Source organism: Balaenoptera acutorostrata, chromosome 2, assembly GCF_949987535.1.
Source record: "Balaenoptera acutorostrata chromosome 2, mBalAcu1.1, whole genome shotgun sequence".
Taxonomy (NCBI): Eukaryota; Metazoa; Chordata; class Mammalia; order Artiodactyla; family Balaenopteridae; genus Balaenoptera; species Balaenoptera acutorostrata.
The window spans coordinates 39,400,135-39,544,313 of NC_080065.1; the positions used below are offsets into that span (position 1 = coordinate 39,400,135).

The 144,179-nt window shown below is 39.1% G+C and overlaps 1 protein-coding gene across 4 annotated transcripts; it reads left to right on the forward strand.

Moving 5' to 3' along the window:
• Positions 1–11,900: 11,900 nt before the first annotated feature.
• On the forward strand, positions 11,901–116,284 carry NNT (nicotinamide nucleotide transhydrogenase). Of its 4 annotated transcripts, none has more exons than XM_007195557.3 (22): positions 11,901–11,995; positions 23,243–23,446; positions 28,329–28,558; positions 30,943–31,160; positions 34,836–34,923; positions 39,949–40,037; positions 43,817–44,004; positions 61,670–61,803; positions 62,086–62,277; positions 62,817–62,970; positions 66,345–66,506; positions 67,322–67,432; positions 68,288–68,433; positions 69,653–69,848; positions 72,463–72,696; positions 73,996–74,156; positions 75,330–75,509; positions 84,050–84,209; positions 86,358–86,439; positions 111,357–111,475; positions 113,546–113,661; positions 115,317–116,284. In XM_007195557.3, the coding sequence occupies exons 2-22, from the start codon at positions 23,296–23,298 to the stop codon at positions 115,464–115,466; spliced, it is 3,261 nt and encodes a 1,086-aa protein (XP_007195619.2). In that variant the 5' UTR covers positions 11,901–11,995; positions 23,243–23,295; the 3' UTR covers positions 115,467–116,284. The 4 variants fall into 4 exon arrangements, with proteins under 4 accessions (XP_007195619.2, XP_007195615.2, XP_007195617.2 ...); XM_007195553.3 differs by having other exon boundaries at positions 11,922–12,127; XM_007195555.3 differs by lacking the exon at positions 11,901–11,995 and adding an exon at positions 12,383–12,528.
• Positions 116,285–144,179: the final 27,895 nt, after the last annotated feature.

Sequence of the window (144,179 nt, forward strand, 5' to 3'; positions counted from 1 at the left end):
TGGATCCCGGCCTAGACCCTTAATGCCTGTGTGGTCTTGGGTAAGTAAGGGATTTAGCTTCCCTGGGCCTCAGCTTCCTCATGTATAAAGTAAGTATGTTGTAGCACTGAGCATATATTACAAAGACAAGACAAGATTACAATTTAAAAATTAGATGAGGTAATGCCAATAACATAAAAATCCATTTTTTTAGGTAGTCGTCAGTCACTTCTCGCCCAGTCTTTTCTACTGCATAGGAAAGCCCCACAAACGGTACGCTCAACCACAGAGTTATCCTATATGTTCCACTAAAGCAGGTGCTCCAATCCTGTCTCAGGCTTTTGTTTGCATTCACCTCTTTTTATTTCCCCTTAGAACTTTTATGATGCCTAACTCCTTTTCCTTACCTAAGACTTTCTTATCTGAGGATGAGGCTATTCTACATCCATGGTGACATCAGGGTATCTTTACAGTCCCTTTTGTTAGACAAGTTAGATAACTGAGATGTTGTCCTTTGCCTCTCCCTATTTACTGTTATATAACTTTAGCCCTATTCTCATGACATATGAAAAGTGGACTTGCGGACAACATGAATGGATTTTTTTACACTGTTGTTGCTCTGATTCTCAGGTCTTCAGATTCAGGCTAGAACTACACTACTAGCTTTCCTGGGTTTCCAGCTTGCAGACATTAAATCATGGAACTTCGCAGCCTCCTTGAGCACATAAGCCAATTCCTCATAGTAAATCATATATATATATATTATATATAATATATATATTAGTTCTCTTTCTCTGAAGAACCCTAAGAAAGAATCTGATACTCAGAAGTGGGGTGCAGCTGTAACAAATACCTTAAAAATGTGGAAGAGGCTTTTGAACTGGTTAATGGGTACAGGCTGGTAGTGGTTTTTGATGCATGCTAGAAAAAGTCGACATTGCCATGAAGGGGTTGTTAATGGTAATGCTGGTCAGGGCTGAGAAAGGAAAAGAGGAGAGCTGTAGAGAAAGCTTCCATCTTCTTAGAGTATACAAATAATCATGTACAGAATGTTGTTAGAAATATGGACACTAAAGGTGATTCTGATGAGGTATCAGACAGAAATGAAGTTGTTTTTGGACAACAGAGAAAAGGCAATCCTTATGATAAAGTGGTGAAGGTCCTCTCCAGCTGTGAACCTGTGAAACCGGCTAAGTGATGTGCTTCCACCCAGTCTGTGGTATTTTTGTTAAAGCAGCCCAAATTAGGCATTTATTCCAGAGAAATGAAGATTTATGTTCACACAAAAACCTGTACCCACATTTTTATAACAGGCTTGTTCATAATAGCCCAAACGGGGAACACCATAAATTCTTTAACGGGTGAATGGTTTAACGGTGGTATTCATTCCATAAAATACTACTCAGCGAGAAAACCACTGATAAATGCAGCTTTGATGGCTCTCAAGGGAATTATGCTGAGTTAAAAGAAAGTAATCTCAAGAGGTTATTGTATGATTCCATTTATACATGACAAAGTTATAAAGATGACAAAATTATAAAGATGGAGAACAGTTTAGTGGTTGCCAGGGATTAAGGAGGGGGTGGGATTTGGAGAGAAGTAGGTGCGGCTATTAAAAGTAGGTACTATGAATAATCCTTGCGATGGAACTATTCCTGTCTTAACTGGTGGTGATCACACGAATCTACACATGTGATTAAATTGCATAGAACTAACTACATGTGTGCACACACACATACACAAATGAGTGCATGTAAAACTAAGGTGGGTGTATTGTATGTTGTCAGTTTCCTGGATGTGATATTGTATTATAGTAATGCATGGTTACGTAAGATATTACCATCAGAGGAAACCGGGTAAAGGGGTAATGAAATCTCTGTATTGTTTCTTACAACTGCATGTAAATGTACAATTGTCTCCAAGTAAAAAGTTTAAAAAATAAGCCTTATTTCATTTTATTCCATCACTCCCCACTCTTTCCTAGCTAATTCTGTTCACTTTTCCCTGCCCAAATCATCATGGCAACTAATATATCATTTTAAATTAATGGGGGCCTCCTTAACAGAGAGAAGAATTAGCTGATGTGTTTGTTCTCTTGGGTCTCATTTGTGTGAATTATCTTCCTCTCCTAGTCTCCTGGGCCTGCTATGAAATGTAGCCCCAAGCCAGTCAGCACTTGACTCCCATCTGGATCAGGGCTCCAATCCATCTTCGAGAGCCAGGAAACTGCCTGGGATTTCCCCAACATCTAGTGCACACAGTGGTTTAATGTTGATCTCTTCGCTGGACTATAGCTCCATGAGGATAGGAATTCATGCATTTGTTCCTTCAGTAAATATTTTTTGCACGTCTACTAAATGCCAGACACTGTTCTAGGTGTGAGGAAGCTCAGAGGTGTGAGCTTAGTAGCTGTGAAGTGTGTGACACTAGAAGCAGGAAGACCTGTTTGACGGCTGTAGCAGAAATTCCGGTGAGAAGTGACAATGGCTACTAAGGTAATGGTTGTGGGGTTGGAGAGAAGGACCAAATGCAAGAGATGTTAGAAGGAAGCTGACAGATGTGTATAAGGTATTAATGAGAGGCCAGAGACAAGGATGACTCCCAGGTTTCTGGCTTTGGTGCCTCAGTCCCAAAGAGTGAGAAAACCAGAGGAAAGCAGACTCTCACCGGGCCTCTCGCTAATTCCATTTTGGACATTTCATTTGGCACCCAGAGCATCCAAGTGGAATTGTTCGGTCAACAGGTAAGTCATGGACTTGGAGTTCAGAGGGGTGTTGCCTAGAGTTAGAGATCTGACAGCTGAAGCCACAGGAAGAGATAACTTAGGAAAAAGTATACAGAGGCAGAAGAGGAAAGAGAAGCACCAAACTGAATGGCTAGGTCGAAGAAGAGGAATCTCTGCTTCTACATAGGACAAAAACTGAGAGAAGACAGTGAGGAATAGAAGATTAAAGAGGGAAAGCCCAGGAGTGTCAAACTGTGCCGAGATGTCAAATAAAAGTAGGATTCTAAAGAATCCAGGAAAGCACACCCATTCCCTGAGTTTGAGCCCTGAAGTCACTTAGGCAGCTGTGTGCTGTCTGAGGTCATTACAGAGCTCAATGAACAACCGCCCCTGGGAATCACGCCCTCCTTCACCGAGCCATCTTCTGACTATAATTTGACTATCTGGATAAATTTGCATTTTGAGAGGAAAAATAACAACAATAATAGCTAATATTTAGCACCAACTCTGTTCCAAGTACACTTTACATGGATTATCTCATTTAATCTTCAAAACAACCCTATGAGGTAGGTTCTATTACTTACCCCATTTTATAGATAAAAACACTGAGATTCAGAGACGTTAATTAACTTGCCTAAGATCACATAGTTAACGAGCAACTCAGTTTTATTAAGTCAAGAGTCCACAAACTGAGACAATATGCTATACTTTATCTCCAGAATAAGTGGATGACACTGATACAAACATTCTATTCTGTTTGGGTTATATTTCTCACTATAAATTAATAAATAGGCATTCCAGTGATATTATCAATTGGAATAATATAGATTTGTGAGTGATTTGGGTGCAAGCAATTGCCAGTATTATAGACAGCTCTAAGCTTGACTGTGAAATAAATGGGAGAGATATGAGAAGTTTGCAAGACAAGTGTATTAAGGACGTTTTTGTTACTATTATGGGTTTGTTTTGTTTTGTTTTGTTTTTAATGGGAGAAAGATTAGTTTGTTAGCCAAAGACAATGAGGTAAGGGAACACATCAGGGAAAAGGGAGGAAAACTGAGAGATTAAAGGACCAGAGGAGGTAGCAGTTCATAAACTCAAAGTACAGGCAGCAGGAATAATTTGAGATGGGAGAGAAGCTATGTCACTAAGAAACGGAAGCAAATGCAGATAAACTGCAGGAGAGGGAAGGTGCTGGAAACTTCAGACAGTCTCCATGTTCTCAGCAAAAAAGAAGGAAATGTCTTTACTTTGAGGGTGGGAGACATAAAAGAAGGGACTTGAGGAGAGGGGCAACAGTTGGAAAAGCTGCTCTGGGAGAGGAAGCTGATGAGGAAGGGGGAGTGCTCACAGGAAGACAGCTGGGTGGTACCGAAAGTCCCCCTGAGGTTGGAGACCAGGGTCTTGTAGGGGCAACACTCTGAACAATTTCGTGACTTTTCTCTAGCAACTCTTCCCAACCTGATGTGGAAAATGAGAAGCCTGTTAGTGGGAATGTAATTTCATCATGCAGTTAAGGCAGAAGAACAAAAGCAGAAGGGGCTGAGAGGCTGTTCATGGTTTCAGCTAGCTAGAGGAAGGGTTGAAGATGAGGGTGATAGATTGGAAGGAAAAGGGGGATCAAAAGAAAGAAATAAGGGAGTTGGCATGAAAGTGGTGGTCCGAGCATGAGACATGAGAGTTAAAAATTTTAGAGGAAGTATCGGTGAATAGTTCCATGTACAATATTCTACTAATTGTACAGTTCAACTAATTGAACTGAAGTGCTTGCTGGCCAGCAGGAAGGTAATGTAATAGCTGGGAATGCTATTTTCAGCGTTGAAATTTGGCATTCAAAAGACAATTAGGAATGTCAATGTCTAATGTATAAATGTCAAGTATGAGGCATGTTCTGCTTCCCTATCTCTGGCACAGGGTATTCATTGCCCTTTCTGTTGGCACCTAGATTCTATCATTAATATTTTACTACACCTGCCAGGCTTATTTTTTAAATTAAATATTTTATTTTGAGATAACTGTTGATTCACGTGCAGTTGTAATAAATAATACAAAGAGAATATTTGTACTCTTTACCTAGTTCTCCCCAACGGTAGCATTTTGCAAAACTACAGTATAATGTCACAACCAGGATATTGACATTGATACAGTCAAGATATAGAACATCTTCATCATCATAAGGATCTCTCCTGTTGCCCTTTTATAGTCACATCCACCCTCCTCCTTAACTCTAGAAACTTCTAATCTGTTCTCTATTTCCATAATTTTGTTATTTCAAGAATATTTTATAAATGGCATCATACAGGTATGTAACCTTTCAAGACTGACTTTTTTTCTCTCAGCATAATTCTCTGGAGATTCACCTAAGCTGTAGTGTGTATCAATACTTCATTTCTTTTCATTGCTGGAAAGCATTCCATTGTAAGGATATACAACAGTCTGTTCAACCTATTGAAGGACATCTGGGTTGTTTCCAGTTTTGGACTATTATGAATAAAGCTACTATGAACATTGATGTACAGGTTTTTGTGTGAACATAAATTTTCATTTCTCTGGGATAAATGCCCAGGAGTATAATTTCTGGGTCATATGCTAGTTGCAAGTTTAGTTTTTTAAGAAACCACTGAACTGTTTTCCAGTGATGAGTACCATTTTACATTGTCATTAGTGATGTGTGAGTGATCCAGCTTCTCCCCATCATTGCCAGCATTTGGTATTGTCACTATTTTTTTTTTTTTAGACATTCATATAGATGTGTAGTTATGTCTCATTGTGGTTTTAATTTTCATTCCCTTAATGGTTAATGATGTTGAACATCTTTTCATGTGCTTATATCCCTCTTTGGTGAAATTTTTTTTATGCCTTTTGCTCATTTTCTATTTGGATTTTTTTTAACTGTTGAGTTTTGAGAGTTCTTTATATATTCTAAATACAAGTCCTTTGTAGATCAGGAGGGAATTTTCTCATGTTGAGTTTAAGATATATGTGGATATCTCAGTGGAAATGACCAGCAGGCAGTTGGCTGCATGAGTCTGGAGGTTAGGAGAGAGATTGGGGCTGGACATTAAGCTCTGGGAGTTGTGACAGCACAGTTGACATTAACTGGAAGGAAGACAATATTAGAGTTAAAAGGAAAGAGGGCCAAGAGAACATTTGCACATTTAAGCGGTGAAAGAACTGAGAAAGAATGGTTAAAGAAGTAGGAGCAGATAGGAAAGTGGTAAGATGAAAACCAGAATCTGGTTTTTGCTTTTTTGTTATGGGTAACATCTAGCATTAAAAAGAGATCTATAAAGAGATGACGTTCACAAAACTGCTTAAAAAGTATTTGAACTAGAGTTTTCATCAAATGCAACATTTAAAAAGTTAAGTAGTAAAAACCCTCCAGAAAGTAGGCATAGAGGGAACTTACCTCAACATAATAAAGGTCATATATGACAAACCCACAGCCAACATCGTTCTCAATGGTGAAAAACTGAAACCATTTCCTCTAAGATCAGGAACAAGACAAGACTGTCCACTCTTACCACTACTATTCAACACAGTTTTGGAAGTTTTAGCCACAGCAATCAGAGAGGAAAAAGAAATAAAAGGAATCCAAATTGGAAAAGAAGAAGTAAAACTGTCACTGTTTGCAGATGACATGATACTATACATAGGGAATCCTAAAGATGCTAACAGAAAACTACTAGAGCTAATCAATGAATTTGGTAAAGTAGTAGGATACAAAATTAATGCATAGAAATCTCTTGCATTCCTATACACTGATGATGAAAAATCTGAAAGAAAAATTAAGGAAACACTGCCATTTACCGCTGCACCAAAAAGAATAAAACACCTAGGAATAAATCTACCTAAGGAGAAAAAAGCCTTGTATGCAGAAAACTATAAGACACTGATGAAAGAAATTAAAGATGATACAAACAGATGGAGAGATATATCATGTTCTTGGATTGGAAGAATCAGCATTGTGAAAATGACTATACTACCCAAAGCAATCTACAGATTCAATGCAATCCCTATGAAACTACCAATGGTATTTTTCACAGAACTAGAACAAAAAATTTCACACTTTGTATGGAAACACAAAAGACCCCGAATAGCCAAAGCAATCATGAGAAAGAAAAACGGAGCTGGAGGAATCAGGCTCCCCGACTTCAGACTACACTACAAAGCTACAGTAATCAAGACAGTATGGTACTGGCACATAAACAGAAATATAGATCAATGGAACAGGATAGAAACCCCAGAGATAAACCCACGCACATATGGTCACCTTATTTTTGATAAAGGAGGCAAGAATATACAATGGAGAAAAGACAACCTCTTCAATAAGTGGCGTTGGGAAAACTGGACAACTACATGTAAAAGAATGAAATTAGAACACTCCCTAACACCATACACAAAAATAAACTCAAAATGGATTAAAGACCTAAATGTAATGCCAGACACTACAAAACTCTTAGAGGAAAACATAGGCAGGACACTCTATGACATAAATCACAGCAAGATCCTTTTTGACCCACCTCCTAGAGTAATGGAAATAAAAACAAAAATAAACAAATGGGACCGAATGAAACTTAAAAGCTTTTGCACAGCAAAGGAAAACATAAACAAGATGAAAAGACAACCCTCAGAATGGGAGAAAATATTTGCAAATGAAGCATCTGACAGAGGATTAATCTCCAAAATATACAAGCAACTCATGCAGTTCAATATCAAAAAAACAAACAACCCAATCCAAAAATGGGCAGAAGACCTAAATCGACATTTCTCCAAAGAAGATATACAGATTGCCAACAAACACATGAAAGGATGCTCAGCATTACTAATCATTAGAGAAATGCAAATCAAAACTACAATGCGGTATCACCTCACACCAGTCAGAATGGCCATCATCAAAAAATCTACAAAGAATAAATGCTGGAGAGGGTGTGAAAAAAAGGGAATCCTCTTGCACTGTTGGTGGGAATGTAAATTGACACAGCCACTATGGAGAACAGTATGGAGGTTCCTTAAAAATACAACTACCATACAACCAAGCAATCCCACTACTGGGCATATACCCTGAGAAAACCATAATTCAAAAAGAGTCATGTACCACAGTGTTCATTGCAGCTCTATTTACAATAGCCAGGACATGGAAGCAACCTAAGTGTCCATCGACAGACGAATGGATAAAGATGTGGCACATATATACAATGGAATATTACTCAGCCATAAAAAGAAATGAAATTGAGTTATTTGTAGTGAGATGGATGGACCTAAAGTCTGTCATACAGAGTGAAGTAAGTCAGAAAGAGAAAAACAAATACCGTATGCTAACACATATATATGGAATCTAAAGAAAAAAAAAAAGTTGTTCTGAAGAACCTAGGGAAAGGACAGGAATAAAGACACAGACGTAGAGAATGGACTCGAGGACACGGGGAGGGGGAAGGGTAAGCTGGGACGAAGTGAGAGAGTGGCATGGACATATATACACTACCAAATGTAAAATAGATAGCTAGTGGGAAGCAGCCACATAGCACAGGGAGATCAGCTTGGTGCTTTGTGACCACCTAGAGGGTTGAGATAGGGAGGGTGGGAGGGAGACACAAGAGGGAGGGATATGGGGATGTATGTATATGTATAGCTGACTCACTTTGTTATAAAGCAGAAACTAACAGACCATTGTAAAGTAATTATACTCCGATAAAGATGTTAAAAAAAATAAAGTAAATAAAAAGTTAAGTATAAACATGTTAACTGCTATTATGGAGTTTATGATCAAGTAGTTTGACAATGGTAACTATGTAATATATAGTTATATTTTTTTAAAAATTGAAGGAAAAATTCAATTAGGTTGAGTCTTTATTAAAAAAGCAAACAAGTTTATAGGAAAATTCTTCTAATTATTAATACAAAACAACTTTCACCTGAATTTCCCCCAAATAATTTGAACTTTCACGTTAAACTCAAGAGCTAGTAAATCTACCCATGTTAAAAAAACAAAAAAAACCTGTCTTTACATTTTGTACCCTTAAACACACAGACTGCCCCTGTAGTGGGTTGAACAGTGCCTCCCCAAAATTTGTGACTACGCTTATTTGAAAATACAGTCTTTGCAGATGTAATTAGTTAAGGATCTCATCCTGGATTTAGGGTGGACCTTAAATCCACTGACTGTTGTTTTCGTAAGAGGAAGAAGAGGGAGATTTGGGCACAGAGAGACACACAGAGAAGGCAGCAATGTGAAGAGGAGGCAGAGATTGGAGTGATGTGTCTAAAAGCCAAGGAACACCAGGGATCGCTGACAACCAGAAGCTTTCTCCACAAGCTAGGAGAGAGGTGTGGGGTATTTTCTCCCTCAGAGCCTCCAGGGGAATCAACCCTGCTGACACTTTGATTTCACACTTCTGGCCTCCAGAACTGTGAGAGAGCATATTTCTGTCATTTTTAAGACACCCAGGTTGTGGTAATTTGTTACAGCAGCCCTAGGATATTAATATAGCTCCTATCCCTCACCATTTTCCCAGGCCCCCAAAGATATCATTAAATAAATAATTTTTTGTATTCATTAAAAAAAGCATAGATTTTTATCACTGGTACTTACTACATGGAGAGAACAAAGGTGTGCTTAGAGCTGGTGTTGTAGATGCTTACAGTTGTAAATGCAAACTTGTTTTACTTAACTTAAATTGCCAATTATTTAACTTTGTGCTGGCTGCTTATTGTCAGTTCTCCTCTATCCTCTTCCAATTAATGTTGATTAGTGTAAGTTCATTCAGTCAGTTAATATTTGCATCCTACAATCAAACACACTTTTGATTGGTCTGCCTGAGAGAAGAGGGCTGAGACTGACATTAGTGATGGTTGCTTCAAAACCTGTCAAGTGTCTGTATAATTAAAAATCCCCGGAGTCTAAGCATATTATCTCATTGGAGTTGTTTACTTTGCTAATAATTACTTATAAAAGGGAAGTTTGAAAAACAAACTGCCGATAACTGTTTAAAGTAATAACCACAATGAAAACACATTAAATTGACCTGTTCTCTGGCCTGGTTTTAACTAGATGCAGGGTTTTGGTAACATGTTATCTTTGGAGTTAGGTTTCTGATCACACATTTTCTCAGGCTTAGCCTACATTTTGATTTTTGGCTATTGGGCACCTCTGTGGTTTGAGGCTTCAAAGCTGACTCTAATGGTGCGTTACACTCTTCTAAAGATTTAAATCTTTTTTGCTTTGGATAGATTAGGACTGTAAATATTAAATAATATCTTTAAGCATTTGTGGGTACAAAGTCTCCTAAATTTTAGAGGGTTTAAGTTTTGATGTGTATCTTGACTTTAAAATATATTTAAAATTAAAATATCCAATCACAGAACAATCTGTAATGAAAACTTGCATATGTGTGAGAAGTACTGTTCTAAGTGGGATTGAAGGCTGAGAAGGCCAAGGAGGAAGGAGCAGATATCAAAATGGACAAAGTCCTCACCACCTAATAGGGGATACAAAATCTTGGCAAAAATTTTATACAAGACAGTGTCTAAGATTCAGAAGCAACTAACTTAAAACAAACTTTTGGAAATATTCCTATTTTCTTTGGTAATTCCTATGACTATATTGTAATGATTATGTAGGAGCTTAAAGCCTAAAACAATCCTCCAAATGACAAATGTTTTCATCTGGAGCAATGCACTCAAATTATGTTGGACAAATGAGCAGAATGAATTTTTAAAATTACCATAAACTGGGCTTCCCTGGTTGCGCAGTGGTTAAGAATCCGCCTGCCAATGCAGGGCACATGGGTTTGAGCCCTGGTCCTGGAAGATCCTCCATGCCGCGGAGCAACTGAGCCCACGAGCCACAACTACTGAAGCCCGTGGGCCTAGAGCCCGTGCTCCGCAACTAGAGAAGCCACTGCAATGAGAAGATAACCCGTGCGCAGCAACAAAGACCCGATGCAGCCAAAAGTAAATAAAATAAAATAAATAAATTTATGAAAAAAAATTACCATATACTTACTATTTAACAGAAAAAGTGAAAATCGATATATCATCTTTGAATTTGCTCTCCAGTCATATACTCACAAATTAAGTCAAATTAAATAAGCCATTGAGCATTTACTTAAGCCAGGGTTTCTCAGTCTTGGCACTGTTGCTGTTTGGGGCCAGATAATTCTTTGTTGTAAGGGGCTATCCGGTGTAATACAGGGTGTTTAGCAGCATCCCTGGCCTCTACCCATTAGATGCCTTCCCTTTCCAGTTGTGATGACCAAAATGTCTCCTGACACTGTGGGATAAAATTGTCCCCAGCTGGGAACCACTGATTTTTAAGCCTCGGGAGGGAAAAGAAGAAAACCCCTGCTCCACCCCCCAACACATGTTTTAAACCTACCTTAGTTTTTCCCCCAGTTTTATTGAGATATAGTTGACACACAGCAATGCATATGTTTATGGCGTACACCATACTGATTTGACTTACATACATTGTGAAAGGAGCTTAGTTTTAATCCTTATCAACTACTCATGCCTTACTGTACTTGCAGTATCTTGAAACTGTTTCTAGGGTTGCACTTATCACCGTTCATTATTATTTTAAAACATGAGGCTGTGTCCTTTCCTGCCTGTGAATTCTTCCAGGACAGGAACAGTGTTTTTACCTCATCTGGATGCAGTGGAAGTCCTCAAGTTGTATGACCTTTTGTATTGGTTAAAGACAAGAAATGTTCTCAAAATAAGGGTTTCCCTGTAGTTTATTTCTTTTTAAGGATATGGAATATCTGTTTGCCTCATGCCTTTGAGATTCATAATTTTTAACTCATCTTAGATATCTCAATTAAAGTAAAAATGCAGTGACCATACTGACACTTCGTGATGATTCAGCTTTGGGTAAGCGAACCAATTTATACTCTCTACCTTATTATTCCCACTTTTAATCAGAAGACACCTGTAGACTAAGTAACACAAGTCATTACGTTTCAGCGTCCTTCAGTTGTTTTGCCGAAATCAGCCTAGGCCTGGTCAGGACACTTAACGTCCACCAAGGGCGCTCTCCAGCCCCTGGATATTAATACGAACAGAAGCACACGACTTTCTGTGGGCGTGCCGTAGGAAGACCAGTCAGCAGATGTGTGTTAATTTTGGAGCCTTGACTTCTTCTCAGAGGAATTTAACTCCACCCCTCCGTCCGGAATGGAAAAACAACGCCCCCATTCCCGCCCTTCACCACCTCCTGGCCTCCTCCCACTTGTCCTTTGGTCTTCTGTTTTAGAAGTTCTGATTTTTCCTAGACAGCTAGAGGAAAGTCAGGTACCAAAAGTGGAGGTCTGTTATTTCATTCGTTCTGGTGGGACACGGGAGAGGCGATCACACTTTGTAACTGGCTCTCCAGGAGAGGACCAATGTAGCCCTGGAAACTTCAGCGCCTGCGTTGGGCTCCAGGTTTGATTGACAAGGACGGGCCGAGGGAAAGCGCGGGGGGGCGGGGAGGCCGCAGGTCGAGCTCGGGACAAAGAGGTTTTTGGCTGCCACCAAGGAGAGGGAAGGGCTCCTTGGGGTAACTGGCCTTTGTGCGCTAAAGGGCATTTCGTGAGGTCGTTTTCTCATTCGGAGAGAGGGCTGGCGGGCGGGCGGGCTGGTGGAGGCGGCCGGGCGGGAAGAAGGGCCCGGCGAGGAGAGGGCGCTGGACCGGGGTGGGGACTGTGCCGTCGTCACGTGGCCTCAGCCACCACCGGCTTGGGGCTGTTCTTCCGGGTTGGAGGCGCCGCGCCGCGGGGCTGGAGCCCGGGTCCGCCAGCGCGGCGTCCCCTCGCAACCCGCGGCCGCCCCGCCTCCCTGCCAAGGTGAGCGTCAAGGCGGCGGCAGCCCGGGCGCGCTCCTGGGGCGCAGCTGGGGAAGGGGCGCGGGGCTGGTCCAGAAGATCCCGGCGCCCGCGGAGAAGGAGACCTGTCAAGGAGCCGAAGGGGGCGGGGTCGGCAGTGACCCCGGCACGTGGTGGACCCTCGGGAGCCTTGGGCCGGGAAGGAGAACTGTGCCTCGAGGGCCCCCTTTCTTGTCTCGAGCGGGGGCGACGTGGAAGCAAGTGGGGGATGGTGGATTCGAAAACTGCGTCTTCGCTGAGGGCAGGAAACGAGGTGTCAGCTGTGCAGGTGCAGATTTTGGAGCTTTGTGGGGCGGCGGGAGTTGTACGGGGTTGTTTCAGGTTACAGGATGGAAGGAGGGAAGGAGGTCATAGAGGACTCTTGGTACGGGGTGCACCCGGAGAGGTGGCACCTGGACGCCCCGAAATTGTTCTTGAACCCGGAGGGAATTTGGGGTGGGTGACTGGCTGGAGACACAGTTGGCGTCGAAAGTTGTGAGTGTATGTCGGAGGCGGGCTGGTGGTGGTCGGGGCATGCCTCTATTGGGCCGAGAGTGGGGCCGGGGCTGGCAATGCGGGAGAGACAGCGGAGGGAGCAGAGCTGATTCGAACTCCGGAGGCGGAATGACTATTACGCCGCCTCGGCCAATCGGCTTCCGGGGAAGGTTATAAATAGCGGTCCCGGGCAGATGCCAGCAGGGTGGCAGTTTAGTTGCAGAGGGAGGAGCTAAACCCGTGGCTTTGGGCGACGTCACGCTGCCTGCCAGTCTAAGCTTTTGTAGGGTATTGTGTCCTTGGTTGGTTTGTTTCGTTTTAGAAGTGTAACTTGTTTAATAAAGTTGCAGGCGTCCTTTATTTGCCCTCTGGTGCAGGGAAGTCCTTAAGGAATCTGTTCGTAAGGAGTCTTGTAGGACAGGCTCTGTTAGGAACGGTGAGGCTTGTGTGCTTTAATTTAAAATATTTCGCTCTTCTCCAGGGTACCCCTTTTACTTGCAAACTTTGGCTTTTTTTTTTTTTTTTTAAATTGAATGGACAGTTTAGGATTGCTTTCTTATCAGCAAGTGTGCTCAGGCTGCTTAGCTTTGCTGATGGAATCACTTTTCCACAAAACTACATAGCATTTAATTTTTAAAGGAAATTTCCTGAAGCTCCTTGGAGAATGTGTTCATAGATCCCCAGGCTTCAGGTTACCTATCCCTAGTTATTCATTCACTCAGTCAAACAATACTTGTTGATTTCCTCTATTTTGTGCAAGGCACTGGGCCAGAGGTAATACCAAAGTGAACACTGATAGCAATTAAGATACTGTGTCCTTTTAATCCTCACAATAACCCTATATGATAGGTGCCATTATTATTTTCCCCATTTTAAAGGTGGTGAAATCAGACACAAAGAAGTGACTTGCCAGGGTGACACAGCTAATGCGTTGCAGAGTGGGGCCTTCCAACCAAGAGTTCACCCTCTTAGCCTCAATGCTATCCTCTCTCAGGTGCTTGCCTCCAAGGATTTTAATCTATTAGGGGAGATATTTACCAAAATAACTTACATTAAACGGCTGTATGAATGCCATACTAAAAAAAACAGTTTTTTTTTCAATTTTGAGTTGTAAAGTTTTTCTCCATTGCTTAAAAGCCATAGAAGACATGGATAATATAACAGCAGAGCTTTAAAGCGAAGATAGGAGAAAATGTGACAATCAAGGTGGAATACAGTTGGCTCTTGAATAAGGGCCCTCTGTATCTGCAGTTGCTCCCCATCCGAGGATTCAGCCAACCACAGACTATGTATATTGTAGTATTGTTAATATTTACTATTGAAAAATAGCCACCTAGGAGTGGACCCATGCAGTTCAAACCCCCATTGTTCAAGGGTCAACTGTACTATCTTTGATGTAAACAAGTACTAGGCTGTGATAGCATGGTTCAGATATTCTCTGAATATCTTTCAGGGTCATTTTTATCTGATTTAGGCTTAGTGACATTTTCAAGTAGGCAGGGATAATTTTCCAGGCTCCAGGCCATGAAATCGGACTTCAGCTTTAAAGCATTGCAAAATCTCATCTAATCATAAAACTTCTAGAGCCTAATGGGGTCCTAGAAAGGAGCTTTCCTGTGCTCGTTTTATGGATGAGCAGACTGCGGTGCTGAGAGATTCAGGTCAAACAGCGAGTGAGTGGCGGCAGGCTTAGACGATACCCGGCCTGTATTCTAGCCAGCTTTGTTCTTTTGCTGATGAGGTCTGGCTAAGCCTGACCAGTGAGAATGGTGGTTGTTGGGGAGCTGGGATGATCCAAGAAGAGAAACCAGGGTAAGTAGGGAAGTTGGGATAGGACTAGGTCCTTGGTAACGGTAGTTCAAAACCTCCCTCAAGACAAGAATTATCTTTTTTAAAAAAAATTTTTAAATTTAATTTAATTTATTTTTTTATACAGCAGGTCCTTATTAGTCATCAATTTTATACACATCAGTGTATACATGTCAATCCCAATCTCCCAGTTCCTCACACCACCACCCCCATCCCCCTGCCACTTACCCTGCTTGGTGTCCATACGTTTGTTCTCTACATATGTGTCTCAATTTCTGCCCTGCAAACCGGTTCATCTGTATCATTTTTCTAGGTTCCACATATATGCGTTACTATACGATATTTGTTTTTCTCTTTCTGACTTACTTCATTCTGTATGACAGACTCTAGATCCATCCACGTCTCAACAAATGACCCAATTTTGTTCCTTTTTATGGCTGAGTAATATTCCATTGTATACATATACCACATCTTCTTTATCCATTCGTCTGTCGATGGGCATTTAGGTTGCTTCCATGACCTGGCTATTGTAAATAGTGCTGCAATGAACATTGGGGTGCATGTGTCTTTTCGAATTATGGTTTTCTCTGGGTATATGCACAGTAGCGGGATTGCTGGGTCATATGGTAATTCTATTTTTAGTTTTCTAAGGAACCTCCATACTATTCTCCATAGTGGTTGTATCAATTTACATTCCCACCAACAGTGCAAGAGGGTTCCCTTTTCTCCACACCCACCCTCTCCAGCATTTGTTGTTTGTAGATTTTCTGATGATGCCCATTCTAACTGGTGTGAGGTAATACCTCATTGTAGTTTTGATTTGCATTTCTCTAATAATTAGTGATGTTGAGCAGCTTTTCATGTGCTTCTTGGCCATCTGTATGTCTTCTTTGGAGAAATGTCTATTTAGGTCTTCTGCCCATTTTTGGATTGGGTTGTTTGTTTTTTTAATATTGAGCTGCATGAGTTCCTTATATATTTTGGAGATTAATCCTTTGTCCGTTGATTCGTTTGCAAATATTTTCTCCCATTCTGAGGGTTGTCTTTTCGTCTTGTTTATGGTTTCCTTTGATGTGCAAAAGCTTTGAAGTTTCATTCGGTCCCATTTGTTTATTTTTGTTTTTATTTCCATTACTCTAGGAGGTGGATCAAAAAAGATCATGCTGTGATTTATGTCAAAGAGTGTTCTTCTTATGTTTTCCTCTAAGAGTTTTATAGTGTCTGCTTTTACATTTAGGTCTCTAATCCATTTTGAGTTTATTTTTGTGTATGGTGTTAGGGAGTGTTCTAATTTCATTCTTTTACATGTAGCTGTCCAGTTTTCCCAGCACCGCTTACTGAAGAGGTTTTCTTTTCTCCATTGTATATATCCTTGCCTCCTTTGTCATAGATTAGTTGACCATAGGTGCGTGGGTTTATCTCTGGGCTTTCTATCTTGTTCCATTGATCTATGTTTCTGTTTTTGTGCTAGTACCATATTGTCTTCATTACTGTAGCTTTGTAGTATAGTCTGAAGTCAGGGAGTCTGATTCCTCCAGCTCTGTTTTTTTCCCTCAAGACTGCTTTGGCTATTTGGGGTCTTTTGTGTCTCCATACAAATTTTAAGTTTTTTGTTCTAGTTCTGTAAAAAATGCCATTGGTAATTGGATAGGGATTGCATTGAATCTGTAGATTGCTTTGGGTAGTAGAGTCATTATCATAATATTGATTCTTCCAATCCAAGAACATGGTATATCTCTCCATCTGTTGGTATCATCTTTAATTTCTTTCATCAGTGTCTTACAGTTTTCTGCATACAGGTCTTTTGTCTCCCTAGGTAGGTTTATTCCTAGGTATTTTATTCGTTTTGTTGCAATGGTGAATGGGAGTGTTTCCTTAATTTCTCTTTCAGATTTTTCATCATTAGTATATAGGAATGCAAGAGATTTCCATGCATTAATTTTGTATCCTGCAACTTTACCAAATTCATTGGTTAGCTCTAATAGTTTTCTGGTGGCATCTTTAGGATTCTCTATGTATAGTATCATGTCATCTGCAAACAGTGACAGTTTTACTTCTTCTTTTCCAATTTGTATTTCTTTTATTTCTTTTTCTTCTCTGATTGCTGTGCCTGGGACTTCCAAAACTATGTTGAATAATAGTGGCGAGAGTGGACATCCTTGTCTCGTTTCTGATCTTAGATGAAATGCTTTCAGTTTTTCACCATTGAGAATGATGTTTGCTGTGGGTTTGTCGTATATGGCCTTTATTATGTTGAGGTATTTTCCCTCTATGCCCACTTTCTGGAGAGTTTTTATCATAAATGCGTGCTGAATTTTGTCAAAAGCTTTTTCTGCATCTACTGAGATGATCATATGGTTTTTACTCTTCAATTTGTCAATATGGTGTATCACATTGATTGATTTGCGTATATTGAAGAATCCTTGCATCCCTGGGATAAATCCCACTTGGCCATGGTGTATGATCCTTTTAATGTGTTGTTGGATTCTGTTTGCTAGCCTTTTGTTGAGGATTTTTGCATCTATATTCATCAGTGATATTGGTCTGTAATTTTCTTTTTTTGTAGTATCTTTGTCTGGTTTTGGTATCAGGGTGATGGTGGCCTTATAGAATGAGTTTGGGAGTGTTCCTTCCTCTGCAATTTTTTGGAAGAGTTTGAGAAGGATGGGTGTTAGCTCTTCTCTAAATGTTTGATAGAATTCACCTGTGAAGCCATCTGGTCCTGGACTTTTGTTTGTTGGAAGATTTTTAATCAGTTTCAATTTCATTACTTGTGATTAGTCTGTTCATATTTTCTATTTCTTCCTGGTTCAGTCTTGGGAGGTTATACCTTTCTAAGAAGTTGTCCATTTCTTCCAGGTTGTCCATTTTATTGGCATAGAGTTGCTTGTAGTAGTCTCTTAGGATGCTTTGTATTTCTGCTGTGTCTGTTGTAACTTCTCCTTTTTCCTTTCTAATTTTATTATTATTATTTATTTATTTATTTATTTTTAAATTTTTATTTATTATTTATTTATTATGTTTATTTTTGGCTGTGTTGGGTCTTCGTTTCTGTGCGAGGGCTTTCTCCAGTTGCGGCGAGTGGGGGCCACTCTTCATCGCGGTGTGCGGGCCTCTCACTATCGTGGCCTCTCCCGTTGCGGAGCAGAGGCTCCAGACGCTCAGGCTCAGCAGTTGTGGCTCACGGGCCCAGTTGCTCCGCGGCATGTGGGATCCTCCCAGACCAGGGCTCGAACCCGTGTCCCCCGCATTGGCAGGCAGACTCTCAACCACTGCGCCACCAGGGAAGCCCCCTTTCTAATTTTATTGATTTGAGTCCTCTCCCTCTTTTTCTTGATGAGTCTGGCGAATGGTTTATCAATTTTGTTTATCTTTTCAAAAAACCACCTTTTAGTTTTTTTGATCTTTGCTATTGTTTTCTTTGTTTCTATTTCATTTATTTCTGCTCTGATCTTTATGATTTCTTTCCTTCTGCTAACTTTGGGTTTTGTTTGTTCTTCTTTCTCTAGTTCCTTCAGGTGTAAGGTTAGATTGTTTATTTGAGATTTTTCTTGTTTCTTGAGGTAGCCTTATATAGCTATAAACTTCCCTTTTAGAACTGCTTTTGCTGCACCCCATAGCTTTTGGATCGTCGTGTTTTCATTGTCATTTGTCTCTAGGTATTTTTTGATTTCCTCTTTGATTTCTTCAGGGATCTCTTGGTTATTTAGTAACGTATTGTTTAACCTCCATGTGTTTGTGTTTTTTACATTTTTTTCCCTGTAATTGATTTCTAATCTCATAGCGTTGTGGTCAGAAAAGGTGCTTGATATGATTTCAGTTTTCTTAAATTTACTGAAGCTTGATTTGTGACCCAAGATGTGATCTATCCTGGAGAATGTTCCGTGCACACTTGAGAAGAAAGTGTAGTCTGCTGTTTTTGGATGGAATGTCCTATAAATATCAATTAAATCTATCTGGTCTATTGTATCATTTAAAGCTTGTGTTGCCTTATTTATTTTCATTTTGGATGATCTGTCCATTGGTCTAAGTGAGGTGTTAAAGTCCCCCACTATTATTGTGTTACTGTCGATTTCCTCTTTTATAGCTGTTAGCAGTTGCCTTATGTATTGAGGTGCTCCTGTGTTGGTTGCATGTATATTTATAATTGTTATATCTTCTTCTTGGATTGATCCCCTGATCATTATGTAGTGTCCTTCCTTGTGTCTTGTAACATTCTTTATTTTAAAGTCTATTTTATCTGATATGAGTATTACTACTCCAGCTTTCTTTTGATTTCCATTTGCATGGAATATATTTTTCCATCCCCTCACTTTCAGTCTGAATGTGTCCCTAGGTCTGAAGTGGGTCTCTTGTAGACAGCATATATATGGGTCTTGTTTTTGTATCCATTCAGCAAGCCTGTGTCTTTTGGTTGGAGCATTTAATCCGTTCACGTTTAAGGTAATTATCGATATGTATGTTCCTATGACCATTTTCTTACTTGTTTTGGGTTTGTTTTTGTAGGTCCTTTTCTTCTCTTGTGTTTCCCACTTAGAGAAGTTCCTGTAGCGTTTGTTGTAGAGCTGGTTTGGTGGTGCTGAATTCTCTTAGCTTTTGCTTCTCTGTAAAGCTTTTGCTTTCTCCATCGAATCTGAATGAGATCCTTGCTGGGTAGAGTAATCTTGGTTGTAGGTTCTTCCCTTTCATCACTTTAAGTATATCATGCCACTCCCTTCTGGCTTGTAGAGTTTCTGCTGAGAAATCAGCTGTTAACCTTATGGGAGTTCCCTTGTATGTTATTTGTCGTTTTTCCCTTGCTGCTTTTAATAATTTTTCTTTGTCTTTAATTTTTGCCAATTTGATTACTATATGTCTTGGCATGTTTCTCCTTGGGTTTATCCTGTGTGGGACTCTCTGTACTTCCTGGACTTGGGTGGCTATTACCTTTCCCATTTAGGGAAGTTTTTGGCTATAATCTCTTCAAATATTTTCTCTGGTCCTTTCTCTCTTCTCCTTCTGGGACCCCTATAATGCAAATTTTGTTGCGTTTAATGTTGTCCCAGAGTTCTCTTAGGCTGTCTTCATTTCTTTTCATTCTTTTTTCTTTATTCTGTTCCGCAGCAGTGAATTCCACCATTCTGTCTTCCAGGTCACTTATCCATTCTTCTCCCTCAGTTATTCTGCTACTGACTCCTTCTAGTGTAGTTTTCATTTCAGTTATTGTATTGTTCATCTCTGTTTGTTTGTTCTTTAATTCTTCTAGGTCTTTGTTAAACATTTCTTGCATCTTCTCGATCTTTGCCTCCATTCTTTTTCTGAGGTCTTGGATCATCTTCACTATCGTTATTCTGAATTCTTTTTCTGGAAGGTTGCCTATCTCCACTTCATTTAGTTGTTTTTCTGGGGTTTTATCTTGTTCCTTCATCTGGTCCATAGCCTTCTGCCTTTTCATCTTGTCTGTGTTTCTGTGAATGTGGTTTTTGTTCCACAGGCTGCAGGATTGTAGTTCTTCTTGTTTCTGCTGTCTGCCCTCTGATGGATGAGGCTATCTAAGAGGCTTATGCAAGTTTCCTGATGGGAGGGACTGGTGATGGGTAGAGCTGACTGTTGCTCTTGTAGGCGGAGCTCAGTAAAACTTTAATCTGCTTGACTGCTGATGGGTGGGGCTGGGTTCCCTCCCTGTTGCTTGTTTGGCCTGAGGCAACCCAACACTGGAGCCTACCTGGGCTCTTTTGTGGAGTAATGGCGGACACTGGGAAAGCTCACGCCAAGGAGTACTTCCCAGAACTTCTGCTGCCAGTGTCCTTGTTACCACGGTGAGCCACAGCACCTCCCCCCCCCCCCCCCCCCGGCTCTGCAGGAGACCCTCCAACACTAGCAGGTAGGTCTGGTTCAGTCTCCCCTGGGGTCACTGCTCCTTCCCCTGGGTCCCTATGCGCACACTACTTTATGTGTGCCCTCCAAGAGTGGAGTCTCTGTTTCCCCCTGTTCTGTCGAAGTCCTGCAATCAAATCCTGCTGGCCTTCAAAGTCTGATTCTCTAGGAATTCCTCCTCCCATTGCCAGACCCTCAGGTTGGGAAGCCTGGCGTGGGGCTCAGAACCTTCACTCCAGTGGGTGGACTTCTGTGGTATAAGTGTTCTCTAGTCTGTGAGTCACCCACCTAGCAGTTATGGGATTTGATTTTACTGTGATTGCACCCGTCCTACCATCTCACTGTGGCTTCTCCTTTATCTTTGGATGTGGGGTATCTTTTTTGGTGAGTTCCAGTGTCTTCCTGTCGATGATTGTCCAGCAGCTAGTTCTGATTCTGGTGCTCTCACCAGAGGGAGTGAGAGCACGTCCTTCTACTCCACCATCTTGGTTCCAAAATCCAAGAATTATATTTTATATATCTTTGTATCTCCCTCAGTTCTTGGCATAGATTCAGTGAATGTTTCCAATGGGTGGCTGAATTCTGAACTTATTTGCTCTCTGTTCTCAGCCATGAATAACCCTAGAAGTGACCTATGAATGAATGAGGAAGGTATTTATTGACTCAGGAATGCTTTAGGACTGCGATGAAATGACATATATGGAAATGCTGTGAAAATACAAAACCTTCTATTTGAATGCAAAGAATTATTCACATTTTTGATTGCATGCCTGAACACATCTTGCATGCTCTCTCTTCCTTAGCTTTTTTTTTTTTTTTTAAATTTTATTTATTTATTTATTTTTGGCTGTGCTGGGTCTTCGGTTCGTGCGAGGGCTTTCTCTAGTTGCGGCAAGTGGGGGCCACTCTTCATCGCGGTGCTGGGACCGCTCTTCATCGCGGTGCGCGGGCCTTTCACTATCGCGGCCCCTCCCGTTGCAGGGCACAGGCTCCAGACGTGCAGGCTCAGCAGCTGTGGCTCACGGGCCCAGCCGCTCCGTGGCATGTGGGATCTTCCCAGACCAGGGCTCGAACCCGTGTCTCCTGCATTAGCAGGCAGATTCTCAACCACTGCGCCACCAGGGAAGCCCTCCTTAGCTTTTTTTTCATAGTATTCTCCCCTTCTCAAATGCCTTTCCCTTCCTTTTCTTAGCCTTGTAGGAGGACATGATCTCCTTTGATGCCTGGAACTTTGGATTTGTGTTACTCTGCTTTCTGTGTTATTACTTGTTGACTTTTCTTATCTCCAAGTCTGTGACCTATTCCAGTTTAATTCTACAGATGCTCCTGAGGGCTGTGCCTCTGAGACTCAGCCCTCAGTACATGTTTGTTGAACTAAAGGACATCTTAAGAATAAGCCCTACCTGGATCGAGCACTTCTGTTCCCATTGTTGCTTTCTGGTGTTTGTAGGAATTTGCTTCAGGGAGTTGTGGCAGTAGTTATGACATAAAAAATGAGTTAGACCCTTCTTCCTCTGGAAGCTGGAAGTATGGAGTCTGCTGGGTTTGGGTGCTGGACCCCAGGAGGGCCCGCATGATGGGGCAGAGCCTAAAGGCATAGTTAGTGGAGTTAGCTGAGGTTGATTGATGGAGTTCCAGGTCCTCTACTTCTTCCCATTTTTGAAGGAAAGAGAGCATTGGGAGTCAGGGGGATGGTGGGAGTGCCTTCCGTGTACCCCTGGGGATCTGCCACGGAGGGTGGTTGAGGTAGCCACTGAAGCCTCAGAAACAGCAAAGGTCAATGACACTTCACCTAGCTCAGTTAGAGCTGGCAAAAACTGGCCACTTGTGGGAACCACTGAGAGAATTCCTAGTTATGCCCACATCTGCAAGCACAAACCTATGTGATAAGGTTAACCATGGAATTTTTCTTTCTTTTTTAAAATTGGAGTCATATTCCATGCATGTTTAATTTTCTTGCGATGTACGCCTAACAAACATGAATCTCTCATTCACTGAGTCAATCTGGGTTTGGGGGGGTATCTCACAGGATGAATACCCTGCTGCACTGAGAAGTATGCAGGTGTTTTCTGTATAGCACGGTGGCTAAACAAGTACTACTGTATTGTACAGTATTTTAGACAATCTAAGGGAAATTATTGGTAATTTTGATTTTATGCGATTTTTGCTGGACAAGCTGACTTAGACAGTAACTTTCATGTAAGATGTGACTGGGCTTTATAGCATTTTTTTTTTAACTTTCCAGCTACGTTAAGGATCAATTAGACTTATGTGACCTAGGCTTGGAATTGAATAGTGAGTTTATAACTACAGTGGGAAACGAATTCCAAGTTTTAAATACCTGAATTGGAAACAAACTTTTGAAACATCTTCTGTAAGTAAAGGACTTGGCAAATAAATTCATTGTAGATGCCCACATTTAACTGTTATTTTCCAACCTCTTTGAATTAGCTGGGTTTTTTTTTTAATGTTTTTGATGTACAAAAGGCAAAGTATGTTTTTCTCAGCACATAAATGTTTCGTTTTCTTTCCTTTAGTGATTTACCTTCAAGGAAATTGGGGATTCAGAAAGTTGGGAGCTCCTGTGAACATGGCGAACCTACTGAAAACAGCGGTGGCTGGCTGTTCCTGTCCTTTCCTTAGCAGTTTGGGGTCCTGTAAGGCTCTACCTAGGAAGAAGGATTTTTTACGAACATTTCATACACATCAGGCGCTGTGGTGTAAAGCCCCTGTAAAACCAGGTAAAGTCTCACTTCATGTCATAGGAGCCAATAGATCTCCTGAAGATAGATAAAATAAGGCATGCAGTTTTTTTTTTATTTATTTATTTTTGGCTGTGTTGGGTCTTCGTTTCTGTGTGAGGGCTTTCTCTATTTGCGGCGAGCGGGGGCCACTCTTCATCGCGGTGCGCGGGCCTCTCACTATCGCGGCCTCTCTTGTTGTGGAGCACAGGCTCCAGACGTGCAGGCTCAGTAGTTGTGGCTCACGGGCCCAGTTGCTCCGCGGCATGTGGGATCCTCCCAGACCAGGGCTCGAACCCTTGTCCCCTGCATTGGCAGGCAGATTCTCAACCACTGCGCCACCAGGGAAGCCCAAGGCATGCAGTTTTACAGCCCTGTGTTTGCCAGTGATCATTTTGAGTAAAAAACGAAATGAGTGCTTTCTTATATTTTCCATGTATGGAAGTTCCTGACTGTCAGTGCTAACAGAAAAGAAAATATAACAGAAAAAAAAAATGTCAAATCAGTTGAGTTGTACCCAGGAAACTATTGCTCATAGTATCTATTTCTCCTAGCAGCTCTTCCTCTTTCCTGGTCGGTGTTGGGGAATTGTACATATATGGATCAGCTATGCTCAGGAATTAGGAACTAGGTATATTAATTGATCTGCATTAATGTTTCTTGATTTAGTAAATGGCAACTTCATCTCAGTTGCTCAGGTCAGAAACCTTGGAGTCATTCCAGATCCTCATAATCGGTATAGGTCAGCTCTACCTTTTATCTAGAATCTCTCCTCTTCTCACCATCACCACTGTTATCATCCTGGTCCAAGCCACTATCATCTGTCACCTGGATTATTGCATTAGTCTTCTAAGTGGTCTCTGTGCTTTCTACTTCTGTCCCCGACAACAGTCTGTTCTGTACGTGACAATGAGAATAATCTTTTTAAAATGAAAGATCATGTCACTCTTCTATTCAAAATTTGTGACTTCCTAGGTCACACAGAGTAAGAGCTGAAGTCTTCTAGTGGCCTACAAGGCCTTCCTTGCTAGGACCTCCACTTGCTTCTGTTCTGGAGTGCAAGCCAGAAGGAGGAGAGTATCAAAGGGGAACCTTCTAAGCTGAGTCAGATCCCTTTAAGCATCTTGCCCAGAGACCCTCCTAGCACTCTGTCTACACCTCATTGGCCAGAACTCAGACAGGTGGCAATATGTAGCTCTAAGGGAGACTTGGCCATTTAGTTTTTTATTCTAGATGGCAACATACTCAAATAAAAATAGCATTCTGTTATTTTTAGGGGAGGAACAGCATGGTTATTTGAGAGAAACCAGAAGTCTTTGCCATATAGAATAATTCCCTTTTTGTTTGTAGGACTATTTGTGCATTAAGGACACCTAAACTGCTAGGTTTTTTGAGTTCTTATGTCTGCCTTTTGTAGATTTCACAGCTCTTTTCTTGTTGTCTCATGATAAGTCACTATTGGCAGGGTACCTGCCTCTGAGAGCCCTCAGCCTTATCTTCAGATTTTTTTAAAGTGTTCTGAAAAGCCAGATTATCCAGTGTGATAAAATTGTGTATAAAGTAAAAGTCAGTAACTACATTGAGCACATGGGAATTGTCCTTGTGAGTGAAAGCGCGGACTTCAAGATCTCTATATCAACTGTGCATGAGACTTTTTTTGTTTGTTTAATTTCTGGTTCTTGACTGTTTCCTAGATAATTATTTTTTACCTCTAAAAGATGAGGGTCCTATTTATTCCTTACTATAACCACACTTTCATTACCAGGTTGAAAAGCATGAAAAGTAATTTCAGTCAGTTTTCATATTTTCTCAATTTTTTCTTTTCTCTTTTTTTTTTTTTAACAGTTGCCTTGTCCAAACAGGGTCTCTTTTGATCTGTATGTTCCTCTCCTCTGTTTTCTTTTTAATTTATTTGTTGAAGAATTTAGTTGTCCTGTAGAATTTCTCACATTCTAGGTTTAGCTTATTGAATTCCCTTGGTATTATTTAACCAGTTTCTCTGTCGCTTGTATTTTCTGTAACATTTAGCTAGAGCTAGAGGCTTGATCAGACTCAGGTGTGCTTTTTTTGGCAAGTGTACTTCATAGGTGATGCTGTGTACTATCTGTTGCAGCACATTGGGAAGATTAATCAGTGAGTTTAGATGCTCTCAGTGTGATCCATCTATTGTGAAGTTCCCATCAGTTTTTCACTCAAAGGCTGTAGCAGTCATTTGATTGATGATCATTAACTAAATCTGTGATTTTATCAGGGGCTTTAAAATGGTGATATTCTATCATTTTATCTTCATTTATTAGCTAGAATTTTTCTATTAAAAAATCTTTCCCTGTATTACAGTCATCCCTTGGTATCCATGGGGAATTGGTTCTAGGACTTCCCGTGGATACCAAAATCTGCGGGTGCTCAAGTCCCTTATATAAAATGGTGTAGTATTTGCACATAACCTACACACATCCTCCTGTACACTTTAAATCATCTTTAGGTTACTCACAATGCCTAATACAATCAAGTTTTGCTTTTCAGAACTTTCTGGAATTTTTTTTTTTTTTTTAATATTTTTGATCTGTGGTTGGTTGAATCCGTGGATACGGAGGGCCAACTGTATTTAGTTACTCTGAGATTGTACTGGAAGGGCGGGTAGATGTTTGATTATTTTCCATTATTTACTAGTTTTGCTAATCTGTTGGTTTTCTTATGTATACATTTTCTACTTCTGCTGTAACAGATGATCACGAAGTTACTGGCTTCATATAACACAAATTTATTATTTTACACTTCTGGAGGCCAAAGTCTGAAATGGTTCTCACTTCCAGAGGCTCTAGGGGAGAATCTGTTTCCTTGCCTTTTCCAGCTTCTGGGGACTGCCTGCATTCCTTGGCACATGGCCTCTTCCTCCGCCTTCCAATCCAGCAGGATAGCGTCTTCAAATTATTCTTTGACTGATTCTTCTGCTCCCTTCTTCCATGTTTAAGGACCCATGTGATTACATCGGGCCCACCCAAATAATCCAGGATATTCTCCCTGTTTCACGGTCAGCCGATTAACAACCTTAATTCCATCTGCTACCTTAATTCTCCTTTGCCATGTATTGGGTTCTGAGGATTAGGACATGGATATATTTGGGAGACCATGATTCTGCCTACCACACCTTACTTTCTCCAGAGTTGACCAATGAAGCTTTTAGAAAATATTTATCTTTTGAATATTTTATTTTTTGAATTTTGAAATATTTATTATTATCCTGAACTCATGGATTTTAACATCTTTATAGATGTATTTTACTACATTGCAATTAATTATCCTTTTGATGCTCAAATTGGCTCATATTTGGCCAGCAGAAGCCCTTTGTGGTTGGATCCTAAATCCTTTTGATATGACTTCATTTGTCTTTGGTAGCTTCCTTGGCTTATATGTAGGACCTAGATAATTTGAGGTTGTCAGATAAGTGAACTCCAGATAAGTTTATGTAATTTAATTTTGCACATTAATTCAAGATATTTGCCAGCTTTCAATTATTTTCCTCCCTCTCTTTTAAGTAGAGAGCAAGATTCAGCATATGTTTGCCTTTGGCTTACTATCAATTGTTACTGCTTAAACAGTGTGGGATCTAAGACTGTATGTCCAAATGCAGCTATTTTAGGTTGATTTAGTCTCTCTAAGGTCTCAATAAATTACTCTGTAGAGATAATTTGATTTATTTTTTTATTATACGTATTCAGAGTTTAGATTGCTAGAGTGGCTTTTCTAAACTTTAGTAAAACTTATATAGACGCAGACTGTCTTCATTAAAAAAAAAAATCTGTTTGTGTCCATATATTGAGTAAAACAACAGAAGAAACTAGTCTACTTTAGCTAAGTCTGGTCTGAACCATATATAAATAATTTAACTCTTGTGTTATACAGGTTCTTTTGTGTTGCAGGCAACACTATCACATCAGGTTATATTTCATGATGAGGGTTTATTTTTATGGATTCTTGGGAAGTATGGGAGCCCAGGAAACCCTTCATCTACTTCTTGGAAAAGTGGGATGTTATTCTGGATTTCATAGCCATGACTCCTCTGCATGTCCACTAATGGTGTTTCTACTACTGTGGCTGCTGACCTCCCTTTGATTATCTCATGGCTGTGTTTATGAATCGCTGCTGCACCATTCTACTCTCCTTGTCCTTTTTGGTGGGTCTTGCATCCAAACTCCCTTTGAGAGAACCTGATTGGGTTGGATAGTCATTGGCCAACATGGAGTGTCCTCGGGCAGAGTTCCTGTATAAGTCATCTCATGGGCTGCTGGTTTTCCTTAGGTCTGGCCTGTAGGCTGTTATCTCTGATCCAGCTGCCCACCCCTGGTCTAATCAGTTGTGGCCAAGAATGGAAGGTCTTAAGATACAACACTTGGAAATCTATGAAGAATCGCCTGTGGCCAAATTGCCAAGAAAAGGACTTTGGGTGTGGCAGGCCATCAAAGTGTCTAGTGTAGGATTGTTTTTCAAAATAGTTAATTACTTCTGTCTTCCTTAAAGGTAAAGACCAGGAGACTATAAACCTGAGAGAGTTAGTTAGATGAGTGGGGTTAGCCTGTTGAGTGGCCTTTCAACGTATTTTTCCCTAAGAATAAACTAAGCTAGTTATAGACCTTGAAGAGAGCCATTTGGTTGAATAAAATATTAAGGATTTTCAGGAGAGTGGGTATAAAAATTTCCAGTCATCTTATCAAAAAAAGTCAAAAAATTATGAGTATGAATCAGGAACATCATTCTGAACAGCAACCTGTATGTGCAGTATATTTTGAACAGACTGCCCATTTCTGTTTCCTGAACCGTATTATTAAAACACTGACTTTTGGTGTTGTTATTTACCAAATTTTTTTTTTTCTCTTTGTTGTAGGAATTCCATATAAGCAACTGACTATTGGGGTCCCCAAAGAGATTTTCCAAAATGAGAAGCGAGTGGCATTGTCTCCTGCTGGCGTTCAGGCCTTGGTCAAGCAGGGTTTTAATACTGTTGTGGAATCGGGTGCTGGCGAAGCTTCCAAGTTCTCAGATGATCACTACAGAGCAGCAGGTGCCCAGATCCAAGGGGTGAAGGAAGTGCTGGCTTCTGATTTGGTGGTCAAAGTAATTATTCCTTTCCCCCTTCCATTTATGGCATGCTGACTTTTCTAAATCTTCTCGCAGAAAGATTAAATTACCTCTTCTATGCTTATAGTTTTTCATACTTTCAAATGATGCTTTTTTTCTCAACGAAATGGTTGCATGTTGTGAATATTCTTCATGTTCCAGTAGAACTTTTATCAGGCAATGTGACCTATATTTAACCATGAGAAAAGAAGAAGTGATCTTCCTTTTTACATTTGCTATGTGGAAATTCCCTTCTTATTGCCTAGGGAAAATTTACAGTACATGGTTCCTATATGTCCACAGTAGCCTCAGGTGAGTGTTTAACTGCTTCTAGAATGGAAAGGAGGCATGGAACTCCTCCTGGGACCGAATGTAGAATGATCTACAGGTATGTTCCCGACACCTTGAAGGAACAGTGATTTAACTGACTTAGGTACTATTTCTAGAGAGGGAGGACTATTCTGGAAAAAGCAATGTTGGGCTTAGAGCAGCCTTACCTGCTTTAATAAAAGGTCCTAAGGTAATGTGTAATAGAGGTCTATATGCTAAAGAGCTTTACAAATAAAATCTTAAGTAAAAAATCATGTAGAGAAAAGAAGAGAGACTGTATCTGAACATTAACTTAAATCCTAAGTCTTCTGTAACCAAGGCAAGTAAGGAAGTATGGATTAAATAAGCATGATTATCTGGTTAAAATAAGCTTCTTACTTTTTCAGGATAGACCCTCTTTTTTTCTACATTAATTTCTAAGGGGGAATCAATCACATAGTTTTTTTAACATACAGTCCACTGAATAACTTGATAGGGTCTTAAATAGTGTTTTTTTGCAGAGACACAAAAAACTTTTCTTCTATAGAAAGTTAATAACAATATGATATGGAGATAAATAGTAATTCAGTTTAACTTTTTAAGTGTTTAGGTATAGTGATACTTGGTAATGTAACTTGGTATAATAAAAGAGCTTAGAGAAAATAGAAAAATGGGTATAATCCATTCTAATGTATGTTCTAGGGACCAAAACCTTTTGAGATGTCCCACAAAAAAGGATTAGTAGGGTGCACATAAGTTTTAGAAATGCTCTGTGTTCCTTTTAGGGATTCACAATGTGTATGAGCATGTTAAATGCACTGAGAAATCCTATAATATAAAAACTTAAGTAACCTTATACTTGTACTAATAAACTACTTGATCTTAGGGTCTCTTTTTTGAGTCAAGTCTGTTAATATCCTGAGGAACTAGTGACCCGAAAGGCACCTTCAGGGAAACGTTCTAGTGGCTTAACTCACTCAGATGTCAACAGTCTCAGCTGAGCATTTGATAGGGGCCAGGAGAATTAATTCAAAGTTGTCCTCTAATTTTTATTAAATCTATATTATAGATTCTCACTGAGGAAAAATAGACCTTGTCAGAGAGTCTTAATTAAAGTCCAGAACCTAAAATCACATGCAGCACCAGATCAACAACTGAAATGGGAATAGCAGATAAAGGTGTCTCATAGGTAAATTGAGATGAAATGCTGTGAAATGACAGTATTGACCCAGTGTTTGTGTTTCTGTTTCCTTTTAAAACATAAGTCTCAGAGCTGTTTTTTTTTTTTTTTTCTGTGCTTACTAGCTTAAAAGCACTACTGCTGCAAATTGGGAGCTAATGAAATGATATACTTTAAAATTGATTTTAAACAGGGATGTGAAACACATTTTAAAACACCTTTTTAAATGGAATTAAAAAAAATTTGGCTTGAAAAAGTGGACGTTTGAAACTTTCAAGCATGTGCAGTGTGTGTTCATTGACTGATACTTAACAGAATATATTGTAGCTTTTTGCTTAAACCCAATTCAGTAAGGCTACTAGTTTGAGTTGTGTTCATCTATAAATATTCTTCTGGAATTTTAAGGTGACATAAATTGATACATATTACCATGGATATTTTAGTTTATGTTGTTCTTAACTTCTCACCACTCCAAATGTTTGTGCTTGCCAAAATTAATAATAATTGAATCTTTGAACACACAACAAAAACTTCCTGCCTGTTTATTCTAATGTGTCTTAATTTTACCAGAGTAATAGATTTTGGGAGAACAGGTTTGTTGTAGAACCTACATTTTTTTTTACTGCTCTACCTGTCATTATCAAACCTGTCCCAACCCTATTTCCAGGTATGTGTGCTCCTTACTCAGACTAGGTCATAGGTTCAGTGAGACGATAGGTGGCATAGATCTTTGTGTGCTTTATTTTGTTTAGGAATTGAGTCAGAAATTTATTGCTGAGAGATTACTTCTGGAGTGTTATTTCAATCATGGCATATTATTTTAATTGTTTTGTTTACTTAAAAATATTATAAAGGCATTTACATTTTTAATTGGTGATGACTTTTTTCTTAGGTGCGAGCCCCTATGCTTAACCCAACGTTAGGTGTTCATGAAGCTGACCTTTTAAAAACATCGGGAACACTGATTAGTTTTATTTACCCAACCCAAAATCCAGACTTGCTAAATAAACTTTCCAAAAGGAAAACTACAGTTCTGGCGATGGACCAGGTTCCAAGAGTCACAATTGCTCAGGGATACGATGCGCTAAGCTCCATGGCCAACATTGCTGGGTAGGTTGATTCTTTTCCATTCCCGCTGAACAAAAGCACAATGGTGCTATAGAAATACTCTCACTGTAGCTCTTCTCTCTTACAATGATTTTACTTGTAATGATTGTTGGAGATTGCAGCCTTCTGAGAGTGCACTTAAATAATTTTTAAGACTTGTATTGTTTCACAGTCATAAGTGGGAAATGACTCTTCACTTTGCATGCTATTGTACACTACTTTTTAATCTTCATGGGGAGAAGGGAAGTAGCATTTCCTTCCACCAAAGGAAATGACTTTTTTTTTTAATGAAATGCAATATCTTAATATCTGTTTTCATGAAAAACTGTATGGTAAGTAAACCATAGTGTTAGTAATTTCTAATTATCCAAAAACCTTAATAGAGTAAACTCATAGTTTACTGAAGTCGATAGCAAGGGTAGTGATAACAATTTAGAACAAATGATTTAAAATTCACATAGATCTAGTACTGTTTTTCAGACTGTTAGTCATAAAGGATGAGAAAGGGGAAGGGTGCAATGTAGAAAGTCTTATTTTTAGTTTACTAATTATAAGGCTTCTGAGTCTATGCTAAGAAAGTACTTCTGACTTCTGAATACATAATGTCCCAGATTTTGTTCTTTGGAATTTATCTGTTCTTTAACAGGGATACACTGTATTTCATGTGTGTGTGTGTATATATGTGTATATTTATGTATATATTAGGTTGAAATTACTGTTTTTTTCCTCAGTTTTATTACAGTATGACTGACATAGAACATTGTGTAAGTTTAAGGTATAAACAATGATTTGCTATATATATATATATATAGTGAAATTATTACCACAATAAGTTTAGTTAACATAAATTGCTGTTGTCATAGGGTCAAAAATGGTTGGATATTAGCAGTTTCATATGGTTCAGTCTAATATATACATATTGGTAGATTTACCATTTTAATTAGGTTTTACGTAGGTAAATTCATAAAATATTTAATGAATAGGGAAAATGCGTGCACTTGAGGAAGTTTCATCTGGTGTCAAAACCCATATTGATAACTGAGGGCTAACTATGGCCAAGATGGCAATAAACTTCATTCGCCCACCAGCACTAATGCATTCCCCATTGATTGCCTGGACCACTGTGTATAAAAGAATTCCAAGGCCCAATCAGCTCAGAGGAATGTGGCTGTGACTGAGTAACCATGCCTGCCACGGGGCAGGGATAGGAATAGCTATGTGAGTACAGTGTATTGCTGACTCTGCCTGGAGAGTGGGAAAAATCTGGAAGTCAGATGATGCTTATGAAATCAGCTCATCTAAGAAACCTGTTGAATTAGATTTTAAGCATGAAAACTATTGAAAACTATTGAAACTATTGAAAACATATTAGCAAGTGACAACTTGCTAATATGAATGAGGCACCGACAAATGAAAATGTTTAAAAAATAAAACGGTGCATGAAAAAAGACTAACCTGAATAGACTCTTAAAGCTAACACATGAACTGAAAGTTTTCTTAGGTTTCATATCTTAGATGTAGCATATCAAATGTGTCACAGATTCTACTTTGGGTTTCACCTTGTTTACATTTGATATAAATGAGATGCAGTAAACAAAAATGACAAGTTAACAACACATTTTGTTGTCCTTATGTAATATGGCAAATGGTTGGTTTGAAGATATTTCTTGTGATGTGAATTAATACTAAGGGACAAAATAAACTTTTGTCATATTTATTTAGTTTCTGGAAGAGTTATGCAATGTGGGACTTAAAATTTTATATAGGAAGTGTACAACGTAAAGTTTTAAGGGTGCTGTTGATTTTTGTCATGTGAAATGCACGTGTGTGAAAGGTTATCCCAACCAGTAGCTCTAGATCAGTGGTTTTCAGCTGCAGAATCTTTTGAGCAAATGAAATATGAAGCAATATAAACAAATCCAATAAGAACAGAGTGGTCTTCATTGAATTGAGGGATGGAAGGGTGTCTAGAAACATTCTCTCTCCGTTCTCCATCCCAACCACAGTGGCCCCAGAGTTGGCTGAAATTTGAACTTTTGGGGATCCAGGGACACAGTTTAAAGAATCACTGTCTTACGTCCTGAGCTGATATATGCAAAAGGCATAGTTTGAGATGAATCATCTAGTATACTTACCCATACAATGTGTGATAAGTCATTACCTAACTCACACACACAGCTGTATTACCGTGAAGACGTGCTCCTTCTGGTTCACTGATGTTCATTCTGAGCCTTTTTGCTGTCATCAAAAAAAGGCCCACTTTTATCACCTTTTCCCACTATCAACGTTTTCTTGTACATTTCCTGTGTAATCAGTCTCATTTTTGTTTTTTTCCAGTATAACAACTGAATCTTTTAAAACGTTAATTCCAAAATTAATTCCTTATAGTGACCTTTGAATCTTTATCATGTTTGCCCTTTGAAAATTTCTATCACTTGGATTCAGAACTAACAAATAATGTAATCATTAAAATATTTTTCTGCTCTAATATGATTTAACTTAAAGTAATAGTGGTAACTGTTCCATGCTTTTGCATTAATTATTATATCAAGTATTATTTTACAAAAATATGACCAGGGAAAGGTTTCTTTTGTCAACTAGCAGGTGGATCTTATCATTATAATATTTGCATTATGATATTAATCTTTGTATCATAATGTTAAGGTAGAGTGTGTTACTGAGAGTGTGCAAAAGTGCCTTTTAAGTATAAAATAATTTGAGAATGAAACTAATGTAATAGGAAATGAAATTAGTGCAATAAAAATATCCTATTAAAGAAAAGGTGGTATAAATTACTAGTTTTTGACACATAGAGCGTTTCTTTAGCTAAAAACATATTTACCAAGTACTTATTGTAACAGGTTTTATGATAGGGGCTTTACCTGCGTTATCTCATTTAGTCCTCACAACACTAAGAGACTCTTTTTGTTCCCATTTTAGAGGTGAGAAAACCAAGGGTTAGAGAACTAAAGAAATTTGCCCAAGGTCACAAAGCTAGTTAGTGATAGAACTTGGACTTGAACTGAGGTCACTCTTGTCTCAAAATCCCATGGTTTCAACCATTAGAGATCAAGGGAAGTGTTTTTTGTTGTGAGGTTGGAATTTTATTATGTACAAGCATATAGCCAACCTACTTTTTTTAATTTGAAAGTTTTTTTCCTCTATTATATAAAGACTACACAGTCAACAAGGAAAATTTGGACAATAAAGTAAAACAAAGTTTGAAGTATCTGTAGTCCCAGCTGCCAAAGAAAACCATTGTTAGCATTTTCTTGTCTTCCCTTCATTTCTTTTTTGTATCCCAACTGAGCTTCTGTAGTGCTCATTACGAAGAGGTCAGAGAGCGTCACGGGTAAGAGTGTGCCTCTGTAGGCAGCACGCCGGGGTCAGACGTCTGGCTCTGCCATTTACTAGCTGAGGGACCTCAGTCAAGTCTCTTCACCTCTGTGTGTCTGTTTCCTCACCTATAAAATGAAGATAATAGTTATACTTATCCATAGGATTGTTGTGAAGATTAGGAGTAAGCGTATATACAGCACTTAGAACTGTTTTTGACAGATAGTAGTCACTATAAAAATGTTAGCTATTATTCTTATTCTTCAATAATTTTTCGTATATAAACTTAAGTTCTTTAATTTTATAGAATTATTTATCCATTTATTTTTCTATTTTCTTAAGTTACAAGGCTGTTGTACTAGCGGCAAATCATTTTGGACGTTTTTTTACTGGTCAGATCACAGCTGCTGGAAAAGTTCCTCCAGCTAAGGTAGGTAAAACTTTAATATTTCTTCATACTATGAATTAGGCAAGGGTATTATAGTTTTTAAATAGTTTAAAAATGTTTTGTTTGCAAATGATGACGTCCGTGTCATATACAAATATATGGTAGAACCTCAAAGCTACTTAAGGTTACTTGAAAACAATGAATTTTGACATTTCTGGAAGTTCAATTTTTTTTTTCTGTTTTTCACTTTCTAACTTGAATTCTTTTTTTTTTTTTAAATTAATTAATTAATTAATTAATTTTTGGCTGTGTTGGGTCTTTGTTTCTGTGCAAAGGCTTTCTCTAGTTGCGGCAAGCAGGGACCACTCTTCATTGTGGTGCGCGGGCCTCTCACTGTCGCGGACTCTCTTGTTGGGAGCACAGGCTCCAGATGTGCAGGCTCAGTAGTTGTGGCTCACGGGCCTAGTTGCTCCGCGGCATGTGGGATCTTCCCAGACCAGGGCTCGAACCCATGTTCCCTGCATTGGCAGGCAGATTCTCAACCACTGCGCCACCAGGGAAGCCCTCTAACTTGAATTCTTAAAGGGATTTTGGATGATTTGTTTATTAGTAATTGTTTAAAAGCCTCGTGATACATTCAGCAAATTCTCAACTTCCCAATGATTGTGACACATTGGCTCAGGAAAGACTTGGTTTTCTCACTTTTTGCCAGATTTTGGGTCAAGAGGACAGGAAATAGTAGGTGGTATAATCAGGGTGTTTGGCAGGGGGAAAGGGTGCAGTTTCTTTAATCTATATTGAGAGCAGAGAAGAGCAGTTGATGAGAGGTGGTGGTGGCTAGGTGAAAGAATAGATTATGCTGTGACCCTTCGAGGCCACGGACCCTAAATAATAGTGTAAGCCTTTCAGCAAAGTATAGGAAACAGGACCTTAAACGTTGTCATCTTATCTGCAGAGTATACTCTGTAGGGTGCAGGCTCACTTGGTGCTTCCTGCTCTTACTTTGTTATATCAACCCAGAGCTCTCACAAAATAAATCTCCTAGGAAAAATGAAAAAAAGACAATAGCAGCTTTGAGAAATCTAGTTATACACGGCTTTAAAAACAGACCAGGTGGGGCTTCCCTGGTGGCGCAGTGGTTGAGAATCTGCCTGCTAATGCAGGGGACACGGGTTCGAGCCCTGGTCTGGGAAGATCCCACATGCCACGGAGCAGCTGGGCCCGAGCCACAACTACTGAGCCTGCGCGTCTGGAGCCTGTGCCCCGCAACGGGAGGGGCCGCGATAGTGAAAGGCCCGCGCACCGCGATGAAGAGCGGTCCCCGCACCGCGATGAAGAGTGGCCCCCACTTGCCGCAACTAGAGAAAGCCCTCGCACGAACCGAAGACCCAACACAGCCAAAAATAAATAAATAAATAAATAAAAAAAAAAAAAAAAAAAAAAAAAACAGACCAGGTGAAGACAGTGGCACGTGGTTCAAGTGGAGGCCAGAATACTTAACAAGAGAGTATGAGCAAGCAACACAGAGGTGTGATACGTAAAGTGATTACATCTGACTTCTTTCTCAGGATCATAAGAAAAGGTCTGGCCCTCATGGTGGCCAGAAGTTGGCTGCTGTTCTTAAACTGGCTGAATGCTTTGATGCACAAATCCACTACTCAGTTTTGGTTAGAATCTGTCTGGAAGGTGAGAGGAAAGCTGTTAATATAAGGGATTAAAAAGTGAAACAGAAGACAAGAGGTGTAAAGGAAGGAGAATCAGTCAGCTTTTAAAAGGTGGAAAAGTGACTCTCTTTACTGAAAATTTAAATTGCAGCTTAAGGGATTTTAGTTACATGTCAGAAACACTTTCCTGATATTGAAGAATTGGACAATAGATGGACTTATCAAGGTAGATTGCTTAGGGACTTCCCTGGCAGTCCAGTGGTTAAGACTCCGCGCTTCCACTGCAGGGGCCGTGGGTTCGATCCCTGGTCGGGGAACTAAGATCCTGCATGCTGTGCAGCACGGCCAAAAAAAAAAAAAAAAAAAAAGGTAGCTTGCATAATATTTTATTTGGGTTTCCTTTAAACATGGTGTGTTCTTACATGTCTAGAATGAGCTAAAATCAATCGGTTGATGGCTTTTGACGTGCCAGGCACTGTTCTAGTAGCTGGGGATACGGCATGAACAAGGCAAAAAAATCCCTGCCACAGAAATTTACACATAGTAGGGACCACAGTGAGGAGATAAATAAACCATCAAACACATATGGGAGATCGTTTTAGGTATAAAAGGAAAGAACAGCATGATATGGTGGTGAGTCATCAGAGCAAGCTACTGTAGTTAGGGTGATGGGGAAGGCACCGCTGACATTTGATTGGGACCTAAAGGGTGGGAAGAAAGAAAGCGGGGTTCAGGATTCTAGGCCAAGGGAATAGCACATATAAAGGTGCTGTGATGGGAAAGAATTCAGTGTTTCTAGGAGAGTAAAGAAGGCCATTGGTCTTCGAGTGTGGTGAGCAAGGTGGAGAGTGATCTGAGATGATGTTGGAAAGGTAGGTCGGGGCTGGATGATGTGGGGCCTTTCTTATAGGTCATGTTACAGAGTTCAGATCCTCTTTTTTCTTTTTTTAAAAAAATTTATTTATTTATTTATTTATGGCTGTGTTGGGTCTTCATTGCTGTGCATGGGCTTTCTCTAGTTGTGGCGAGCGGGGGCTACTCTTCATTGCCGTGCGCGGGCTTCTCATTGTGGTGGCTTCTCTCGTTGCAGAGCACCGGCTCTAGGCGCCGCGGGCTTCAGTAGTTGTGGCACGTGGGCTCTGTAGTTGTGGCTCGCGGGCTCTAGAACGCACGCTCAGTAGTTGTGGCACACAGGCTTAGTTGCTCCGCGGCATGTGGGATCTTCCCAGACCAGGGCTTGAACCCATGTCCACTGCACTGGCAGGCGGATTCTTAACCACTGCGCCACCAGGGAAGTCCCAGATCCTCTTGCAGATGAGGGAATGTCTGATTTAGGATTGTTTAGGAAAAACTCCACTCTTGCTCCTGTGTCTCTCCTTAACTTTCACATAGAACACTTCACTTCTGATACTTCCAGTCACCAAATGTGTGGGGATTTTCCCCACACCAAGCAATTCTGTGACACCAGCTGGGTGCCCTACAATTTCACTTAATTCTGAAACTATCTGCGTGGAGATAGCATCAGATCTCGCAGGTTAAGGACTCAGGCCCAGACTGTCCCCACCCCCCTTCAGATGCCAGTCACAAGTCTAGGTTGTCACCTGTGCTTCTGACAGGTTGGCCGTAAGTCAGAGGTTCCCACAACCCCCCTTGGGTTCAGTTAATTTGCTAGAGGTGCTCACAGAACTCAGGAAAACAATTTACTTCCTATTTACCAGTTTATTATGAAGGCCTATGATAAAGGATGCAGATGAACATCCTGTTGAGAGAGATGACTAGGGAAGGGTATGTGGGATGGGGTGTGGGGCTTCCATGCCCTCTTTGGACACCATTCCTGGAAGCTTCCGGAACCTCCTGGAACCCTGTACGTTTGTGATTTTTATGGAGCTTCATAACGTAGCCATGATGGATCATTAACTCCATTTCCAGCCCCTCTTCCCTTTTTGAAGAATGGATTCTGTCTTTTAAATTATGGGGTCTTTTGTTATTTCTTGATTCAGGATAACTTGGCCCAGTCCTATGACTTTTACTTATTTTAATTTCATTTTTTTTTTTTTTAGTGGTGGTGGGGCTTCAGTGTGTGGAGTGGGGCTTGGTGCCTTGGAGCCCAGCAGCGTCTTGTTCCCTCTAGTCCCTCTTTGTCCCCTTTCTTGTAGACCCCCCCAGAGAAAGCATTCCCATTTAGATCAATTCACACGATCTCTGAGACAGTGCCCAGGGGTCACCAGAGCACAGTTCCACTAGCCTAGTCTTCTTAAAGAGGCAGAAGAAGTGGGCGTGAGGGGTGGGTGGGAATTTATAAACTTCACTGTTTCTGTGGGTGGCTTTTTTTTTTTTTTTGACTGCGAAGTATAATAGGTCTTTTCTCTGGAAGGCCCATTCCAGATTACATTGTTCTTAGTTTGTTTCTTAGAAGGCGGGGAGACTCTTGTTTCTGAGGAATTCTATGATTTTCTTGGCTCTGATCCTTCCTTGGTTAGGGAGATTAGTTACATTGCTTTGGATTTCAGGTGCAATTCATTGAAAGTGGATCAAAATTAGGTGGTTGGTCACCTGCTGTTCCTCTTAGAAGCTCAAAATAGGAGTAGGTGTTTCACCAAAGTTGTACCCATCTTTGAAACTTATTTGATATTTTATGAACATAGAAAACCTTAAAATTTGAGAGGGGAGAGGGAGCTAGAATACTATAATATACAGTATTAGTAGAAGTAGCTTTGATAGTGTGGGAAAGAACCTGTCAGTCTTTAACACATGTAACACTGACGGTGCCGTATGTAGCTTTTACACTGAGATGCTGAGAGTCACACTAGTTTTAGTGAAGTTTTTGGCCTTTGCCATCAGCTTTAAAAACTTTTTAAAACAGTGGTGGTCCAGGGGAATTCCCTGGTGGTCCAGTGTTTAAGAATCCGCCTTCCAAAAAAAAAAAAAGAATCCACCTTCCAATGCAAGGGACTTGGGGGTTCGATCCCTGGTTGGGGAACTAAGATCCCACATGCCGCGGGGCAGCCAAGACTGCGCGCGGCAACTACTGAGCCCGCGAGCCACATCTAGAGAACCCGTGTGCTGCAAATACTGAGCCTGCCCACCACAACTAGAGAGAAGCCCCTGCGCTGCAACAAAGAGCCCGTGCGCCACAACAAAAGGTTCCACGTGCCGCAAGGAAGATCCTGTGTGCTGCAACTAAGAAAAAAAAACAAACCCGAAAAACAGCGGTGGTCCAGGTACAGAGTAGCCTGTCCACACAGTACATTTATTCAGGGCTGATCATCACCACCAGCACCACCTGGTGTATTACTGCATGCTGACTGTGTACCCGGCCCTGAGAGTTACTAGCGGATGATTTTACATAATCAGTTGATCATGAACTTTATTTAAAACTTAGGGGTTCTGCCTTCTTTCCTAGATTCTGATAGTCGGTGGCGGTGTGGCCGGGCTGGCTTCTGCAGGTGCAGCAAAGTCGATGGGTGCAATTGTTCGGGGATTTGACACAAGGTGAGGGCTTTACTAGCGATTGCTGTTAAGGTAGAAACGTTTTGTTTTAGGTGGATGTTATGCTTTCCTTTTGCAAATTCAAGTAGCACGCTGAAACTGCTCTGTAAGCTCTTTTCATTTAAAAGTGTATCCATTTGTTCAAAGTTAACTCAAAGTGAAAATGTATTACTTAGTGGAAAAAAAAAAGTTTAAGGACTCAGGCCCAGTACAGCAGAAATAATTTTAAAAAATTGCAAACGAACTGCTCACACTCAGTCTTGTATTTTCATGTAGATTAGCAATGGGACCAGAGTTCTCTGTATCCTGACTTTCTACCATGTTGCTCTGCTGTGTTTTATTTCTGCTCAGAATGTGTTTAGTCACTAGGTAGGGCATGAACAAAGATGTTTGTGAGTGTGAAGAAGGGGAGTAGTATGGGAGACATCTTGGAGAGCAGACTAGGGTTGGGGGTGAGGGATGTGCTCGGCTTCGAACAGACGGAAGCAGATAAAGCTGACTGGGCAGCAGTAGAGCCGCCAGGTGAAAGTACTTGATTATGTTCATTGCATATTTCTTTAAAGCAGACATATCAACATTTTCCTGGAATTTCTTTAAAGTAAAGAGAAGTTGAATTAAAATTGTTCTTCATTTCAGAAGACACTAGATACTAGCTTTTATTACGTGTTTTTTGAGTATTGTTATCATTTATGTGTTCCAATACTTTTTTGAGGTTGAAACATGTGGTTAGTTATTATCCGTTGAAGTCAGTAGAGGAAAAATACCATTACTAATCTTGAATATAGAATGATGAAAAAGAAATGCAACCATTCAAAGTTAAAAAGAATATGACATTTCAGAGTAAAGTCTGTTCCAATAGAATATGGTTTACAGTCCTTACCTGGAGTTTAGAGGGGTGATGTGCTGATAAAATGCTGTCTTGCTGAAATGAGAAAAGGCATTTCTGAAGTAACCAGGACACAAGCCAGGGATAGCCACAGTTAAGTATGTCATTAGTCCTAGCTTTTAATTTTTAATGTTTGCAGATGTGAAGTTATTGAAGACCTCCCAAATCTGGCAAAAGTAGGTTGTTCAAGTTTTCATTGTAGTGGACAATACTATTAAAGTGGAAGTGTATATATTTGACTTGGAGGTGATGTGAAACTCAGTGTTCGGTTAACTATTGAGAATTTATAAAAGTTTTGTTGATGTCTTTGGTTTAGATTATGTAGAGAGTAGACAGCTAGAATATAGCTTTTGCTTAACTTCATTTTTATTTACAGTTTATTAAGATAACTCAAGTATACAGTGAAGAAAGATGTGGCTGATCTGATGTAATGCTTTTCTTATAATTATAGCTCATTAGTTAATCTAATCACTATTTTGAGACTGGGGGTTAGTATCATGTTATAAATGTGAAATCTAAATATGTTGGAAAACACACTTGATTATAAATTCTTGTTGGAAAACTGAATGGTATTATTTTCAGTTAAACACCCTAAAAGCAAGGAAAACTCATTGCCTAGCAGTATTATATGGGTGTGATTTTCTAAATTCTTTCAGACAATAACTAGGAAATTCCACTCATTGCCTATTGTCTCTATTACAAAGTTTATAAAGTCTTTACTTTCCTTTTTTGGTGTGTATTCCAAAAAGCTTTATTTGCAAAAACAATTGGCCGGTCAAGAGCTTTAGTTTTCAGATACCTGTACTAAATGCTTACTCTCTTCCAGGCATTGTGCTCTATGCTTTATTTGTTCTTTATTGTAAGTATATGAAATAGGAATAAATAACCCTATTTTACATAATATTAAAAGAAATATAAATCAGTTTAATAACTTATCCAGTTTACTTTCTTTCTGAATGTAAAAATGCTTATTTTCCCAATTGAGAAAAATATAAAAAAGTACGAAAAGTGAAAATAAAATACCCTACAACCCTGTTAGAGATAACTATGAACATTTTAGTATATGTTCCCTTTTCTACACATTAATTAAAAATGTAATTTTACTAATAGTAGTATTTAACTTACTTTTTTACTTTTTTTTAACTTAGCAGTAGATCATGAAGCTCTTTACTTATCTGCAAATATATTTAATGGCTGCACAAGATTCATTGTATAGAAATACAGTGACTTGGGGCTTCCCTGGTGGCACAGTGATTAAGAGTCCGCCTGCCAGTGCAGGGGACACGGGTTTGATCCGTGTCCGGGAAGATCCCACATGCTGCGGAGCAACTAAGCCCGTGCGCCCCAACTACTGAGCCTGCGCTCTAGAGCCCGTGAGCCACAACTACTGAGCCCACGTGCCACAACTACTGAAGCCAGCACACTGTAGGGCCCGTATGCCGCAACTAGTGAGCCTGCGTGCTGCCACTACTGAAGCCCGCACGCCTAGAGCCCGTGCTCCACAACAAGAGAAGCCACTGCAACGAGAAGCCCGCGCACCGCAACCGAGAGTAGCCCCCGCTCGCCGCAACTAGAGAAAGCCCGCGCGCAGCAACGAAGACCCAACGCAGCCAAAAATAAATAATTAATTAAAAAAATAGACATTTCTAAAACTTTTTAAACCTGTATCCCTTTGGATAACACCAACTCAAATTGGCCTAAACTATAAGAAAATGTGTTATCTCTCCGAAGTGAGAATCCATGGAAAGGACTCCCTTTTCATGCTAGAGGCAGCCGCTGGTCGGTGCTATCCAGGACCAGGTTCCTTCTGTCTCTCCTCTCGGCTGTCCTCAGCTCTGGCTGATTCCCCCGTGGTCACAAGTTGACCTCCGCAGGCAATTTGGGTTACAAGCTTCCTTGTTCAAGTCGGCAGAAACGGAGAGAAGCTCTTGTTCATCCATGCCTTACCTTTTCTGCCCTGCCTTCTGTATCCTACCTTTGTGTCTGCTCCCCGACCATGACAGTTGCCAGGGGACTGATGGGCTCAGTCCACTGTTTCCCAGACTTCCCTTACGGCAAGAATTACCTACAGCTCTTGCTGAAAATAGAGCTCCTGGCCCCTCTGCTGGAGATTGTAATTCACTGGGTCTCGGAAGGGGCCTGGGAATTCGAATTTTTAACAAGTGCCTGGAGTGATTGTTGTCGTTAGGGGGGTTTGGGATTCACTGTAGTGGGATGGGATGGATGTTGGTGAGTTAAACACTGTCCGCCACAGAGCTGAGAGCTTTGTTGGCTCTGGTTTCCCAACTAGTACACAGAACTTGGCTAGCATTTATTTATTTATTTTTAAACTGAATGTATTTTTACATAACTTAAATGTGTTGGCTCTTCACATTTTGCCATTTATGCCATTTATAGGTCGCTTTTCTCAAACACAATTTAATGAGGACTAGGGGCAAAAATCACTTTTAACAGTATTTCTAAGTAAAAGAGTCGTTTATGTGGGAAAAGTCCCCATAAGTCAGAACATTTACAAGTGAAAACCTCAACTTGAGTGATTTGAATGATGTCAAATCTGAATGTAGGTCAGATCTCACATCATCAACAGTGGGACCACTGTCAAGAAACTCAGGTAATTGATGACTGGAGTTGGCAGTAGTGAAATTCCTTTTGTAACTTAACTAAGTAAGAGTTGGAATTTCCTATAGTTTTTTTTTTTTTTTCGAGAAAAAAATATTATCATAAAGTTGTTACCTGCCTTTAGAAAAAAATTCAAACGGTCTGGTCAGAGACCTCAAAAGAAAGTTTCTACTTTTGAATACGTAGAGTTTTCTTTAAAATGTGTATGTAAATGATGATCTTGATTTCTGTATTAAGGACCTGAAATAACCACTGCTTTCCCTTCAATAATCACCAGGGCCGCAGCTTTGGAGCAGTTCAAGTCTCTGGGTGCTGAGCCCTTAGAGGTGGCCTTGAAGGAATCTGGTGAGGGACAAGGAGGATATGCAAAGGAGATGTCCAAAGAGTTCATTGAGGCCGAAATGAAGCTCTTTGCTCAGCAGTGCAAGGAGGTGGATATCCTTATCAGCACAGCACTTATTCCAGGTGTGTCATTATGTCAGTAGTTATCGATAAAGCACGTTTACTAATGATACTTCAAAATGAGGGTGAATAATTGTTTAACGTTTGCATTTCTTTAAGTAAAGATTGATTTACTTTCTAGAGAATGAGAAAGCACATGAAAGGCAGAAAAGACAAAATCACTGTGGCTTCTGCACAAAAACGGTCATTAATAATTTGTATATTTTCTTCCAGTCTTTTTTTCTGTGTATTGTTATCTATGTTCATAGATCATATTCTGTGTACAGTATTATATTTGTAAGCAGTTTGCTTTGTTTACACCCTTGATAATTGTTTTTTAATTTATTTTTGTTCTCTTTGTTAAGATACTACATTTCTATTGTAGGGCATCCAAACAGCACTGAAAAATATGAAGGAAAAAAGTACAGATTGGAAGTTCTACCAGAGTGACCATTATTAATATATATTTTTAAAAATTTATTTATTATTTTTAAAAATTTTATTTATTTATTTATTTATCTTTGGCTGTGTTGGGTCTTCCTTGCTGCACGTGGGCTTTCTCTAGCTGCGGCGAGCCGGGGCTACTCTTCGTTGTGGTACGCGGGCTTCTCATTGCGGTGGCTCCTCTTATTGCGGAACACGGGCTCCAGGCGCGCGGGCTTCAGTAGTTGTGACTTGTGGGCTCCAGAGCGCAGGCTCAGTAGTTGTGACGCACAGGCTTAGTTGCTCCGCGGCATGTGGGATCTTCCTGGACCAGGGCTCGAACCCGTGTCCCCTGCATTGGCAGGCGGATTCTTAACCACTGCACCACCAGGGAAGTCCCATTATTAATATTTTGATGATCATTTTTTTATACATGAGAAAGAGAGGGGGACTTTGTGTGTGTGTATATATATTTATGGAATTTCCCGTATATGTTTTTTACTAAAGGTTATGATACTTTGTTACTTTGTAATTACTTCCTTTGACTTGTTTGGCCTTTGCAATCAAATCGTGAGCTCTTTGATGGCAGGAATTACTTTTTAGTCCTTTACAACATGCTCTTCTGAAGAATAGATGCTTGATGTCAAACCAGCCAGCATTTATTAATCAATAATAAACAGTAAACAGTAGCTTGATCTAGCAAGACTTGGGAGTGAAGAAACTCTCTACCTTTTATATTTCTGTCTCCTCTCCTGTCCTTTGCTTCTGTTATTGAATAATGACTACCATGCTGACTCTAATTTTTTTACCTTTCTAAAAGAAAGTGGGCCAGATAATGAGAACTTACAGGGTTCAGGTTACTTGTGTTCAATCCTCCTAAAGGAGCCTTGCTTTCTCTAGGGGACCGTGGAAAAGGAGAAAGGAGAAGTTCTCTTCTGGCCCCCCCTTCCCCCAATCTGGCTAATATACACCCAAGGGCAGGAAGCTGATTGGCAGCATATCTGTGAGCTTGTGGGGGAAAACGTGCCTCTCAGGCTCTTCTTTTTGTCCTCTGTTTACCCACCTGATACCCAGTAGGTGAGCTCTTCTCTCCAGACATCCCCATCCCACCGGAGCTGGCTAGATGAAGCAGACAGCGGGCGAGTGACATGCGCTCAACCCATAGAAGAATCTGTGTGTGTGGAAATGAGGCTGGGGTTGGTTACTGGAGGTGGGTGCAGATCAGACAAGGCAGGGGCCACAGGTGGTGTTTGTGAAATCTGCCAGCGACAGTAGGACTCATGAACAGGTGGTGGCAGGAGAGCACTTCGGGATTCATCCTTTCCTTTTGTGGCGGTGGCTTCTGGCTCAGCTGTTGCAGGTGGCTTTCAAGGAAGGATGGGGTGGCTTTTGCTGTAGCCACCATTTGACCTTTGAAAGGTAGTTGCCTGTTGGGGAGATGAGTTGGGAACTGACTGTATGTAACAAGTGGCCAGCAGAGGGTGCTAAAGCATTTACTCATGCAGTAAATGATGAAGCCCTGAAGCTAGTAGTTTTAAATCATTCTCTTTATAAAGAACTGAGTAGATCCACAGACATAGAAAACAAACTTAGGGTTACCAAAGGGGAAAAGGGTAGAGGGATAAATTAGGAGTTTAGGATTAACATATACACACTACTGTATATAAAATAGATAACCAGCAAGGACTTAACTGTATAGCACAGGGAACTCTACTCAGTATTTTGTAATAACCTATGAGGGAAAAAGTCTGAAAAAGAATATCTATATCTATATATCTGTATATATGAAAACTGAATCACTTTGCTCTACACCTGAAACTAACACAACATTGTAAATCAGCTAAACTTCAATAAAAAAATAAAATAATAAGAAAAAGAAAAAATAAAGTATATGTCACTAGGTTAAAAAAAGAACTGAGTATACTTTGGATATAGTATGTAGAATTATTATTGATGGTAAATCTTAAAGTAAGTTATAGAACTCAAGACTTCTTATATAAAACGCATATGGACTTTTAGGACCTACCCCCATAGTATCTTTTTTTTTTTTTTTTGAACAAAAAAAGGGCATGTGAACAGTTGACTAAACTTTAACCTCTTATTTTTTATAAGTAGTTTACAGTAAGTGTACCTTAGCAGCAGTTCAAATTATATGATAGTGTTAAAGAGGACTTGTTGAAGAAGTTTTACCAGTTTGTTCTGCTGAGCCTTTCCCGTTTTCAGCCTTTTCTGAAGCCATCTGGTCAAAGCACTTTAAACTTGCACAAAGTCCCTGACCAGTGGATTGACCCAGAGTTCACACTCACAAGGCTGGTCTGAAAAGCACCTTTCTGTTACTTTTTTGGTAAGCCCCCCAAAAGAGAAAAACTAACTTGAATATAATAAGGAAGAAGATGATCTTTCTAAAGATCTTTCATATCCCTAGGGGACTGAAACCTGAAAACCTGTGAGCATTAAAAAAAAAAAAAAAGATTGAAAAGATTATATAAAGGTACACATGCCCTTTGAAAAACAGTGTCCTTGGCATTGTACCCTTACTGGTGTTTGTCCTGAGCCTTTGCATGGGTCACCTGATGGTGTGTCTTGCTCCTGAAAGACTCCTGGAGCAGAAGTTGTTCTAAAGTTTTCCTTGAGTGGATCCAAAGGGGATTAAGTTAAATGTCAGAAGTTCTCCAAGTTGCGATTCCTTAGACCGAGATCCTCGTGGCTGTACTGAAGACATGGCGTGGATAAGAACGCTGAGAGAGGAACACGGGCGATGAGCTCGCTTCAGGTAGCAATCGTGTGGAGTTGGTAAATTTTCATTCCTCCTGGGCACATGTCAATCAGTGGGCTTGGACACACAAAAACGTTGTACTTATGAGGATCGTAGGTAAAATGAGGGGTTTCTGTAGCTAGCTACTTATTATGCTGCCTGGTATCTTGTACCATTGTCTAGACCCCCTCAATTGGGTTGGGCGATGGATGCAGGGCTAGCATTTCACTTAGTGCAGGTAACTTCAAGAGAGGGCCTAGCGGACAGTCTCATTTTGTGGTGCTGTGCCCACGAGGGAAAGCTCCCAACCTTCCTCTCCAGCTCCGTGACCTTTCGGGTTACCACTAAAAAGTTCGGCAGCCCTCCTCTCTGATAACGTTCAGGCCGTGCTCATAATCTTTTCCAGTAAAACTTTTGAGACACAGGAGATTTTTTCAGCATTCTTATTGTTCTGAAACCCTTTTAGAGAGACTTTTCATAGACTTGGAATGTTTAATCAGGAAGAAACTGAATCAGGTTGAAAATCTGATTCGTAAATTAGGGATTATAGCGGTGGGGTGAGGAGAATCACAGTGGTTTAGCAGTGACTGTGTGTTAGGCAAATTTTGCCTAAATTCCTGTGAGAATTAGGAGTACTGTGGGGCACATGCTAAATCTACCCTGACGGAGACAGCTTTCTCCATTTAGAACCTTTCCTGATGACGCCTAATTAAAAATCATAAGCATCATATGGTCATCTGGCTTTCCTGCTCTCCCCTTCCCCACCTCAGGTCCTGCCCTCATTTTGTAATTGAACCATAGCTACTGGGAAGCCTGGGGTTTTGTTTAGTAATGACAGTAACTTGGACCACTCAAGTTCCCAGCATCATTAGGTAAAGGCATCTAAAGTCCTCAGGATTGGACCACCTCCCCTCCCTCCCCACCCCACCCTTACCTGTGCTCTAAATTTTGCACCCTTTAGTAAGGTATTTCTTGCCTTTCAGTTTCTAGTCCTGATTGAGCTTTTGGACCTCACGTGAAACTCATTTCTTGCTCTCTGGGCCCGATTTCAGTCACGCATGCTGCTATTATCCCCACAAGGAGGCCAAGGACTTTCAGGCCTTGCACATATTGTTCCTTCTCTTTGGAATGCTGTCCCTGCCCTTCCCTGCCTTTTTTTTTTTTTTTTAACATCTTTATTGGAGTATAATTGCGTTACAATGGTGTGTTAGTTTCTGCTTTATAACAAAGTGAATCAGTTATACATATACATATGTTCCCATATCTCTTCCCTCTTGCGTCTCCCTCCCTCCCACCCTCCCTATCCCACCCCTCTAGGTGGTCACAAAGCACCAAGCTGATCTCCCTGTGCTATTTGCCTGCTTCCCACTAGCTATCTGTTTTACATTTACTTATAGTATATATAAGTCCATACCACTCTCTCACTTCGTCCCAGCTTACTCTTCCCCCTCCCCGTGTCCTCAAGTCCATTCTCTAGTAGGTCTGTGTCTTTATTCCCTGCCTTTTGAAGTCCTACTGAGCTCAGCAGTTTCTCCAGAGTTCCTGCCGTCTCCTGCTCCGTAGTAAACACTCTTTTTTCTGCATTCATAGCATCTGCCCGTGCCTCAAATTCCAGTAGTTCTCAGTCTCACTGCCCTTTAGTTGCCCTGGCTCATCTCTGCCATGAGGGTGCTTACCAGGGAGCCTTGTGTACAGCTGTGGCTCAGCAGATGTTCCTGAGCTAATGTGGGGTCCTTCCTTAGTTCTCGGTTGGTACAATCCCTTTTATTTTTCTGGTGCTATCCAAGGAAAGAAAGAACACTCTTGGATAGGAATACTGCAGAGGCTAATTTAAGACTGGGAAGCTAGCTTTCTTAAATTTTCAAAAGTAGGACACTTGCCACGTTTGCAGTTTGAGGTGTTGAGCTAGGCCTCTCAGGAGATAGAATTAGGAAGTAGTGGGAAGGTCTGTTCAGGAGTTAGAAAGTGTCCTATCAGCCAGGAGGGAAGATATTCATTGCTTGATTATAAATTATCCCTTAGGCCGTATATCCTTGCACCTCTTTTTAGGTATGAACCAGATTAGGGTAACTGTCCTTTTAATTTTTATCTATATCAGATAGGCTCTGTAGTATACACCCATCAGAGGAGCTTTGTGGCAATTTTGCATGACTCTGGAGAATTGGGAGGGGGTGTTTTCCCTTGATATACAAGGGCCTTACACATATGAGACCAAACCTGAGGGATCTCACAGTCTCCTGGAAAATCAACATTGGTTCTCCATTGGATGCTGCCTGTCTCTTTGAAGCCATCTTTCATATGGAGTAGAAATATAATACAAAAGAGTAACTTTCCATAGTAATTTTCACACTTGTTCTTTTAGGCAAGAGAATAATTGATACAGCAGTATACTCTTCGTTTGTGAAATTCCACAAAGACAATATTGTTTTGATGACTACACAAGGTCTTTCCCTAAAGTAAAGCTTTATTTTTCAGATTGTTCTTTTCGTTCTGTAAACATTGTGGTCTTATAGGACAGTGATAGATCAGGGATTTTCAACTATGTTTGAATTATTTAACTTTTCTTTTACTGACTAATCTGATTCATCTACCATCCTCTCCTCCTTTAAATACAGTGTATGATTGTATGGAATTTTGTAATATTTCTTGTACAGAGTTTCATTTGTTTTGAGAATTTTGAAGGACAGAGAGAAATACTTAAATGTTGCAACATCAAGGGTTGGTAACCACAGGCTGTCTATACACCTCTTGGTAGCTTTCAACAGAGACAGGGCAACTTGTCATCAAGAGGAAGATGCCAAAACTGTGGAGTTTTCCGTCGTCATTTATCAATCTTGACTATTTAGAGTGTGCTTGAGCACACTTAGTGAGTGACTGGGCCAAATTTAACAAATGTCCTGGTAGGAAGATTTATGGCACAGAATTATCTTCTGGTTTGGTCTGTTCCTTCTCCCAAAGTGTGTGGCAAGATTGGTAAAGCACTGTGCTTCCCTCCGTGGCAGTCCCTGAGTTGAAAAGGATTGGGAGGCTGAGGCTGTCCTGTCTCTGGTGAAACAGCACCCGATAGATAGAGTTACAGCTACAACCAGCACTCTCCACCATGGGCATTTCTGTTCTTCCTTCTTTCCACTTTCTCTGTACTTTCTTTTTTTTTTTTTTTTTTTAAAGTTTTTACTTGATTTTATTTATTTATTTTATTTATTTTTGGCTGTGTTGGGTCTTCGGTTCGTGCGAGGGCTTTCTCCAGTTGCGGCAAGCGGGGGCCACTCTTCATCGCGGTGCGGGGACCGCTCTTCATCGCGGTGCGCGGGCCTTTCTCTATCGCGGCCCCTCCCGTCGCGGGGCACAGGCTCCAGACGCGCAGGCTCAGCAATTGTGGCTCACGGGCCCAGCTGCTCCGTGGCATGTGGGATCTTCCCAGACCAGGGCTCGAACCCGTGTCCCCTGCATTAGCAGGCAGATTCTCAACCACTGCGCCACCAGGGAAGCCCTCTCTGTACTTTCTTATGTCTCAGTATTAGTTAGGATGGTCTAGCTGCTAGAACAAATTCACCCCAAAGCTCAGACATTATAGACATTTACTTCTTGCTCAGTTAGCAGTAATAGGTGGTTGACACATTGGAGGGCAGCTGTCCTTCAGGTGGTCCTCTGGGGATTCAGGTACAGCAATGTTGTCATGGTTATGAGGCTGTGAAGGTCACTCAGGGCACCGTCTCTGTTCCAGCCGGCTAGAAGCAAAGGGCCATGGAGGAGCGTGCATGGGATGCCCAGAAGTGGCACACGCCACCCCTGCTCACGTTTCTTTTGCTAAAGACCTAGTCACATGGCCAAACCTAACTACGAAGGAGGCTGGGAATTGTTGTCTAACTGTGCCCCCAGCAATAAGAGAACACTGTATTAGTTTGCTAAGGGTGCCGTAACAAAATCTCACAGACTGGGGAGCTTAAACGACAGAAATTTATTTTCTCACAGTCTGGAGCCTAGAAGTCCAAGATCAAGGTGTTGGCAGGTTTGGTTTCTTTTGAGGCTTCTCTCCTGGGCTTGTAGAGGGCCTCTTCTTGCTGTGTCCTCACATGGTCTTGGTGTCTTTTTTGTGTCCGCATTTTCTCTTGTTTTAAGGATACCAGTCAGATTGGATTAGGGCCCACCCTGATGGCCTCATTTAATGTAATCAGCTCTTTAAAGACTCTATCTCCAAATATAGTCGTATTCTGAGTTACCGGGGGTTAGGGTTTCAACATGTGAATTTTTCTGGGGACACAGTTCAGCCCATAACAAATGTGGATTTTGGTGAGGAGCTAAAAGCTTCTTTCTTCTTCCCCAGTTTTTAATTTTATCTGCTTATGTTTAATCCATTCATTGGCAATCAGATCATGGATTTAGAACCAGATACAGTAGATTCCAATTCCAGTTCCACTGCTTGACAGCTGTGGCTCTCCGAACCTCAGATTCCTCATTGCTGAAAAGGAAGTAAACCTTTTTATCTTGCAGAGTTCTTTTGAGGACTACATGAAGAAAAAAGTCCAGTGTAGGGCCTGGCACATAGAGCATTAGCATAATCGCCTTTCTTCCATTGGTGATGCCTGGCCTTGCAAATGGTATCCAGACTGAAAAAGTTATTGACTGTTGCAATAGAAAGTCCAGACATTCTTGAGCATTATGTGGCATGTCAAAGATGTTCTCTGAAATCATCAGGCTTATGGACATACTCATGAAGTTACAAAAGCATTGCCATTAGATGGCAATCTAGCATGGATTTCACTGTGGAAAACCTTGGCTTAACTTGCTTTTTATCTGACTTTTCTGAAGATACCCATTTCATTAAGGCTTTTTTGTCACTCTCATTCTGACCTAAGTTTTTTTTTTTTTTTTAATTTTATTTACTTATTTTTGGCTACGTTGGGTCTTCGTTGCTGCGCACGGGCTTTCTCTAGTTGTGGTGAGCAGGGGCTACTCTTCGTTGCGGTGCACGTGTTCTCATTGTGGTGGCTTCTCTTGTGGCAGAGCACAGGCTCTAGGCATGTGGGCTTCAGTAGTTGTGGCACGTGGGCTCAGTAGCTGTGGCTCGCGGGCTCTAGAGCGCAGGCTCAGTCGTTGTGGCGCACGGGCTTAGTTGCTCCGTGGCATGTGGGATCTTCCTGGACCAGGGCTCGAACCGGTGTCTCCTGCATTGGCAGGCGGATTCTTTTTTTTTTTTTTTTAAATCTGAGAATCGGGTCCCAGACTTAATTAGTATGTTGCAGAGCAGTTTTAAATTTATTTATTTATTTATTTATGGCTGTGTTGGGTCTTCGTTTCTGTGCGAGGGCTTTCTCTAGTTGTGGCAAGCGGGGGCCACTCTTAATCGCGGTGCGCGGGCCTCTCACTATCGCGGCCTCTCTTGTTGCGGAGCACAGGCTCCAGACGCGCAGGCTTAGTAATCGTGGCTCACGGGCCTAGTTGCTCCGCGGCATGTGGGATCTTCCCAGACCAGGGCTCGAACCCGTGTCCCCTGCATTGGCAGGCAGATTCTCAACCACTGCGCCACCAGGGAAGCCCCCGGCAGGCTGATTCTTTTTTTTTTTTTTTTTTTTTTAAATATCTGTTTTCTTTTTTTTTTTTTTTTTAATGATTATTCTGTGTTTATTTAATTTATTTTATTAATGGCTGTGTTGGGTCTTCGTTTCTGTGCGAGGGCTTTCTCCAGTTGCGGCAAGCGGGGGCCACTCTTCATCACGGTGCGCGGGCCTCTCACTATCGCGGCCTCTCCCGTTGCGGAGCACAGGCTCCAGACGCGCAGGCTCAGTAATCGTGGCTCACGGGCCCAGCCGCTCCGCGGCACGCGGGATCTTCCCAGACCAGGGCTCGAACCCGCGCCCCCTGCATTGGCAGGCAGACTCTCAACCACTGCGCCACCAGGGAAGCCCCAGGCTGATTCTTAACCACTGCACCACCAGGGAAGTCCCCTGACCTAAGTTTTCTGACATAGAAAATGAGATAAACGGCATTATTTCTCTTTTAAAAAATAACCTCCTAATTATTTTATAAACAAATGTATAATAAATATTCATTAATTTTTTAGGGATTGGTAGCTAATGTACATCTAAACATGTATTGGAGGGAAGACAAAGAATGTTATAATTTATATAAGAATATTATTTAATGTATTATATATAATATATAATATATATTATATAATATATATGTTTCCTTTCTATGCTACCATTTAGGTTTGGTAGGTTGTTTTCCTTTTTTTTGAGAATTCCCATAGCTTATGAAGCAATGGTAAAGCCTTGACTGATTTTGATTTTTATCTATACAGAATTTTGCAGCTATGACAGGTCAATTATTGAGGTAATCCTCAAAAAATTTTTATAAATGTGTTCTTTAATTATTAGGTAAAGGCTTATTTTCAGGTTTCTTCTTTACATAGATCTTTAAGGATTTCTCTTATCTGCTAAAACATGCTGTTGGCTAATCATATTTCCTATGTATTACATTTAGAAATATCTCAAGGCATCCAATTTGTAACAGTCAAGTTTTTGCCACCTGACTTTCTCTCTGGTTCCTTATACAAATAATTAATTAGGCAGAGAAAATTTTCATCTAGTTCCAGGAATAGAACTCACATATAAAGCTTGACTGGTTAAGCTTGGGTCAGAATCTCTTTATGTTCATGAACAAAGCTATCTGTAGCCTCTCTAGTGATAACAGAGATGGAGGGATTGTATCCGTGTGTTGCTCTGTGCACCACAGGGCTGGCAGAATCAGAGACTTATTAGATCAGTGGGTCAAATGTTCAGCAGTTTTTTGCCACATCCAATCCATTACATAACCAATTATCTTTTGTTTTTCATATGTATACATATATGTATAAAAAGCCTTTTGTCCTTATCTGTAACATTTTTATAGTTTAAGACTCAATATTTTGGACTTCCCTGGTGGCGCAATTGTTAAGAATCCGCCTGCCAACGCAGGGGACACAGGTTTGAGCCCTGACCTGGGAAGATCCCACATGCCACGGAGCAACTAAGCCCGTGCGCTACAACTACTGAGCCTGTGCTCTAGAGCCCGCGAGCCACAACTACTGAGCCCACGTGCCACAACTACTGAAGCCCGTGCACCTAGAGCCCGTGCTCCACAACAAGAGAAGCCACCGCAATGAGAAGCCCACGCACCGCAACGAAGAGTAGCCCCCGCTCACCGCAACTAGAGAAAGCCCGCGTGCAGCAAACAAGACCCAACACAACCATAAAGAAAGAAAGAAGGAAAGAAGTAGACTATCATAAAGAATAGGAATGTGTTAAAAAAAAAAAAAAAGACTCAATATTTTAACCCCATCTATGATTTTGTAATTCCAAAAGAGCCTTTGGTGTGTATCGATTAGGGTGCCTTTGGCTGCCAGAAGCAGAAATTCCAACACAGTCTGCCTTAAACAAGAAAGGAGATTTGCTGGGTCGCGTAGCTGAAGGAAGCTAGTTATAACTGGATAGGTGTGCGTCGGGACCCTGCTGTGCCGCTTTGTCCGCTTTTAGCTCCGCCCTCTCTGAGTTGGTTTCATCGGCTGGAGCAGAGGCAGGCCTTCACTGTGCGCAGCACACATCCAGAGGGCAAGGCAAGCCGTTCTGATGGCTCCCTCTTGAAGAGCAAGGGAACTGCTTTTTCACAGGCCCTTAGCACACTTTCCCTCATTCTTATTGGCCTTGACTGGGTTACATCCCCACTTCTGAACCAATCCATGTAGGCAGGGCAATGAGATGCCCCTCAGCTTACACCTGGATTTCTGAACTGGTCTTCAGTAGGTGCTGAGATTGCCCTTAGGCCAGCCAGGCCTGCCTCTGGAGTAGTTTCAGGTCATTTCTCCTGAAGCTCATGGACTGTGTGGAGAAAATGGAAATCAGAGTAGTGACAAGAGGATGCTGGATAAACACTAGTGCTCAGTATAAAATTGTATGCTTAGAATGACATTTCATAATGTATAAATACTAAAGTTCAGAACATTTTTACATGCTCTGTTTTGCATGTAGTCAATATATAGTATTGTGTTGCATTAAAAATTATCCTTTTATTTATAGTACTTGTTCATGAGATATCTATTTTGGTTTGGAGACATATATTCTATAATTTATATTATTAATCTCTTTACTACTATACTGTTAAATATACCATGTTCTTGTTAAAGCAGAAAGTTTTTCTTTTTGCTTTGTTTTTATAAATTTATTTATTTATTTATTTATTTATGGTTGCGTTGGGTCTTCGTTGCTGCACGCGGGCTTTCTCTAGTTGTGGCGAGTGGGGGCTACTCTGCGTTGAGGTGCACGTGCTTCTCATTGCGGTGGCTTCTCTTGTTGCGGAGCACGGGCTCTAGGTGCACGGGCTTCAGTAGTTGTGGCACGTGGGCTCAGTAGTTGTGGCTCGCGGGCTCTAGAGCACAGGCTCAGCAGTTGTAGCGCACGGGCTTAGTTGCTCCATGGCACGTGGGATCTTCCCGGACCAGGGCTCGAACCCGTGTCCCCTGAATTGGCAGGCGGATTCTTAGCCACTGCGCCACCAGGGAAGCCCAGAAAGTTTTTCTTGAGCCTGCTTAATTTGATGCCTTACAGGCCAGGAAGTTAGGAATTTCCCCATCTGATTAAATGCCATTGAATAATTCCAGTAAATAATGCTAAATGCTCTTTGGAATTATTATAGAATTTTGTGGTAAGCATTTTTCATCTTGGTGTCTTGTTGTTCTTAATATTTTTAGTGGTTTCCTATTTTTCTTTATTTCCTTCTTCCTTCCTTCCTTTCTTTCTTTTTTTTGTGTGTGTGTGTGTGTGTGATTAAAGTTGTTTGTGAGGGCTTGAATCTTTTTCCAGTAAGATAGAATCTGAGAATTTATTGATTTCAGATGATCATGTTAGGCCTGATTTATTCAGAGAGGTATAATATATTGCAAAACTTTCCAGTAAATCTTTAGCTGTTGAGATTTAGTCTAAGCCAAATCTCTCTTTTTTAATTTACTGTTGTAGAGAGGCCAGTGGTATATTCTTTTGCCGCATAGTGATAAGTTGTTAAAGCTATTTTTAGAAAACTAATTTTTTTCTAGAAATTTTTGAATTTACTACTTTAAGAACTGCATCTTAGTATTCGTTTAATGAGAAAACATGAGTATGAAAAGATACGATGAATTCAATCACATTTCAGAATAACTTTGTGTGAATCACAGCCATACATACATACGTCTAGAAACAGAGCACATGTGTGAGGCATTCTTTTCTGTCTATTGTCAGTTCTCGGTGCACACAGAGATTCAAGGTTGCCTTACACTAATCTGTGGCACCTCTACTCACCCCAAATAATGGCCATCCCAAACCATCCAGTTGGGAAACTCTATAATTAAAACTTTTAGATGAGTGCTATAAATATCTCAGCTATTCTCCTAATAAAAATGTTCACTACTCTTTGAATGCAACCTCTTTCAGTCCTAAACTATTAGACCTTAGAGCTGTAAGTAAAGCTTTCCTTCCCCATCTAGCCTGCACATGGTAGGCACGAAGTTATTACTCGAATCATTGAATGGATGAATACTTGAATGATGACTGTGAGTGAATGATGTCCTACCATTGTCTTGGCAAAAGTATGGAAATAAACTCCCAACGGGGAGGGAACTGAGTAACCTTACCAGGAACTTAATGTCCATGAACCATAAGGAACCAAGAAATATTTCATGAAGTTGAACATCTTTCACCCACAGTTTGTATTGTGCCAGGAAATATATTAATATATATTTTTTCTCCTTGTTAATTTTTTCAATCATAGTGATTTTTGGGGGAGGGTGGTTTGAAGAGATGTAACAGTCTTGGTCTTTTTGTATATCTCATCTTTTGCAGATAAATGATAAAATTAACAGAAATGAGCAGTCAAAAGGGGAAAGCCCAATTGTGCCTCTAAAAAAATACCTCTTATCTGCCTTCTTTTATTAACTCTTCTGCCTTCTACAGTCCTGTCTTGAAACACCTGATATGCTCATTTGATCTTTTATCCTTGTGTCTAGGATCTGCCCAGGGCTGTCACTGGGGTAATTATGGGACATCTCTATATGGGACATCTCTAATTAAACATTGGATATATTCTTTTCTATGTTATATATTATAAAAAAATCTGTGCACATCTTCCTCCCTGTTATCCATCCTTAGTTATGTTTCTGTCTCCCTGTGTAAGTGTTTGGATTCACTCTTTGAAAGGCTGTCCTAACTGTATAGCTTCCCTTGCTGTAGCAGGGAGGGCAGAGGATTTTGATCAGTGTTTTCAATTGGTAAGTTAACAGACTGGTTAAGGGCATTTCTAAGTTATTTTAATTCTTCTAGTGCAACTCTTTAATCTCTGTCCTCAGCTTAAAGGGGGAAACTTTAAAACTTTATGCTTTATCTGTTTATTTATTTTTATAAAAATAGTAGGTGACTTTTGTTGGAAATGCAGTAAAGTACAAAGTAGAAAATAAAGATCATTTGTGATCCTTCTATTCAGTGAAAAATACTCTTAACATTTTACCATTTTCTTTCAGCCTTTTTTCCATGCATTTTTATCATGTTAGATGAAGATAAAATATCTTTCTTACTTTCTCCACTTAATATTATTATATCATAAGTTTTCTCCCTTAGCATAATAAGTCATTAAGAACTCTTCGCAAATATATTTTAATGGTTTTGTGGAATTTTCTTGTTTGAATGTACTGTATTTTATTTAACTGTTCTCCCAAAGTTAGCCTTTTCATTTATTTCCAGTTTTTGTCAATTAAAAATAATGTTCTAACATTTTTTTTTTGCTTTATTCTTGTATCTGTATTTTCATTTATTTCCCCAGGATTAATCAAACCTTAGACGTAGAATTACTGGATGAATGAATATCAATATTTTTGGCCTGTTGATACACACTTGATCTACTATGCTTTGCTGAAAGATTATACAGTTCATAATTTCATTAGCAGATTTTCCAGCTAATTGTTTCATTTCAGCAGTATTTGGATTTTGTTGACTCTTTCAGTTTGAGGGCAAAAATGTTTCTCACCCTTTGTACTCACATTTCTTTCAGTCTTACTGAGGGTGAACTTTTATCATTTGGTTGTTACCATTCTCTTTGAGTTGGCCATTTGTATTTGCTGTTCATTTATCAATTAGTATCTTAGTGTTTTGTTTTTATTTAAATTTCTGTGAGCTTTTTATTATATTAATTTTTTGTCATGTTTATGTTTTTTTTGAGGATAGTAATACATACCTTTTTCATATTTAAGTCTATTGACGTTTTCCTTTGTAATTTTTCCCATTGCTGTAAATTTAGGAAGTACTTTTCAATCCAAAGACAGGAGAGATATTCACCAAGGTTTTCCTTTTTTTCTTTTCTTTATGGGTTGATTCTTTTCTTTTATAATTAATTCTGACCTATAGAGTTCAGAGTTTAGTTTGAAGTAAGATATTAGGTTTGGGTAGTTTTTTTCCCCCAAAACCTAACTAATCATCTTATTCCTTTGGTTCCTTCCATTTTGTGATGCCACACTTACCTTACATTTTTATCATAGTAGGCCATCAGGGTAAGATAGTATTTTGAAATTTCCTTCTCAGTCTTTCCCTCCCTTGACCTAATCTTTTGAGGATTTGCTCATTTGGAACTTTTATGTGCTACTCGGCTCCTCTTTTGGCTCTCTTTCTTCCCCTCTTCTGTTTTTAATTTGCATTTCTGCACTTTTCAGAATTTTCAAAAAATTAAGCCACATGTGAGTTCTTAAAGGCAGCTCCACTGTTATATTCATCATTGTATTCCCTGTAGCCCTTATTGAATTTTTAAAAGTATAACATTAAAACAAGCTCTTCTAGAACACTTGGGAGATAAGAAAAAGCACAAAGAAGGAAATCAATTATTCCTAGTCTTACTACTCAAAAGACATCCTGATATTGTTAAACATTATACTCTATAGAATTTGCTAGGAACTATATAGTATATGTAATATTTTGTGTGTGTGTGTGTTTGTGTATCTATACACAGACACACACACACACACACACACATACTTGAAACATTCATATATATGTATATATAAATTTTTTTTTACTGAATGGGAACATCCTATACATACTGTTTTGTTGTGTGCTTTTTTTTACTTGTAATAATTCCATGTCTTTTAAACATTCCTCTATAACTTAAGTATATTTTTTTAACTTACCCTCCAGTTATTTGGCTATGTACTAAGTAAAATACTCTTATATGAAAGAAAATGCTATCCTTTCAAAAGTGGTTGAATTTCAGAGTGATACTATGGACGGAACACCTGTTATCTCTGTTATGACACAAATATGTGTGTGTGTGTGTGTGTGTGTGTGTGTATTTAAAGTTGTGTCAGCCACTGAAAAATTGTTTTGTGAAGGTTGAATAAGTAAAATCAAAGAAGAGAAATAGGTGGTACATCAGATGTTTGCTAGGGAGCCTAAATGGTTTTGGCCACTTGACGTCTTATAAAGTGGGCAGCATTACAGATTCAGGGTCTGATCTGTAGCTATAGATATCTCAGAAGGAAGAAGGAATCCAGAATTTCTAGGGCAGGAGAAATTAGTTCGATGCCAAATCAAACTTGTGAGGTTGATGGTCGTAAAGTTGGTGTGGTTAGAATTCAAAGGGGTTGCACCTGGATCCAAATTGGTTGTAGCCAAAAGAGTAGCTTAAGGCGCGTCGACCTAAGACTGGAGGGTACAAGTAAGGTGGGAGGAAAGGCTGTGACAAACGAGAGTCTGGGTAATAAAGAAGAGGCTCTGGACAAGGGGTGGGGGTGGGTGGTGATGACAGTAAATACCTGGAAAGTACAGGTTAGCCCTTTAAATTTGCCGCTTTATGCAGATGCAACCACGTCACCCAGAGCTTTAAATCACTGCAGTGCTGGTCAGCATGACCTTTATTTTGGGACGAGTCCTCAGATGTATGTTGTTTGCATCCCCAAATTCTCATGCTCGAGGAAAGTTTAAGTATTCAAGATACCTTTAGTGGACTACAGTGCAGGAGGGTAGAGGAAAGGAATATGTAATTCCAGAGAATTTTGAGAAGTGGCGAAACTACCAGGACTAAAGGGTGTTGTCTTTGGGAAAAGATCTCCTCATTCTTGCTCTTTTTCATGGAGACTCAGGAGAGAGAACCAGAGCTTCTCTAACAAACCATTGTGGCTGGAGCAGAAGGTCCAGTGGGGCAGGAGTGAGAAGAAATGCTAAGAAGAGTGCTTCAGCCCGGGGAGAAAGGCCTTCGGTAATAGGAGGCTTAGGAGTTGGACTTGATCTTGGAAGTATAAGGTTTGCACTGAGAAAGGAGGTACACCCACATGTATCTTTACAACTTTTTTTTTCACATGTGCTACAAAAAAAGGTTATTTTTCTTTTTTGAATCACATATATTCCAGTCAAGTAGATTGAAAAGCAGATTATTACCATGCAAATTTTACTTTGAATTGATTTCCATTTATAAAACTGACAGTGCTTTTACTAAAATTCTGTAGACACAGAGTTGAAAACTTTCGAAAGAAGAAAAAAAGATAATTAGGCTATTAACTCTCTGCTTTCCTGTGGCCAGTCTCACAAGTTTATTTCCTTTTTCTTTTGGCTTAGATATTTATACTGTTTTATGAAACTTGAACAAGGTATTATACACACAGTGTGGACCCCTGTTGAACATATTAATTTATGTTAGCTTGAAAAATCCTTATGTTTGGTGCTTTATCCTCTATGTAAGGATTAGTAAGTGATTTATTATAAAATGTGAAATATCTCATGAGGGGCAGGCTTCATGAGAGCAGGGATCTTTTCTGTTTATCTACCAGTAAACTCTCCAGCACCAGGCATGGAGCTCGACTCGCCAGAGGTGCAGAATAAGTAGTTGTTGAGTGGGAATAAAAATGTATGAGTGGTTCCTAAGATTTTTTGGAGTTGTGGTATCCTACTGTTTTCATTTCATGGCACTGCCCTGTCTCTCCTCGAAGTTATCCTGTGTTAAATTAAAGTAGATTAATATAGCATGTGGGAAAATCTGGTGACATTGGTTAAGATGATTGGAAATACTCTATTTTGTAAATTCATAGATTACTATTGAACGTTCCCTTGACATTTGTGATCTTTATGAATCGTCCAATTTGGGTGCACATAGTTTCCTTACTAGCTTATTTATTATGCATTTTTAAAAAAACAGGCAAAATGTTGATCTCTTCATGAGTGGTACTGGGTGTAAACCAGTTGGAAAGAGCAGTGCTAGCTGAAATTTCCATGCTTAGCAAATGACAAGGCTTGCTCTCTGGCTAAGCGGCTCCCTCCCACCCACGGGCTTTGCAGCTCAGACTCATCCTATTTCTTCTTTAGGAGACTGACCAGTCTCACCTGTGTTATGAACTTTAGGGGGTCTCTTTGAAAGAGTTGAATTTTCAGATGTTAAATTCCTGGGTATCCAGAGACTCCTGTAATAATTAGAATATAGAGTTTTAAGAAATTACCATGTAATTTGTACTGTTTTCTTTGGTTTTATTAGGTAAAAAAGCTCCCGTTTTGTTTAGTAAAGAAATGATCGAGTCCATGAAGGAAGGTTCAGTTGTTGTGGATTTAGCTGCTGAGGCTGGCGGAAACTTTGAAACCACCAAGCCAGGAGAACTTTATGTTCATAAGGTATAGCACAAAGCTTCCTCTATCTATGAACCTGTTCCTATATCTTTAGTGATTTGTGAGAGGGTGTTTATTGCTTTAAATATTTAGAGAAACTGAGGCCTGAAATTTTCTAAAATTAAAAATAGTCACATTTAAAGCTCCTTTTGAAATATGTATTTGTGAGTGTGTGTGTATATTTATAAAGATTTGTAATTTCAGAACTTAGCCTTGACTGAGAATTGTCCTAGAAAGAATATGGGCATTTAGTAACAGACCTTTCTGACTGTATTTTTGTTTGTTTAGGGAATTACTCACATAGGCTACACAGACCTTCCCAGCCGAATGGCCACTCAGGCCAGCACTCTGTATTCCAACAACATCACCAAGCTCCTGAAGGCCATCAGCTCTGACAAAGACAATTTTTATTTTGAAGTGAAAGATGACTTTGACTTTGGTACAATGGGTCACGTCATTAGAGGAACTGTAGTGATGAAGGTAAGTAAAGAGATCTGTTTCTCCTGTGTTTTCATTATACATTTGTTTTAGGATTTTTGTTTATGGAACGATCCTATTTTGGAATTGGGATATATTCTAATAAAGTATCGATGTGTTGGGTTTATGCCAATAAAAATTGTTTAAAAATGTAGAACAATTTAAAGAAAAATATTGCAAGATTTATATACATATGTGACTCACCTAAAATATGCATTGCTTTTGAAAAACAGAAACAAAAAAACAGGCAAAAAACCCAGAATTGAATAAAGTAAAAATTAAATATTCCCCCCCACCTATCTGCTTTTAAGTTTGTTTTGTATTCTTCCTTATATGTTCTATACACATACTAATTGTACATCTATGGATGTATGCATGACACAGACATTATGTATTTATATACATGTGTGTTATATATTTATATAAAGTGATATTATAAATTATGTGAATTTCTATATTTATTTAAAATTATTTTTCAGAGAAGAGTTTTTCCCCAACACTGGATTGACTTCAAAAAGTGCTATTTTTCTAATTTCTGTTAGGATGGCGAAGTGATCTTCCCTGCTCCCACACCGAAAAATATTCCTCAAGGTGCCCCAGTAAAACAGAGGACAGTGGCTGAGCTGGAGGCTGAAAAAGCAGCTACGGTCACGCCCTTCAGGAAGACGATGACATCAGCTTCTGCATATACAGCAGGTGAGGGTCCCATCTATGAAGATTTAGTCCAAATTCTTTTAACTTTATGAGTAATGTATTAATTGTCAAAATTAGTAAATGAAATGCTGTTGTCCTTTGTTGGATTCCATCAGGACTTGGGCCTGTTAGAAGCAATTTTCACATACATGTCATCTGTCCCACCTCTGTGGGCGTGGAGACTGCATTGTATACCCTCAGAGATGCAGGCACTGGGATAAATGCTGGATTGAATGAGTGTGAAATAATACATAGGCTGTTAATACTTTTCTTTTATAGAAAACATTTAAAATATAATCGTTAATATTTTTATATATATTAAATGAGTATTGATGTATGTCAGATTGTGTTGGTGTTAAGTGCATGTAAATGTGGTTATTGGTTTATTTTTTGTGGTTTATAAAACATCACTTGTGATTATCTACACCTCTGGGTAAGACTGGGGAACCAAATATTTGCATTGAAGAATAAACAGTAAGTTATTCACCTAGTAAAAAAAAATACAATTTTCAAATTTTTATCTCTGTCTTTACAATTTAACATAGATTCTTTGTTTTCTAATTCACCTTCATGAAGGCAGTAAAGAATTATCGTAAAATAATGATAAATATTCATTCTGGCTATGAACTGTTAGAGTCTGAAATACGGATATTTGATTTTAAATTGGTTTCTGTCTCATAGAATGAATTAAAAATGTTTAGATTTGCTTAGAGCCAAAATAAAAACAAAACAAAAGCAAACTATAAAGAATAAGGACCAGTACAAAGCACACAGAATTCTTGTAGCCTCAGCATTCTCCAAATTCCCATGTGAGTCCAGATGTTTTAAAGCTAAATATGTAACTCTCCTTGAATAAAGAGCAAGTCTCAGCAAAATGACTGAAAAAGCCTTTAGTTGCGAACATTGTGAATAGATGGAGCAGTGTCCCTATTTGCTCTTACTTGTTAAAAAAAAAGAAACCATATTACTGTATTGTGTGCATGGAGAGTACTGTCAGCAGGGTTGTAAATTTCCATTTCTCTTTACAATTCATAAGGAAATGTAGTGAGGCATGAATGATGATTTATTTTTCTAGGTTTCTCATGTTTATTGAGTCAAGATTTATTGCATTTTAATAGATGTAACATTGGCATATTCCAGTGAATAAAAGGATGGCCTTATATTTGTTTTTCTGTACCCTAAAACTTCCTCCTTTATAATAAAACCAAGTGTTTTTCTTGTGTATATGTTAGGAATCTATTTGACTAGCATTCTTCAAAGAATGTGATTTGCTTTTTTTCCCTTTTCTTTTTTTCTCTGTTTTTCTTTTCAATTTCCTGTGTTATACAAACTAAATATAGCACATTTGAAATTACTGAATGTATTATAGAAAAGACTTTAGTTTATTAAATAGTTAAAAAGAAAACCTGGGGCTTCCCTGGTGGTGCAGTGGTTAAGAATCCGCCTGCCAATGCAGGGGACACGGGTTCGAGCCCTGGTCTGGGAAGATCCCACATGCTGCGGAGCAACTAAACCCATGCACCACAACTACTGAGCCTGCTCTCTAGAGCCCACAAGCCACAGCTACTGAGCCCGTGTGCTACAACTACTGAAGCCCACGCGCCTAGAGCCTGTGCTCCGCAACAAGAGAAGCCACTGCAATGAGAAGCCCGCGCACCGCAACAAAGAGTAGGCCCTGTTCACCGCAACTAGAGAAAGCCCTCATGCAGCAACGAAGACCCAACGCAGCCAAAAATAAATAAATTTATTAAAAAAAAAAGAAAAGAAAACCTTCAGATGTGGGATTTCTATCTTAGATGCCCAACACAATTGACTGCAGGTTATGGTAATTTAGTGCTTCTGAACTAATGTGGGCATTTAATGAGTGCTAGGCATTGTGCTAAAACACTTCACGTGCCTTAACTCATTTATTCCTTATAAGTACTCAGTAAAGTGGGCATATTATTATTTTCTTTTTCCACATGAAGACAGAGAGGGTTAATAATTTTACAGATGAGGGTACTGGAGCACAGAGAGGTTAAGTAACTTGCCTGAGATCACACAGCTGACAGGCAGTAGAGCCAGGATTTGAACCAGGCAGTCTGGCTTAAGAAAACATGTCCTTAAATATAACCCTGCACAGCCCTTCTCTGATGTTTTACTGAAACACAAAACAATATTCTGTCTAACTCTCCCTCCAGATGGTTAACAGGCCATCCATTGGAACCCTGGAAATCTTGTATGTGGGTAGGAAAATAAAAATTAAAACTACAGAGACTTCCCTGGTGGTCCAGTGGTTAAGACTGCGTGCTTCCACTGCAGGGGGCACTGGTTCAGTCCCTGGTTGGGGAACTAAGATCTCACATGCTGTGTGGGGCAGCGAAAAAAATTTAAAAATTTAAAAAAAAATTTAAAACTACAGTCTTATTGACTGATTTAAAGTAAAATGAATGTCAACTGCTAATGTTCCAGCTATGCCACTTATAAAGAAATAGTTTATATCAAGGGATAAAAGTACCTTATTCAAAAAAGTTAAATTCCAGCTTCCTGGTCACCCATTATCATTTGGTTTTCACTGACCACTAGGTAACCCTTTCCTCTGTTGCAGAACAGCCATCCACATGTTTGCTATTAGGAAAGGCGATAATTAAAGATGTATGTTGAGAGCTGACTGTTTGTATTCTGCACATTCTTAATTTAATTCGCTTTTTTTTTTTTTTTTTCCCTTTTCTTTGTAAAGTCCTGTTTGCTGACTTAGTGTTGAGGCTGGAGCTGACTGCCCTGGCCAGCAGTCCAGTCCAGATTCAGGAGCAATTGCAAAACTTCTGTCCCGGGTGGGTGGAAGCCATATGTTTTGGGGAGGTGCTGGAGTGAATGAAATCCTTCCTACTCTCTTAAAATCCTTCTTCCTCAGCCAAATCTGAGAGTGACATGAACTTGGCCTCACAGAAGTCTGTCTTATAAAGGTTGTGTGTTGCCCAAGTAGAAAATGCTTTGGTAGATCCTTTATAGGCCTATAATTCTGGAATAAAAACACTTGTATAAACACATGTGGCACTGTCAGTGAAAGTTAAAACGGGGAAGAGGACAAGTTATACAGAGGAAAATGTGCAAATTGTTATTAAGGTGACTCATAAATGTTACTAGATGTTTAAAATTTATTTTATTTTGGGGAGTGGTGGTCAGGAAGTTGAATTTTGTTCGCAATACCTTTAACTCCCTTTCACCACCCCCCTTCCCAGTCATGGAACATCTCAAAAAATCTCATTATTGGCAAGGGTGTGGAATTTTAAAGCATTGACTATCCCACATGTTTGTTTGTGTGTGGGTGTGTGTGTGCTTTTAATCCTCCCGAGATAATTGGATGTGAAGTCACACTCTTTCCTCTCTTTCTCTAGGTCTCACTGGGATACTGGGTTTGGGCATTGCAGCTCCCAATTTAGCCTTTTCCCAGATGGTGACCACTTTTGGCTTGGCTGGCATTGTGGGCTACCACACTGTCTGGGGAGTGACCCCCGCTCTCCACTCACCACTGATGTCTGTGACTAATGCAATCTCAGGTTTGTTCGCCTCTTGTTTTCCCTCAATTTAGGTTTTCAAGGGCTTATTCAACTCTAGGAGTGCTTTCCATGAGGTTTATAAAGTCTGTGTTTTCCAAATTGTAGGGCTTGGCATCTTGGTGGTTGCAGTGACTTGGGCTCCCAGAGGGTGCAGGGGTAGGGTTGGAAGTGAGAGGCCAGTGGAGTGTGTCATACCTTTGGGCTGCTCCCATTTCAGGCAGTGCAGAGCTACTGTTCCTTCTTTCAGTTATGATTTCCTTTAAAGAAGGGATTCCTCTGATAAAATTTGGAAACTGTTTCACAGCAGCAGCATGGTCCATGCAACAGTCCGCACAGCTATGTGGACAGATGTGGGAGCTGCTCTGGCTTGGAAACCTCATGGCCCCAGTGGGCATCTCTTGCACAGGCATGGCTTTCAGGATCTCCACTGGGAACGGGTCCAATTCCAAGAAGTACTATGCTCAGGAAAGGCCAAAGCTATGGGCTTTCACCATCATATATTTATAGTTCATGCATAGTATCTTCCAGTTCTGTAACCACCAGAGGTCCCTTTGCTCCATAAACAATGTTGTCTAATAACAATATTGATTTATATCTTTATCAGGGGAACAGAGCTAGAAAGTAAAGGTTAAAATTCTTATGCAAAAGGAGAAAATGTTTTGGTAACTCTTTGCCCACAAAAGTACTTCAGTGAGAATGTGTGTGAGAACTTTCTCCATTATGATGCATGTGCTTGTGAGGTCTTTCAGCGATGACATTTGATTTGGCAGCATGACTATTAGCTACTGTTTACCGTATCCATGCTTTCTTCCCAGGGTTGACCGCAGTTGGTGGGTTGGTGCTGATGGGAGGACATTTGTATCCTTCCACAACTTCTCAGGGCCTCGCTGCTCTTGCTGCATTCATATCCTCAGTCAACATTGCAGGTATGAGGACGGTGTAAGAACCCAGAGTGCGATTTTTAGTGGAGACACGAGAAGCAAATATAAGTCAATATAAAACAAACATTCTGATTTTAAGAATTTAATCGTGCCTTTAAAAAATGTTTCACTCAGATTATAAATGCTCTGTGTGAAGGAAAATTAGTTATTTTGCCCATTGGTAAGTTTTAGAAACTATTTGATAAGAGAACACCCCTCCCCCTTGAATGCCCCAAAGGTTAACTACAATGCCTACAGGTTAACTGGAAAGTTATTGAATGCATAGTTTTGAATTAAGCTGACTTAGAGCTATCACCATAACATCTTTAAATGGGTATAATTTTAGATAAAACTTTAGCCTTTTGCCTTATCCTGGCCTGTGTTCCTGAAAACTGAAAGCCTAGCATATCACTTGTATATGAAACTCATTCGATGATATTTTGTAGCTATAAATTCTTTAATGTGTCCAAACAGACCTGGTGCCTGTTGATATGGTATTTTTTCTTTTATCACTTATTATAGGGTTTAACAAACAGAATAACCTATTAGAAGAAAAACACTGGCCTTTGATCTTTTGCATTCCCGAGCTGTTTGAATGGCTGTTTATTTTTAGTCATGCAGAAATAGTTGGTTTTGTACTCTGATAGCAAATTTTCTTACTGAATGTATTAAGGGTTCCTCCCTTCAGTGTAACTGGCTTGAATAATAGAATAACTTCAATTTTGAGGTTCTAAAATGTTACTTAAAATGATATTCATTCCTAGATGATAAAGATGTACTTAAAATAGAAAAATTGTAGCCCTTTAAAAATTATGTTGCTCAATGAGCTACCTCTTTCTGTTTCATATTTACTTGGATAAGGTGGCTTTCTGGTGACTCAGAGAATGCTGGACATGTTCAAGCGTCCCACCGACCCCCCAGAATACAATTACCTGTATCTGCTCCCTGCTGGTACCTTTGTTGGAGGATATTTAGCTGCCCTCTACAGTGGTTATAACATTGAACAAGTAAGAGTCTCATTTGAAAGCTTTTATTTTTGTTCTGTGTCTTCATCCCAGGTAGACTTAACATTATCATTACCAAAATTCAAATTCTGTCAAGCAAATACGACAATAACTTTTGAAACATCTTGGTCAAATAGAGCATTCTCATCCTCTAAGAATCAGGACCTTGGATTCTAGAGGCAGATTTGCCTGCTAAGTCTGCAAGGATGGGTTTACCTGTTTGTCCCTAAGTTTTTCCACATGTAAAAAGAGGCAAGAAGTTTATTAGTACCCTTTTTATGTATCTGGCTGGATTGTTGTAGGGATACAATGAAATAATCAGTAAAAAATTTGAAAAAATTTTTATTATTAGATATTATTAGTCCTTTTCCTACTTACTTTCTTCCCCTATGGATCCAGGAGATGTTATGCCAGTGCATTTAACAAAGATAATTTAAAAATGCATGCTGTATAGAGAAACAGAAATAATCAAGTTGAACTTTGAAAGTTCCATGTCTAAATATAATTTGTAATAGAGACTCAACTTTGTTCCAAACTCAGTCATACCTTTCTTTTCAATGACTATTTCAGCCTCTCTGACAGCTGAAAAATCATGTCTCCTTTGGTTTCTGCTATTTCTAACGTGTAGTATTTGTTGAATGAACACAATCTTTTTTGAGAAGAGTTAGAACAGTGAGTCAGGGAGACTTAGGTCTGCATCCCAGATTTGCTATTTACTGATCGTTTGCCCTTAGAAAAATTACGTAGCCTCTTTAAGCATCGGTTTTCTCTTTTATAAAACGAGGATGATGATTCTTTCCTCCTGTGACTCTCATGGGACTGAGTTACAGCATAAATAAAGTATACAGCACGGTCTCTGACACTTACAACCTCAGGGGTTGGCGCCCTTATAGCATTAGGTCAGGTCTAGATCCCATAATAACTCTATTTAAATTTAGGTACTTTTATATGCATTTGTATGCTATCAAGTCCAGAGAAGCCAATGTACATAAATGGTATAATTGCAAGTACAATTTAAAGTATTTAATATGGTAATATCCTTAACGGTTAGGAAAATATATTGAAATATTAAAAAAAAAGAGCTCATATTGGTCCTTCTATTGTCTGAATTTAAAATTGTCCTCAGAGAATCATGTTTCCTCAAGAGGAGTTCTCCTTAAGCTAGTAGACTGAAGGTTTTGATAATCTCTCTCTCTCTCTCTCTTCCCTTTCCTTTGAAAAGATTGTGTACCTGGGCTCCGGCCTGTGCTGTGTTGGTGCCCTGGCCGGGCTTTCCACCCAGGGAACTGCACGTCTTGGCAATGCATTGGGCATGATTGGGGTGGCTGGAGGCCTGGCAGCCACCCTTGGAGGCCTAAAACCGTGCCCGGAATTGTTAGCTCAGATGTCTGGAGCAATGGCTTTGGGCGGTACCATTGGTAAGCACTTGTGGGTTTCTGCCTTTCTGTTAAGTCCATGCCCTTTGAACACCTGACGGCAGTTAGGCTCAGAGATTTAAGAATACTTTTGTTAGGAGTAAGAACTTTTTAATTGCACTTCAGTTTCTGAATATACATATTTCTGTTGGAGGCCCATATTGATGAAGGAATTAAATTGCCTTAATGGAAGTTCCTTCAGTAAATATTCTTTTGGCAAAAAGTCATCACAGTTGGTATAATTCTCATTCAGAAGTAAACATTTTAAAACACTGAGTAATATCAACTGTGTCAAAAGAGTGGGCTGAGAAATGCCTTGTGCTCAGTTCTTGGTTTCCTTTATTGACTCTGTCCAGTTAGCCAATAATAGAACAGGGAATTGGAATACTTATATGTGTACCATCTATAGGCTCATCTTTTATTCGGCTGGGTATAAATAACAGCAGAAGATTCTGCTTCAGAGACCTGTTAAAAACGTGAAAAACACGTGCCAGCAGAAAAAACACTCTTTTAGTCTTATTCAGTGGTGTGCTGGGGTTGGTTGGTAAATTTTCAAGAATCTTTTGAGCTGGTTATTAAACACAGCTATTATCAAAAATTAAATTATATAAACTTAAAATTAAATAAATTAGAAACAAAGGTAATAATCCTAAACACTCATGACTTTCTAATGAATTCACTAGCTTTTATCATCTCTTCTTTTGAGATTATCCATGTGTCTTGTGTCTGTGTGGTAGAAATACTATGTAATGATGGGCTTCTGTACATCTCTTCCTGAACCCATATTTAATGACATCATGTTGGTAGCTTGAGAGCAGCCATGGCCGTTGTATTTACACCATGGAAATCAACAAACGCTACGAATCTGAGTTTCATTTATTGTTTTGTTCATTGTCCAGACCTAATAAAGTGATGGAGAAAATATTAATAATGCAAGCTTAAACTTAAAAGTGTGTTTTGTCATTACACTGTGAATTGCACAAAAAAAATTGAGCAAATATTCTTCAAGTACTTGGAAACTATTATCAGATTCAGCAAAATTGCCACTTACGTGATTGACAGTGAGTGAAGTTCTTATATACATCTTGTTGTTTCACTCTCGTCTTACTCGTTAGAGTAAACAAAAATCTCAACCAACATTCACGTGGGAACCACACTCATTCATCAGTTGCAAACACTAGGTTGGCTACAGATACCAGAGTTTGGTAACATTCTGTGAAAGTCAATTGGCTATATGAAACTTACAGTAAAGAGTATTGTATATATTTTTATTGTTTGAAAATTGTGTGCTACATATATTTTTATGAGTAAAAACTCACGTATGTATTTACACACGCACGTTTTTATCCTGAGGGGCTGGTGGTTAAATACTTACCAAGCACAGCATTAGCTTTACGTCTCCTTTTATACTTACCTGGGAAAGCTGTGCATCCTTTCTTGACAGTCCCTGGAAAAACACTTGAAGGAAAATGCTTGTGCTGTAGGTTCATGGCGGGACACCCTTTAGGCATGGTCTTTGCAAATGTTGTGAGCCCCAGCCCTTCTATTCCCCCTGCCTGTAGCCAGGCAACTCCTTCAGAGTTTCCTGATTTGGTTATTTACTACTCAGATATTTGCATTTCATTACCTTTGGACTTGGCTCCCATCCACTCACCTGAAAACCTAGACCTTCTTTATATTCCAGCTGTTCCTTGTGTGCTCAGGGGCAAATGTGGGCTGATAGGGAAGAGAGCCTGGGTTATTCATGCAGTGGGGAGAATTTAAGGGGTTTAGCTGGAGCTTTAAGTAATCTGAAGAAGCGTTAGTCCGGGAGAGTGTTCAAAGGTTGTAAGGAACGTTGATGCTATGTGTTTGGGTTCTTTGGAGTTGGGCATTGGTGAGGTGTGTTGAAAGAGCCTGCTATTTGAAAGGGTATTTAAGCCAGTGTTCTTGCCTGAATAGTCCCTGTAAGAGAATATTTTGCCAGGAAGCAGATAAATACTTATTAATGACAATGATGAATAACCTTAAGTGGCCTTTTTTTAAATTGAGGTATAATTGATGTATAATATTATACTAATTTTAGATGTATATAATAATTTGATATTTATATATATAGATTGCAAAGTGATCACCACAATAAGTCTAGTTAACATTCGTCACCATACATAGTTAAAATTTTTTTTCTTGTGATGAGAACTTTTAAGATCTACTCTCTTAGCAACTTTCAAATATGCAGTACAGCTTTATTAACTATAGTCACCATGCTGTACATTCCATCTCCAGGACTATTTGTTTTATAACTGGAAGTTTGTACCTTCTGACCCCCTTCACCCATTTTGCCCACCCCCGCCCCCGTCCCACCTCCCGCCTCTGGCAACCACCAATCTGTTCTCTGTATCTATGAGCTTGTTTTTTTGTTTGTTTGTTTTTTCAGATTCCACATATAAGTGAGATCCCATGGTATTTGTCTTTCTCTGTCTGACTTACTTCACTTAGCATAATGCCCTCAAGGTCCATCCATGGCAAGATTTCCTTCTTTTTTATGGCTGAATAATATTCAAGTGTGGTCTTTATTGGGTTGTTTCTCAAAGGTCTGTCAAGTTTTAATTTCTCTTTGACTTTCACTTTCCAACAGGATTGACAATTGCGAAACGCATCCAGATTTCTGATTTACCTCAGTTAGTTGCTGCTTTCCACAGTTTAGTGGGCTTGGCAGCTGTGCTTACGTGCATAGCTGAGTACATTGTAGAATATCCACATTTCGCTACGGATGCAGCAGCTAATCTTACCAAGACCGTGGCCTACCTCGGTACTTACATCGGTGGTGTCACGTTTAGTGGTTCTCTTGTTGCCTATGGAAAATTGCAGGGTAAGTGATTCAGTATAACACAGAGGTAAATATCTATTATTTAGGGTGTTTAGGGGTCCATTTCAATTTCAGAAAATAGCTTAGTAGTAGAACCTGTTAGGTGAAGAGTATTTGTATGACATTATGAAAGTTTTTTTTTTCTCCATAAAGATGGCTTCCCTTTATTGATCCTTACAAATCTCACAAAGCTTTGAAGCCATGTCTTCTGCAGACAGCTAGTGAAGTAAACTAATGCACAGAAATTCACATAGAGGGACTAGTTGACATTTGATAATATGTATGAGCAAAATAATGTCTTTATAATCCTTGGTTAGAGATGCCGGTGTAGTGTTCACAGAAATGATTTATACATTTTCCAGAATAGAGAGAGGCTTATTGAATAAATTTGTGTGATTAGTATACAGTACTTACTTTTAAAACAAATACACATTTTAGGGGGCTAGCCTGGCAGCTTTTGCTACCGCTAAAGCCAATCATGAAAGTAGAAGTGGAGGGGAAAACCTCACATAGCTGCTTTCAGTGTTTTCATGAAAAAGCAAGTCTCTAGAGAAACTAGTTTGTGATTTAAAAACCTGGTCTTGTCTCTCAGTAATCAAGTCATTAGAATTAAGTGGGGGAACTTCCGTGAAACTTAAAAATCACAAAAGAACTTAAAGCCTACGATATTCTTGTCTCACGCTTTGTCTTTATTATTTTATTTTTTTATGGAGCTTATACTCTTGGGGAGGAGACAGTCAAAAAGGAAGGTAAACCAAAAAATAAACAAAACAGCAGTGGCAACTTTTACAAAAGAAACAAAAAGGGGCTAAAAAAAGGAGAAGATGTACCATAAGTAAGATGTTAGTTCATGCTTTGTCTTTAGAACCAATTAGCAAACAAGGACCCTCTCCCTTGGGCTCAGTTGATAGAATCAGAAAGGCTAATGTTCTAGGACTCTGTTTTGACATTTTCAATAAATAAAACCACACGTAACTTCTGTATTGGTCATATGGGGAAAAAAAAAAATCACTTTTCATGATTCCATGACAAAGAGTAAGGAAATTGTTGTGTGATCAAAGTAAAGGACAAGTAAGTCGAGCCCTACTTTTCCTACTTCCATTAGTATTTATGTGTAAGAACTCTAATTTACTTTTATGTTTCAGTAGCTGGTGATATAAAGTGATATTTTAAGTAGCATGTTTTTATCCTAATATTAAATTTTGGTGGTTTAGGATTAAATGACACACACTTAAGAGTGTGTGTGTGAGGGGGTTTCTTGTGACACGCTCTAGGTTCTGATTCCCACGTGCTTGGCCCTAGGTATCCTGAAATCCGCCCCGCTCCTGCTCCCTGGGAGGCACGTACTCAATGCGGGCCTGTTGGCTGCTAGCGTGGGTGGAATCATCCCGTTCATGCTGGACCCCAGCTTCACCACTGGCATTACCTGTCTGGGCTCTGTGTCAGCTCTCTCTGCTGTCATGGTAAGAGGTCAGAGATGGAAAGCACATTCTTAGCGAGGAACTAAGTATTTTGTTAGGTTACAGTCTAATCTTATTTCTATCTCTTCAAGACCCCTGATGGAATAAAAATGTCTCAAAATGCTGTTATGTATTCATCTTTGGAGAGTCTGGAAAATATAGAAAAGTGTAAGGAGAAAATTACTCTTTCTCTTCACTTACTAATTCCTGTCAAAGCTGTCACATGGGACATCTTTTTTGCTCTGGGGTCTTTTCACTGGATCCATGTGTTGGTGAATAGGAATTTAAAAAGCCAAGGGTTTCATTTCTGTTCATTAGGTGCCTGCTGTGTGACAAGCCCTATAAAATAAGTGTCAGAGAGTCCCTGCCCATTAGTTGCTCTCACATTTGTTGGAAGCTCTGATACCAAACCAAATGATCGTATGAAATGAAATGCTTTTAATAAACCCTGTGTGTTCAGTGAGGGAGTTAAGTGAAACCTTTCAGGATAGGTTGGCCCTCCTTTTCCTCTCTAGTTACTGCTTTAGTATATGGATACATACAGTATGCTTTAGGTGTCTGCATGTCACAGTTTAGCATTCTGTTTATAGCAGTGTATGGTGCGGCTGTATATAGCTCTGTGCCATTCACTGATTACTTCATGTTTGTCTGGTATACTCTTAGTATGTACTTTATAGACAAGGTTTATGCTTAAAAATTTTTTAATCATCTACAGTGCTTAGCACAAAGTTAGACATACAGTAATTGCTTAGTCACCCTAAACCCTATCCTCAGATTTTCAAGCTAGTAAGACTGGGCTTATATTTTAGTTTTAGCTGCTTCACTTGGCACCAACAGGACCCTCCTCATCAGCTAAAGTCATAAAAACTGTGACATTGACTCAGTGCTGTTACTTTTTTCCACGTGTAGACCCCTCTCCAATTTTTGCCTGCTCTTCATCACTGCCTTTTAGGGATTTAGGGATATTTTTTGCACAGGGGTTGTGGTTCAGCGTTTGCACTTGTTATGTCTGTAGGAGAGTTGGTCCGATAGGGGTCACTCGGTCATTACCAGGTGTGGAACTTACGTGTAAATATAATAATTGGAAAACCGGAATGATTGCGAGCCATGATGCTCAGCGTCAGAGGTTTCTTTTCATCGCATGAATTTTGAGTTCCGCTCTGGTTTTTGTGCTAGGGTGTGACTTTGACGGCTGCCATTGGGGGTGCTGACATGCCCGTGGTCATCACTGTGCTGAACAGCTATTCAGGCTGGGCCCTGTGTGCAGAGGGCTTCCTGCTCAACAACAGTCTGCTGACCGTCGTGGGTGCGCTCATCGGCTCCTCCGGTGCGATACTGTCCTACATCATGTGTGTGGTAAGGAAGCAGCCAATGGAGGAAAAGGAAATGCTGTTCTGAAAACGAGGGCCTGTTTGTCATTTCTTTTATTTGCAGTAAAAATGACTGTGTTGGTTCTTTTTCTCTCCAGCAGAAATATCAGAGTGTTTCGTTTGAATAAATTTGCCATACTGCTTTTAAAGTACCCAAGTGTAGATAATTTGGAAAATTAAATATAAGATAAAAATCTTCTAACTCCCTCCATCTGGTGATAAACACTTAAGATTTTATTTCCTTCTATTCTTTTTCTTTGTGTATTACATATCTGTGTGTTTACTTATCTGATCATATTGTACACTGTTTTACGTTGAGTTTTTTTAATCTTCCAAATTATAGTCTTGCCAATTTCTTATCATTAAAAATGCTTTTTAAATATGATTTTAAGGGTCTTCATACTAATCTAGAATATGGATATTCAAGATTTATTTAATTTTCCCTAATGCTGTACTTTAAGGTTGTTTGATTTTTCTTTCTCTTTGTACCTAAATACATTTTGGCACTTCTGAGTTTTGTCTTAGGATGATTCCTAGAAGTGAAAGGGTGTGCTCATTTTTTGGGCTCTGTCTACTTATTGCTGTGTGGTTTCCGGAAAGCTTGCTCCAGTTTACACTCCCACTCGTCATCTGTGAGAGTGCCTATCTTGAAGTTTTGTGGTCAGCATGATTTAAAAAAAACAAAATTAACAAGACACATACTTCCTAGCTTCCTTTTTGTTTCTAATTCTCTTCTTAATGGCAAGAAGATATCCTGCAAATAATTAAAGGTTTGACTAAAAAACTTTTTCAAATTATAGATATTATTCTCTAAATAATAGTTTTGAATGGCTGTGAAAGGACAAGCATGAAACTGGGTGAAGTTAGAATGTGACTTTATGCTGATTAATAACTCAGGCAGAAAAATAACTTCACCTTCATTCTTTTATTACAATTAAAAAAAACCTTATTTTACAACTCAGAATTTCTCTTATGTCTTTAATTGAAAAGTCTCATTGTGAATTGAATGCTGTAGTTATCTTTTCATAATTAAAAATTAGTTTGCTTTGGCTATATTGTAAAAAACAAAAATTTGAAAGCCTAAGTTCAAAACAAGCTGAGAGGGCTTCCCTGGTGGCGCAGTGGTTGAGAATCTGCCTGCTAATGCAGGGGACACGGGTTCGAGCCCTGGCCTGGGAAGATCCCACATGCCGCAGAGCGGCTGGGCCCGTGAGCCACAACTGCTGAGCCTGCGCGTCTGGAGCCTGTGCTCCGCAACGAGAGAGGCCCGCGCATCGCGATGAAGAGTGGCCCCCGCTTGCCACAACTGGAGAAAGCCCTCGCACAGAAACGAAGACCCAACACAGCCAAAATCAATCAATCAATCAATCAATCAAACATACGCATCTGATTCAAGATCCTCATTAAAAAAAAAAAAAAAAAAAAAAAAAAAAAAAAAAAAAACAAGCTGAGAGGTTTGAAATTAAATCCCCCAAGTTCAAGGAGTTTGGACAGGTGTTTCCTACTGGAAAAGTGTCAGGATTTGGAGTTTTTATTTATTTATTTATTTTTAAATACATTTATTTATTTTTTAATTTATTTTTATTTTTGGTTGCATTGGGTCTTCATTGCTGCGCGTGGGCTTCTCGTTGTGGTGCACAGGCTTCTCATTGCAGTGGCTTCTCGTTGCAGAGCGCGGGGCTTTAGGTGCGCGGGCTTCAGTAGTTGTGGCTCGCGGGCTCTAGAGCGCAGGCTCAGCAGCTGTGGTGCAGGGGCTTAGTTGCTCCGCGGCATGTGGGATCTTCCTGGACCAGGGCTCGAACCCATGTCCCCTGCATTGGCAGGTAGACTCTCAACCACAGCGCCACCAGGTAAGCCCGAGGATTTGGAGTTTTTAAAAACAAATGTTTATGAAGGAGAAAAATTTATTCAGTTGTATTAGAAATAGTTTTCTCTAAAAATGAACTTTTAACCCTTAGTTTGACTTTGCTTCATTTGGTGAATTTCAGTGACCAGCAGGGGGCAGCAGATTGTCATTAATACTTAAACTTACGGTTTGTCAAATACTGATTTTAAAATTAAATGGGAGTATTTGAATTTTTACAAGGCCAGTGGCATACTAATGGGGAGAGGAGGTCGGGGCTTGTATATAGTTCTTGGAGTGTCAGCATGGGTACCTTCTTATCTTTATCCTTTTTCTCTTAAATGGTTTTCTTTAGGTTCTTAAATTTATCAACAGTATTTCCCAAATTTCTGTCTTTTATTTCCTCTCCTTTCCCTTCTTTATTTAGTTTCTTTTATTGTTGGTTATAGTAACTATAGTAACCTTTGCAGTAGCATTAACTAGAATAAGGTATAAAAGACACTTGTTGAAAGTACTCTTTTCTACATGTGCTTCTGTAATTATACCATCTTTCTCTTAATTTTTATCCATTCTTTCATATTTCTTGATCTGTTTTTTTCTAGTTCTTCTGTTTCTTTTCTTTCTGTTTCCACTGCCTCAGGCATGCCATTCCACTGTCAGCATACCTCAGATATTTTTTATTCCTATATTGTATGTAAGGCTAACAAGGTCTCATAGCTGTCTGTGACCATAAGTATCACACTGGGTTAGATATTTTGTTTGTAATAGCAAATTGTAGTAATTTGGATTCGAGACCAGTTGAAGCTTTAATTTTTTAAAAAATATTACTCAATTGCAAAAATAAAAGATGTTTAATGAAACATCTTTCATTAAGGAAATAGAAAAGGATAAATAAGGGGGCTTCCCTGGTGGTTCAGTGGTTAAGAATCCGCCTGCCAATGCAGGGGACACGGGTTCGAGCCCTGGTCCAGGAAGATCCCACATGCCGCGGAGCAACTAAGCCTCTGCACCACAGCTGCTGAGCCTGCGCTCTAGAGTCTATAAGCCACAACTACTGAAGCCTGCATGCCTAGAGCCTGTGCTCTGCAACAAGAGAAGCCACCACAATAAGGAGCCTGCGCACCACAATGAAGAGTAGCCCCCACTCGCCGCAACTAGAGAAAGCCCGCGCGCAGCAACGAAGACCCAATGCAGCCAAAAATAAATAAATAAATAAATAAATAAATTAAAAAAAAGGATAAATAAGGATATAAAATAATCTATAATCCCATTACGACTTAACTGTTAACACTTAATATTCTAATTCTTGTCTTTTTTCATATGTATATATTTAAATACATTCTATGTTAATGTTTAATTTTCTAACCAATAAATTTTAGTGTCTACATGTTATTATATCACAAACATATACCATAATTTATTTATCCAAGTCCATGATATTAGTTGTTCTTAACTTTTTTTTTCTGCAGTATTCTTCCTTGTGTGTTGTTGATTATTTTCTTAGGTCAGATTTCTATAAGTACAATTACTTGGTTAAACGGAGTAAGATCTTTTTGTTGGCTGTAGATATTGATAAATTGATCTCCAAAGGACTCTGCAGTCAAAGCTCCCACCACTGATGTGCAGAGTGCTTGTTTTACTGCTCATGTTCTACTCCTATGACTTACTACAAAACAGACAGCAACAAAAACACACCTGCATGGTTTTCAATTTCAAAGATAGAAATTTTCTTTTCTTCTAAGTTTTCCTGCTCTCTGACTTTTCACATTCATACTCATTGACTCTTATCTTTATTATAAGAAATTGTTTATTTCTTATAATAAACTGTTTATTATAAGAAACTGTTTCTCCATGGCTTGTGCTTAGCAGCTCAGAGTGGTTCATAATAATAATACAAGTGAAAAAGCTGCTCGTAATTGGGCGTAGTAGAATATGCTGGGTGCTTTACAAATATTAACTCTTTTAATCCCCAAACTAATTCTGGAGGTAGGAAATATTATTCTAACGTTACAAGATATTTTAAGACACCATTTATTTATTTATTTTTTATTATTTATTTATTATTTATTTATTTTTTAAAAATTTATTTATTTTTATTTTAGGCTGTGTTGGGTCTTCGTTGTGGTGTGCGGGCTTCTCATTGCAGAGGCTTCTCTTGTTGCTGAGCACAGCCTCTAGGCACGTGGGCTTCAGTAGCTGTGGCACTCGGGCTCAGTAGTTGTGGCTTGCGGGCTCTAGAGTGCAGGCTCAGTAGTTGTGGCGCCCGGGCTTAGTTGCTCCATGGCATGTGGGATCTTCCCAGACCAGGGCTCGAACCCGTGTCCCCTGCATTGGCAGGCGGATTCTTAACCACTGCGCCACCAGGGAATCCCTTATTTTTTATTTTCTAAAATTTATTTGTTATTTTATTTTATTTTTTGGCTGCGTTGGGTCTTCGTTGCTGCATGTGGGCTTTCTCTAGTTGTGGCAATCGGGGGGCTACTCTTTGTTGTGGTGCGCGGGCTTCTCATTGTAGTGGCTTCTCTTGTTGCAGAGCATGAGCTCTAGGTGCGTGGGCTTCAGTAGTTGCAGCACACGGGCTCAGTAGTTGTGGCTCACGGGCTCTAGAGCTCAGGCTCAGTAGCTGTGGTGCACGGGCTTAGTTGCTCCACGGCATGTGGGATCTTCCCAGACCAGTGCTCGAACCCGTGTCCCCTGCATTGGCAGGTGATTCTCAACCACTGCGCCACCAGAGAAGCCCTAAGACACCATTTATTATTCACCTTTGTGTTTATGGAGCCTGCCCTAGCACCTGGCGCATTCAAATGAGTATAATAATTGTTAAATGAACATTAGATGAATATTCTATTTGTTAGCTCATTTCACATTTTGGAATCCTCTCCAGATAGGTTATGGTAGCAGAAATACTACCACATATAAAATATCTATTAATATTACTAGTATGTTTACCTTCATTATTTTATTATTTATTGAAGGAAACATGCAAGTCCAAACCAGCACAGAGTGGTTTTTTTTTTTTAAATTAATTAATTTTATTTAATTAATTTATTAATTTATTTATTTATGGCTGCGTTGGGTCTTCGTTTCTGTGCGAGGGCTTTCTCCAATTGCGTCAAGTGGGGGCCACTCTTCATCGCCGTGCACGGGCCTCTCACCATCGCGGCCTCTCCCGTTGCGGAGCACAGGCTCCAGACGCGCAGGCTCAGCAATTGTGGCTCACGGGCCTAGTTGCTCCGCGGCATGTGGGATCTTCCCAGACCAGGGCTCGAACCCGTGTCCCCTGCATTGGCAGGCGGATTCTCAACCACTGCGCCACCAGGGAAGCCCCAGAGTGGTTTTACTATGTGAGAGGGAATGGAATGCACCCTAAGTGTAATCAGCATCCCAAAATTGAAGTTCTGTTCTGACAAAGAATTCTTTTGGGTATCCTCTGAGCCTAATGCTTGGTTACACAACACCCAATATTATAAAAGCTGAAAAATGTTGACAGTGTCAAACAGCCAGCTCAAATGAATGATTTGCTTTATATCCAGATGTCGTATAGACATTAAACTCTTCATGATTTTGCAGTCCATTTACTTGAGATAGTGTCCAGATTGCCTGGGATATAGATGGCTTACAAAAATGCAACAGCATTCTCAGACCAAATTTTCTGATTTTTGTACTTTGCTGCTTGTTTCCAAATGAAAAGAAAACAGAATGAAGTAGATCAAAGCCAAACCAAAAATAACTTTTTTTTTGCCTTGCAATCAACTAATTAGCACCTACAAAGCATTGAAATGTGAGATGCTAGTCAATGGTATACATGTTGTTAATGTTGTTATTGCTTTGTCTATTTTATGACCTTTCCTTTGTTTTCATATTTATTTCTTAGTTTGCTTGGAATTATGTGAATTAAGGATCTCTTTAACGTAGCATACAATTTTCATTACAGGACTTAATAACTTGAAAGGAACAGTCTTGGACAGTGTTGCAAATACTTTGTCTTGGAAGTTGGGAACTCTTCAATCTGTCCATCAGTGGTCACAGGATAGTCTCATTAATCACTTAAGCAAGCAAAAAAAAAAAAAAAAAAAAAGGAAACAAAACAAAGCCCTAAACCCTAAACATTTGTTGGAACTGTGATGTTGTTGCAATGGTAAATTCAGAGATGAAGATTAATTTAGTCTAGTTTTTAAGAGACCACATGGAATTAGCTTAATGGTGATATGCTTGTGGATATGTATTTAACAAGTTGACTTTGATTGTTAAACTGCCGTGTGGTTCCCTAATTTCTCTTTGTAAGATACCTTCAGAAGTGGGTACACGTTAATTAAATGTCCTCAGAAATTCTTTCCTTCTCCTCCATTCAGTTTTATAGGAAGAAAAGGAGGGTTCCTTTTAAGCCAAGTTAAAGTGGTCATATTCTTCTACATCCTGTGCCTCTGTCATCTCTCCCTTTATACAGGACTGTGTGATGCAGGTGATGGACCCTCTTTGTACGTTTCACTTTTTTTTTTTTTTAAGTTATCTATGGCAGAAATATCTCAGTGTCTGAAATTGGCCTTTGAATCAGTTTTTAAGGGCAAGAATTTGGTAGAATGTATTTCTGGTAATTTTGTTTCAGAATCCTGTGATTTAAAAGTAGAAAGGATTTATCAAAATCAGCAAATGTTGAATGTTTGGGAAGTGTCAGGTATGGCCATTTGGATTTTCATTCAACCTTGGATTTAAGTATAGGAGGTTGTGTTAAGAATTTAAAACTCCACGTTGGATTGGGATGAAGAACTTAATTAAAAGCATCACTTTAATTTTTCTCTGACCCTCTTATCTGTTAATAATATGCATAAAGATATTCTGAACTTTATTTTATATGTAAGAAACTTAGACAAATCCACCAGACTCTGGGCTTTGTGAAATGTGAATGTTATATCTGATAAATGGGGTTAGGTCAAAAGAACAATTTAAAAAATTCTGACAACATTTTGATCCACATCTTTGAAACTTATGATAAGTCAAGTGTGGCTCTTTGCTCATCTTCTCTGCTCTTTTCTTCCCTGCCTTTGCCTCTGTCCCACTTCAACAGTATATGTAAATCTCTCTCCTTAGGTGGTAGCAGGCTTGCCTATCTTTGGATGAGTGGTCATGTTTTTTTTTCTCTGATGTGTTCCTTATCACTGAAAATCTCCAGGTGCTTTTTGCTCTTTAATAATAAAGTGTTGTCTTTTTTTTAAAGTATAGGTTGACACTTACATAGCTTTAAAATAGTATAACTGATGGATCAATGATACGTTTATTACAACCCTTAAAATAGGATTTAATTTTTTGGAATTCTTTATGAAGTGATACATTCAGTTATGATCACTTAGAATGACTACTTTGATCACATAGTGATTTGAATTCTTAAAATGTTTTTGATTACTCAAAACATCTAGCTTCCTGTCTTTTTTTTTTTTTTAACCACCACACCTCCAGAGGTCTACAAACAGTTTTCAGAACCAGATCTGTTATTGTCACATATTCCAGCCGTGGTGTTTGTATGGTACTTTGTTGGATGATTGTAAATGAGCATGCAATAAATGCCTTCCTCTTACTTTTTCCTGACATTATTTTTCTAGTTAAAGGGTGGGTGTAAATTTTAGCAAAGCAGTGTATAAACTAACTCATTTATCTTTTTTGGAAGTGAAATATTTTAGAAGGCTAATGATGAATCCAGTCACTTCTGTTATTGCTTCATGGAGCTGTAGTTGATTCGGAAAATAAGACAGTATCAACTCCTGCATTTCCTTTTTTCCTGATGACAGAGGGCAGCAGACTTCTAAATGATAGGGATCCCTGTCCTTTGATTCCTCCCTGTTGCCTCTTGACAGCTTGCAGCTGGTAGCAGAATTCACCTGAGATCTGTAGAGTCACCTTGTAAAATTTCTTATAGCTATCATTCTCTTTTACTCTGGTGAAATACATGTGAGTATGGAGGTAGAACTTGCTCAATCAGTACACAGATAATAATGACTAGATCTGAGTTTGTCACATATATGTCAACATCACTGGTAATTTTCCATTAAATTTTTAAAAGTTTATCTTGACTGAAAAGATATCAGTGTACACTTGATTTTATAGAAAAAAATGATGTGATTTCCCAGATGTCTTCTTATCATTTAAATGTTTGAAATAATTTTCAGAAGCTAGATCAAATTGATTTGGTTAAAATGTTTTAGGTGATCAAATAAGCCTCTTTAAATGATTCTGAGGTGCTTCCCTGGTGGCGCAGTGGTTGAGAATCCACCTGCCAATGCAGGGGACACGGGTTCAAGCCCTGGTCTGGGAAGATCCCACATGCCGCGGAGCAACTAGGCCCGTGAGCCACAACTACTGAGCCTGCGCTTCTGGAGCCTGTGCTCCCCAACAAGAGAGGCCGCGATAGTGAGAGGCCCGCGCACCGCGATGAAGAGTGGCCCCCGCTCGCCACAACTAGAGAAAGCCCTCGCACAGAAACGAAGACCCAACACAGCCAAAAATAAATAAATAAATGAATAAAAAAAAAATAAAAATAAAGGAATTCCTTTAAAAAAAAAAAAAATAAATAAATGATTCTGAATATCATATACACAAAAGGATTCTGAATACCATATACGCAAAAGGATTCATACCATTTTCAAAAGTTATGTGGATTAAACTCTCACAGCTCCAATTTTACTCTCCAGGCGATGAATCGCTCCCTGGCTAATGTGATTCTTGGAGGCTACGGTACCACTTCAACAGCTGGTGGAAAACCCATGGAAGTTTCTGGCACACATACAGAAATCAACCTTGACAATGCAATTGATACGATTCGAGAAGCTAATAGCATTATTATTACTCCAGGTAAAAAACCAAAACCCCAAAGCAAACAAACCACCTGTAATAGCTGTTGTAATGGATTACATTAAAGTAATTTCTTGTAATAGGGAAAAAAATCAAAGTGGAACGTCTTCACTTTTGAAAACTTAATGGAAATTTAGAAGCAGCCCTGTGATTACTAAGTGACAAGTACTGAGAATTCTTGGCTTAGGTTAATATTTTGGGAATCACATAGAGATTCTATAAATTGAGGTAGTGGATTCTACCTGCGTCTTTTTGTGGTTCTGTACAAATGTTTAAATCATCTTTGAGTCTTGGTTATTTTTTTCTCATTGGTAAATTTTGGGCCTATGTCAGCATTCAATTAGTATATGAAAGTGTCTAACTTACTTGTTAGACTTGCTCAGTAAAGGTTGGTAAATGTTAATGTCTTTCTTTTCTTTTCAAAAGTAAATATTTAAAAAATCATTGAGAATCATGTGGTTTCCAACAAGATGAGGTAACAAGGCCCAGTAGAAAGGACTTCATCTAGGAGTCATAACACCTTACTTCTGGTTTTAATTTTGCCTCTAACAATTGACATATGTGGACCACGTCAGTTAATCTCTCCAGGCCTCAATTTCCCAATTTTCTGAGGTTTAGCCCAGTACTTCTTTACTCATCGCAGAATGCCGTTGTATTTATTACAGGCAGTACATTGATTCCAGATTAGGATTTTTAACTCTATCATGGTATCATAGAAGTTTTCTATAAAGAAAATCAATCGATTTGACATGTGGGTAGTTTGCTGGTTGGTTATATACTAAGATGTAAATAAATAACAAACCTTAGCAGGATTGAATATTCAGGTGCAAGCCTTCTCAAGTGGGGGCAATATCATTTTCTAGGGGCGTTTGAAACACGTGGATTTGGGGTTTTGGTTGTCTCCAAGATGGGGCTGCTACTGTCAGCTGGTGTGTGGGAGCAGGTAAACTAAATATCCTGTAAAGCCTGGGACATTCCTGCAGCATGGATTTTCCCAGCCAGAGCGCTTCGGCATTACCTGTTGAGAAACGCTGTGCTGGAGTGTGAAGGGGAAGAGTAAGAGACAACACCCTTTTCCCTTTAGGCATTTTCCATCTAGTAGAGAAGTCAGATAGAGAAATAATGCACGGTGGGTTATGATAAGGGCTGAATTGGATGATGTAGACACTTTTTCTATCATGGGAAACCTAAGCAGGATTGTTGGGAAGTGAGGATTTGTATGGGGCCCTAGAGGATGGATGGCACTGGGGGGGGGGGGGGAGGCAGAGGGAGTACCTGGAGCAGAGACTTGGTCTTTGGAAAAGTGAGGGTAGGAAAGTGGGGACAGATGTGAGATTCATTGCACAGGGAGGAGGGACAGAACACAGGGGTTCAAGGGGAAGGGAGATGACTGACATTTTCGGTCATACCTGTAGGACCATCAGAAATACGGAGCACTTTATTCATTTATTTATTTTTTGGCAGAGGGGGAGGGTTTTAAGTTCTTATTTGGAGACGTTAAGTTTGCGGTGGAGCTGGGACAGCGAACAGGCTGAACTCGAGCTCAGTGACGGGCTGAGGCTGGAGACAGGTTGGGAGCCGTCAGGTGGTCGTTGAAGCCGTGGGATGGGCTGAGATTTTCCAAAGAGAGAATGAGGTGCAAAGTTAAAGCCCTGGGGAGCTTCATCATTTAAGGGCGGCGGCACAGAAGGAGAAGATCCGTTCAAGGAAATCGAGGAAGAGTAGTGACAAAGTCAGGAGGGGCACCAGGGGACTGTAATGTTATCAAAGCCAAGTAGGGAGACAGTGTGAAAATGTTTATGTGAGAGCGAGTGAGAGCCTGTGCACAAGTGTGTGTGTGTGTGTGTGTGTGTGTGTGTGAGTGAGTGTGTGAGTGTGTGTGTGAGATGTGTGATATGTGATGTAGGGAGGGAGTGCCTAGCAGTGTCAGACACTGTAGGAGACTGAGAAGGGACCATGAGAATTTGAATTTGAAATTTAGGCCAATATTTTTAAAAGTCCATATTGTAAGTTTTTTGTTTTCACTTCTAGTCCTGTTAACTGATTGCCCTTTTTGGCATAAAAATATGTTTCAATCAAGAGAGAAATTGTAGTTCATAAAATCTGAAATAAAACCACATTCTTCTGTGTTCTTAATGTTCCTTGTAGGCTACGGTCTCTGTGCGGCCAAAGCTCAGTACCCCATTGCTGATTTGGTAAAGATGCTCTCCGAACAGGGCAAAAAAGTCAGGTAAGTGCTTGCAGTTCGTGTGTGAAAGGAAAGGAAAATAGATGACTTCCTTTAGGTGACTGTTTCTTCAAGTGGAGTTTTACCTGTGGATACTAGGTAGAGAAACTATTGTAAGTTGTAAAAGACTCTATTCTAGCCTTAGTCTTACCTGTTAGTTGTCGCTATCTCTAATAGCCTCAAACCTAAATATAGTCTCACTTTAGAAAAGGAAATTTTATTGTACTAAATTCCAGGATAGTTATCAGTAGGGAAAAATAGAAACCTGGTTTCTCTGTGGTTTGATTTGGGGAAGGAGGTCAAGCAAGGCATCTGAATCACATCAAGTTGTGTCTTTTTGGTGTCTGTTGTTCACACTGAAGAAAAACATCTCAAACAAGTGGTCTCTGAAGGGTGAGACCCGGTGGTAAAACTTTGGCTGGTTAATAGCTGACTGATAAAGCTCTCACACTCAGGCTGGAAAAGGCTGCAGGAAAATTTCTTTTCCTATGTATAAAATAGGTAATCAATAAAGCCATACACTTTTTGAATTGTGAATTAGAATGGCAGCTGTTCCTGCTACTTGCCATTTGGGCACTGGCCTCTGCTCTTGGGCGGATATTAAGCAGAATGGCAAAGTCAAGGACTGTGCATTTCTAGATTATTCCCCGTGACCTTGGATAAAGGGTTTTGTGGGATGTAAAAATGGGGTGGGGGGTGGTGAACCCTTGCAGTACTTTGCGTCTGTTCTGCGCACCTTTGGATCCATGTTCTGGAACTCCGCTGTTAGGAAGCAGCGAAGAAGGGACCGTCTGGAGTTGTCCCTGGAGCATAGCTGCTTCGTGTTGTGTGGGGAGACGGGTTCCCTAGCAGTTTCACTGACATGGTACCGTAAGTCAGAGCGACAAGATAACTCTCTTGTTCAATAAAATTAGTTTGTTCACCAGGATGTTAATGTATGTTGACAAAACAGTTAATGTCTGTTAATAAAAATTCCTTTGAGCTGTCAATCTTACACTTTTGTCTGGAGGCAGATGATAAGAAAATAAGCCACAGTGTGCCTAGAACTAGTCAGACTATCTGTGCCAGACTGGATGCAGAGTCCTAATCTTCAGCTTGAATGTCCCAACTATTAATAGCGGTAAAAGAGACTTAGATGATGAAATCAGAGGGTTATCTAAAATATTTTAGTGTCAGCTACATTTTATTTCTTCCTTTCTTCCCACCCTTTTTTCCCTTCTTCAGTCCTTTTCTTGCTCTTGACCTTCTGTGATCTATAGTGAGTCTGTGCTTTTCAAATACACAGAATCCAAATACTGTTTCATGATAGGACCATCGTTTCTGTGAGGTAGGCGGTTTCCACGTTTGGTAAAATCTTAGATGAATTGAAGATAGAAGATGAGAAAAGGCATCCTCTTTGTTTTCTAATTTTCACATAAGAGGTCTCATTTTAGTAACTTATTCCTGTTTTCATAGAGGGTGTTAAACAGTGCTTCCCTTTTAGTCATCGTCTTGCCACTTAAAGCATTTGCAGACCTGCAAGGGGAAAGGATGTGTTACAGAATCTTTCATGATTTTCCTAAAAAGAAATTGTTTCTCTTTATTCAATCCACATGTGAAAAATTCTAATGTATTAGTAATGCCTTCTGTCACCACATAACTGTTTAGGAGATGAGTGGCAATCATAATAAAACAGAGAAAGATGGCTTTCATGTCTTAGTTATCCTTAGGGAAGGGAATGATTAATTTGACATACCTCTCTTATTACCCACTGGTCAGTCCAGGTTGTGGGTGCAGGTTGAGCAGCTTGACGGAAGGCAGGATGTGAAAGGAAAGGAATTAAGAGGGAAGGAAAAAAACCATCTGAAAAGAAAAGGGATAAGACAAATGAAATTCTGGTTTCTGACCTGATTAAAATTTGAATTTTATCCATGAGGACATAATATAAACTGCTGTTTTAGGAGGAGGATTTCTGTCACACTGCATTGGAAAAGTAATTATTTGACTTAAGATTTATAGCAGATATTTAATTAAACATATATGAAGAGTTTGTCAGTTACAATTTGTTTTTTATTGAAGTAATTTTGTGGCCAGAACATCAGGCTTTTCATGAGAGCTTTTGTTTCATATAATTGTCATCAATTTTTCAAATAAGTTGTGAATAATAAATTTGTTAATAATTTATTATGTAGGATCAGAATAAAATTATTGGTCAGCCTAATCTCTACTTGTGAGTTAGGAAGAGTAAGCCATTTATATTGATCTCTCTATTTCATATTAAAGATGAAATATATATTAATATGTCCAAGGGTTTTTTTGGACTATAATATGTTGAATTTTCAACGTGGGCTTTGTCATAAGTTATGTAAATCTCACATTTGAATTAAACAGAAGAGAACTATTCTTGCTAACATGATGAGAGTATATTATCATATTTTTCCTTCCTAGCGTCCGTGTGGGGATTTTTTCTTTTTTTTTTTAAAGAGAATATAGCAACTTTGTTGATTTTGCTTTATTTGTGTCATCTTTTCGTAGGAGAGATGCAGATTTTCTTTATGAAGTTAGGACTGTGTGTATACATGGATGCTAGCTTTTTCTTTTTTTTTGTTTTTTTTTTTTGTTTTTTTTTTTTTTGTTTTTTTATACTGCAGGTTCTTATTAGGCATCAGTTTTATACACATCAGTGTATACATGTCAATCCCAATCACCCAATTCAGCACACCACCATCCCCACCTCACTGCAGTTTTCCCCCCTTGGTGTCCATATGTCCATTCTCTACATCTGTGTCTCAACTTCTGCCCTGCAAACTGGCTCATCTGTACCATTTTTCTAGGTTCCACATACATGCATTAATATACGATATTTGTTTTTCTCTTTCTGACTTACTTCACTCTGTATGACAGTCTCTAGATCCATCCACGTCTCAACAAATGACTCAATTTCGTTCCTTTTTATGGCTGAGTAATATTCCATTGTATATATGTACCACAACTTCTTTATCCATTCGTCTGTTGATGGGCATTTAGGTTGCTTCCATGACCTGGCTATTGTAAATAGTGCTGCAATGAACATTCGGGTGCATGTGTCCTTTTGAATTACGGTTTTCTCTGGGTATATGCCCAGTAGTGGGATTGCTGGGTCATATGGTAATTCTATTTTTAGTTTTTTAAGGAACCTCCATATTGTTCTCCATAGTGGCTGTATCAATTTACATTCCCACCAACAGTGCAAGAGGGTTCCCTTTTCTCCACACCCTCTCCAGCATTTGTTGTTTGTAGATTTTCTGATGATGCCCATTCTAACAGGAGTGAGGTGATACCTCATTGTAGTTTTGATTTGCATTTCTCTAATAATTAGTGACGTTGAGCATCTTTTCATGTGCTTCGTGGCCGTCTGTATGTCTTCTTTGGAGAAATGTCTATTTAGGTCTTCTGCCCATTTTTGGATTGGAGTGTTTGTTTCTTTGATATTGAGCTGAATGAGCTGTTTATATATTTTGGAGATTAATCCTTTGTCAGTTGATTCATTTGCAAATATTTTCTCCCATTCTGAGGGTTGTCTTTTTGTCTTGTTTATGGTTTCCTTTGCTGTGCAAAAGCTTTGAAGTTTCATTAGGTCCCACTTGTTTATTTTTGTTTTTATTTCCATTACTCTAGGAGGTGGATCAAAAAAGATCTTGCTGTGATTTATGTCAAAGAGTGTTCTTCCTATGTTTTCCTCTAAGAGTTTTATAGTGTCCAGTCTTATATTTAGGTCTCTAATCCATTTTGAGTTTATTTTTGTGTATGGTGTTAGGGAGTATTCTAATTTCATTCTTTTACATGTAGCTGTCCAGTTTTCCCAGCACCACTTATTGAAGAGACTGTCTTTTCTCCATTGTATATCTTTGCCTCCTTTGTCATAGATTAGTTGACCATAGGTGCGTGGGTTAATCTCTGGGCTTTCTATCTTGTTCCATTGATCTATGTTTCTGTTTTTGTGCCAGTACCATATTGTCTTGATTACTGTAGCTTTGTAGTATAGTCTGAAGTCAGGAAGTCTGATTCCTCCAGCTCCATTTTTTTGCCTCAAGACTGCTTTGGCTATTCGGGGTCTTTTGTGTCTCCATACAAATTTTAAGATGACTTGTTCTAGCTCCGTAAAAAATGCCATTGGTAATTTGATAGGGATTGCATTGAATCTGTAGATTGCTTTGGGTAGTATACTCATTTTCACAATGTTGATTCTTCCAATCCAAGAACATGGTATATCTCTCCATCTATTTGTATCATCTTTAATTTCTTTCATCAGTGTCTTATAGTTTTCTGCATACAGGTCTTTTGTCTCCCTAGGTAGGTTTATTCCTAGGTATTTTATTCTTTTTGTTGCAATGGTAAATGGGAGTGTTTCCATAATTTCTCTTTCAGATTTTTCATCATTAGTGTATAGGAATGCAAGAGATTTCTGTGCATTAATTTTGTAACCTGCAACTTTACCATATTCATTAATTAGCTCTAGCAGTTTTCTGGTGGCAGTTTTAGGATTCTCTATGTATAGTATCATGTCATCCGCAAACAGTGACAGTTTTACTTCTTCTTTTCCAATTTGTATTCCTTTTATTTCTTTTTCTTCTCTGATTGCCGTGGCTAGGACTTCCAGAACTATGTTGAATAATAGTGGTGAGAGTGGACATCCTTGTCTCGTTCCTGATCTTAGAGGAAATGCTTTCAGTTTTTCACCATTGAGAATGATGTTTGCTGTGGGTTTGTCATATATGGCCTTTATTATGTTGAGGTAGGTTCCCTCTATGCCCACTTTCTGGAGAGTTTTTATCATAAATGGGTGTTGAATTTTGTCAAAAGCTTTTTCTGCATCTATTGAGATGATCATATGGTTTTTATTCTTCAATTTGTTAATATGGTGTATCACATTGATTGATTTGCGTATATTGAAGAATCCTTGCATCCCTGGGATAAATCCCACTTGATCGTGGTGTATGATCCTTTTAATGTGTTGTTGGATTCTGTTTGCTAGTATTTTGTTGAGGATTTTTGCATCTATATTCATCAGTGATATTGGTCTGTAATTTTCTTTTTTTGTAGTGTCTTTGTCTGGTTTTGGTATCAGGGTGATGGTGGCCTCATAGAATGAGTTTGGGAGTGTTCCTTCTTCTGCAATTTTTTGGAAGAGTTTGAGAAGGATGGGTGTTAGCTCTTCTCTAAATGTTTGATAGAATTCACCTGTGAAGCCATCTGGTCCTGGACTTTTGTTTCTTGGAAGATTTTTAATCACAGTTTCAATTTCAGTACTTGTGATTGGTCTGTTCATATTTTCTGTTTCTTCCTGATTCAGTCTTGGAAGGTTATACCTTTCTAAGAATTTGTCCATTTCTTCCAGGTTGTCCATTTTATTGGCATAAAGTTGCTTGTAGTAGTCTCTTAGGATGTTTTGTATTTCTGCGGTGTCTGTTGTAACTTCTCCTTTTTCGTTTCTGATTTTATTGATTTGAGTCCTCTCCCTCTTTTTCTTGATGAGTCTGGCTAATGGCTTATCAATTTTGTTTATCTTCTCAAAGAACCAACTTTTAGTTTTATTGATCTTTGCTATTGTTTTCTTTGTTTCTATTTCATTTATTTCTGCTCTGATCTTTATGATTTCTTTCCTTCTGCTAACTTTGGGTTTTGTTTGTTCTTCTTTCTCTAGTTTCTTTAGGTGTAAGGTTAGATTGTTTACTTGAGATTTTTCTTGTTTCTTTAGGTAGGCTTGTATAGCTATAAACTTCCCTCTTAGAACCGCTTTTGCTGCATCCCATAGGTTTTGGGTCGTCGTGTTTTCATTGTCATTTGTCTCTAGGTATTTTTTGATTTCCTGTTTGATTTCTTCAGTGATCTCTTGGTTATTTAGTAACGTATTGTTTAGCCTCCATGTGTTTGTCTTTTTTACGTTTTTTTCCCTGTAATTCATTTCTAATCTCATAGCGTTGTGGTCAGAAAAGATGCTTGATATGATTTCAATTTTCTTAAATTTACTGAGGCTTGATTTGTGACCCAAGATGTGATCTATCCTGGAGAATGTTCCGTGCGCACTTGAGAAGAACGTGTAATCTGCCGTTTTTGGATGGAATGTCCTATATATATCAATTAAATCTATCTGGTCTATTGTGTCATTTAAAGCTTCTGTTTCCTTATTTATTTTCATTTTGGATGATCTGTCCATTGGTGTAAGTGAGGTGTTAAAGTCCCCCACTATTATTGTGTTACTGTCGATTTCCTCTTTTATAGCTGTTAGCAGTTGCCTTATGTATTGAGGTGCTCCTATGTTGGGTGCATATATATTTATAATTGTTATATCTTCTTCTTGGATTGATCCCTTTATCATTATGTAGTGTCCTTCCTTGTCTCTTGTAACATTCTTTATTTTAAAGTCTATTTTATCTGATATGAGTATAGCTACTCCAGCTTTCTTTTGATTTCCATTTGCATGGAATATCTTTTTCCATCCCCTCACTTTCAGTCTGTATGTGTCCCTAGGTCTGAAGTGGGTCTCTTTTAGACAGCATATATATGGGTCTTGTTTTTGTATCCATTCAGCCAGTCTATGTCTTTTGGTTGGGGCATTTAATCCATTCACATTTAAGGTAATTATCGATATGTATGTTCCTATGACCATTTTCTTAATTGTTTTGGGTTTGTTTTTGTAGGTCCTTTTCTTCTCTTGTGTTTCCCACTTAGAGAAGTTCCTTTAGCATTTGTTGTAGAGCTGGTTTGGTGGTGCTGAATTCTCTTAGCTTTTGCTTGTCTGTAAAGCTTTTGATTTCTCCATCGAATCTGAATGAGATCCTTGCCGGGTAGAGTAATCTTGGTTGTAGGTTCTTCCCTTTCATCACTTTAAGTATATCATGCCACTCCCTTCTGGCTTGCAGAGTTTCTGCTGAGAAATCAGCTGTTAACCTTATGGGAGTTCCCTTGTATGTTATTTGTCGTTTTTCCCTTGCTGCTTTCAGTAATTTTTCTTTGTCTTTAATTTTTGCCACTTTGATTACTATGTGTCTCGGCGTGTTTCTCCTTGGGTTTATTCTGTATGGGACTCTCTGCGCTTCCTGGACTTGGGTGGCTATTTCCTTTCCCATGTTAGGGAAGTTTTCGACTATAATCTCTTCAAATATTTTCTCTGGTCCTTTCTCTCTCTCTTCTCCTTCTGGGACCCCTATAATGCGAATGTTGTTGCGTTTAATGTTGTCCCAGAGGTCTCTTAGGCTGTCTTCATTTCTTTTCATTCTTTTTTCTTTAGTCTGTTCTGCAGCAGTGAATTCCACCATTCTGTCTTCCAGGTCACTTATCCGTTCTTCTGCCTCAGTTATTCTGCTATTGATTCCTTCTAGTGTAGTTTTCATTTCAGTTATTGTATTGGTCATCTCTGTTTGTTTGTTCTTTAATTCTTCTAGGTCTTTGTTAATCATTTCTTGCATCTTCTCAATCTTTGCCTCCATTCTTATTCCGAGGTCCTGGATCATCTTCACTATCATTATTCTGAATTCTTTTTCTGGAAGGTTGCCTATCTCCACTTCATTTAGTTGTTTTTCTGGGGTTTTTTCTTGTTCTTTCATCTGGTACATAGCCCTCTGCCTTTTCATCTTCTCTGTCTTTCTGTAACTGTGGTTTTTCCTAGCTTTTTCTTAAGAGGCAAATGTCTGTCTGAACAAGAGATGGCTGCAGCAGTTACCTCGTATTTTAATGAAATAAATCTGTATTTACAGTTTGCAGTAATTTAGTCCTTTCATCACTCTGTGGAGCTCCCACGGTGTTCACTGAGCACAGCTGCTGGGCCTCTGCTGTGAGTAGATCTTTGTGCCTCTGGACCCCAGCATGCCTAGCATCCAGATGTGGTGACATGTTAGCACACATTCCCCATGGAAATGTGCCAGGGTGGACATACGATTGTCATCAATTAGTTATGCCCAAGTGGTGCGAAGAACAATTGCATCTGTCATACAGTCTGTCTGGCTTCATGGCCCATGGTCGATTTAGAGACACTCCTGTTTTCCTTTACTCTGGCCATGGTCATAACATGCTCACAGAGAGTTGAGATTATCTAATGAAGCACATGACATTTCATGACAAGAGCTCGTTGCAGAATGTCATGGAAGTTCACTGACTTAGCTACTCTTTAGTGGCCAGGATATTGTTGCTTCCCAGGCACCCAGAACACCTAATTTATGCTTGATCTCGGAAAGCATTTTATTACAAAAATCTTATGCTGCAAGAGCACAGACATTTTTTTCTCTTTGTTTCCCAATCTTTGGATTGATGTGATAGGCTTTTCATTGTAAAGCTGAGATAATCTTTCCAAGGAATAATTCTTAGAAAGAGGTATATATTTTTTTCTTTTTGCAATTAATCACTGCTTGATTTTCTTTGTATAAAGGCATTATTGCTTTTAAATTTATGAAACCACCTTTCAACTTCTCTGATTGACTAACTGATGTTATATATTGCTTTCATGTTAATGTTCAACTCTATCTTTCTATTAATAATTTATTGATAGAAACTTATTACTAGGTACTGAGAATACAAGAATGTGTAAGCCCAGTTCCCACTCTCAAAAGTTTATAGATATAAAGAGAACAAATTGATCAACAAATGAATCAGTGAATGAATTCCATTTAATGTGATAGTATGCTAAGAAGAGTACAGTAGAAGGAAGGTAGGAATGCAAAAGAGAAGAGTAGATAAGTGTCCGGGGAATATTTTAAACTTTTTATACTATTCATAACATGACATTTTTTTTTGCAGGTTTTAAAAAATAAATATTTATTTTTTCATCCTCTGTCTAAACACTTCTAGCTGCCAATGGTATTTGCAGTTTAATAGTGTTTTACAGTCTTGTGTGACGTGGCTATAAGTTTAAATATATGTTATTTTTGCTAGGAAACCCATTCTTTGGAGATAGTTGAAGATGAAATATTTTGTTGATCTAACTGGATTTTCCTGTTTTTCATGGATTAAATGTAATCTAAATAAACAAGAGTTCAGCCGTCTTGGATTTTGTTATGTTTTGGGGTACAGGAAGAGCCAGGACATGCAAATTTATTAAGTAATAAAGGTACATGCGTCTGAGAGTAGAAGTTAGGCCAGATAAAAGATCCAGTATAGTAGTTAAATAAAGAAATAGATATTATTTATGAGTTTCTTACCAGCTTTGCAATACTTTCTTATCAGCCATGACTATTCATGTTAATGACAATTCACTGTATGAATAATTATATAGTACTTTGTGCCAGGCACTGTTCTAGGTCCTGAGAATACATCAGTGAATACAAAGATAAAAATTCCTGACCCTGTGGAGTTTTACATTTGCTGGGAACTTAGATAATAGGTGTTAAGATATTCTGAGTTGAAGACGCTTATAACCTCATTGTGTTTCCAATTCAGATGCTAGTTGAAATGATGAAGAACAGCAAGAGCGAAGGTCATTATATCCGAGTTTCAGAGTTACAGCTGGCACTATTTGGTGATGAATTAGCCAGTGCTTCTGGTTTTCTGAAAGAATATGGTGTGTTTCTTTGCACTGAGCCTGCCTTCTTGTAAAACATGGTGACAGGTGGGTGGGTGTGATGGGAGTTATTTGTGTAATTAGTCAAATGAGTGAAACTTTTGGTAGAAGAAAAGAAAGCTAAAGAGCACGTGTATTCACTTACATCTCTATATTCAATCTATGGTATAAAATTGCCAGTAATCCCTCAGATCAAAATATGTATTTATTTTAACATCTTTATTGGAGTATAATTGCTTTACAATGGTATGTTAGTTTCTGCTGTATACCAAAGTGAATCAGCTATACATATACATACATCCCCATATTTCCTCCCTCTTGCGTCTCCCTCCCACCCTCCCTATCCCATGCCTCTAGGTGGACCCAAAGCACCGAGCTGATCTCGCTGTGCTACGCAGCTGCTTCCCACTAGCTATCTGTTTTACATTTGGTAGTGTATATATGTCCATGCCACTCTCTCACTTCATCCCAGCTTACTCTTCCTGCTCCCCGTGTCCTCAAGTCCATTCTCTACATCTGTGTCTTTATTCCTGTCCTGCCCCTAGGTTCTTCAGAACCATTTTTTTTTTTTTTTAGATTCCATGTATATGTGTTAGCATACAGTATTTGTTTTTCTCTTTCTGATCTAATTTTATTGATTTGAATCCTCTCCCTCTTTTTCTTGATGAGTCTGGCTAAAGGTTTATCAATTTCGTTTATATTCTCAGAGAACCAGCTTTTGGTTTTATTGATCTTTGCTATTGTTTTCTTTCTTTCTATTTCATTTATTTCTGCTCTGATCTTTATGATTTCTTTCCTTCTACTAACCTGGGGTTTTGTTTGTTCTTCTTTTTCTAGTTCCTTTATGTGTAAAGTTAGATTGTTTATTTGAGATTTTTCTTGTTTCTTGAGGTAGGATTGTATTGCTGTAAACTTCTCTCTTAGAACTGCTTTTGCTGCATCCCATAGGTTTTGGATCATCGTGTTTTGGTTGTTATTTGTCTCTAGGTATTTTTTTTTTTTTTTAATTATTTATTTATTTATTTATTTTATTTTATGGCTGTGTTGGGTCTTTGTTTCTGTGCGAGGGCTTTCTCTAGTTGTGGCAAGCGGGGGCCACTCTTCATCGCGGTGCGCGGGCCTCTCACTATCGCGGCCTCTCTTGTTGCGGAGCACAGGCTCCAGACGCGCAGGCTCAGTAATTGTGGCTCACGGGCCCAGTTGCTCCGCGGCATGTGGGATCTTCCTGGACCAGGGCTCGAACCCGTGTCCCCTGCACTGGCAGGCAGATTCTCAACCGCTGCGCCACCAGGGAAGCCCCTCTAGGTATTTTTTGATTTCCTCTTTGGTTTCTTCAGTGATCTCTTGGTTATTTAGTAATGCATTGTTTAGCCTCCATGTGTTTGTGTTTTTTACGTTTTTTTCCCCCATAATTGATTTCTAATCTCATAGCGTTGTGGTTGGAAAAGATGCTTGATATGATTTCAGTTTTCTTAAATTTATCAAGGCTTAATTTGTGACCCAAGATGTGATCTATCCTGGAGAGTGTTCCACGTGCACTCAAGAAGAAAGTGTAATCTGCTGTTTTCGGATGGAATGTCCTATAAATATCAATTAAATCTATCTGGTCTGTTTTGTCATTTAAAGCTTGTGTTTCCTTATTAATTTTGTCTGGATGATCTGTCCATTGGTGTAAGTGAGGTGTTAAAATCCCACACTATTACTGTGTTACTGCTGATTTCCTCTTTTACAGCTGTTAGCATTTGCCTTATGTACTGAGGTGCTCCTATGTTGGGTGCATATATATTTATAATTGTTATATCTTCTTCTTGGATTGATGCCTTGATCATTATGTAGTGTACTTCCTTGTCTCTTGTAACATTATTTTAAAGTCTATTTTATCTGATATGAGTATTGCTACTCCAGCTTTCTTTTGATTTCCATTTGCATGGAATATCTTTTTCCATCCCCTCACTTTCAGTCTGTATGTGTCTCTAGGGTCTGAAGTGGGTCTCTTGTAGACAGCTTATAGATGGGTCTTGTTTTTGTTTCCATTCAACGAGCCTGTGTCTTTTGGTTGGAGCATTTAATCCATTCACATTTAAGGTAATTATCGATATGTATGTTCCTATTACCATTTTCTTAATGGTTTTGGATTTGTTTTTGTAGGTCCTTTTCTTCTCTTGTGTTTCACACTTGGAGAAGTTCCTTTAGCATTTGTTGTAGAGCTGGTTTGGTGGTGCTGAATCCTCTTAGCTTTTGCATGTCTGTAAAGCTTTCGATTTCTCCATTGACTCTGAATGAGATCTTTGCCAGGTAGAGTAATCTTGGTTTTAGTTTCTTCTCTTTCATCACTTTAAATATATCATGCCACTCCCCTCTGGCTTGTAGAGTTTCTGCTGAGAAATCAGCTGTTAACCTTATGGGAGTTCCCTTGTATGTTATTTGTCATTTTTCCCTTGTTGCTTTTAATAATTTTTCTTTGTCTTTAGTTTTTGTCAATTTCATTTCTATGTGTCTTGGCGTCTTTCTCCTTGGGTTTATCCTGCCTGGGACTCTCTGCACTTCCTGGACTTGGGTGGCTATTTCCTTTCCCATGTTAGGGAAGTTTTCAACTATAATCTCTTCAAACATTTTCTTGCGTCCTTTCTCTCTCTCTTCTCCTTCTGGGACCCCTATAATGTGAATGTTGGTGCGTTTAATGTTGTCCCAGAGGTCTCTTAGGCTGTCTTCATTTCTTTTCATTCTTTTTTCTTTATTCTGTTCCACAGCAGTGAATTCCACCATTCTGTCTTCCAGGTCATTTATCCGTTCTTCTGCCTCAGTTATTCTGCTATTGATTCCTTCTAGTGTATTTTTCATTTCAGTTATTGTATTGTTCATCTCTGTTTGTTTGTTCTTTAATTCTTCTAGGTCTTTGTTAAACATTTCTTGCATCTTCTCAATCTTTGCCTCCATTCTTTTTCCGAGGTCCTGGATCATCTTCACTATCATTATTCTGAATTCGTTTTCTGGAAGGTTGCCTATCTCCACTTCATTTAGTTGTTTTTCTGGGGTTTTATCTTGTTCCTTCATCTGGTACATAGTCCTCTGCCTTTTAATCTTGTCTGTCTTTCTGTGAATGTGGTTTTCGTTTCACAGGCTGCAGGATGGTAGTTCTTGCTTCTGCTGTCTGCCCTCTGGTGGATGAGGCTCTCTAAGAGGCTTGTGCAAGCTTCCTGATGGGAGGGACTGGTGGTGGGTAGAGCTGGGTGTTGCTCTGGTGAGCAGAGCTCCGTAAAACTTTAATCCGCTTGACTGCTGTTGGGTGGGGCTGGATTCCCTCCCTGTTGGTTGTTTGGCCTGAGGCGACCCAGCGCTGGCGCCTACCAGCTCTCTGGTGGGGCTAATGGCAGACTCTGGGAGGGCTCACGCCAAGGAGTTCTGGAGTCCCAGAACTTCTGTTGTCAGTGTCCTTGTCCCCACAGTGAGCCACTGCCACCCCCTGCCTCTGCAGGAGACCCTCCAACACTAGCAGGTAGGTCTGGTTTAGTCTCCTATGGGGTCATTGCTCCTTCCCCTGGGTCCTGATGTGCACACCACTTTGTGTGTGCCCTCCAAGAGTGGAGTCTCTGTTTCCCCCAGTCCTGTCGAAGTCCTGCAGTCAAATACTGCTAGCCTTCAAAGGCTGATTCTCTGGGAATTCCTCCTCCCGTTGCCGGACTCCCAGGTTGGGAAGCCTGATGTGGGGCTCAGAACCTTCAGTGGGTGGTCTTCTGTGGTATAAGTGTTCTCCAGTTTGTGAGTTACCCACCCAGCAGTTATGAGATATGATTTTTTTGTGATTGCGCCCTTCCTACTGTCTCATTGCGGCTTCTCCTTTGTCTTTGGATGTGGGGTATCTTTTTTGGTGAGTTCCAGCGTCTTCCTGTCGATGAGTGTTCAGCAGTTAGGTGTGATTCTGGTGCTCTCACAAGAGGGAGTGAGCGCACGTCCTTCTACTCCGCCTTCTTGAACCAATCTAGGAAACAGTACTTTTTTGCCTTAATAGTATCTATAGAAGGGTTAAATGTAGCCTTTTGAAATTTGACACTATTCGACACTTGAATATTAACTACAACCAAGTTGCCAATGTGTGCACTGTTCACAATTATTGGCCTCAGTCTATATTGACTATATAATTTCTCTAGTTTTTTTGTGTAGTTGCAAGTGCAAAGAATTTCTGGCTTTCATTGGACCATATTGATATTTACTGGGATTTCAAGGTAAAAATTAGAAAATTAATTCAGAAATGTTGACAACAAACCACATTTGTTTTACTGTAAAAATTTGTGTTTTTTTAATGTAAATGATCATTAAAAATGTGCATTTATTTGAACAATACAGATGAGCATTTATATCACAAAATGTATTTCAATAGACTATTATAGTTTCAGGTTACTTTTTAAAAAAAATTAATTAATTTATTTATTTATTTTTGGCTGTGTTGGGTCTTCGTTTCTGTGCGAGGGTTTTCTCCAGTTGCGGCGAGCAGGGGCCACTCTTCATCGCGGTGTGCGAGCCTCTCACTGTCGCGGCCTCTCTTGTTGCGGAGCACAGGCTCCAGATGCGCAGGCTCAGTAGTTGTGGCTCGCGGGCTTCATTGCTCCGCAGCATGTGGGATCTTCCCAGACCAGGGCTCGAGCCTGTGTCCCCTGCATTGGCAGGCAGATTCTTAACCACTGCACCACCAGGGAAGCCCTCAGGTTACATTTATTAAGGTCTTATGTATGCCAGGCATTGATCTAAAGTATAAAAAGCTCTTTACATGAACTGTTTCCCTTAAATCTCACAATAATCCTCTGAAGAGGCTTTATTATGAATCCCATTGTACACATGAGGAAAGTGAGGCACACAGGTAAATTGTCCAAATGTTTTGAACGCAGGCAGTGGCACTCTAGAGCTTTTAACTGCTACTCTTTACTACTTCCCTGAAATCTTTCTCTAAAAAGAGATAATAGAAAGTTTGAGTCAGTGTACTTTATTGGGCACACTATGTTCCTTAAAACCCTTTCCTTCCCTCCCTTTATTTGAGTCGCTCTAATAGAGTGCCAGGTACTGTGGGAACTGATAAATAAGACACAGTTCCTATTCTCAAGTTGCTCCCAGTTTGGAGAGCACAGTCTTCAGCCAGTTACTATGATGCAGTGCATCGTAAGGAGGAGGAGCATAAAGAAAGAGTCCTGGGAGCATGGAAGATTTTTCTGTGATCGCATTTTAGTAGTTATTCCCCTTCTGTAGAATTACGTTATGGATAAGGACAGCTGATCCTGTTTTGTTAAGCATGTATACAATAAAGATAATTTTCATGGTTCATAGGGAAGAACCAAAAGGCTGGTAGGCTTTGCATTTTGGAATTCTGGATATTCTTCATGTGATGATGGAATGTTGATGAGCTTTAGCCCTTAGTTCCTGGAAATTGCTGGTCATGGGCAACCAATGTCTGATATAATTAACTTTAATCCATACTTTGAAGGTTAGCCAGTTGCATGGGCCAGAATTGTTGTAAATTCACATTGACTCATCAGCCTGCACATGTATATTTCTACAAATTTAGTGTGTTCCGTCATTTCTCTCAAAACATTGGCATTCTCTTGTAATAGCCTGGCATGTGTTTCTTTCCAACTTTAGATTCTTAAAGGTTACTATAACAAATTATTATGCAAACAGATATAAAGTGATCTGTCCTTAGGGATATTCAGCATAACATGTTAGTTAGCTTTATGATTATTTACCCTTCACAACTAGCTCAACAGAAACATTGTCTTTATGCAGTCTGCAGCTAATCAAATATTACAATAATAACATATACATTTGGAGGTCTTTAATTTCTAATTTGGATCAAGACACCTCAGTTAAAGCATAAAGATGATTGCCAGATGGATTAATTTAAAAATAAGCAAAGGCAGTATTAAAAACAAATAAATAAATTTAAAATTTTTTTAAATTACTGGAATCAAGGAGGGATACAGAATTGAAATACAAAAGTAAATCACAAAGTGTGTATTGGTTTACTCAGCTAAAATAGAATCTCTAGTTCATGGAATTTTAGGACTGGAAAGGGAGTTTGTGGTAGTCTGAATAATGGCCCCAAAGATACCCACCTCCGAAGCCCCCAAACCTGTGAATATGTTACCTTATATGGCAAAAGAAACTTTGTAGATTCAGTGAAGATTCTGAGCTGGAGAGCTGATTCTGAATGATTTGGGTGGGCCCATGTAATCACTAGGGTTCTTACAAGAGCGAGGAAGGAGGGTCAGAATCAGAGAAAGAAGTGTGACAATGGAAGCAGAAGTCAGAGTGATGTAGCCTCAAGCCATGGAATGGGGGCCTCCAGAAGCTGGAAAAGGCAAGGGACGGATTTTCTCCTAGAGCCTCTAAGAGAAATGCAGCCCTGCCGACACCTTGATTTTTAGCACAGAGAAACTGATTTTGGATGTCAGACCTCTATAATCAATTTGTGTTGTTTTAAGCTACTAAAATTGTGGTGATTTGCTATATCAGCAATAGGAAGCTAGTACGGACCTTAAATGTCATGTAGCACAGTGACTCCTGGTCTTTCTGAAGCCTCACCAATCAGGTTTTGGGGAGAGGAAGGGACCTAGGGGAAACAGGAAGCACTTGTTGATGCTCAGAAAGATTAGGAGATTAGGAGAAATTTTTGGTGTCCAAGATTTACTACGAAGATCTCAAAAGAGCACATTCATTGCGGTTAGTACTATAGGACTGAGGTAGAGCCATGTCTTGCAGTGGTTCTGGGAATCCTCAGTTCCACCAAAGCTGCTGCTCTCTCTTACTAGTAGTTTTGATCCCTCCCCCTCCTCCCATAAATGAAGGGCTGGCTCAGCTATCATAACTGCCTTGACTATGTCCAATGCCAGCCAACCATCCTTTACATTTATGTGTGAAATCCCCTTGAATCCATTTTGTACTGAATTGGTGGTTTGTATGTCAGCTCAGATTAATGAACCTGTCTCTGCCTGATCCACAGGAAAGAAGCCTGAAACTTTCCCTAACTAGGAAATTTGTTCTAAATTGTTGAGAGAAAGTCTTTTTTTTTTTTTTTTTAAGTCTTAATTGAATTTGTTCTTCTGTTTTATGTTTTGGTTTTTTGGCCGCAAGGCATGTGGGATCCCAGCTCCCCGACCAGGGATCAAACCCACACCCCCTGCATTGGAAGGTGAAGTCCCAACCACTGGACCACTGGACCACTGGGGAAGTCCCCGAAAGTATTTTTTTTTTTTTAAAGTTAATTCCAACTCTTTCTTTTTCATTTGAAGACTATTTTCTTTTCTTCTGTTTAATGAAAATGAGGAATATTTGGTCAACTTCTGTTTTATTTGGTCTGCTTGAAAATCAGTTTTGCCGTTTTTTTTCTAGCCACTTTATCTTTTTTCACTTAGAGCATGTTATTTTCTAAGTTGTTAGGTATTTTGTGTTTCTCTTGAACCTTATCCAAGTGCCCTCTGATCCTTTTAAGCTGCAACTCCCTGAACTAAATCTAGTTATTTAGTTTTATCATTGGATCTAGTCAGTGGTAGAAGATAGAGTACCTTTTCCTGATGTGTGAAAACAACTCTGCATTAATTTTGAATGTTGACTTGAAATTGACACAGTTGAAATATAGATTGGCATTAACTTTCAATACAAATCAGCTGATTAATGCAATTTGATATGTTAACTATATTACTAAGAACCTCCATAAAGTGAAATGACCTTTTCAAACTAAAATTTTTTACTTTAAGATGTGTTCTTTTAGAAATTATTTTGTTTCATCATTATTAAAAAATAATGACACATGAGGGTCCCTGAATTTAATTATAGAATCTCTGCCTTTGATGGGGCACATTCTTTGTGCCTTTAGTTCTTCCACTTGATATTTAATTGTTTTGTGTTTGTTTTTGTAGGTCCTTTTCTTCTCTTGTGTTTCCCACTTAGAGAAGTTCCTTTAGCGTTTGTTGTAGAGCTGGTTTGGTGGTGCTGAATTCTCTTAGCTTTTGCTTGTCTGTAAAGCTTTTGCTTTCTCCATCAAATCTGAATGAGATCCTTGCCGGGTAGAGTAATCTTGGTTGTAGGTTCTTCCCTTTCATCACTTTAAGTATATCATGCCACTCTCTTCTGGCTTGTAGAGTTTCTGCTGAGAAATCAGCTGTTAACCTTATGGGAGTTCCCTTGTATGTTATTTGTCGTTTTTCCCTTGCTGCTTTCAATAATTTTTCTTTGTCTTTAATTTTTGCCAATTTGATTACTATGTGTCTCGGCATGTTTCTCCTTGGGTTTATTCTGTATGGGACTCTCTGTGCTTCCTGGACTTGGGTGGCTAGTTCCTTTCCCATGTTAGGAAAGTTTTCGACTATAATCTCTTCAAACATTTTCTTGCATCCTTTCTTTCTCTCTTCTCCTTCTGGGACCCCTATAATGCGAATGTTGTTGCGTTTAATGTTGTCCCAGAGGTCTCTTAGGCTGTCTTCATTTCTTTTTTCTTTATTCTGTTCCACAGCAGTGAATTCCACCATTCTGTCTTCCAGGTTCCTTATCTGTTCTTCTGCCTCAGTTATTCTGCCATTTATTCCTTCTAGTGTAGTTTTCATTTCAGTTATTGTATTGTTCATCTCTGTTTGTTTGTTCTTTAATTCTTCTAGGTCTTTGTTAAACATTTCTTGGATCTTCTCGATCTTTGCCTCCATTCTTTTTCTGAGGTCCTGGATCATCTTCACTATCATTATTCTGAATTCTTTTTCTGGAAGGTTGCCTATCTCCACTTCATTTAGTTGTTTTTCTGGGGTTTTATCTTGTTCCTTCATCTGGTACATAGTCCTCTGCCTTTTAATCTTGTCTGTCTTTCTGTGAATGTGGTTTTTGTTCCACAGGCTGCAGGATTGTAGTTCTTCTTGCTTCTGCTGTCTGCCCTCTGGTGGATGAGGCTCTCTAAGAGGCTTGTGCCAGTTTCCTGATGGGAGGGACTCGTGGTGGGTAGAGCTGACTGTTGCTCCCACTTGATATTTAAAGAACATAAAGTTAAAACATTCTGTACACCAAATATTTTGTGTATACCAAACAGTACCTTAAAATACGTAATAAATTAGTTTCAATTTAAGTTCTTCTTGGCTGAGATTTGGTTTGTTAATCTTGGTAATTTATTTTATTAGGTATTATAAGGAACTATTAGCTGGGGAGAAAAAGAAATACAGACTCTGCCCACTTAACCAAATGCCCATTGAGCAAAGTATCCAGATGTTCTAACAACTACTTATTATTGATCAATTTCAATAAAGTAGCTGTCAGAGAAAGCACTGAAAGTCTTCACTGATTTTTTTTTTCTTTCTCTGTTGAGCTCTCTTTAAGACCTTGCAAAATCCTGCTCCTCATTCAAGCTTTACTCCTTAGATTGAGCATGTGCTGCTGATGATTTTTATTTGAACCAAACTTTATTATGATAGTGGCAAAATGGTGGTTTTATAACCCCACTACATTTATCAGTTGATGGTCTACCACTATAGGGGAGAGTGTTCCCACCCTCCCTTCCTTCCTTTCTTCCTTTCCTTATTGACTTATGAACCTGTTATCGGTCTTGACTCATGAATTCCCACTTTCCGCAGTGGGTTGTAATCCATGACTATCCTTATGTATTTTGATGTTTAAATTACTTTCTTTATACACCTTAGTGTCATATGTGCCTTTAAAGACACATGTCCATGTCATTCTTCCATGCACATTTATTTTGCTTTGTGCTCTGCCTTCTTTCTCACTTTTTGTAAGGATTACACAAATTCAGTCTTTCCTCTTTTTTAAAATTCAATTGTTTATTACATGTAAGTGAGCTTTACCTTCTCTGAGTCTGTTATTGTCTTTTTCTTACTGCTTCTGTTATTTCCTGTGAACCTAAGGGATTGTTCATCCCTCCCCATCATTGAAGAAAGGTTTAAAAGTCCTGAACTGGAGACTGTGATGCTTGTTTACAAAATCAAGCACCTCTGAAACTTCATTCATCATGCCTTTTCTTTTTCTACATTCATGTAATCAGCAGGCTTAGGAGTATATTTTGGTTATTTCAGTATACTGCATTTTTCTCTATTTTTTATATTCATGCTTAAAATTCTATATTATTGTTAAAAATTAAAATGACATTCATGTTCAGGATTGAGGGTTAGTATTAGTAACTCCCATTTAATGAGCATATAGTTTGGTGCCTGGAGAAATTTTTTTTCAAATGTTTTATCTTATTGCCATTGTAAAGGTATTAAAATTTTAAAGTGGGCATCTCAACCCAAGAGTCTGTGTAATATTTTGGAAATGCTTTCTCTGAGGCAGTTTGAAAATAGCTGCAGTAGTGCTGAATATAGTTTGTGTTACTACATGAAGAGTATGAACATGAATTGTCAGTATTTTGCCTCATTTCTTTTGTTTTCAGGAGTGATTAAAAACCCTGGTTTGGAACAGACAATGACATTAGGATAGCAATGTCTAGCCAAAAAAAACCAATCTTTTTTTTTTTTTTTAATTTTTTTATTTATTATTTATTTATTATTTTTATTTTTGGCTGTGTTGGGTCTTTGTTTCTGTGTGAGGGCTTTCTCCAGTTGCAGCGAGTGGGGGCCACTCTTCATCGCGGTGCATGGGCCTCTCACTATCGCGGCCTCTCTTGTTGCGGAGCAGAGGCTCCAGACGCTCAGGCTCAGTAGTTGTGGCTCATGGGCCCAGTTGCTCCGCGGCATGTGGGATCTTCCCAGACCAGGGCTCGAACCCATGTCCCCTGCATTGGCAGGCAGATTCTCAACCACTGCGCCACCAGGGAAGCCCAACAATCTTGTTTTTAGAGAACATTTAAAAATTTTTACTCAACTGTTGAACTGTTACATTTCCAAAAAATGATTAATTTTATTTATTTATTAATTTTATTCTCACCAAAATAAAGTAGTAAATCAACTATACTTCAATAAAAAAAATAAAACTGTAGGTAGCCCACTGAGGGAAGAGATGATAAGTGCCTTTTAAAAGAGTCTTACATATATACACCACTATATATAAAATAGATAACTAATAAGGACCTACTGTATAGCACAGGGAACTGTACTCAGTACTCTGTAATGGCCTGTTTGGGGAAAGAATCTAAAAAAGAGTGGAGGGACTTCCCTGCTGGCGCAGTGGTTAAGAATCTGCCTGCCAGTGCAGGGGACACAGGTTCGAGCCCTGGTCCAGGAAGATCCCACATGCCGTGGAGCAGCTAAGCCCATGTGCCACAACTGCTGAGCCCGTGTGCCACAACTACTGAAGCCCACGCACCTAGAGCCTGTGCTCTGCAACAAGAGAAGCTACCGCAATGAGAAGCCCGCATACTGCAACGAAGAGTAGCCCCCACTCACCGCAACTAGAGAAAGCCCGCACGCAGCAATGAAGACCCAATGCAGCCAAAAATAAATATAAATAAATTAAAGAGTAAAAAAATAAAAAAGAGTGGATATATATATGTATAACTGATTCACTTTGCTGTACAGCAGAAACTAACACAACATTGTAAATCAACTATGCTCCAATAAAAAATTTTAAAAAGTCTTAGATTATTAATAGTCCATTCTATACAGTTCATTCTACCTCCTACTGCTAGTAATTTTTCAGAACCTACTTCCCCAGCATTTAAGAGGTGCTGGTAAATGTTTTGCATTGTTGCAGGTACTTTGTGTACTAAGAGACTTTTTTTTTCTCCTATGTCCATGCAAATACTTAATTAAATTAAAAAAATTTATAGCTTATAGTATTGTTTGAAACTTTCTGGGTGCTTAGTTTTTCTCAACATTGTAAATTGGATTCTTAGAACTCCTTATTTCACCCATTCAAGCAGAGATAAATAGGTATTTCTCAAACCTCTTCTACATGATGTGGGCTTGTAATAACAGGTGGTTAGTACTCTATGGGAAAATTGAGAGAGAGGGAGCTATTAAGTAACTTACTGAACATCATGTAACTAGTTAACTTGAGCTACTAACTAAACAAAAATACCTCTTAAATGCTTGACTATACTGCCTATATTGTATAGTAGTGAAAAGACTCTTGAGGCCGAAAGACCTGAGTTCGACTTACAGGTTAGCTATACTAAAAAAGTTGTACAGCACATCTCAAAGAGTCAGTATTAGCCATTATGCCAAAATATATGCTGACAGCCCCTCTTATATATATATTCTTGCTCTCTTCTTTTTTTAAGGTACAGGAATGTAGCTCTAAAACCCAGTTTGTTTAACTAAGTCCTGGATTTGAATCAGCTACTCTAAATTCTAATTCTTGATGGAGATCATTAAAGATGATTAGGGAGGGCTTCCCTGGTGGCGCAGTGGTTGAGAGTCTGCCTGCTAATGCAGGGGACACGGGTTCGAGCCCTGGTCTGGGAAGATCCCACATGCCGCGGAGCGGCTGGGCCCGTGAGCCACAATTGCTGAGCCTGCGCGTCTGGAGCCTGTGCCCCGCGACGGGAGGGGCCGCGATGGAGAGGGGCCCGCGCACCGCGATGAAGAGCGGTCCCCGCACCGCGATGAAGAGCGGTCCCCGCACCGCGATGAAGAGTGGCCCCCGCTTGCCGCAACTGGAGAAAGCCCTCGCACGAACCGAAGACCCAACACAGCCAAAAATAAATAAATAAATAAATAAATAAATAAGAAAATCCTTTAAAAAAAAAAAAAAAAAAGATGATTAGGGATAGAATGAAATAATATATAAGAAATTTGTAAATTGTATCACAATATAAAAGCATGAAGTATTAATTTATTTTAAATGAAGTTAATTTTTTCCCACCATAAAATTGTTCATTCTCATAGAAAATTTGGAAAACATTTTTAAATAGAGGAGAAGTAAAATGATTATCTGTTGTAAACCATCTAGAGATAACTGTTTTGTTTCCTTTTAGCCCTGAGTTTCTGTTTTTTTAAACATAAGTTGGTTATTAAGGAACATTCAGTGGTCCCAGATGAAGATTATATAAAAGAGAATTTGAGGGACTTCCCTGATGGTGCAGTGGTTACAAATCCGCCTGCCAGTGCAGGGGACACGGGTTTGATCCCTGGTCCGGGAAGATCCCACATGCTGCGGAGCAACTAAGCCTGTGCACCACAACTACTGAGCCTGCGCTCTAGAGCCCGCGAGCCGCAACTACTGGGCTCAGGCACCACAACTACTGAAGCCCACGCTCTCTAGGGCCTGTGTGCCGCAACTACTGAGCCCACGTGCTGCAATTACTGAAGCCCTTGTGCCTAGAGCCCGTGCTCCGCAACAAGAGTAGCCACTGCAATGAGAAGCCCGTGCACCGCAATGAAGAGTAGCCCCAGCTCGCCACAACTAGAGAAAGCCCGCACATAGCAATGAAGACCCAGTGCAGCCAAAAATAAATTTAAAAAAAAAATTGATTAAAGAGAACCTATCATTTGATATCTTGTTTTCCAATTACGAGCTCCCCAGTAATTCAGGCTCTTCATTATCAGATTATCTTCATTTAAAGATGTAGAAAACCATATATCAGTTATTTGGACAATATAAATAGCCACTTTATAGCTCTTTTCAGGTCTGCTTTTGGGAGGGGTCAATTCCTATGCTGTTTTAATCTGTTCCTAACAGGGACTGTGTTACGAGTGGGGAGGCCTGGCTTGGCAGCAGTTCCTGTGAAAAGTAACAGGGCATCTTTTTTTTTTTTGGAGTACAACTGCTTTACAATGGTGTGTTAGTTTCTGCTGTACAGCAAAGTGAGTCAGCCACATGTATACATATATTCCCTCTTCCTTGGATTTCTTTCCCAATTAGGTCACCACAGAGCACTGAGTAGAGTTCCAATAGGGCATCTTAAATAACTGTCAGTGATAAAAACCAGCAGTGTGGTGTGGGAGCTGTTACAGACTTAGGCTTCTGAAAGGGGCCTGAGGGTATGACTTTCTTGCTGTGCCTTGTGCATCTAGATCACATCCAGCATATTGTATTTACTGTGGGGGACTGAGGTTTGAGCTGGACGGTGACAGTATAGGAACAGGTGACTAGGACAGCAGTGAGTCTAGAAGTCCTGTCAGTCACTGAACAGTTGAAAGAATTGAAGATGTTTTGCTTAACAGGCATCCTAGGTTAGCTCAGAGGAATCCACATGTGAAAGAGGGAGTAGACCCTCAAACTACAGACCTTGGAAAGCAATGAGTTGGAGGTTCTTTTTGGTTTAATATAATGAGTGTGTGTGTGTGTGATATGTAATATATATTTATATAGTTATTGGGATTTTTCTAGTAATGGAATAGAGCTAGAATGGAGTTAGTTTCTGGACACTGAAGGTATTTAAGCTGAGGTTGGATGGATCCCTGCCTAGAGGTAGTATAAAATGCATTTCTTCACTGGATTCATTCATTCATTCACTCACTCACTCACTTTTTTTTTTTTTTAATAAATTTATTTATTTATTTATTTATTTTTGGCTGTGTTGGGTCTTCGTTTCTGTGCGAGGGCTTTCTCTAGTTGTGGCGAGCGGGGGCCACTCTTCATCGCGGTGTGCGGGCCTCTCACTATCGCGGCCTCTCTTGTTGCGGAGCACAGGCTCCAGACGCGCAGGCTCAGTAATTGTGGCTCACGGACCTAGTTGCTCCGCGGCATGTGGGATCTTCCCAGACCAGGGCTCGAACCCATGTCCCCTGCATTGGCAGGCAGACTCTCAACCACTGCGCCACCAGGGAAGCCCACTCACTCACCTTTTATTTGGTCCTTCCTGTGTGCCAGGGACTGTGCCCAGTGCTGGGGAGACAGAGATCAATACTGTGGGCAAGAGGCTGGATTACATGACTTCAGAGATACGATTATGGCTGTGGTTGAACGAAATTGCTTGATGCTTCAGTTTCTTTTGCGTTAATAAAAGAGCAGATGTCTGATTTGTGTACTACTCTGCCTTTTAAACACTCCAGCGTGTTACTCTCCCATTTCTTCTGTGATGTAGAGTAATGCTGCATATTACTCTCTGAAAGTAGGCCTTTAACTTATGTGCATGACAGTGTTTTTCATGGCAAACGTTTAATTCCAGGCAGACTTCAAAAAGATTCAAAAATTATCATAAAGTATCATGAGAGAACATAATGCTTATTAAATGTAAGGTGATATTATTAATGTTGTTGGGAGTTCATTGAACTTAAAACATATATGGAAGAGTCAGGTTCTAAAGTCACACTTATTTTTTTGAGAGGAGTCACAGTTTGTATATACTGAGATCTTGAATCTCCAAACCTTACTATTTGTAGATTGACCGTATATCTAGACAGATTCTATTCCTGCTTGTAGAGATCAGACAGTACCAGGAGAAGCAGAGGTGCCAAGAACAAAGTGTGCAGATTTGGAGGTGATATTGGGCTCTCTGTACATTTTGGCCCATCCAGTAAGGCCAGCTGTTCATTTGTTTCATGTCTAGGTTTGGAATTCACCCAGTTGCAGGCCGGATGCCTGGTCAGCTTAATGTGCTGCTGGCTGAGGCTGGGGTGCCATATGATATTGTGTTGGAGATGGATGAGATCAACCATGACTTCCCAGGTAAGTGATGGGGATAATGGTGAAGTTTAGGTGTTCTTAGTACGAATAGAGTGATGCCAGTCTTAGGGCATAAATTGTGGGATTACTGAAGACCTACTAGTCAGATGAAGAGTAACCTGCTCCTAGTGAGTATGCAGTTGAAATTACATAAGCGAAAGACAATACTGAACAAGGTGCCACAGATTTATAAGCAGCATGGGTAATTTTCTCCCTCTGAGGAGATCTGAAGGATGGTGAAAATCTTGGGAGGCAGTGCAGTGGACTGCATTGCAGAGGGATTTGGAACAGACCTGGCTTTGGAATCCAGGTCCTGAGTCTCATTTGCTTGTGGCCTTGAACTAGGTACTCAACCTCAGGTTCCTCATTTATAAAATTGCTTCTGCTGATGATTTAGTGTCTGATTCTTGCCAGTGTCTGAGATTTTACTGGTTTTCGGTTGTACCAACTCATGGTCAGTAAGTAGTTTTCTGTTTTCTTTAAAGTACCAGGACTTCACTAGATAAGGTGTTGGACTTTGTGGCTGTCACTGGGTAGATGTTGAATGCTATGACATTTGGCCCAAGATCATGTTTGTGAAAATTAAACCAGTTCCCTCTGGCACGTATCCACTGTAAACTTAAAAAGTCCTGTTTATTAGAGAAAAATAATGAAATTGTGTGTATGTCTAGATTCACATGGCATTTTTGGCAGAGTTCTAAGGTACCTTATATTATCCTTAAAGAGGGAATTTAGACCATTTTAATTTTATGCCCCCTTTCAGACTTCACTGTTGCTAAATTATGTGTGAAACCTGCCAGTTCCAGGAATTATGGACACAGCTTTAATATAGTACAGACTCTTAGACCATTTTCTTTTAGACATTGAATTGCATATTAAGTAGTCATTTTAAAAGTTGAAAATGGAATGCAGATCTGTTTTTTTTTTTAAACATCTTTATTGGAGCATAGTTGCTTTACAATGGTGTGTTAGTTTCTGCTTTATAACAAAGTGAATCATCTATACATATACATATATCCGCATATCCCCTCCCTCTTGCGTCTCCCTCCCACCCTCCCTATCCCACCCCTCTAGGTGGTCACAAAGCACCGAGCTGATCTGCCTGTGTTATGTAGCTGCTTCCCACTAGCTATCTATTTTACATTTGGTAGTGTATATATGTCCATGTCACTCTCTCACTTCGTCCCAGCTTACCCTTCCGCCTCCCTGTGTCCTCAAGCCCATTCTCTACGTCTGTGTCTTTATTCCTGTCCTGACCCTAGGTTCTTCAGAACCATTTTTTTTTTTTTAGATTTCATATATACGTGTTAGCATACGGTATTTGTTTTACTCTTTCTGACTTACTTCACTCTGTATGACAGACTCTAAGTCCATCCACCTCACTACAAATAACTCAGTTTCATTTCTTTTTATGGCTGAGTAATATTCCATTGTATATATGTGCCACATCTTCTTTATCCATGTCACAAAGAAAGAAAACTACAGACCAATATCACTGATGAGCATAGATGCAAAAATCCTCAACAAAATACTAGCAAACAGAATCCAACAGCACATTAAAAGGATCATACACCATGATCAAGTGGAGTTTATCCCAGGAATGCAAGGATTCTTCAATATATGCAAATCAATCAATGCGATACACCATATTAACAAACTGAAGGAGAAAAACCATATGATCATCTCAATAGATGCAAAAAAAGCTTTTGACAAAATTCAACACCCATTTATGGGAATGCAGATCTTTAATGTTACTGGCAAGATCATTTTGGGATCATAAACGAGCTATAAAGTCAGATTAGGTAGATCCATTGAGGGGAGGGAAAGCATAATAATGCAAGTTCCAGTCAGGGTGCTCAGGTATCAGATGCAGGACCTATTGCTTTTAAGCTGTGTGACATTGGCTAAATTACTGAACCTCTCTGATAAAGCTCTTTGTACAGTGCCTGGCACAAGTGTCTGTCCTATAAATATTAGCTTCTGTTGTTGTTGTTGTTATAAAGTCAGGTCACCATAATTTGCCTGAAAGTAAATGTGACCCTTTTAATTTTTATATTTTCTTTTATTATGTAGACACTGATTTGGTCCTTGTAATTGGAGCTAATGACACTGTTAATTCAGCGGCTCAAGAAGACCCCAACTCTATTATTGCAGGCATGCCAGTCCTTGAGGTCTGGAAATCAAAGCAGGTAAAGTTTCAGACTTGTGTTTCATTCTAATAATTAAAGGTCTCTTAAAATACATACACAGAACTTTCCTTGGTCACTTGATGAGAAATGATGATGCCTTTTAGGAGACTCAGGAGTTAGAGGAGATTTAGGGTCCAGCTCTCTACATCCAGCTTCTGTCTGTTCTGTGGTCACCAGAGGACCTGAGTGAATGCCCTGATCTCGATTAGAACGAGAAGAGATTATCTGGATGGGTTAGAGGAGATTTAGGGTCCAGCTCTCTACATCCAGCTTCTGTCTGTTCTGTGGTCACCAGAGGACCTGAGTGAATGCCCTGATCTCGATTAGAACTAGAAGAGATTATCTGGATGGGTTAACACAATCCGTAACCACAGCTGAAAAAGGACCTGTGAGCTTTCGGGATGAGTCTGGCTGAATTCCAGGCCGAGTCCAGTGAAGCAAATGGCTTCCCTCCAGGACACTGAGGCAGTATCGTCGCCTTCACATATGACGATGAGCACAGTTTTTCATTTAATTTTTTTGAAAGGGAATTTGTATCTTATGGAGTGTACAGAAGAAAGGTGATTTAGAAAACCAAACAATCACATGGAAGGAAGCAAGCCCTGCTCACAACACATTACTTCTGAAAAAGCGAATTGCTATATTGCAGAGAACGCAAACGCTTATAAATTTTCCTCTGCCCCGACTGTGGGCAAGTCTATTTACCATTCTCAAGTCATATCTGCATTTTAAGAATCATTATGATGTAACGTATATTTTCCCTTTAATTTGTCTCTCTTTATTGTAAATGTGTGAGTTTTAAACATAGTATTTGTGGTGAGTGAGTAGATATGACATGCACTTGTTCGTGTGTATATGGACAGTTGCATTGACCACCAATATTTGAGTTTGTAGGGTACATTACTGTATTAATGTTATATGGAACATGAATAAATTTGCTCTGCTTCCATTTTTGAATAGACTGCGTGTCCTAAAAGACCATAGAAAGGCTTTTCATTTCAAGAAGAATTGACTTGATATTCAACAGGACAGCAACATCCACAATCCGTGTAGTTGTCAATGTCTAGAACACATCGGTATTAGAGATGGCTGGACTCACCCCTTCATCTTTCTTCGTGGAAGCATTCTGTTAGTCATTAGCTCTGTTCTGTGACACACTAGATTGCTCTTTGGGCTCTTGTCTTATATCCTTTCTGTCTGATATCCTTTACTTTAAAGCAGTGGACTAAGAATCATACCATTTTCCCACTCAACTACATTTATCTTAGGATGGGTAGTAGAAGCTTATGCACTAAATTTGTTCTCTTTAGCCCATTCAGAGAAAGATGCTTATTCTTCTGACTAGAAAATGTTATACATAGTCTTTATAGAGAAAAGCACTGAGGAAAAAAATCACTTATCACTTGGAGATATACTATTGTTAACACGACCTTTTCTCTAATGGATATAAGAGTATGGGCACATTTAAAGAATTAAAGTTAATACAAAGTAAACATGCATGTAAAACTACTCCTTGTGTATTTTAAGTCTTTGTAGTAAAGAATTAGTCATGGTCCCTGCTTTGTTCAGAGTCAGGGCAGGGCAATGTTTCTTTGTTGAACAGGTCCTGGCCAGGTCTGTTAAATACACCATCTCACTTAATCTTTGGTTCTTAGGTCATTGTTATGAAGAGGTCCTTAGGCGTTGGCTATGCTGCAGTGGACAATCCAATCTTCTACAAACCTAACACAGCCATGCTTCTAGGCGATGCCAAGAAGACATGTGACGCCCTGCAGGCGAAAATTAGAGAATCCTACCAGAAGTAACACACAGGGATCAAGCTGTTGTCTAACAAAGCCGCCTCTTCACTTGTGGGAACAGGCAAATAAATTATAAACGTATACAGCTGATACACATCTACATCAGAGCTCTTGAAAGAAAAGGAAGACTGAAGAAAGCAAAGCAAATACAGGGAAAATTTTCAAGAGCAGCAGTCCCTCCATTTAAAAAAAAAAGGATTGACAAGTCTAAATGTCTTCCTGTGCATATTTTTTGTGTTATGAATTCCAAAAGTATTTTACACAAGGAGAAGGAACAGCCTCATTTTAGATGTAATCCGTTTGGATTTTCCTCAATAGTCAGCAGTGTTTTAGGAAATGAAGTCTTTATGATTTTTTAGGACTTCCATTATACATAGATTTGAAAAAATCTGACGCAGTGTAAACATTACAGCCACCTGCATTTATGTCTTTTCAACAAATGTGACTAATTTGAAACTTTCATCAACTCTTGAGCTGTCCCCTTACCATTTAACCATAATCTGAATTAAACATATCAAATTAGTTTCAATTTTTCAAACTGTACTTCTGATTCTATATTTCAGGGGTGTATTTTCTCACTTCTATTTTAATACATTAAAGGACTAGATAATCTTTCAGAGATGCTGGAAACAAATCATTTGCTTTGTATGTTTCATGAGGACACCAACGAAACATATAATTTGAAATCAGTATTAGCTGTATTTTTTAAACCCCATTTCCAATTGGAGGTCTCTCTAACTTCAATCAATTTATAATGTGTAGTACTGTATTAAGTGCACTTGAATGGAATTCAACTATTTGACTAATAAAATGAGTTCATCATGTTTGCATAGTGATGTAGCAATTGTCTCTGGTGACGAAAGGCTAAAATCAAGTAATTCTGCCTGTTATTAATATCTGAGGAGGATTTTGCTACCATGAAATAGATGAGATTAATCTGTCTTAACTGCTTGGAAGAATAATTTTTTTCCCAAATCAGAGTGTGTTTTAAGGTGTTATGTAAATGATAACATTTGAGAGAAATGGTGGCACTTTTTAGCTACCTCTTTGTTTAAGCGCCCGTAAAGATTATGTCTTTTTAGCACCAGTAAAGATTATGTCTTTTGCAGTAAAAGTGTAGATTTTCTTCGTGACTTTGCCATTATGCCAAAAGCTCTGTATAGGTTGAATGTGTGAAGAATATTTGGAATATCTATCTCTATATATAATTAATTTGGCATTAAGTTTCTTGAAACAATTATTAACATGTAAAAAGTATCTCTAAATCAGAAAAAGAAATAACTGGTGTGAAATTTTTTACTATAATACTCATGTTTATTGAGTTTAAAACTCATAGCATTTGTTGGTTTGGTAATCAATTTCTTTTTTGCTGTGCCTGAGATTAAGATCTGTTTGTGTGTGCATGTGTTTTAAATCAGGAAAGACTCCTTTTTAATTTTTAAGTGGTAAATGCAATTTGTTAATGGATCTCAGGTCATTTGTAACCTCAAGACTGAATTATATCATGAAGGTTCTATTAGAAGAAAGTAAATAGTATCTTGAGTCATGCCCTTTTCCTTTTCTCAAAGTAGTGGTAGGTATATCTGGGAAGCAGCAACTTGGATTTTTTTTTTTTTTGAGATAATTCCTGCATTCAATTTAAATTAAAATAATTATACTTGGATTTATTAATTTATTTCCATCATTTATAGTAAATATTTTTCTATATTTTAAAAATTTAGGATGATCTCATTTCTTTGATACTTGCTAATCCTTTGTCATTCAGTTGTGTTAATTGAATTGAAAATTCATGCTCTGGTTGGTTTTATTTTACTTTATTGTTTAAGTGATTTAAGGGATTTTTGGGTATTTAATTTCTTAAAGTAATACTCCAAAAGATTGTTGATCTTGGGTTATTAATTATGGCGAGGTCTAAAAGCAACAAAAATAATTTTCATTCACCTTATTTTATTATTCCTCCCTTTCTGATAAGTCATATAACTGGTAAATATGACTTATTTTTATTCTGTGTTGATCTGTTGTTCACTATGTCTTTTTGAAATTCAACTAGAAATAATTTTTTAAAAATCCATTATACCCTACAGTCTGTTACCAAAAAAAAAAAAAAAAAAAGAATTAGGCAGTAAAGTGCTAACATTGATTTGTCTTTTTGGCCTTATTAACCATCCTTTGTTTTCTTACGTTTGTCTTAATTTGGGAGTTTGTGTTTAAGTTACGCATCCAACTAAGGAATAGTATATAGTAAATGTATAAGTTTTTATACATTCTATCTATCTATCTATTGATTTATCTATCTAACTTTGGACAGTTTTCCGGTACATAAATCTCTTTATCATTCTATATACTCTTCTTTCTAGGGTTGTAATAGAGAGACTAATAGAGAGGACTAATCTGTTCATGCAGTAGACTTTCAGTTTTTCCTGAGCCAGTGAGTATCAGTTAAGTATCTGGTAATGAATCTGGAAGGTGGGCCTTGGCCTTTCTGATTACATTTAAGTCATTACCCTAACTTTCAGATTTTACTGTTTTCCTATCCAACACAAATATGGGATATATTATGTATCATTCAGCTTTAGGGTTTAATTCAATTTATCTGATCCCAAAGCCTTAGTTTGTATAATTAATAACTTATAACCCATATGTTCATCTGACTTAGAGGCAAATTTTCTAGTCCCCTAAGGCATAAGTCTTGTTAATTAAAGCATTTTAGTACTGGAAAGTTGGACAGCTCTTTTGTATAGATAGGGGAGAATAGTTCAGATATCTAATTTATAGCTCTTGCCAGTTTTTGAGAGTCTTTGCCAACAAATATTACTGGGGCAGAATGGTTAAAAAACAAAAACAAACCCAAACCCCAAACTTCACTCCAGTGGCAGCAACTTTCATAATCCAGCTGCTCTTTGGATTCTCAAGGGAAAGAAGAATTAGGTTAATTAACAAGGAGAAAAAAAAACTTTTTTAAGTGAAATTTTTAAAGTGTTGATTTACTAAGGCAGCAAAAATAGTAACATTTGAATTTCAAAGCACTCAAGATTGCTGTTCTTAAACTCTTATTTCTTAGACGTATGTATTGGGCTGAGGAATTGAACTGTTTTCTTCACTGTTTAAGTAATTATAGACATTTAACATGGTATATACTGTAAGTCTGGATGGAGATCTTTTGGATGCTGGTAAAATAGTGATATAGATGATGAGACAGTAATTAGAATGACCAATATTTGAAACTGTTACATACAGTGATTAAGATAGTGGTAGGAAAAAACAGTTGGATCATAGTAGATAATTCATTTGGGGGAAGAGTGGAAAACCATATTGGATCTCGGTCATGTTGATTGTCAAAGCATATGACTGCCTTGTTCTATATGAAATATTTGTACTTCATATTCTTGCCAAAGATTACAACCTTGAACTCTGCTTATCAGTTCTTTCCAAAAGCCATTTGTGAAGAATAATACTAATGGAAAGATTGCTTAAATGATATGGAGTCCAGTTTGCCCCTGGATATTTCAAGTTTCACTCATAGACCAACTTCTTCAGAGAACTGGGTGCTTGGGCTGCATTGTCTGGGTCACTGTGAGTAACAAAGACATGAAGGCACTGGAATGGAGAGGGTGCTGGTGAGTTCAGGGGGGGAAGCCACGTGGCAGCACTGGACTGGCAGGGACCAGAAGTGGTTGTCAAGGACTTTGAGAAGAATTGAGGAGGGGATGTGGATTTGGGGTACGCAGGTGACACCTGACGTGATGGTGGCTAGTTCCTTCCCCTCGCAATGGAGAGAAGTGAAAAGGGAAGTGAGAACTCAGCAGGGGGCCAAGGGTGCTCCTGTTTCCTCTACTATACAGATGGAAGAGGAAGATCTAATAACCTTTTTCTCATTCTCCTTCCTGTTGCATTTGGGAAGATGAAAAACACAGCAGCAATGGGATCTGATGTACGGGATAGTAAAAACCCATGGAATGAATCATTTAGGAATTGAAATAAGGCCATTTTTCCCCCCATCCTCCTCCTTTGTTTTTGGTTTACGGTAGGAAAAGCAGAACTTGGGAACTTCTGCAGTAAGGTATAGGACGACATTTAGCCTGTGAACTTTGCTTTAAACCAGTCCTTTCCTGGAACTGATTTTCCAAATGCCAGTGAGTTGCTGTCCACCAGCCTTGGTTTTTTTCTCGCTTCTTTCTCCCAGTTAGGGAGTGCACTTTCCGGAGTATAATACGGTGGCTAAACCAGTACAGCAGAGTCTTGTGCTGGTTAATTCTATTCAGACCTTGTGATTCTAGTCCTCTACTGCGCACACAGGGTTAGAACTGAAAGGTCACATCTAAACCTCTCCAGAGGAATGGGAGAAAGTGTGACTAAATACATAACTCCTTTGAATTATGTCAGCAGGGTGATGATTTTTTCCCCAGAGGGATGAAACAGAATGTCATGGCTTTATCTTTAGAATGTTTCGTCACTGCTCTCCAAGTTTACTGGAATGCTATGCTTCAGAAATCACGCCTTCTAGAAAAGGCCTTTGAAAGCTTTCAGGGCTTTACTGATTCATGGAAAATTTTATTCTTGCAAATTATAGTTAGCCCTGTGGTTTTGTCCCATTGGGATATATATGGGCATGGAAGCTTAGGCATACTTCAGGTCCACACCCTTGTGTCTGGGGATAACTGCTTCATTAGTGCTGGGTAGAATTATAGTAACTTGGAAACATGGTCTCATAAAGATTAGAATGATCATTGTAAATGAGACCAATAGAACATTTAAAGACTATGGCAAAAAATCTTATGAGGATACTGTATACATAAGAATTTCAGAGTACCTATACTGGCTTTGGTCCTTGCTGTAATGCGTCTCACCCAGAATACTGTCCGTGAAAGTAGCAACAAAGGTGGATTTTAGTGATGAACCCAGGTTGAATAGTCGGATAGTAGTGTCACTATGAAGGGTGTTACTGTTTTCTACATAATGAATCACTTTTGGTCATGCTTACACTTCTGGAGTGTATCACCTTTCGGTAAATTAAGCCATTTTAATAAATATATTACCATGCAGGGCAGGAGGGAGGGGGGTGCATTTTTATGTGTGTTACAGTTGACTTCTATTCAGTATTTAGGACTCATTATCTTAAAGTTTATCTTAGCTTTTACAAAAAAATTCTAGATAGCAAGACTCTGCCTTATAGTTCACTTTAGTAGCTCAGTGAGTGGGTAATAGTAACAGTAGCTATTAGTAGCTACTAGTAACAGTAGCTGTTAGTTAATGATGCTCATTTTGTGCTAGACAACCTCCTATCAACATCCTGAGGGTTTTCAGTGCACTCTGCCATGTGGTAGAGTGGGACTTAAACCCAGATCTGGCTGACAGCCAGCAGGCCCACTACCCACCCTGTTGATGTTTGTTAAACAAAAATAGCTGAAGGAAAGGATAGCACTCATGAAAGGGAAGATCCACATCATTAGAAACTATTTCAATGCTTTTTTAAAAAACCCAGTTAAAATTTCAGCAAGAAGATGCCAACCACTTATAGGAAGAAATGTGACACAAGTGCCTGTTCTCTTTATATAGCATTACAGAAGTTGCCGGTTATCCAGTCAGGATTAGTCCTTCCACTCATTCTCTCTTTTTGCCTCATACACAAAAGCCTAAATCCTGAGGATGCTTCCCATTCAGGAGCAGAATAAAGGAGACTTTGGAGTAGGTGCTCCACTTTTCAGGGCTTTGCTTTCCAGGACCATACCTGCTATACTTCCTTGCCTGCTTTGACCTCCGACACCTTCCCACCTGACAGCTAGTCAAGCCAAAGTTTTTTGCTGGGAATTTTCACAAACTGGCTTTATTTTTCTATAAATGAACTTAATTCCTCAGACCTCCCACGTTTGCTGGTGGTGGAAACTTGACCTGAATTCAGGGCGTTTCGTCCTCCTACTCCTGGGGGCCCATCTTCATTCAGAGGCAAAGGGGGGTGGAAGTCTGGCATCTTCTGAAACATATATTGTCTTGCCTAGTCCTGGTTACTAATATATTTGCATATTGACATCCTCTACTGAATGAAATCAAAGAAGTTACAAGATTGTTTAAAGCAATGTGGAATGGGGAGGAAGAAGTACATAAGGTGAAGGATATGATAATCTCAACATATTAAGGCAAATTTCTCCTATTACTATTTATATTTGGGGTGAAACTTTAAAAATAAAATACAATTTATATTTTGGGATAAACTTTTTCTCCTTTGTGTGAAAATGGAATATTGTTATTTCCACAAAGAAAGGAGTAGGTGCTCTATTGCTTAAATAATTTGAAATGGAATTGACCCAAATGATTCCAGCAAAGAAGTTTTAAGGAGGAGTCATTTAATTATTCTCCTGAGAAAACCTGAATTGCTTCAGAAATCTGTATTTTTAAAAATTTAGTGAGACATTGAGTTGTTTTGGGGAAGGGTTTTTTTGTTTTTTGTTTTTCCTCCCTGCCCTGTGAGGAATGTAAAGTGCTCTATCATCTAATTTCTGTTAGTTTATCAGCAGTGCTTTGGTGTTAAATCTATAGCCAAAAGTTGAAAGGAAACATTCATTCATAGTCGGAGCACATCTGAAACAAAGCAAGGTCAAAACACAGCTCTTTCGATAATTAGTGTCTTTTTAAGGACACAGGTTAGCGTTTCTATCCCAACTAATTTTTTTGTCCTGATGAAATATTTTTTTTAAAAAAGTGATTTCTGTGTATGTTATTAATTGTAATTTTCAACTGGTGAAATTGGAAAACAGAGCATCGCAATCTTCCCGTAATTACCCTGTGGCAGATGGAACAACAAGAACCATATCTTCTTTCAATTAACTATTTTTTTCTTAAATTATGGGTGCTTGGTTGTTTCAATAAATGTCATGGTTCCTATTTTATGCATAAGCGTTTTGCGCCTCTGGAATAGTGTTTTCCCCCCATGGAATTGCAGGAAATTGAGCAAAACAAAGAAGATATTAAATCATGGCTATTTAAAGCTGCCATGATTTAGTATTTTCATGCTACCACTTGCAATAGACTACAAGGGAGAACATGGGGCAATAAGGAAGAGCTTAGCATAATAGGTGTTTCCAAAGTACCTGAGCCTGAGGATGAGAGGGGCTTGTCAAGGTGGAACAGAGTGTGAGAAGAGTGAAGTCACTGAGCATGGGGGACCATTTACTTCTGTGATATGGGGAGGAAAAACCCCTGGGAAGAGAGAGACCAAAGGAGCATTTCATGAGATGGGTGAAAGCCAAACTACTGTAGATTCCAAATATGGAGGTAAGGAATGTCAAAGGAGAGAAGAATCAATCATTGGCGTGATATTTTTGGAAGGGATGTGGAGTAAGGAGTTGCAATTCAAAGTAAAAGAAGCCATAAAAAAGAGCTAACGGTAGCAGTAATGACATTTTCTAGATTAGAAGATGATGTGAGAAATTGCTTATACTTGAAATGTTCTGAATTCTGTCCCCTCCACCATTGACTTGGTTTGGCCTCTTCTCTGTAAGTATAAGTTATGGAGGTAGCTTATAGAAGAGAATCATTTCCTGGGGAAGAGTGGGAAATTATGGGGAGCATTTGCAGAGAAGTGTTCTGGAAGATAAATAAGAGATAATTAGGCACACAAGGAAGGAACAGGTAAATATTTAAATGGAGGAGAAAGCATGTGAAAACAAACTGAATCAAGAAAATTCAAAGGTAGTAATTCTCTTCCAATGTGGATCACAATATAGTTTTTTTATTAAGTGCTATTAATGTTTTAAATAAAACTTGTGCTAGAGGACTGCTATTTTCTAGGTTATTGTGAGGAGGAGGCTGGGGGTCATGACTGTTGAAATAGTCACTTTTTTTTTTTTTACTCCCTTTCAATAGCCATTTGTCAATTTTGCTTTCCTTATGCTGCTTTCAAGCAAAAGTAAAATAAAAATAACATTCCTAGGATTTTTCACAATATGTTCCTTACATGAGGCATTGAAGTTATGATGATCAAAACATCTCATTTAATGACTTCAACCATTTCTCCTAACAAATATTAAAATTAGGTGAATCACATTTCACCACCTTTTACAAACAGATTGAATGGTAGATTCAGTTAGTGATTCTCCTAATAAATGATTCTTTTTTCCAGAGGACATCATTTACTACCATGGGGGATTTAAAACACTTGTAAAATCTGTCTTCTTTGTGGCAGAGAGTGGGGGTGTGTGGGGAGAACGTTTGAACATTTGATAAAAAGAGAAGGCTAAATATTTTTAGTGATGCTTTGGTGTAGTATATGCTCACATACAGAGAAATACAACGTTTTTAGGAATTCAAAGAGCACTCCTTCTTGCAGGTGGGGATCAATCCTTCTTTGACTCTGCTTTGGGCAGTGGGGCGTTAACGAGCGACATGCAGACAGAGTCTTGATAAGTGCCTGTGCCTTGGGGCTTGGCTTTTTGGAAAGTTCCCTCCTGGGAGCCTGTTGCCTTGCTATAAGGAAGCTGGGCTGAATCACGAGAGGCAGCTTAGAGAGAGTCTTGGAGGATTGGGGTTGTCTTGGACTTAGCAGCTGAAGGCAGCTGCATGAGCTACAACCATGGAGCCGGAGGACCACCAGCTGAACCTTGCCAGAATGTCTAACAAACAGAATTCTGTGAAATAACAAATTGTTGTTTCAGAGTGGTTGGTTACACTGCAGTGGAACACTGAAACAAGCTATGACAAAGCAGTAATAGCAAACTTGGTTCCTTTTTTTTTTTTTTTTTAAACTATGCATTAACTTAGTTCTGACTATTCCTTTTTCTACCCCTTCCTTGGATTCCTTCTTTTTTCTTTCCATTGTCTCCACTTCCCCTTTTCCTGTGGAAGCATGGATGGTCATTCTTCTAGGCAGCATGAGTTGGGAGACACTTGGAAACCCTGCTTACCCCAGAATATCTTCCTTATCAGTCTGTCCTGGTACTTGAATCTTCAAAATTATTTAAATAATGATTTCCCCCCTAAGCTAAGACTTTACATCTCCAATGATGAACATGCAACTATCTGGACACGTAACATTATTCTTTGTCATTCACTATTGAGCCAGGATTAGTTTGTTAGTCTGCTTTCCCAAGAAAGGGCTAACTGAAAGCGACTGCTTACCAGGCCCTTGCTTGCCAGAGGGCCTTGCCCACACGTTTACTCCTGCCTGCTAGGCTCTCCCCTGATTTTGCCATCCAGTTAACTATGACTCTTCCTTCAGCTCTTGACTCCATTAATACTTTCTTAGGGAAGTGTCCCAGAACCCCCAATTAAATCAGTTCTCATGTTATATGTACGCATAGAACCAAATATCTCTTCTTCAGAGAAATTTTAATTCAACTTTTTTTTATATGTAATTATATTTGTACCTCCTGGAACTATAAGCTCCAAAGGGATAGAGATCTTGTCTATTTTTGCCCACTGTAGTATCATCAATACTTAGCATATATTCTGACATCTGGAACATATTCAATACATATTTGTTGAATGAATGAATGAACTGAGATTCTGAACAATTAAATCTTCTCTTACCTTTGTACTTTAGAAATTTTTGTGCCTGGACTGGGTGTTTCGTTACTATTGTGGGCAAGAAAGCAGGCACATGGCATTCTAAAAGCTCTATGAGATATTTCAAGAGGGGAAATAAAAGCTAAGAGCGCTATGCTGAAACTAAGACTTATTAGAGCAATGTGGACTGCCTTAAAATGCCTCTTCATTTAAATTCTAACCCATGGATAAAAACATTCCCAGAAGCAAGAAAACTAATAAGAGCTAACATGAATACTAGCATGCATTGTAAAAACATCACTGGGCTACCATAAAAATTATTCTGTTTTTCCATGCAATAATAGTTAAAAACTTCCTTTTCTTTTATAATTAAACAATTTTGGATTTATGAAGGAAGAACTATAATGCTTTTTTTATTGAGGTATAATTGCCATATAACATTATATTAGTTTCAGGTGTACCACATAATGATTCTATATTTGTATACACTGTGAAATGATCACCACAATAAGTCATATAACTGTAATGCTTTAATACACTGCAGTTCTCAGATTTATCTTCATTGAAGTCTGTAATAATTAAGTTGAACAGAAAAAATGCTTAGAGTGGGCTTACTAATATGAACAGAAAAAGGAAGTATTGGAGCTTTATGTTTTGCTTTAACATTGCTATTCTGACTTTGAATGGGTTGAGCAAGAATAGCAGTCATGATTTAACCAATATTCCACTTATGAATAGCATTTTTATAATTCTCTGAGGGTTGTGAGTCAAAAGCCTCCACTTTTATTTCTTTAGGGATAACTGCTGTTTGTTCTTCAATTTAGAATATTTGGGAAGTAATTGACCAGGAGAAGCATTTCCCAAAACGTGATGGGAATGGCAGGTAAGAGAAAAATAGGTTCTGTGGTTACAGAAGTTTAGAAATGCTGGATTAAACAAAATTCAATGGTATTTTTCTCTCTTTAATCACAGGACTGATAATATGTGCTGTAAATCTCCAAGAAGAAAGGATATAATATACAGCATTTCCCATTGTCATCTGATCACTGAATTTTTTAATTTAATTAAGCATTTTTATTTATTTATTTTTTGCGTAACATGTTCTTTGGAATTTTAATGTATTCTGCTAAACACTTTGGGAGATGTAACCCAGAGAGAAGTCTCCTCTTACACATATGGGAAGGTATAGAAATTTATCAAACCCCTGGTGACATATTTCTCTCCTGTCCTTTCCCTTAACCACAGCCCTATGAGCCTCCTGTTCTAGGAACTACTTAACTGTGTTCCTGTTCCTACAACTGTGCTAATTATAATAACAGCTAACACTCATTGAATACTCACTATGTGCCCAGCATGATTCTAAAGATTTTCAATATAATAACTCATTAATCACAACAGAACAATCCTTTCAGTAGGTATCCCATTTTACAGATGTGGGAGCTCAGAGTTCAATTAATTACGTAGGTGGTGGAGTCAGGATTTGAACCTGGGGTGTTTGGCTCCACTCTGAACCACAGTACTATGCTGTCATAGAACTGATTTGCCAACTAACTTTTTTTCTTATAAATTTATTTATTTTATTTATTTATTTTTGGCTGTGTTGGGTCTTCGTTGCCGTGCACGGGCTTTCTCTAGTTGTGGTGAGCAGGGGCTACTCTTTGTTGCGGTGCGCAGGCTTCTCATTGCAGTGGTTTCTCTTGTTGTGGAGCACGGGCTCTAGGCACGCGGGCTTCAGTAGTTGTGGCACGTGGGCTCAGTAGTTGTGGCTCGTGGGCTCTAGAGCGCAGGCTCAGTAGTTGTGGTGCCCGGGCTTAGTTACTCCGCGGCCTGTGGGATCTTCCCGGACCGGGGCTCGAACCTGTGTCCCTTGTGTTGGCAGGCGGATTCTTAACCAGTGTGCCACCAGGGAAGCCCATTTGCAAACTAACTTTTAGAAAACAACTTCTTGGTAAGTTGGGAACTATTTGTAATTTGTGAACTCTTTGGGATTCTAAACAAAGAAGCAAAGAAATAAAGTTTAATGTACCAGTTTGACTTTCGCTTAACATCATGCAAGTGTTTGGCAGAGTCAATTTTTCCGAAAGATTTCTTCACCTTTTAGAAATACAGAATCTGTCATTTTGACCTGGTGCCATGAGAAGGATCACTGCTAGAATATGAACTACTTGTTTCTAAGCGCAGGCTGCTCTTGAGTTTTCCTTTTCTTCCTTCCTTCCTCCCTCCCTCCCTCTTCGTCCCTTCATCCCTTCCTTCCTTCCTTTCTCTTTCTCTTTCTTTCTCTCTCTTTCTCTCTCTCTCTCTTTGTTTCTTTCTAATACTGTAGCCATAGATCTTGTTATGTACTTATGCATACATATCCATACAACAGGATACAAATAATTCGACTGCAAAAGCACATTGTGGTTCTGGTGTTAACTACTTCTCCTTCTTTACTGGAAAGTTATAAAGGCTGTTGTCTGGTCTGGTTTGGGCAGATTCTCTGTCCTGCCTCTATCTCTGGCTCTCCTTTTTGTTATTATCTGAGTTCTCCATTATCTTTTGAACTTCTTTATTTCATGCTAGTCCATGTTTCCTGTAGAGGTTGATGCTTTACAGTAGAGCTGATCAAATTTTTGCAGAAAATTGCCTTTCCATCCGCAGTTTAGACTCCTCCTTTCTTTATACTAGCCCAATAATTCTGCTAAACTATTTTCTAGTTCCTCTCTATTACCTTAGAACTAATCTTTCTGATATGCTTATTTATATAATACATGTAAAATTAAAATAAAATACAAAACCGTATGGATTATTAGAGGCAGAGCATAGCTGAAGCTGTATAATAATCTCAGGAAACTAATATTGCTTCTTAGTTTTATAGTTTTGGTTTTTGCTCACAATTGCGTTAAATTAGCAAAGTTCTCTAAAGCAAGAGAACTTAACATTAATCCAATACTAGTTTATCTTCTCTACTTAAATGCTATTTTCTTTCCTTTACCAATCAGGCTCTCAAGTGGGTAGTTTACTTTTGCTCATACTCTCTTTAGGCCTCAAAAACCTTTGTTGTTGGCTCCTACCCTAATTATTTAGCAGAAATTACTCTCTTGAAAGTCAACAATGATGTCCTTATCACCAAATATAAACCTCAGAACTCATTTTCTTGGACATCTCTAACATTTGACACCATTGACCAGCCAGTATGGCAAATGTCTCCTTTTTTAGGGTCCTACTACTGTAACTACTGTAATTAATTTAGCCTGTGAGCACATTACCTCTTTGACACTTACTTTTATTATATTGAACTTAACTAAAATCCTTAACTCTTTCTTTACACAGGCTGCTGATAATTTCTCTCCCATTTACACTTCTTTTCTTTTTTTTATAACTTATTTGGGCCTATTTTCTTTTTAAAAAAAATTAATTAATTTATTTTTGGCTGTGTTGGGTCTTTGTTGCTGTGCGTGGGCTTTCTCTAGTTGCAGCGAGCGGGGGCTACTCTTTGTTGCAGTGTGTGGGCTTCTCATTACAGTGGCTTCTCTTTGTCGCAGAGCACGTGCTCTAGGCATGTGGGCTTCAGTAGCTGTGGCACTCGGGCTCAGTAGTTGTGGCTCGCGGGCTCAGTTGCTCCGTGGCACGTGGGATCATCCTGGACCAGGGCTCGAACCCATGTCCTCTGCACTGGCAGGCAGATTCTTAACCACTGTGCCACCAGGGAAGTCCCTGGGCCTATTTTCTATCCTTGGAGATCAGGAACTTGAGTCTGCCATTCAAAGGGCTGGCTGTTCCTTCTAACTTTGTGTCATCTGCAAGTATGGCATCAATTTTCTTATTGAATTCATTGAGAAGAAAAATATTTTCCTTATTTTGTAGGGCTTAGGACGAAACAGGACAACACATGCTGCACACTCTTCTCCAAGGCTGACTTTGATTTGTTAATCAGGACATTTTAAGTACAAACAGCAATAAATCTATTGAACTCACATTTCTTCACTTTTTGTCCAGAAGGGTATCTTTAAAAGCTTTGTCAAATGTTTTCCAAAAATGCAGAGAAATAGGAAACTGACTAACCTAATAAACATACAATGGGTAATGGGTTAGTTTTGGTAGGGTTTGGTAGGGTTTGTTTCCTATGAACTAATTCACACTCAACACTGTTCCCTTTTTAGATGCTCATAGTCTGAGATTTTAATAATTTGTTCTAGAATGTTGTTGAGGACAATTAGTATATTTCCAGTCCATCATTTTCAATATCAACTTCTTGCCATTTCTGGAAGGTCAGGAATATATCTGCCCATGATCAGTCTTGTAGCATTTTTCCTGCTTGTCTTCATTCCTCAAAGATGGCTGACGACAGAGTCATCAATCTCAAGGTGTGTTCTGAATGTATACTTGGATATAGTATGTACAAGTCCCATTTGGGCACATTGTAGAGAAGTTAGGAGGTTCTTTATAAAGTCTCTCTTCTACCTTTTCCAGCTAAAGTTCAATATACTTTACACAGAAGAATGGAAAATAGGATTCGAGGAGATCAACTTTGCCTCTGCTCCTTGCTATTATGGCATCAGCTACCGTGGTTCGAAGACTTTCACCTCTCATGCTCTCATTTTTATCTAAATATAATTTAAAGAACCTAGTTTATTGTTCTGTTCTTCCACAATCTTGAGCTCATGTTATATTTTACCTTCTTTGACAACTTTCTTATACCTCTGTGCCACTTTTAAAGTACTATTCTTGATTATGAATCCTTTTATGATGTTTACTTCCTTTTAAAGTTTTAGATCCTAGGAATGCCGTGCATTGTCTTTCTTGCATAAAATATACCCATAAGTATCAGCTAAGATTTCCAGGTTTTTTAAAAAATTAGGGCAAGAATCTAAAAACATCTTCAAACCAATTTGAATGCAGAATTCTTCTAGAATGTTCTGTTTCCCCACAATCGTCTACACTTGTCTAACTCCTACCTAATTTGACACCAGTTTTCGAACTTATATTTGATTGATTGATGTAGTAATTATTTAAGTTGTGTAGTTAATATTGTGTAACTACAACTAAAACTGGCTTAAACATATTTGGGAACAAAATCCAACTGCCTCTTATTAAGTATCCAACTCAGCTGGTAGGAACAGATGTTCATGAGTGTTTAGAAAGCCTTCTAGCCCTAAGCATTCACTGTGCAGTGAGTATGAATCAATATATTTTATAGACGTAATGGAGAGCTTTGGTTAATGTGGTGAGTTGGTTAAATGGAGGTTGATTAAGAGAGCATCTACTGTAGAATAAGATGTGTTCCTTGCCTTCTGAGGAAATTGCAAAATGGAAGCCAATTCTTTCTGACCCTTCTGATTAGGATTGATTAATTGTAGTGTAGTGATTCTACACTATATTATACTCTATCATAACACCTGTAATACTTTGTGTCCCTAAAGTCTGTACTTACTGGACTTATGAGCTCGTGGAGGGCAGAGATTGTCCTTGATAAATGATTAGGTGAATGTATTTAAGAAATTATAATGTGATACATGAAAAGAAGGAGGAAAAAAGCAGAACATGGGCTGATATGGAAAAACATGTTTCAAAAACCATCCAGGGTTATTGGTACTGTAACATGTGCCATTTAAAATGCTGTCTAAGGACATATAGTCAACAGTAGCAGAAAGGCCAATGGAGTTGGAAATACAAAGCAAGCTAATTCTCATTTCTAAAAGTTTAAAACAATAACAAAGCTTGAAATACATATTTTAAACCTTAGCCGTAATGTTTGCATTTAACCAATCTTCTGTTTGAGAACAGTGATATAAAATGGTGCTGACTTAGGCTTTATTAGTACAGATTAAATCCTGTTCACCAGGAAGAATCGTTCTGTAGTTATTCTGTTTCTTCACTAGATGGTGCTTATGAGCTAATGAGAAAAAAGATTGAGTTCATGGTTTATTCATTTAAGGGGAAACACAAACTTGTGAATTAAATAGAATAAGGCAATAAAAAATTAGAAAAATTTAAGACAGCTATTTACAGTTGTTAGACTACTCGGAGAAAAATCTCATCTTCCTTTCTGGTAAAAATGTTAAGCTCTTGGGAGAAAAAAAATTATGCATTAAGATCATTAAATCACCAAATTCTCAATGTTCTGTGGGCTAATTGTCCAAGTCTAGGGAACTAAAAAATTCTCCTTACTCTCCTTAAAATACAACATTCATTCATCTTTGGCTGGAAGTAAAACCATTTAAATTGTTATATGATGAGAGTATCATTTCATTTCATAATGTTATTTTGTGAAATGGGTCGTTGACTAGATTTTCAATGGTGTCTGATAGGCAATATTCCTTTACTTCCATTTAGAGGTATTAGAAGTTAAAAGTGTAGAAGTTAAAAGGGAAGGCTCTGGATTCATACTGCTTGAGTTTAAACCCCAGATCTGCCACTTACTAGCTGTCTGATCTTGGTACTTTACTTCTCTAACCTTCCTTCTCCTCATCTTGCAAAACGAGGGTGCCATGGTTTCCATTTCATAAGATTGCTGCGACTTAATATATGTAAAAGACTTAGAACAGTGCCTGGGACATAGTAAACCCTCAAAAAATGTTAACTTTCATGACATTTCTTATCATTTTTCACTTACTAATGAAGACTGAGAAGTTCCCAGTCACAAAACAATTCGGGGAAATACCAATTGAATTACATTAACACCCTTTCCTTCCTTTCTCTCATTCTGGTATTCTAACCTATTCTTCCTCTGCCTCTATCTATGAAACTGACTTATATTTTACCAAATTACTTATTTAGGGAGCAGACTGTGGCTTCAAGTTCAATAGAGGCATTTATATTCTAATGTGTGGTGTTCGGGATAGCTTAACTTCTGAATTTCAGGAAAAGATGGTTTTATTTCCTCATTATAGTTTCTGAGACTGAACAATTGCAGTGACGGATAGCAAACTTTTCCTAGTGGAGCATCTGTTGCTGACAGGTATCTGAAGGTTGCCACAATGGTTGGCCAGTATCATGGCAAAGATAGACAAATATATGAGGAAGAAATTATTCAAAAGAAATATATATATATATTGTCAAAATAGTGGCAATACAGATGTGAGAAAAACCATGGAAGGACAAACATTCGAATAGATATATTAAAACTGAAGAAAGGGGGCTTCCCTGGTGGCACAGTGGTTGAGAGTCTGCCTGCCAATGCAGGGCACACGGGTTTGAGCCCTGGTCTGGGAGGATCCCACATGCCGCGGAGCAACTGGGCCCGTGAGCCACAACTACTGAGCCTGCGCGTCTGGAGCCTGTGCTCCGCAACAAGAGATGCCGCGATGGTGAGAGGCCCGCGCACCGCGATGAAGAGTGGCCCCCACTCGCCGCAACTAGAGAAAGCCCTCGCACAGAAACGAAGACCCAACACAGCCAAAAATAATTAATTAATTAATTAATTAATTAATTAATTAATTAAAAAACTGAAGAAACGCTATGTCCACTTTTAGGAAGAATCATGAACAAATTCATGAGTCAGAGTTTTTGTTTACAGTTCTATTTTTTGTGTGTGTGGATCCCGGTGCCCCAATTCACAGTTATTAACATGTGATATGTTTGATAGGACCTTTGCTCTCCTTTGCTCTCAAATGTAGGAGATGATATATGAACATAAGACGATGGCCATAGGCATCTGGTATTTACCAAAGGGTTACTCTGTACTGCGTGTGGTGGTAGCAATTCCACCTGAAGTGTTACATTGAATTCTCACTGCAACTCCGCTAAGTAATTGTCATCCTCATTCTAGAGCTGATGAAATTGGCGTTTGGAGAAGTTAAATAGCTTTTCCTCGATTACATAGTCAGTGAACAGTGGTGCTAGTATTCAAACCCTATTCTGTCTGACTCTAGAGCCTCAGCATTTACTGAGATGTCAGTTCAAACAAAGACATTGTTTGAGTTGATTCTGGAGGTTTAGACAGTACCCTAAATGACACATTTCCTAATTGGTCTTCCCTGCTGAGACATTAACTTGTCGACACAGGGCATTATGCTTCGCTAGTTCTCCGCATGCCTGGACAGTTAAAGAATCAAATTGTCCTTCATAATTTGAAGATGATACCACCGCATGTGAGGCTGTGGCTGAGAAAAACCAACATCTGACAAGCAGTTCTTTCCACATCATGTATACGTGCAGATTGCTCTTTGGTTTGTGGCTCAAGCTCTGTTGGCAGAGTCTCACTTCTGTGTTTCGTTATGCCAAAGTGTGGTTAGCGAAGCTTAGTTTGAACAAGACTGCACTATCACTGATGCTATATACTCATCAGGGCGTTCTCTGTTTTTGTCCCCAGCCATTTTTAGCTTTGCCACACCATCCTTTGGATTGAAGATTCATCAGAAGTCTTTAGGCCTCCCAGATTTTATATGCAAGACCTGTTTAAATAGTGTGCTATGGTCCCTTTTAAAAACATGTCTGGTCCACCAGATCTGAGTTGTAATGATTCACTATTTCAAGGCTGGTGGACCAAATGAACTGCTAACCTTGGTTACTGGGTCTTGCCATTTATTGTTCTCAGGCCTGAGACACGTGTTCACAGGATAGGGGATGGTGGCTGTGTGTTAGAGTTAAAGGGAGGTTTGATTACTCTCTCTGTTTTTATAAAACTTCACTGTGGTCTGGTGCTTGACTGCTCTTCCAGGGCCCTCCAGTTTGTACTTCTTATCTAGTCACCCTATGACCAATTGTCCATGTAGATAGACAGCTGGTGGCTGAGATTAGGGAATGCACTTGATGACAGCAGGTCACGATAGCTTGGCATTCACCATAACAGAAAACAGCTGCAGTGAACTCATCTCCTTTGTACAGCACCATCCCTCCTCCAGCTCTTCCTCCTCCTCCTCTTTTGGGAAACATTTATTGAATGCATACTGTAAGCCAGGCATTAGGCTAAGTCAGGGATACTCAACTTCCACACCTTTCATATTTTGGTCCAAAAAAGCCTTTGTGGGGGGGGGTGCTGTCCAGTGCATTATACGATAATAAGCAGCATCCCTGACCTTTACCTACTAGATGCCAGTCGCAGCCTCCCCTCCTCCCCTAGTCATGACAATAAAAATATCTCCAGACACATTACTAAATGTCCCTGGGCGGGGGGCAAAATTACCAGTTGAGAACCACTGGTCTAAGGATATTATCTAATTTAATCCTCATAACAACTCTATGAAATAGGTAGAATTACTTATTATTTCCCATGCTTTTCCTTCTACCTAGATTAACTTTGCTTCCACTCTCCATCTAGAGAAACATCTTAATCTTGATAGCCCGAGCTCTAATGTCCTCTCTTCTATGACGTTAGGGCTGGCCACAGCTCATGTACCTACCACTCCCACTCCAACAAGGTGCCAGAGCATTTTGTATTTATAGGTAGAACATGAATGTAACAGTAAGTGACCTTCTAAAAATATGAAAAGGAAAGAAATAAGGTTGTATTCTGAGTTAAAATGTGTAATAAATACATACTATAACATAGACTTACAAAGTTACCTTAAAGAGACCAAATTGTTCTGTGGCTTAAAAGATTTGACTATTTCCTGTAAAAGAATTATTGTATTCAAAGAAAAAGCTTTGTGCATTAGAGTAGGGCTTATAATCATAGAAATAAAGTCAGAAGCAACCATTGATGGGTAAAGTGGGTCCTGTCAGGCCAGTGTAGCACCCAGTTCATCTGCTGGTTATATCTATTGTGGAGATTGGGATATCAGAGTAGTAGAGCCTGACTTTGTTAGGTGTTTGATCATCCTTTAAACTATTGTCTCCCGAAGGATGGAGCACATACCACTGGGCATAGTCAAGATGATGTAGGTAATGTATGTACGTTCGTAAATAATGTAGACTTGTGTGGTGAGAATGTTATCCACTTAAAATTTCTACCAGATGTTCTGATACAACAAGCAGAAAGTTTAATTTTGGGGCTAGTATGTCTTTAATGCCTGATACTAATCTTCCTTTTAAGTATAGAGAGAGCAGGCCTCAAGCTCAGATCCCTTCACAAGTAATAATAGTTTCTAGTTAAATTTAATATTATTGCTTAGTTTCCATTTACTTTTATTTCTATAATATATTTTCTTGAATTGATCAAAGGCAAATGATGTTAGTTTTCTATTTCAGGCAGTGATTTAAAGTTTCTTTTAAAAGTAATAAGAAAACAAAATGAACCCATTTCAAGAAAACATTAAATAAATAATCATAGGTGTAGTAAGCAGATATGGTGAAGTCACGTAGGATTAGGGTGACCAACGCATCCTCACTGGAAAACCGCAAGTACTGAATCCCACCTCAGTTCTGCTTAAATTGAGACCCTAGGTCACCCTAAGTAGAATATGAGAATGCTTGGTGTTTCAGAAATGCTCTATTACTCATTCAAATGGCAGGAAATGCAATTCAGCTCAGGTAATTCTAATGAAGAGACTTACAGAGGTGTGAGCAGGTTGAGAGATCAGACAGTGGATACTGAGGTGGTCCACAGAGACTAGAACAACTGGAAATTATTACCTACCTGGAGGAGGAAGTGGTGTTTCCAGGCTCAGAGCCCAGAGAGCGTGGAGCTGGACCACAGATGCTGAGATTCCCAGTGGCAGTTGTGGTCTTGAGGGATGAGGCTCCTGCCAGATAAATGGAACCAAGCAAGGAGGGAGCAAGGAAGAGACATCCCAACTCTTTCTTTTCCCACTCTCTAATTTCAAGCTGGTGCCTTTCAGTAGCTGAATCCAAACAGAAGCCTCTGGCCAGGAGGGTAGGGGCGTGTGTACAGGTCATGGGGGCCAGCCTCTCTGGATAGAGTGCAAAGCAAAGAAGGGCAGAAAAATGGATCTGGAGTAAGGGAAGGGAGCAGAGAAAAACCACATAAATTCCAAGTTCATTAGATCATCTTCTGGTACGGCTTCTGATGTAGGGACACGGAGAGAATAGGCTGGTCGGCCTGACCCTTAAGTGTTTTTCCTCATTAAATATTGATGAATCAGCATGTTGGTTTTATAAACCGGGATTTTGTAAGCGTTGTCAGAGTAAATTTCCCCGAGTCTGATGAACTCTGGGAACCTGTTGGGATAGTGCTCTGGAGAAAGAAGAAGATGCTGGGCTTGGTGAATTCAACATAATGCTGCCTTGTGCTAGATTGTGTGAGCAGTCAACGGGCCTCCCTCAGGCAGAAAAGAAATACTCCAACCACCTCACAGTTGAATGAGCTGTACTTCTTTGATTAAAGTTTTACAGTTATTATCTCAACTTCAACACTCTTTGAGTTATCCAGTTGCCACAGGGAGTGAATTTCTCACCCATGAACCTACCTTGTTCAAGAACTAGATTGTACCTCTTATACCTAACCCATCATGGTGGTTAAATCCAGAGTCTTTAGTGTGTCACATAAAGTTCTTCAAAATTTGGCTCTTGATTTCCTCTTTAGTTTTTGCATGGTGTACCTTTTTGGGATAATTTTACTTTCAACTTTTCTATGCCTTTCTGTTTTTGATATGTTACTTGGAAATAGTTCGTTGCTTGATTTAATTGTTAAAAATCCAGCCATTTACATACACGCACGTATATACACACAATCACATACATATTTATAATTATATTTATTTCTCTTTCTCTATATATTGAAAACCATAAATTCACACCAATATTCCATCCCCATTTTAGTGGGATTCTATTTTTCTCTCTTTCCATATTTGTAACTCAACAATGAGAAAACTTGCTCACATTACCCTAAATATATTTACTAACGTGACCAATCCCGCTGTAGGTACCCAGGTTCCTAATGCTGCTGGTGCACCGTCCCAGGGGATGCTCTTTTCACCACACTGGTTCTCCAATATGTCATGCGCACTTGCTCCTCTTATGTGAATGCTCTCCTCACCCTGCTTGGGCTTTGACACCCACAACTAGCTGCCTGCCTGCATGGAACCCTCTTCTGTTCAGATCCTCCTTTCCCCCCTGCTGGGCTACCTCTGTGTGTGGACGTCCTCCTCATCCTGCTTAGGTTTTGACCTCTGCACTTGGTCCCTCACCTGTACGGACACACTCTAGTGTCCAGACGGTAGTAGTAGTTTGGATATCCTTCTTGCCTCACTTGGGCTCTGATACTCCCTGGCCACTGTCCCTTGTGAAGGTCCTCCTCTCCCTGTTCGGTCTCTTGAACCTAATGCCTTCTCCCTGGCCATCCCCTCCACACCCATGTGGACTCCTTCCTCATCTTGCATAGGATACCTCTCTGTTGGACACCCCATATCAGACCACCCTGTTGCATGGATGTCCTTCTCACCCTGTTTGAGCTAAGACTGCTCTCCCACACTGATCCTCTCTTTACACTGCTTGGCCCATGATTCCCTACCCGGGGCCACCCCTGTCTATGGATGCCCTCCTCCCCTCAGTCCTCCCCTCAGTAAGGCTCTGACTCCCCACCACAGGAAGCCCTCCTATGTGGACACTACTTACTCCACTCAAGGCTATGATACCCTATTCTGAGCTACCGTAGCTCCCCCAACTAGGGGGAGCATAACTTGCTTTGCTTTTCCTAATGGCTTTAGGACCCAATTTCTAGGGATGGGAAGATAAGGAAGGAAAGAAAAGGGAAGGGAAATAGGAAGAGCTGACTTATATTTTTAAAAAGATCACTCTGCTATTCTGTTGAGAGCAGACGGAAGAGGAGCCCAGACAGAAGCAGGGGTCCCAGCTGGGAGGCCAGTCATCTCTCAGTAAAATGTCGGTGATTCCAGTGAGTATGTTAACAGTGGTCACATTCTACACTTATTGTTAAGATAGTGTCAATAAGATTTGCTGATAGAGTGAAAAGAGTTAAGGATTACTTTAAAGTTTTTGGCCTGAACGAGAAGAAAGATGGTGTTGCCATTTATTGGAATGAGAACAATTTGGAGAGGAGTAAGTTTTGGGGTTGGAAATCAAAAGTTCAGTTTTGGACATATTAAATTTGAGATGCCTTTAATCATCTAGATGGAAATGCTGTATATAAGAGGCAGGAGTTTAGGGAGAAATTGGGATTGAGGGTCAAAGGGTATAGATGGAATTTATAGACTTGAGCTCATCTTCGAGTGAGTATAGAGAACAGAAGAGGTCTTAGTACTCTTAACATTTAAAGTTTTGGAAGATAAGGAACAATCAGCAAAGGAGACTGAGTAAGAGTGGTCGTTGAAGTAGAAAAAGAACCAAGAGGGAGTGACGTCTCAAGCCAAGAGAAGGAAGTGTTTCAAAAGAATGAAATAATATTGCGGATCCAGCGGAGAGGAAAACTGGTGATGCAGAGGTGAGGAGGAGTAACTGCAGAAGCCATGACCTTGATTCAGTGAGAGCAGACGAGAACCATGGAAACATGGAGGAGTTGGTCCTGGCTGGGAGCATGGGCAGTTCACCGATTCTAACAGGCAGGGAGGCAGGGGATACAGAGTAGTAGGTGCGGTGGGGGGAACACATGGAAGTTACTCTTCTGATGGCTTCTATTTTCTCAGTAAAATAGGAACTAAAGCCCAGAGCTGAGGGGGAGGAGGCATTAGAGGTATTTGCAGTTTGAATAGAGAAGTGTGAAATAGATTCCTGGGCAAGTAGGACAGTGAATGGACCAGGGAAATGAGAATTGCCAGGCAGTAAGAAGAGGCCTTTTTACGTAGCTGGAAATAAGTGTAAAGTGACACCCATTGTATGGTGGTTTGCTTTTCTCTAGCCACATTGAGTTTCTCAGGCTATGCACAGAGTAGGCAGAAAGTTGGATTTTAGTACAACTAGGAATTTATGAGAGGGGCAAGGGAGTTGACTCTGAAGTACCTAAAAAATGCTAGGCTACTGAAATATTGCTCATGTAAAGTTCTCAGGGGTTTTGTATTAGATTAATAAATCAGAATGTTTTAAAAAATTAATATGTTAGTCTGTTGGTAAATGGGAAATACTAAATTCTCCAGTTGGTTAAACAAAACAAAGCAAAATCTAACAACTTTACTGAAAATTTTACCTTTTTGTTTGATATCAATTGATTTATTCATTCATCAAAGATTGGTTGTTTATATATGTGCCAGGGTCTAGTTTAAAGCATTGGGGACACACTTATGAATGAGACATGATCTTTACTGGCTTGGAGCTTGTATTTTTATTATTTGATAAATAAAATTAAGAGCTTATACAGTAATTACAAGACAGAATCCTAAATACTAAAAGATGATAGGAATAATAGGAAGGGTTCTAGAATCTGACTTACTGACCTCTTATTCCAATTCCTCCATGTACTCGCTATGTGAATTTCAGAAACTAATTGAACTTTTCCAAGTCTCAGTTTCCATGTTATACAATGGAGATAATAATAGTACCTTTTGTGTAGGGTTGTTATTAGGATTATGCTATTTAATGCATTTTAGACACTCAGTAGAGTTATTAGCCCATGATGAGTTCTCAATAAATATTAGCTATTATTGTTATTATTAAGACAAACATATACAAAGTGTTTTGCAAATGCCAAAGAGTGAGCAACTGACTGAGGCATGTTTACACTATTAGTTTGTTCCACAAATGGTGTTTGCAAAGCAATAGGTGAGAGTTAGCCTACCCAAATTATCATACACTAGAAATGACCTTCCTAATAAATTTATGAAGTTATACTGTAAAAAATGGACAACCAAGTACAGGTGGTCCTCCATATTTCTGGGTCTGCAGGTGGAAAATATTTGGATAAAAAATTCCAGAATGTCCCCAAAAGCAAAACTTGAACCTCATGCTGGCAACTATTTACATAGCATTTACATTGTATTTACATTGTATTAGGTATTATAAGTAATCCAGATATGATTTAAAGTATATGGGAGGATGAGCAAAGGTTGTATGCAAATTCTATGCCATTTTATATAAGGGACTTGAGCATCCTTGGATTTTTGGTATGCACGGGGAGGGGTCCTGACCCAATACCCCTCAGGCATTGAAGAAAGTCTGTATTTACATGACAAAGAAAAATGTAAATGCATTTTAGAGGCGAGATAATGGATGAGCACACAATGTGGGCATAGACATGGAAACTGCATATCAGACTGGGCAGGAGTCAATGAGAAACAAAGTGATGTGGTAAATGGAGCGATGGAAATTCATGAGTGGTAGTATGAAACTGAACTGAAATTTCCACTGACCAACAGTTCTTTTCACCCAAGGCATTTTCAGTAATGTAATTTTGGCTTTCGTATGTAGAGTTAGATACCCGTTCCTACCACATCAGAGGAGACTTGTATTCAACATTGACAAATGATCCATAAAGTGTTCATGTTTTGTTTAAAATGGTTTGTTGAAATCCTTTTTTCCAGTTTTGTAGCAAAATAGTTTTAGAGCCTCCATCTTAAATGGCTAGAAAATTTTGTCAATCCATCTTATGTAACTGTAATAGCTACTATTTATTTAGTTCTCATTATGTGTTATACTAAGCACTTTGTATGTGTGTGTGTGTGTGTGTGTTTGTGTATGTTTAAGATCTTCTTTAAAGCTTACAACAGCCTTGTTAAATAGGCATTTTCATATCCACTTGACAAATAAAGTGAGGCTTAGAGAAATTAAACAGCCTGAACATGGGATACACACCTGGGTAAGTGATGGGGAAGTAGGATTTGAATGTAGCTTTGACTGACTCCAAAACCTGTGTGCTTCCTATGACTCAGAAGTATTTTTTTTCAGAAGTTTAATTTTTATCATTTAAAATGGCATAACTGGGGACCTTCCCTGGCAGTCCAGTAGTTAATACTCTGTGCTTCATCAGCTGCATAGCACAGGGAGATCAGCTTGGTGCTTTGTGTCCCCCTAGAGGGGTGGGATAAGGAGGGTAGGAGGTAGACGCAAGAGGGAGGGGATATGGGGATATGTGTATACATATAGCTGATTCACTTTGTTATACAGCAGAAATTAACACACCGTTGTAAAGCAATTATACTCCAATAAAGATGTTAAAAAAATAAAATAAAATAAAATAAAATGAAAACTATTCAAGTAAAAAACAAAAACAAACAAAAAAAAGGACTCTGTGCTTCCCCCTGCAGGGTTTGATCCCTGGTCGGGAAAATACCTTGTATTTTCCATTTAATATAGTTTGAAGTTATCCCCTGTATCTTTGGGAAGAGATTATGTTGATCAACTTTTAGATTTTATCCAGCCTATGAGTGGTAAATGGTATGCTGTAGTTTTGATTTATATTTCTCTTATTATGGGTGAGGTTGAGCAGATATTCATATGTTTAAGGGTCATTTGCATTTCATTTTCTGTAAACAATTGTTTCTCAACTGCAGGTGATTTTGCCCCCCAGGGGACATTTGACAATATGTGGAAACATTTTTGTTTGTCACAACTGGAGGGTAGTGCTACTGGCATCTCATGGATAGATGCCAGAGGTGCTGTTAAACATCTTATAATTTACGAGGCAGCGCTCCCACAACAAAAGGTTATCTGGCTGAAAATGTCAATAGTGCCAAGTTTGAAAAACCCTACTGGAAATGTATCTATTGATCATTTCTCATATAGAGTTGTATTTCTTATTTTTTTCCTCATTGCTAGAAATTCTTTGTAGGGTTTGTTATCACTGTTCACGAAGATTGATACTCCCACCTATAGAATCCAGCATCTCCATGAGACTTGCTTTGGCCAATAAAATGAGAACTGAAGCGCTTTCTCTGTAGATGCTTGAAGAAGCAGCCCATGGTCAGGCATGCCCTTTTTCCTCTGCCTCTGCTGTTGCGGAAGCGTGTGTTGAGATGAAGCCTCCATTAGTTTGGGTTCCTGAGGCAAAATGATTATAGCGCTCCCTGCTGACGATAAAAGGACACAAAGTGTAAGCGAGAAATAAGGTTTTATGCCCCTGAAACGTTTCAGGTTGTTTGTTACTACAGCAAAATCTAACCTATTGTGATGGCTATAATCCTTTTATATTAAGGGTGTTAACCGTTTGTCTGTGATATAAATTTCAAATAATCTTCCCAGTTTGTCATTTGTGTTTTTACCTAGCTTATGAAATTTTTTGCCTTATAAAATTATTATTATTTTAAAATTTGTATAAATGTAGTCAAATATATCAGTCTTTGCGCTTATTGCTTCTGGGTTTTGAGTTCTGGTTAGGAAAATTTTTCTTACTCTCAGATCATTCAGAAATTTTGTTATGCTTGTGTCTAGTACTTTCGTGGTTTTATACATTTAGATCCCTAATTTACTTGGTATGAAAGCTGACTTTCATATGACTCTTTAGTTGTCTCCAAACCACTTATTAAGAACTCATTTCCCCCAATTATTTGTGATGCTTTATTTATTATGTATTAAATTTCTGTATGTACTTCGGTCTATTTCTAGATTTTCTATTTCATTGGTCTGTCAATATCATACAATTTTAAGTACAGGGGCTTTAAAATATATTAAATGTCTGTAAGACCACCCCTTTGCATTGCTCTTGTTTTAAGACTTTTGCTTACTGTTATTGCTTATCTCTTTTTCCAGACTTTATAACCAACTTGTCTAGTTTTTGAAAAAAATTATGGGAGCTATTTTTATTTGGATTTAATTAATTTATAAATAAATGTAGGGAGAGATGACATCTATATGATGTAGAGTTCTCTTTAAGAACATGGTAGGTATTTCCATTTGTTCTGCTTTTGTGAGTTGCAGAGAATTTTATAAGTTTTCTCAAATAGGTTTTGGACATTTCTTTTAATCTGCTTTAAAAGTATGCTTTGGATCATTGCTGTTTTGATAAGGCAGGAAATACTCCCTATTGATTTTTTAAATCAGTGGAAAATCTGAGTCCTTACTCTACTGCAAATTGGCTACAACACTCTAGACTATCCACCAATTAATCTGTAACCTAATTTTCTTTTTTTGGAATAAAGGGAACAGGTCTTGTTTGAGATCTCAGATTGTGGGATTAGAGGAGCTATAAAATGCAAGCTAGTGGTAAGGTATTCTTCAACTCATCATTGTTAGTTTATGTATTTTATAAACAGTTCTCCTTAACATTTTCCTCTCTCAAAGCACATAATCTCTTTTTAAATTCCTGCCTCATATTATATTGCATGAGACAAATTCCCCACAGTACAGAACATTCTGAAAATTTGCTATAAAATAATATTAGATAATAGAAATACTGAGCTCATATATTCTTAATTACATACAATCAAATGTATATACAACACAAACCTAGCCTAATTTTGTTTGTACAACTTGGGGGTAAATGAAATCCTATAGGAATTAACCACAGATTACAAGGCTTATAAATGGATGTTTCTGTGAAAGAGAACCACTTTCTGGAACAGGTTGTTAAATTATCAATGAAAGTGCAATTATCATTGGCAAGTAGTTGTGGTGTAACCTAAATCCAGGACATTAAGCATTAATATTTTACTTGTTTTTTTCTTCAAATAAAAATTTTCTTCCTCAAGCTAGGTTTTGCTAAAGTGGTAGATACGCTTTAAAACAGAAATAGTCGTTCCATTTTGTTGCTATTCTATTTTTAATTGACAGTTTTTACAAATAGCTTTTTTTAATTAAAAAGAAAAAGTTGTGGTAAGATTTTGCTCTCCCCAAACTGTCAGAGGCAAGTGGCATAAGGGCAGCATAGTTGTGGTTATAAGCGTGGACCCCAGAGTCACTCTGCTAGGGTCAAATCCTGGGACGGCTAGTCTCTGGCTATGTGACGTGGACAAATCAATTAACAAATTAATCACTAAGTAGCTTTGACCTAATAGTGTTGATGTGAAGATTAAATCAGATAACATTTTAAACGCTTAGAGCATCCGATAACATTTTAAACGCTTAGAACAATGTCTGACAAATAGTAAGCTATGTAACTCTTCGATAAATTAAAAACAAAAAGAACATACTTCACATTACTGTCTTTGTCAGCATCTTGTTTCAGATGAAGTTAAGTCAAAATCAACATCAAAGATGCCTTCAGGTAGGGGTAGGGACAAAGGGAGAAAGCTCAAGCCAGGAAAGGCATGACTCCGCTTCACTTGTTGTGGTAATAATGGTGGAGGGATTCACAGGCTGATTGTTTTCATATGACCTGTGTCTCTCCACCATCTGGTAAACCTACCTCCTTCCATCCACTGGGAAATTTCTCTGAGTCTACCCAGTATAAGAAATAGGATCCCACAAAGCTTGTGGTGGAGGCAATCAGCTAAATTTGCTGCCTCTGAAGGAAAGCCCTGGGAGCAAAAACAACAGTAAAATCATGACAAGTCAGCAGATAGACTGTTCTGTTAAAAC

Coding starts and splice junctions, on each gene's coding strand:
- NNT (XM_007195557.3), top strand. CDS start 23,296: ATGGCGAACCTACTGAAAACAGCGGTGGCTGGCTGTTCCTGTCCTTTC. Junction 62,278..62,816: donor GAGGAACTGTAGTGATGAAG/GTAAGTAAAGAG, acceptor AATTTCTGTTAG/GATGGCGAAGTGATCTTCCC. Junction 62,971..66,344: donor AGCTTCTGCATATACAGCAG/GTGAGGGTCCCA, acceptor CTCTTTCTCTAG/GTCTCACTGGGATACTGGGT.